This window comes from Canis lupus, chromosome 12, assembly GCF_003254725.2.
Source record: "Canis lupus dingo isolate Sandy chromosome 12, ASM325472v2, whole genome shotgun sequence".
In the NCBI taxonomy this organism is placed as follows: Eukaryota; Metazoa; Chordata; class Mammalia; order Carnivora; family Canidae; genus Canis; species Canis lupus.
The window spans coordinates 5,442,317-5,567,336 of NC_064254.1; the positions used below are offsets into that span (position 1 = coordinate 5,442,317).

The 125,020-nt window shown below is 46.1% G+C and overlaps 2 protein-coding genes across 8 annotated transcripts; one reads left to right on the forward strand and one right to left on the reverse strand.

Annotated features, from left to right (window-relative positions):
* Positions 1–28,295: 28,295 nt before the first annotated feature.
* Positions 28,296–73,413, forward strand: PNPLA1 (patatin like phospholipase domain containing 1). 4 transcript variants are annotated; one of them, XM_035698065.2, is made up of 10 exons: positions 28,296–29,134; positions 51,455–51,687; positions 53,048–53,113; positions 54,320–54,529; positions 56,031–56,091; positions 63,648–64,232; positions 66,814–66,892; positions 68,520–68,645; positions 72,326–72,431; positions 73,251–73,413. In XM_035698065.2, the coding sequence occupies exons 1-10, from the start codon at positions 28,930–28,932 to the stop codon at positions 73,275–73,277; spliced, it is 1,698 nt and encodes a 565-aa protein (XP_035553958.2). In that variant the 5' UTR covers positions 28,296–28,929; the 3' UTR covers positions 73,278–73,413. The 4 variants fall into 4 exon arrangements, with proteins under 4 accessions (XP_035553958.2, XP_035553959.2, XP_035553960.2 ...); XM_035698066.2 differs by having other exon boundaries at positions 73,255–73,392; XM_035698067.2 differs by lacking the exon at positions 63,648–64,232.
* Positions 73,414–76,905: 3,492 nt separating this feature from the next.
* BNIP5 (BCL2 interacting protein 5) lies at positions 76,906–98,211 on the reverse strand. 4 transcript variants are annotated; one of them, XM_035698071.2, is made up of 12 exons: positions 98,027–98,211; positions 90,767–91,389; positions 89,531–89,650; positions 87,781–87,845; positions 87,249–87,489; positions 86,081–86,212; positions 85,170–85,228; positions 84,623–84,860; positions 83,617–83,748; positions 82,679–82,743; positions 80,982–81,239; positions 76,906–78,913 (listed from the first exon to the last, which is right to left on the reverse strand). In XM_035698071.2, exons 2-12 carry the CDS (start codon positions 91,383–91,385, stop codon positions 78,878–78,880), a joined length of 1,965 nt encoding a protein of 654 aa, XP_035553964.2. In that variant the 5' UTR covers positions 91,386–91,389; positions 98,027–98,211; the 3' UTR covers positions 76,906–78,877. The 4 variants fall into 4 exon arrangements, with proteins under 4 accessions (XP_035553964.2, XP_035553963.2, XP_035553962.2 ...); XM_035698070.2 differs by having other exon boundaries at positions 84,623–84,863; XM_035698069.2 differs by having other exon boundaries at positions 85,170–85,231.
* Positions 98,212–125,020: the final 26,809 nt, after the last annotated feature.

Consider the following 125,020-nt stretch of genomic DNA (forward strand, 5'->3'; position numbering starts at 1 on the left):
AGGGATGAAAAGAAAAAATGGATATACATACGTATTTTCTACAAGGTTAATATCCTTTTTTAAAAAGATTATTTATTTATTTGACAGAGCACAAGCAGGGGGAGAGGTAGAGGGAGAAGGAGAAGCAGACACCCAGCTGAGCAGGGAGCCGGACGTGGGGCTCGATCCCAGGGCCCTGAGATCATAACCCGAGCCAAAGGCAGATGCTTACTGACTGAGCCACCACAAGGTAAATATTCTTGAGAGGGCCAGGACTCAGGCTATGTCCCCAAATTTCAGAAGGGTTGTTGCATTGTTAGGTCAAAGAATACTGTATCCTTTGCTTGGCACTTGGAGAGTGGATTGGAAATAGCTGGTTTCACTCTAATCGCCCTTGCTCCTAAGCAGTGTGAGCTCCTCCTCCTTCTTCCTCTCAGCCTTGTAGCGGCTTGAGAGACACAGAGGCAGCATTGGCAATTCAGCACTGATGGCTCCTGATGGGCAAGGGCACTAGAGGCACGGGTACCCCAGGTTTGGCCCCATCTCCCCTAGCTACACGGTCCAGGAGGGCACCCAAGGGATTTTATCTGAGCTAGTGATGGAAGGTTATAAAATTTGCTGTTCGCTAGCTCATTCAGAACTTTGTTTTTAAAAGGAGAAAATACGATGACTTGTACTACCCAGAAATAACCATTTCTACCATTTTCATGTAATTCCCTGTAGTCTCTTGTTTTTTGCCAGATAGAGCATGTACTTCCAGTTTCTTGTACTGGGCAGCTGGGTAATCGGCTGTCCCGAGAGGCTGTGTGTTCTGACATCAGTGCAGGAGTTCTTGGCATGACTGGAACATGAGGCCCAACCCCTCTCCTGCCTAACTTTGGCCTTGCTGTGTGTCATGAACTGGCCCAAGCCAACTGTTGCCTGTTTTTGTTTGTTTCCCCTTTGTTTTGCTAACATACTCGTGGGCTCCAGCAGTGGAAATGAAATGGGAGTTATGTATCTCTATCCCAGGAAATTTGCTACTTGGTGTGCTTTTGCTACTCTGTGTGCTCCATGGAAATAAATCCTAGACCAAATTCTGCCCTGTGTTCAAATATCCGTGAATAAGGACACCCCCAAGGGCCATGTCATTTCTTCTCTAGCTTGAGAAGTTCCCACTCTGCCCTCAGGTTCTGCCACCAGCACCTGGCAGGGAAGGTCACTCCAAGCTACACACAACTCTGTTCTGAGGGCAAAGCCAACAGCCAGGTAGTCAGGCCAGGTTGCAGAAGCAGTGGAGCTTTAGAACTTGAATTCTATTATTGTCGTTGTTGTTTTTAAAGATTGATTTATTTGTGAGAGAGAACATGTGGGAATTGGAGGAGGAGCAGAGGGAGAGGGAGAATGTGAAGCAGGCTCTCTGTGGAGTACAGAGCCTGATGCAGGGCTCGATCTCACTACCCTGAGATCACAACCTGAATGGAAACCAAGAGTCGGTCACTTAACTGACTGAGCCACCCAGGCGCCCCTTTACTGTTGTTTTACATACAACTTTACATATAATAATTAAGGTACACACCTTAGGTTTAATCTATGAATTTTTACATGTGTATCCACCCATGAAACCACCGCCCACATTAAAGTCCAGAACATTTCCAGTGCCCCAGAAAGTTCCTCATACTCCTTCCCAGGCAATATCCCCCTTCTCTAAGGGTAACTACTGTCAAGGCTTCTATGGCCATAGATTAGTGTTGCCTGTTCTTGCACGTCATATCGTGGACTCAGAATATGGGCTCTTTCGAGTCTGGCTTATTTCATTCAGTGTTATGTCTCTGAACTCCATCCCTGTTTTACATGTGGCCACAGTTTGCTTGAATAGTATTCTGTTGTGCAAATACACTGCAGCGTGTTTGTCCGTTCTCCTGCTGCTGGTGTTGGGTTGTTTCCGGTCTGGGGCCCTCATGCATGGGTAACACTGCTGTGAACATTCTTGTATGTGCCATTTTGTCAACACAGCACCCATTTCTCTTCAGAATATCCCCAGGAGTGCTAGGTCACGGAGTTTGGCTTTAAGCATTTAGTTTTAGCATAAAGCTTATGTGTTTAGCTTTAGGAGTCTCTACCAGTTTTCTGTTGGTTATATGGTTTGCCTTCCCACAGCGTTATATGGGTGTCCAGGTGCTCAGCGTCCTTGCCAACACTTAGCACTGTCAGCCCATGGCTTTGCTTCAGGCAGGCTTGTTGACCAGCTTCCATTAAGCTCTGTATACAGCGAGGTTTCTCCTCTTCCATGCAACACTACCTGGTCAAGGTGCTTTTCCGTTGGGGAACCCATTTCTCGGTGCCACCCAGATGCCTGTACTGGCTCTTTGTGAAATAAGCTACCTCTTAGTTCAGAGTAACACAACTCTCCTTATCCCTGGCTGTTGGACTAGGGGTGGGGGAGCACTGAGCCCAGCTTCAGGGCTCAAGCTTCAGACCCAAGCTGCCAGCACACCAGTCCTCAAGGAGGGCAGAAGGCATCTCCTGAACACTGTGTCCAAATCCTTCCTTGCCTGCTGGCTGATGCCATTGTTTTGTGCCTTTACCTCTCAGGCTGTGGTCATTGGGAACATGTCCGTGACCCTGATTTCCTTCAAGTTATTGGTATCCTAGTGTAAATTAAGGATGTGCAAAGCAGGTTTCCATGAGGCCCTTGAGGGGAGGATTAGAAAGGGGATGGAGAGAGCCTATTTGCTGTTGGCTGCCCTTGGTGACACGGAAGCACAGGCTGAAGGCACAGAAGTCCCTGAAGCGACTTCAAAGGAATTGCTCCAATCACTCGTGGAGTGAAGGCCTGAGATAAGAAGGCAGGGTCGGGGAAAGAGACCCAAAGGAAGCTTTGATTGGAAATGGAAGATTGCAAGGCCAGAATTGATGTGGGCAATTGTTTGAAGCCGGCCCTGTCCTTAGGGGCAAGGCAGTGATCTGGTCTAGGCCTGAGCTGTGGGATGACCCCACAGGCTTTCCTGGGCTGTCCAGCGGGGTTTCTGGCTCCCTGAGTGATCCTGGGCACACCCAGAAGGTTTAGGCACCTGAAGTCTGGCCAGTCCTCCTCCTCCCACCCCACCCCTCCTCCTCCTTCCTTACACCCCCCTTTCCTTCCTCCCCTGCCCACCCCTGTTTCTCTGTCTTCAAATGTTATTATTTTTAGTTGGTTTATGTGACTCAAAATTTTAAAAATTCAGGGAGATTTCCCTCCTTGTCCCCAGTCTCCCAGTTCCCCTACCAGAGGCAGCCAGTTTGGCCAATCACACATGTAACCTTCCAGAGATAATGTGAATACCAGCATGTGTGCACGTGCTTGTGCATGTCCCTTTTTTATACAAATGGTAGCATACTGTTCACACTGGTCTAGGCCTTATTTTAAAAATTGTTTTTATTAAATATTGAGCAGATACAAAAATAGCAGTTTTACAGTAACATATAAATTTAAAACAAAAACACCACAATACAATAAGCCATCTGGTCTCTGCTACCTGTCCCAGGCAACGAAGCAGAGCTTTTAAAATCTGTGTGGCCCTCCCTTGCCACCCCCACCTCTTTCCCCAAATACTATCCCGAATGTTATACTTATCATGCCCCCTTTTTTTTTATAGTCCTGCCATATGTTTAAATCAGCACACAATAAATGTGTGGTGTCTCATCTTTTTGGATTTTGAAGAGATGGAAGTGTATCCACGCAGTCTTACACAACTTGCTTTTATCCCACTCATGATTACAGTCCCAAGATTCAGTTTTGCTGAGATGTGTGGCTGTGCTTGGTTCATTTTCACTCTGTATGGAATTCCATTGTATTAAGATAACACCATTAATTTTTCATTGTACTATTTAAGGACATTTTGGGTTGCTTCCAATATTTGGCTTCTAGGAACAGTACTGCTGTGAATGTTCTTAATCGTTTCTTTCCTGGTATGGATGTCTTGGGTGCGTTGGTGGGGACTTGGATCAGATCTCCTTCGGGTGTTTGCAGGGTCTCAGGGAATACACATCGTCAACTCCAGTAGCTAAGGCCAAACGGTTTTCCAGAGTGCTTGTGTCAATTCACACATTTGCCAGTGTGCTTGAGTGTTCCCCTTGCCCCACTTCCTTGCCAATACTTGGAATTAACAGTTTTTAAAAATTTTCCAGACTGATATGTGTGAAATCACAACTCACCATGCTTTAAAATTTTATGTCCCTGTTTATGCACATTGCATTTACTTAAAATATATTTTGGTGACTGTTGCATATCAGAGCAATGAGGACTTCCTCCTCCTTTCTTGGGCTGAAGAGTGTTTTATCATATGAAAATCTGATCTATCGCACCAGTTGCTTATTGCTAGACATCGAGTTGGCCCCAGTGCTCCCCAGACAATTCTTCAATGAATAGCTTTGTGCATCGGTGGCAAAGTGCATCTGTATGTGGAGGAGCCTATATGCAGCTTTCTTACATAGGAACCTCCTAAACTGTTGAGATGGAAATAGAAGACCATTTTGCTCCCCTCTAGGACTGTGCCTGGCTATTTCCAGCAAATTCCCTTAATTCCCTGAGTTCCCCGAGGTAGGAACCACATCTGCCCTATCTTGTGTCATCACACTGTCTTTTCCCTCGGAGGATGAGGTTCATCACCTCCCTTCTCCCTCCGCCCCAACCCAGAACCATGCTGTTGGTCTCTACATTACCACCCCCACCTCCACACAGATTCCTCAGGGATGATCCCTGCCCCCAGCATCTCCTTCTTATGACCATCCCCATCTCAGAACTAGTATTCCCTGAGGAGCCGGACTTTGCCTGGTCCTGATGGAAAGGAAAAAAACTGCCGACCACCCTTAGAGTGTCCAAGAGGGTGGGGCAGTACATACATAGAAACAACCAGAAAGGCTAGGATGGATCGCAGCCCAGCACCTATCAGCTGTGACACTCATGTCCTTGAACCTCACTTCTTTTTTTTTTTAGATTTTATTTATTTATTCATGAAAGAGAGAGAGAGAGGCAGAGGGAGAAGCAGGCTCCATGCAGGTCTCCAGGATCACGCCCTGGGCTGAAGGTGGCGCTAAACGGCTGAGCCACCCAGGCTGCCCTCTCACTTCTTTATAAAATGGGGATGCTAATATATCTCTGGGGCTGGGGACAGTGTGGGGTCAAGTACCCAGAGCACCCCACACTCATGCACTTCCAAGTTGTAGCTTTCCTCATTATTGAGGACACATCCAGTTTAAGGATACCCTTGGTGGTATTACAATAGACACAAATTCTGAGTCTGAGAATGCCTGGAGGAAGGGCAAGGAAACCCAAATCAGAGGGCCTTCCTGTAGGAGGAGATATTTATACGGCATCCATCAAGGCAAGTGGGGAAATCTCTCTTGAGGAAGGAAGGGAGCCTAGAAATCAGAAGCGTGGAGGGTGAAAGAAAGGTTTAAATGTGCTTGAGGTCGGCTGAGTGATTTGGGGAGAGATGTGGAGTATAAAGGGTGTGGGACTGAGTGCCAGAGATGTGGCTGGAGCTCCGTCTTGGAGGCCTCAGTGGCCGAGGTCCTAAGGGGGCTCAGGAATCTGGCGTGCACCAGCTATTCAGGTGCAAGCTCGTGTCCACAAATTGCTGTTTTCAACAGTAAGGGCCTACAACCCAGCATGAAGGGATGTGGGGCTCAGTAGGGCTGAACCGGGTTACCAGAGGGCCGAGTAGCCAGTCTGCAGGGTTTTCCTCGGGGAGGAAGAACTGTATTGTATTGAACTCAGGACATTCCTTCAGCTCCCCGCTCCCACCCCACAACTACCCTGCGACCTGGTACCCTGGAGGCACAGGGACTCCCTTGGGCTGGGGACTCATCTTGAGCTCGGGTCATTTTCCAAGGGCATTGCATGGGACCGGGAAAGAACTGCACGTCCCCTCCAGGAACTTTGGAAGCTGAGCTGCAGAGTGGGAAGCCTGGGCTGCTTAAATAGCCACAGCAACCATTTCCCACCTGAGTGGTTTTGAACTCAGCCTCCGTCTCCCAAGAGTCCAGATGGGCTTTACCAGGAGCCATTACTGTATGATCATGTTCCTTTTGTGCAGAAAGCCTCAGAGAGATCAAGTGACTTGTGCAAGGTCGCACAGCTGGGAAGTGGCAGCGCTGGGGCTCGTGCTGGCTACCTGCTGGCTACCTGGTTCGAGAGCCCACGCAGTGCTCCTTGCCCCCTCACCCCTCCTCCCACCGGCCCCCGGAGATACTGCATTTACACGGCCTCAAAATCAACACGTTCAAACGGATATACGGTGAACTTCCTCTTCCCCCCTTCCTAGAGACAACTAATGGGAAGAGTTTCTTATACCCAGTTTTAGCACCTTCTGTGCCTGAATAAATACATATATTCCATAGAGACTCTCCCCTGCAGTTTTGGATAAGAAATGACAGCATCCTACATACTGTTTTGCACCTAGTTTTTTTTTTTTTCTTTACTTAGTATTTCTCAGCTGTCTTTCCGTGTCGGTTTACAAAGAGCTTCTCCTTACCGTGTTTTACAGCCCATGTATTCACCCTGTTTCATTTCGGTGGTTGTTCGGGGGGCTTCAGAACGGAGGCTGCTATAAATCATTCTGCAGCGGACCATCTTGAGCTCGGGTCATTTTCCAAGGGCAGACACATCTGTTGGACAACGCTCTGGAAGGAGAACTACGGGCCCCACTCAGCACCGTCACGATACTCTCCCCAAATCTGCTCATCGACTCAACAATGAAAACACTTCTTCCGGGCAGCCCCGGTGGCGCAGCAGTTTAGCGCCGCCTGCAGCTCAGGGCGTGATCCTGGAGTCCCGGGATCGAGTCCCACATCGGGCTCTCTGCATGGAGCCTGCTTCTCCCTCTGCCTGTGTCTCTGCCTCTCTCTCTCTCTCCCTCTGCATCTCTATGAATAAATAAATAAATCTAAAAAAAAAAAAAAAACACTTCCTCCTGGAACCCTAATCCACCTCGAACTTGCTCCCATAGACTATGGCCATCAGGATCAGGGTCCACATCCTGCCTTTTGAATATTCCCAATTCCACAGGCTGGATTCTGGACCTCGGAGCCCAGGACACAGGAGGCGGGCACTCAACCCAGTGAGCCACATACCCTCTTCCAGCGAGTCCTCATTTGGTCAAAGCAGCCTTTTGTGGGCCAGTGGGACAATCGCCTCCCCCCCGCCCCTTTGCAGGTGGGCAGGGTGAGCCTCAGAGACACCTTGCCCTTGCACTGGGCTTGGGCCTCAAGGCTAAGGAGGAACGAAACTTAAAACCCAGGGCTCCATGGGGATTCCTGGGTGGCGCAGCGGTATGGCGCCTGCCTTTGGCCCAGGGCGCGATCCTGGAGACCCAGGATCAAATCCCACATTGGGCTCCCAGTGCATGGAGCCTGCTTCTCCCTCTTCCTGTGTCTCTGCCTCTCTCTCTCTGTGTGTGACTATCATAAATTAAAAAAAAAAAAAAACAAAAAAAAAAAACCCAGGGCTCCTGACTCCCAGTGGACTCAGGGCCCCCAGGCCACACTGCCTCCCAGCGGCTTGGGAACTGCAATTAGCGGAGGACAGACCAACATCTCAGCTTTGCTCTGTTGGTTTTCCACACAGAGCAAGAGGAATGGCATGGGCCTTCCAAGTCTGTTTTTGTTTTTTAAAGATTTCATTCATTCATTCATTCATTCATTCATTCATTCGAGACACAGAGAGAGAGGCAGAGAGGCAGAGGGAGAAGCAGGCTCCCTGTGGGGATGCCCTGAGCTGAAGGCAAACGTTCAACCGTTGAGCCACCCAGGTGCCCCTCCAAGTCTGTTTTCATTTGCTTGTTTATTTGCCAGTGGAGATGAGAAAGATCAGAATATCTAGCCCACATTTTTTTAGTCCTCCCACACTCCAGGCGAGTCCCTCTGCACGTATGCTCAGAGGTGGAAGGGATAGGTGCTGTTATTACAGCCCTGTTGTCCAGGTGAGGTGACATGAGGAGTAGTAAGGAGTAGAGCTGAGGCTTAAACCCAGGCAGAGCCCATATTCTTTTTTTTTTTTTTTTCAGAGCCCATATTCTTAACTCCTCTACACCAAGGCCTGAAAACAATGGCTTTCAATAGATGACATACAAATAATCTTTATTATATTATTTCAAGCTTCTGTAGAAATAAATGGTGGCTATCTCCTTGGTATTTTGTTATTGTATTATTATTATTATTATTATTATTATTATTATTATTAAGAGAGCACATGAGAGTGGGGGTGGAGCAGAGGGAGAGGGAGAGAGAGAATCCCAAACAGACTCCCTGCTGAGCATGGAACCCCACCTGGGGCTTGATCTCATGACCTGAGCCGAAACCAAGTCAGATGCTTAAACCGGCTGAGCCACCCAGGTGCCCCTTCCTTGGTATTTCAGGGAAAGCGAGAAGACCCTTCACCCATCAAAAATGAAATACCATCCCACCAGCTTAGGGCTGCTTTTGACTGTACACATAGAGCTGTGTCTCTTAGGCTGACAGTTTGGATCCTTGATGAAATGAGATTCTCTTGGGCACCTCCCTACCCTTTAATGCTCCGGCCTGCCTTTCATGACAGAAACAGCTCTCTCCCTTCCTGCAGTTCTTGTAAAAACAAGAGAAGACTGCCCCAAATGTGACATTAAATTTTACTGTTAAATATGTCTTTACAGGGGCCTGGGTGGCTCAGTGGTTGAGCGTCTGCCTTAGGCCCAGGGTGTGATCCCGGGCTCCTGGGATCAAGTCCTACATCGGGCTCCCTGTGGGGAGCCTGCTTCTCCCTCTGCTTCTGCCTCTCTCTCTCTCTGTGTCTCTCATGAATAAATAAATAAAAATCTTAAAAAAAAAAAAAAGTCTTTACAAGCTCTTCCACTCACCACTGTCAGTTTTGCACACCCCTGAAGATCTGAGCTCCCGCTTCACAGCCCTCTCTCCACTCATCCTGACAGGATACTTGCTGCTTTCGCCATCCACTGAAGTCCTGATCTCCCCATTCCCTGATCTCCTCTCCCGCAGTGGCTCAGCTACTCAGTCCCAAGTTCAAGCCCTGGACCCTCTAAAGACCCCACGTTCAAATGTCTTCCTAGCTCATTCCTTCAAGCCTTCAGCCCCACAGGCCCCGTGAGCTCCACGGTCACTGACCTCCTCACCTTTTCGTGGTCCCCTTCAAGGCCTGCCTCCTCTCCTTTCCCGGCCTCAACTCCGCAGTTAGTTATTAGAACGCCTTTCTTGTCTACATCTCTTGCACCTCAAGCTTGTTAGATCCTCATCACTCTGCAAAACCCTGGCCCAGTTAAAGCCAACTCTCCACATGCTCTACTATGGCTCCTATTTGTTTATGTTGCTTGCTCCTGGCTGTCCTGCTAGAATGTCAGTCCCACAGGCAGGGGCTGTGTCATCTGGCTGCCCTATCCACCTCCCAAGCATAGTGCCCCCCTGTGCCCAGTGGGTACCCATTGGGTGAATGTGCACATTTGTTGAAGGAATTTCTTTCAGAATGTGAAGGATCTGAGAGCTTATTACAGTAGTATCTAGAGAAAAAAGGTCAAGGACAGAAGTCACATTGTGTCCAAGGGAGGCTAGAGGAGGGTGGGAGGCCAGAATAAGGAGGACAAGCCCAAGTTTGCCCAAGGAGGAGGCTGTTCTTCCTCGTTCCTAACTGGCACTTCTTGGTCTAGTGGTAGATCTCGAAAGTTTTTCAATCTCAAACCCAAATTACAGGATTCTGAACCTTTACTAAACTGTAGATTCCTGCCAGTCTTTGTTATTTAAGGCTTCCAAGACTCTCCTGAAATGGTGTGGTATGGGCAAGGCAGGCCCTGCTTGTTAGGTCAGCTGCCTGCTGACCCTCGGTCCAAAGGGGAAATAGCAGGGAAATAGCAGGAGAGGGGATTGACCCCTATCGCATGCCATTTTGTGCCAGAGGCTTTCTGCACATCAGCCCCGCTGGATTCTCACGATGCATTCCCACAGCTAGTTGGTGGTTGGGATTCAAACCAGGCACATTCTACTCCATCAAGAGGGTTCCCAAGGCGGTGTTATATGGGACCTAAACACTGCAAGTAAGGCATTTCTGGGCCATGAGCTTGGAGTCTGAAGCGATCTCAGTGAGCCCCAGCTGAAGTTCTGACCATTCATTCTCTCCTTTCTCTTACCACTTGAGAACCGGAAAATATTGTACAGACTGGAGTTTCCCCAGAGATCGGTAAAGGAGCATAAACTGACTCATCACCAAGTTTGGACTCGAAAAAAGAAACCGTTTGTTCTGATTTGCCAAACCTTAAGTCAACTTTGTTTTGAAAATTGAACCTTCTATGGGATCTCAAGTTTGGCATTTTGTCTTTTTAAAGGTCAGTGAATCTGTGAGATTCCTTTTTTAAAAAGATTTACTTATTTGAGAGAGAGAGAGCACAAGTGGTGGGGAGGGGCAGAGGGAGAGAGGGAATCTTAAGCAGACACCCCACTGAACACAGTTCATGGAGCTCGGTTTCATGACCCTGAGTTCATGACCTGAACCAAAATTAAGAGTCGGCTGCTTAACTGACTGCCACCCAGGCACCCCAGATCTGTGAGATTCCTAACTAGAGGTAGCCCAGTGGGATAGAAATAGCCTGGGAGTCAGGACTCGGGCTTGCTGTGTGACCTTGAGCAGGTTACGGCCCATCTCTGGGCCTTTGTATCATGAAAATAAAGGGCTTGGTTCTAGTCAGCTCTCCATTCCCCTCTAGACCTAAAGTTCTAGGATCAGAATATGGGCTCTGACTCAGACACCTGAGTTTAAGCCCTGTTTCATCATTTATTAGCTGGTAAGTGAGCAGGTTGGACAGGTTGCTTAACTACTGTGGGATTCAATTTCTTCACATGTAAAACAGAGATTGAGAGTAACTTTGTCATAAGGTGGCAAAGCCTGAATTAGAAGATTCATATAACTTGTTTGGCATAGGGAGCCAGCATGAACAGAAGATGCGCTCAAGTTGGCTTGGCACACCGAAGAGGAAGTTTCTTTCTACGTTATTGGAAATCTATAAAGAACCAGATCATAAAAATCTGAACTCCACCAATAATGTTTATTGAGCACATACTTACATTTGTGGAGAACACTTTTGGTTGGCCCCACCCAAACCATTCCCAATCCCATGTTTGCCATGTCCAACCAAAGAGACTGGAAATGCAGATACTCTCTTTCTCAGCCTCCCTTGCAGCTTGGGGTGGCCACATGATCCATGTTTTGCTGTGAGACATAAGCTACTGGTGGCTTCTAGGAAAGGTTTTGTTCCCTGTGATAAAGGACAGCCACCAGAGGAGATCCCCCTGCCACTGTCCTTTTGATTTTTGCTCACTGTAAATATGAATACATTATGTGGAGCAATGGCAGTAGTCTTGTGACCATGAAGCACAACTACAAGGAGAAAAGGCCAATAAGCCAAGCATATCATACTGTAAGGCTGGAAAGAACTTGGGTCCAGAGAGACCAACCACAGCATCTGCTGGTTGTTAGACTCGTCACAGGGTGACAATACAAGCCCTGTTTGTTTAGGCAGCTGTCAGCTGGACTTCCTGTTCCTTATAGCTGAGGCCATCCTATCTCATATATCATTCAACAAACATTTGTTAAATTTCTACTAGTGCTAGGCCTCATTCTAGGTATTAGGTTTACAGGGATAGAGAAGGTATCTTTAAAGTTTTACAGCCTATTCAAACAGAGTCTTTTTTTTTTTTTTTAAGATTTTGTTTGTTTATTCCAGAGAGAGAGAGTATGAGCAGGGAAGGAGCAGAAAAAGAGGGAGACAACCAGACTCCTCACTAAGCCTGGAGCCCGAGGCAGGCCTCGATTCCAGGACTTGAGCTGAAACCAAGAGTTGGCTGCTTAACCAACTTTTTGTTTGCTTTTAATACAATGAAAATGTAAGAGGTGGTACAGTTGATGTTAGCATGAGGGCATAAAGGAAGGACTTTCTTCCTTTCTAGACTGTAAATGCTATCAGAACAGATTCTTTGTTTTTCTTACCAATACACCTCCAGCTCCTTGCCTAGCATTTAGTCAATGCTCAATAAGTATTTGTTGAATGTGGTAACTGTGAGTGCAGCTTACCCTGTACAAGCGATGATCTCACTTTTATGCCCTTTTAAAGTTAGGTGTGGCTGTGTGACTTGCTTTAGCCAATAAAATATGAACGGAATTGATAATATGTTTGTAGTAGGCGGAAGCAGATGAAAGCTGGTATGGATCTCTCTATTCTTTATCTCCCTGCTGCAGCCATGGCCATTGAAAATTAACCTGATTCATCAATGGATGAATCACTAAATGAATGAATGAATGAATGAATTAATTAATTAATTAATAATGGCAGTGTTGGAAATGGATTAGAGGGGTGGGAAGACCCAGACAGGGACTTGGACGTGGACACTATTGTGTCCCTACTCTATGTTGAAGGTAGAAACCGCCCCTTTGGCCTTCCCTCCTTCCCTCTGGCAGAGCCTGCATCCCACTGTGGAGATTGAAAATGCCAAATGGTGGCCTTCTCAGCCTCCCCTGCAGCAAAGGCATGGGTGTGTGAGCGAGTGCTGGCCAGTGGACCCTGAGGGAGAGTCTTCTGGATGGATTTCTGGACATGGTTTCCCCCCCACAAGTTAAAGAATAGACTTTCCTCATTATTGAAGCCACTCTGCTTAAATAAACTTATTGAGTTTTCTGTTTCTTGCAGCCAAGAGCAACCTAACTAATATATGAGTCCATGGGAGAGATAAGGAGGCCCTCAATGCAGGCCTTAGATGAAGGACTTGAGAGAAAGGCACAGAGCTGAAGGAAGCTAAGAAGTAGAATCAATAGGACTTGGTGACTGAGTGCAGTGGTTGAGCTGTGGGCTGTGCAAAATAAAAGGAGTCTGAAACCCTGGTCTCAAATATTAAGGATCCCAGTGGAAGAGACACGCAGTGTGTCCTGAGGGGGTTGTGAGGAGCTGGGAGGACCAAGCAGTCAGGATGGCTGGCCTTTGGTTGCAATGGAGAGAGCCAGTGATAGTAATCTGGGAAGGGTCTTCCTAATATATTTTAGACCAAATTTTATAGCTACAACCTTACAAATAATCTTTGCCTTACAACTTACACAATTTTCATTTTGCTTCAACCATTTTGACCTGTTGAATGGAAAGGCAATAGTGGGACTATCCAATTTAATGATGAATATGCTTTAAATGTAAGCATTATTTAAAATAGGGCTACTTGACATGCCATTAGGGTGATATACAGTAGGTCATTTAACCTATGCTTGAACATTTAAAATAGTGCTGTGGTAAGCTCTTCTGGCCAGAAGTTTTCCTATGACTTAGATTATTAGGATAAGTTTCCAGAAATGGAATAACTCATTCAAAGCAATATTGGAAGCAATGAACCTCACCCAAGACACACTGCTATTATTTTTTTTTAAGATTTTATTTATTCATGAGAGATACAGAGAGAGGCGGAGACATAGGCAGAGGGAGAAGCAGGCTCCCAGTGGGGAGCCCGATGTGGGACTTGATCCCGGGAACCTGGGATCACGACTTGAGTCAAAGGCAGATGCTCAACCACTGAGCCACCCAGATGCCCCCAGATGCTATGATTTCTTTTAAAAAATATTATATTTTAAAATAATCTCTACACCCAATGTGGGACTCTAACCCACAACCCAGAGATAGTCACATGCTGCACTGACAGAGCTAGCCAAGCACCCCTATAATTTTGGATAAATAGCCAACTTGCTTTTGCAGACTGGTAGAACCAAAAACGGTTCTGTCATTGCACCAGAGAATTTTGTTTAACATCATACATACGAGACTGGATCTCCTGACACAGAAAGAACTTAGTATGGGCTGTGGCTATTCTCTTATGGAAGCTGAACTCTCAGGACTGTTTTTTCATCGTAAGTTCCTCATAGTCAGGTTATGCTGTTCTGGTTCTGAGCACATATGGCCTGAATACGGGGCTTAAGCTGTAGATATTAAGTGAGCTAGAAGACAAAATATTTCCTCTAAAATACAAAATCATGGGGTGCCTGGGTGGCTCAGTCAGTTAAGCATCTGTCTTTGACTCAGGTCATGACCCAGATTCTGGGACTGAGCCCCTTGTGCAGGGGGGCTGAACTCCCTGTGCGCAGGGAGTCTGCTTCTCCCTCTCCCTCTGCCACTCCCCCAGCTCATGCTCTCTCTTTCTCTCTCTTTCAAATAAATAAATAAAATCTTATAAAAAAAATTGCAACCCTTTATCAAACAGCTAAACAGAGTAACCATTTAACAGCCAAGCCAAGTAAATAATCCAACATCATGAATTGTTTTTTTTAAATCTCTTAGGTTTAAATAATAAGGTTTCTTGAGAAAGAAATGTAATGTTCTCTTCTTACTAATCCTGAATTATTTTCAATCACAGCCAAATATTAACCTCGCCTTGATCCTCTGATTGATTAGAATGGACCACTCCAACTGGAGTGGAGCTTAAAAGTCCTTGTTAGGGGATCCCTGGGTGGCTCAGCAGTTTGGCGCCTGCCTTTGGCCCAGGGCACGATCCTGGAGCCCCGGGATCGAGTCCCGCATCAGGCTCCCGGCATGGAGCCTGCTTTTCCCTCTGCCTGTGTCTCTGCCTCTCTCTCTCTCTCTCATATGTCATGTCTATCATAAATAAATAAAAATAAATCTTTAAAAAAAAAAAAGTCCTTGTTAGGCTGGCGTAAGGACCCGTCTGGCTTTCTAGACTTGGAATCTGTTAAACTGACTATTCATCCTTGGGCTCAGAACCCCTCAGGGGCTTGAGACCTCTCTGAGCCCTGACTAAGCAGACAGGAGGGGCTAGCTGTGTGAACTGGATTGTCATATTTTCCTCCTGAGGGACAGGACAGCCCTGGGCATTGAGAGAGGAGCACAGTCCCAGCAGAGACTAGAGAGGATGTTCAAAGGGGTGTCAGGGACTGACTTCCCAGTTTGGTTAGACATCAAATGTCTGCACCATCAAAGACCATGATAGCATCTGAACAATGAATTGGCCACCTTTTAACCTACTATAGGACTAGAGAAACTTAATATAATAAATGTCACTTTATTACTCTGAACCTCAATTTCTTTTCTGCAAACGGGGTTAATAAAACCTCTAACTCAGTATTGCTGTGAAAGCCAAATGAGATGATTATCTGAAGGTCTCTGAAAACAGATTAAGAAATTAACTAAGGGGCACCAGGTGGCTCAGTCGGTTAAGGGTCTGAGTCTTGATTTCACTTCAGGTCATGATCTCAGGGTTGGGATCAGGCCCCAAAATGGGCTCTGTGCTCAGCTGGGAGTCTGCTCCCTCTCCTTCTGCTCCTCCTCTGCTTGCATGCTCTCTGTCTCAAATGAATAAATAAATCTTTTTTAAAAAAAATGAATTGTTATGCTTTGTTTTCATTAATAATACAGCTAACATCTCTACTGCAGCATACAGTATAGTAGTTCTTCTTAGACTCCAATGTGTGTATGAATCATCTGGGAGTCTTGATTAAATGCATATTTAGATTCAGTGGGTCCAGGGTATAAGACACTGCTTCTGGTTCATGCACACACTTTGAGTAACAAGGATGTACAGCAATTTGCAAGCATGACATTTTCTAATAGTAGATTCCAGGCAGACTTCAAAATTATCAGTTTGGACAGTCGTTATGCATTCCATGTTGTCATATGATCAAAACAGTCTGTGGCCTTTAATATCCTACAGGTGAAATAATTGAATGGCACAGCTTTCGAAGGTAGAAACTAGAGTCTACACAGGACTTTCCTAAGTGTGCTTGACATTTCCTTAGATACTAGTTAAAAAAAAGATGTGGTCACATACATTGGGTAAACCTTGGGTCAAATGAAATTAAGCCAAGTTTTTTTTTTAAAGATTTATTTATTTATGATAGACACAGAGAGAGAGAGACAGAGGCGGAGGCAGAGACACAGGCAGAGAGAGAAGCAGGCTCCACGCAGGGAGCCCGATGCAGGACTCGATCCCGGGACTCCAGGATCGCGCCCTGGGCCAAAGGCAGGTGCCAAACCGCTGAGCCACCCAGGGATCCCCTAAGCCAAGTTTTTTATTGTAATGTTGTAACTTATGATGCCTTCTTTCTCAAGTGAGTAACATAAAACCCAAATAGAAATTGCTTAAGTAAGGCCTTTCTATTTTTCTTCCAATACAAGAAGACTGGCTGCAGGGAAGTTTCTAGGCTGGCTAATCCAGTAGCTGGCTGATATCATTAAGGACCCAGGTCCTGTCTATCTTCTTGCTTTGCCATGTATGGTGCATGGGCCCCATCCTTGGGCTAGCTATCCTCATGACCAGAAGATGGTGGAGGCTGTCTTTTTCTTCTGAGTATTTTTCAGTTCTAGGATTTCCACTATGGTCTTTCTGTAGTTTCTGATTCTTTTCTGAGATTCCCTATGTTTTCATTCCTTTTCTTTTCCATATTTTCCTTTATGTTCTTGAATGTAGTTATAATGGCTCCTTTAAAATCTGTGTCTGCTAATTCTTCCATCTTGGTCATCTTGAGTTTGGTCTCCACTGATTGAGCATCCTTTGTCAGCTGGGCCACATTTTACTGTTATTCTAAATGTTGAGTATCCTGAACATTGCAAGCCATATGCTGTAGAGACTCTGGATTCCTGTTGTTCTTCTCAAGAGTGTTGCTTTCTGTGTTTGTTTCAGCAGGCAGTTGGCTTGGCTGAACCCCCAAACTGCAGACACTGTCTCCTCACTGGTGGATGCAAGCAGCCTTATCTATCCTACATAAGTGGTCTTCAGAGATGCATGCAGTCTACACACAGAGCTCAGGGTGATTATTTTGTGGCTCCTTCCCCTTTCCAGGATTTTGCTCCTCACTTTCCAGCCATGTGTTTACCAGAACTCTGTCCTCTGGTGTTTCTTTTTTTTTTTTTTTCCTTTAAGATTTTATTTACTTATTTGAGAGAGAGAGATAGAGAGAGAGAGAGAGCACAAGCACAGGGAGGGGCAGAGGAAAAAGCGGACTCCCAGCTGAGCAGAGTCTGACCCAGCGTTCAATTCCAGAATGCTGGAATTATGACCTGAGCCAAAGGCAGACGCTTAACCAATTGAGCCACTCAGGCACCCTATCTTCTTCTTATTTTAAGATTTTATTTTTAAGTAATCTCTACATCTAGCATGGGCTTGAACTCACAATCCTGAGATCAAGAGTTTCATGCTCTACCAACTAAGCCAGCCAGGCACCCCTTAGGATCTTCTATTATAATACTGTGTCATCCTGTATGCAGAATTTTTTAGTCTCTCTTTAAAAAATGAAGAGAGCTTTCTCAGAATTCCTCAGCAAATTTCTTCTGTCTCCTTGGCTGGAATTATATTCATCTGTTCTTTCTTAATTGCCCTCGTTCTTAGATTTGCTTGCCCTGAAGGGACATGGTTGCCCTGAAGAGGGTAAATAGAATTAGGGTTTGATTAGCCAGGAAGAAGCTGAGAATCTCCCAGCTGAGTGTGGAGCCTGACCTGGGGCTCAATCTCATGACCCTGAGATCATAACCCAAACCAAGAGTCAGACATTTAAGCAACTGAGCCACCCTGGTGCCCCCAGGCACTGGGTTTCATCAGTGTTTTCCACTCAACAATTGTTGGTGAACTATGCAGTGGCTTGGACCAAAACTTGAGATCTGAAGCGATTGCTGAAATAAACAAGAAAGTGTTGTCTCAGTTTTTGATGAACTGTTCCTGGAAGGTGGGTATCTCAAGAAAAATCCAAGGAAAATGAATCTTTCCTTATACCTGCACCTAAATAGAGGGCTCAGGGCTTTGCTCTGATAATTATTCAAACTAAGCTGAGGAAGTGGTGACTTCCCTGGATTTTCTGCTTTGCAGGTAGGTTAGCTAGACCCTGGTGCTGGGGAATGCCTCCCTCTAAAAGCACCAATTATCCTAAAAACAGTTTAAAATATGTTTTTAAAAAACTATTGAAAAGGTGATGTATTTTTACATCATTTTTACATGTAAAAATACTAGTAAGGACCATTTAAAAGTAGAAAGATCCCCACAGGGCAGCCTGGGTGGCTCAGCGATTTAGCCCTGCCATCAGCCCAGGGCGTGATCCTGGAGACCCAGGATCGAGTCCCACGTCAGGCTCCCTGCATGGAGCCTGCTTCTCCCTCTGCCTGTGTCTCTGCCTCTCTCTCTCTGTGTGTGTCTCTCATGAATAAGTAAATAAAATCTTAAAAAAAAAAAAAAAAGATCCTCACAATCCCACCACACAATGGTTTTCATTGTTACAATCCCTTTCCATGTGCCACATTTTTGTGTACTGTTTTTCCTTGATTCTAAAACCATCAATTTTAAGACTCAGCATCAATTTACTAAAAGCTTTTTAGGGAGAAGAAGAAACTGCCACAAGAACCTATTAAGAATGCCCATTGATTGTAAGATACGTTCTGATACCAGAAACTTTAAAATGTAGGGGAAAAACCCATGCCTCAGAATTGAGGAAAAAAGTAGGAAAAAAAACCAAACCATTGATCTATTTTACTTTGCTATGTAGCAGCAAGTGTTTTATTTTACTTTTCTCTCTTTCTCTTTTTTTTTGGGGGGGGGGGGAAGTAATCCCTATGCCCAAAGTGGGGCTTGAACTCATGACCTCGAGATCAAGAGTCACATGCTCTGCTGACTGAGCCAGCCAAGCACCCCCTAAACTTTTTCTTTTTCTTTTCATAGCAAGTGTTTTAAATTATTTGAGTTTTGAATTGGAAACATTCTCACATGGTGCAACATTCAGAAGGTACAAAAGAACTGTCAGTGACCTATCCGCCACTGCTCACCTCTCTGTCTCCTTCCTACGGGCCCCCAGTGATTTCAGTCTCTTGTGTGTCATTCAGAGGTATTCTGTGCTTATAGCTGCTGCGAGTGAAACCTTATATTCCCTGCCCCCCTTTAACATAGATGGTAGGTTATTAGACTCCCTTTTCTGAACATTGCTTTTTCACTTAAAATATCATCAAGCTTGATCAACATCATGTCCAGACCATATTGATTTCTTTTGTTTTTCTAAGACTGTGTCACAAGCTTATCTCTGTCTTTTTATATAATTGCCATAATTATCCTTTTCGATGACTGGTTTTGTGGGGTGACTGGACCCCACTTAATAACAACTCCCCGTTGTTGAGCATTTATATAATTTCCAGTGTTGCTCTGACAGGAGCATGCTATGACCATTTACTCATTCAACAAGTATTTATTTGACAACCATAAATTGAGCTCCTCCTCTGTACCAAAGTGTTTTCCCCTAAGGGGCTGACAGGCAAGCCGCTGGAGCCGCCAGGGAAATAAATAAGCATAGAAGTGTTTGCACTCTTCCAAGGAGCCTCTGAGTACAGTCAGGGCTCCCACATGGGTAGTGGAAGGAAGGGCGATGAGGGACTCACCCACTGTGCTGGCCTGTGTAAAGGTACAAGCTGGGTGGCAGCTTATTCTGCAGGCTTGAGAGTGGGTTACTGTGCACACAGGGCAGACACGGATCTCGCCTCCCAGGGCCTGGGCTGCGGTGGGATTTACAAAGGAGGTAAATAAAGACCATATTAACCATGTAAGCACTTCCTATGCATTTACCATTTGCCAGGTGAACCCCCGGTGGGGTAAATATTACGTTCCCATTTTTTATTTTTTATTTTATTTTTTATTATTTATTTATTTATTTATGATAGTCACACACACACAGAAAGAGAGAGAGAGAGAGAGGCAGAGACACAGGCAGAGGGAGAAGCAGGCTCCATGCACCGGGAGCCCGACGTGGGATTCGATCCCGGGTCTCCAGGATCGCGCCCTGGGCCAAAGGCAGGCGCCAAACCGCTGCGCAACCCAGGGATCCCACGTTCCCATTTTATAGATAAGAAAACTAAGTCACCAAGGTGTTAAGTAACTTGCCAGTGGCGCAAATGAACGTGGCTGTGATTTTGGTCCCTGCAGCCCGGCCCGGCCAGCTGCCACGATACTGTCCTGAGAGCACCTGCCGGGTTTAACCCTGGCAGCACTTGGGGTCTTGGTTCTGTAACCACTGACCCAATTCCTTCCCTTCTGAAATCTCAACACAGGTGAACTCAAGTGCCTTTAATTCTCGCTTAAAGGATGAGTGTTTCCCTCCTGGGAGCCTGGCTTTTCCTCCTCCCCAGAGAACTGCCTCCCAGAAGCCTTGAGATGGGGGCTCTCCTCCCCCACTGGGGAAGAGGATGCAGAGCCTTTTCTTACCCTGCAGCCAGACAGCACAAGGAGACTCAGAGCCTGGGCGGGAGGTGGGGACCCAGACCAGGGGACTCAGACAGCTGGCCTTGGTACCACAGGGACCCTGGCAGGTCCACTTGGCTCAGACCTGCCCCCACCTTCAGCTGTCTTTCCTCTGCCCGCTTCCCCCCCACACACACACACACTCCCATTCCACAGGCAGTTTCCCATCCCCCACTTCTCTCAGTTCCCCTCTCCCTTGTTCTGCAGAACCCCCCCCCCCGCCTCCCCCCCACCCCCGTTCCCTGGACAATGGGAATCTCATCACCCGGCTGGAGCTGCTGGGAGCGCTGCCCTTCTGACCCAGCTCCGGAACATATGTAATGAAACTGTCCCGCTGACGCCCAGTCTCCTGTCCCACTTCTAATAATTCAATTGCTTCTCAGCTATTGGAACGAAGGCCCTCTTCACCTTGGAATATTTCAAATGCCAAAACAAATAGCAACTTATAGCAAAAATGGGACCATCCACAGCCATTATTCTTTGTTTACAGTCATGGAAATAAAAGGGAAACAGCACAAAAGATGGGCAGTGAACATGGGGTTTCCTTCCTACCCTCAAATCCTGGTCCTGTCCTTACAAGTTACCACCCTCAATAGTTTTATTTCTGGAGTTTTATAAGCACACACATAGAGGATCTTTTTTTTTTCTTCTCCTCCTCCTTTTCAACATAAATGAGAGCATATTGTTTGGATCTTGGGTTTTTTTTTAATTTTCATTTTTCCTACTTATCAATATATCTTAGAAAAATACATTTCATTTATTTATTCATGAGAGACACACAGAGAGAGGCAGAGACACAGGCAGAGAGAGAAGCAGGATCCCTGCACGGAGCCTGCTGTGGGACTTGATCCCAGGTCCTGAGCCGAAGGTGGTTGTCAACCACTGAGCCACCCAGGCGTCCCTTTACCAATATATCTTGGAGAACTTTCCCTATGAGCACATCCGGATCTCCCTTATTCTTTGCTATAGCTGAGGAGAGTTATATTATATGACCATGCCATAATTCATTTAATGAGTTTTCCACTGATAGATATTTAGGTCGCTTCTAGATTTTTGCTGTTACAATTGTTGCTTGTATGAACAACCCCATACATATATCTCTGGGGACTTCTGTGAGTATGTCTGTAGGATAAATTTCTACACGCATTTTATTTTAAAATGGATGGTACCAAACTGCCCCCCAGACTCTAGTTTTTCAATGGAGACGGAACCAATAGCTTAGGCTTGATGGTTAAATCATTTAAAGTAATCAAGACTCTATTTTACATGGGAGAGCTTTTTTTTTATGACTTCAAGCCACAAAAGCGCAAATTGTAAAGGAAAAAGAACGACACATTTTAAACTTCTATACCACGGAGACATCATTAAAAACGTAAAAGACAAGCCACAAATAGGGAAGTGATGTTTGCAACGCATTTAACACTAGCTCATGTTAGTACCAAATGTACATGTTCTCGACAAAAGACAAACACTGCCCCCACCCCAAAGGGAAGAGGCTAAGAACAAGGATTTCAGAGAAGAGGAAACTGGATTGGCCAACGGATGGATGAAATGATGCACAGCCTCACAAATAACCAGAAAAATATCAATTGAACAATGCGATAGCCTTTTACATCACTCAGATTGGCAACAATTTTTATTCTGGCAATACCAAGAGAAGCAAAGTAATTAGATTTCTTATAAATGCTCAGTGGATCGTAACTTGGCATGACCACTGTCAATGGCATGACCACTTGCCACTGACCACTGTTGACAGCAACAGTCAAATTGAAGAAGTGACCTCTGCATTAACTACATTTTCTTATTTTGTATATTCTTTTTCAAAAAGATTTTATTTATTTATTTGACACAGAGAGGGAGAAAGAGAGAGAGAGAGAATAAGCATGTAGAGGGAGAAACAGGTTACCACCAAGCAGGGAGCCCAATGTGATGCTCAATCCCAGGACCCTGGGATCATGACCTGAGTCAAAGGCAGAAGCTCAACCAGTGAGCCACTCAGGGGCCCCCTTATTTTGTATATTGATGCTCTGGCCTGTGTGACTTCCCTGACTAGGGAGAGACTGCCCTCCCATCTCACCCTTCACCCTAGGGCTGGCCAATTCTGAGAAAGTGCAAAGGGTTGGGAGCACACCTTTCTTATGCAAACACGCAATCTGAGCTGAACTACCAGACTCTGAACTACCTCCCCTAATTGGGCTCCTACACCCCAGGAGGCGCTATTCCCTGCCCTAATCACCCAGGATCCGGTACTAGATAGCTAGAGACCACCCCTCTAGTTCACAGCCCTGGCCGGCATGCCCCCTGGTCTCTGGAAATGTTAAGTGTGGTAGTCCCCCCCTTAACCAGTGGTTCACTTTCCGTGGTTTCAGTTACCAGTAGTCAACCATGGTTCTGATGCAGACGATCCTCCTTCTGACGTAGTGCCAGAAAGTCAGTGGTAGCCGATTCTGTGTCCCACGCCTGCGTCATTCACTTCGTGTCATCTTGTCACATGGGCATCTTCTCATCTTGCGTCGGCACAAGAAGGAGGGTGAACATAGTACAGTAAGATATTTTGAGAGAGAGAGAGAGAGATGGAGAGAGAGAGAGAGAAACCACATTCACACAATTTTTATTACAGAATTTTGTTATAATTGTGTTGTTATTCATTATTGTTGTTAACCTTTTATGTACGTACTGTACCAAATTTATAAATTAGACTTTATTATAGTTATGTATGTATAGGAAAAAATAGAGTATAATAGGGCTCAGTACTATCCATGTTTTCGGGGATCCACTGGGAGTCCTAGAGTCCTTTTCAGGAGATGGGACCACCGTAACAGAAATCTTCTTTCAATGGTATTAGCCTCTCCCATCATCTCTCAGTTCCCTTCCATATATTCAGATTTTGTGGGTGCAGTTGATAACACCCATATCGTGACCTGAAAATCCCCATACCCTGCAAAGGGAGATGTAAATCAGGGTTGCTCACTGCAGCATTATTGGTTATAGTGAAATGGTGGAAACAACCAGAATGTCTGTCAGTAGGAGAATGATAAATATGTTGTCCCATGGTCCCGTAACGGGTCACCCAAAAGGAGAGAAATGGAAAAGACGAGAGCCGTGTATATCACAACATTGAATGAAAATGCAAACTGCATAATAAATCAATGTGTGCCCTTATGTAAAATTTAGAAATATGTATAAAACAATACTATACATTGCGTAGAAATCATATTCATGTAATAAAAGTGTAAAAACATGAAAGAGACAGATTTTATCCAATCTGGGACCTGGTTTCCTGTGGGAAGGAGAGTGGGGGGTAAGACTAGAAAAGGGTTCCAGGGAAGTCTCATCTCCATCCGTGGTGTTCCGCTTCTTTAAAGCCAAACAAATATTTGACCAAGATGTGGTGAAATGTTAAGGTTGTTGAATATGTCTGGTAGGTACTTGGATGTTTGCTGTTTGCTGTTCTATTTTTGGTACTTTACTGTATGTGGGAGCTACTTCATGAGAAGATATGATTTAGGTTGCATTAGTTATCTCAAGGTCATATAAAGGACAACATGACAGGATGCCAGCAAGCTCTGTTGCCACCTCTGTTGTGTCACATTTTCTCCTCTCTCCCTAAGCCTTATTTTAAAAAATTGCTGACTTTTTTAGAAAAGGTGTAAACACTTGCACCACACAGAGAATATACCTATAGTCGATGGAGTATTCTTTTGCTCATTCAGTGTGGAGGTTAGCCGCCAAATCAGCCCTTAACAATTTCTACCTTTTGGTATTCACACCCTTCCTACATTTTACCAGGGCCAGCCTGTGTGGCCAATAGAATAGGGCAGAGGGGATGGTATCGCTTTCGGGATGAGGTTATAAAACGGTTACAATTTCCATCTTGGGTTCACAGTATTTCTGGTTTTATTTTTTTCTCTCTCTTTATCTCTCTTCTGCTCTCTCACTTTCTGGCATCCCTCACTCTGAGGAAAGCAAACTGTCATCCTGGGAGCAACCCCTTGGAGAGGTCCATGTGATGAGGCATCAGAGCTTTCTATTAATAGCCAGCTAAGAACTGATGCCCACCAACAACCATGAGAGTGTTGAGCCACTCAGATAAGCCATTTCTGGCTTCCTAATGCTCAGAAACTGTGTGAGATCATAAATATATATTTTTAAGATTTTATTTATTTATTTAGAGAGTGAAATGCATGAGTGAGGGGAAAGGGCATCGGGGTTGGATGGACGTGGGGCTCAATCCCAGGACCCCAGGACCACAACCTGAGCCAGATGCTTAACCAACTGAGCCACCCAAGCATCCCCATAAATGTTATTTTAAGCTATTAAGTTGTGAGGTAGTCTGTGACACAGCAGTAGATAACCAATACACTCCCTGGGTCCACCATGTTTCCCTCATTAGGTGTAAGATGACTGCCATAGCTCCAAACATCACATTCTCACAAGGCAGCATCTCAGGCAGGAAGAATAGGGGATGGAAAAAATGGGGCTCGCTCTCCCCATGTACCTTTCTCTTTCCATCAAGGAGGAAAGTCTTCCTTAGAAGCCGCCAGTGGATTTCCCTTTGCTTCTCATTGACCACAACTGGATCTTCTGATTGCTTCTAGATGCAAGGGGTTGGGGCGGAGGGCGTGGCTGGGAAATCAAGTATCAGGTTTTTCAGCTGCTTTATAGGGATGTGGGCAAAGAACAAGTGGATAGGAAATGGGTGCCATGACAGCAAAGCCAGTAACTACCTGCCCTTCCCACAATTTCAGTTTGTCAGGTTATTTCCGTCTGGCACTCTTAAGTTTTTCCTTCATACTCTGTATTCACTGTGAACTGGAAAGTAAGTCTTAATTAGATTCAGGTTAAACATTATTGGCAAGATTATTCATGGGCAATGCTGTGACCTTCATACTCGCTCACCCCAAGAAATTACCAGTTTCTTCACCAAATAAACATTTCACAACATTTAAGCAGAGGATGGCGCGCCATCAGTGAAGAGCTAACCCAGAATCTAGATGGTGTCTTTCTCCCTGAGACTTGTCCTGGGTAGCTTCACATATTTTATACTTATGGGAACTCCAGGTTCTCCTGTAAATTCATTTTTGGTTGTCTCGTTGTGATTGTGGGCGGTGAGCAGTCTCATTTTCCTGCCAGTGACTGCCTTTGTGTGTGTGGAGGGAGGGGCGGGGGGCTAATGAGTCACATGGGCAGTGCTACCTTAGTTCAAAACCCCTAACAGGGTTATGAGCTGACTTTAAAAATCAAACGCAGAAATACTGGAACATGATCCTTTCTTGATGTCATCCATTTGAGGTTCTCAGGGCTTTCAGTGTAACATCAGGAACGTGGGACAATGAGATGAATCTTCTCCATTGATCAACTCCGGGGCCCCTGACCATCGAGGCCTGCGGCCCACTTGACCTCATCAGATGCGCAGGCACTTTGCCAGGGTCAGCGCTTGGTGAACACCAAGGTTGGCGGCTCCTCTGGGGCCTTCTCGTGTGCTACTGTGAGATTCTGGTTTGCTTGATGGCAGCCGGGCTGTCCTGCACCTGCTGGGGCCTGCGCCATCCCTGTGGGATACGTGCCCTCAAGAGAGACTGCAGCCTAGTCCAACAGCCAGGCCTGGGCCATGTCAGGACAAGGCACCACCGTCCATGAAAGGGTGATGGGCCCCCGCCTTCTTGAGCCAGGGCAGCCTGTGTAGAGCAAGAGTCTTGCTTCCTATTTCAGGGATAGCGAGGTGAACCTGGAAGGAGAATATTTGTTCAAGATTGTCTTTCTTCAGCATAACCCTGTGCCAATCTCCTCCAGCTATTTACCCTTCTTGGCTGCCTCGATGGCAGGGATCTCTGACACCTCTCTGGGGCCTTCCCACACCCCTGCCTCCAGTTCCGACATCTTTTTTTTAAGATTTTATTTATTTTTTCATGAGAGACACAGAGAGAGAGACAGAGACACAGGCAGAGGGAGAAGCAGGCTCCATGCACCAGGAGCCCGAAGTGGGACTCAGTCCCAGGACCCCGGGATCATGCTCTGGGCCGGAGGCGGACATTCAACCACTGAGCCACCCAGGTGCTCCAAGCTCCAATGTCTTCTTATCTTCTCAGATATGTCCTCTATCCAGTTTCCTCAGCTCAGCCCCAGTTTCCTTAAGTCAGCCAAAGGCTTCCCTACCCATCCAGACCACCCTCCCCCTGCCCCAGGCTGAATATAAGGCATCAGCAGTGACTCATTCCCGTCCAACCAGTCCCCTGGCCGGGAGAGTCTCTCTGCGTCAGTGGCATCACTAACTTGTCTTCCTTCAGCTGCTGCTCCGGCCTGGCCTCCAATCTCTAGGAGGATCCGATGCTATTCTCCTTCTCATCTTCCAGTCCTGGTCTCCTTGCCCGGTGTGAGCCGCCTGCCAGCTCCTCCTGCACGTCACAAGCAGATCATGCCTTCCTCTTCCCACCCCACCTTTCTATTCCGCTGTATCTCCCAGGTCCGTCTTTTCCCGAAGCCTTGACCCTCACTACCCTTTAATCATAACAGATGTTCCACATGCCAGGCATTTTACAGCCACATCTGTATAGCTACAGCATAGGTGTTATTGTCCCTTTCACAGATGAGGAAAACCGAGTCCAGGAGAGGCTACACAGGTCCTGCTGCCTATAAACAGCTGGGATTCAACCTATTGTTGGTGTGATCCAAAACCCTTCATCCTGCGTAACCGCCCGCCATCACACCCGTCCCCTCCTCTGCAGGAGCTTGCGCTGTTCCCTACCACTCTACGCTCCCTCTTCCTTCTAGCTTCTTCATATCCCCCAACCCACGACTCCACTGCTTAGCTTCTCTCGTGGTTCCTGCCCACGCTACTCACCCTTGATTCTTCACTTCACTGGCAGGAATCTCAGCCTGCACAGTTTGGTCCTTAATTATAGACTGCCTTGTGTGGTTCTCTGGTTATTTCACATTTGCCTGTCTCATTCCCAAGAAGCCTGTGAGTGTCTGAGTTCGGGGATGGTGCGTCCACCACTCCTATCCCCTGGGCCCCCGTTACAGAGCCGGGTAATCAAATACTCAGTGGAACTGACCTAGTGTCCCAGGAAGGAGGCGGGTCTCGATGTTCCAAAAGCTGACTGAGCTCCATCCTGTCACATCCCACCTTCTAGTCCAGCGGTAAGCCTCATACCTCTCTCTGAATGCGTGCGTGTGTACACACAGATGCACACGTTTTCCCTGTCACTCACACATTTAATCCAAAGGGCTCTTCCCAGATGGAGGATCAAATTATGTATCTGGAACTATCCACCCAAGAGAGAAAACTCCTTCCTAACTGAACCCTGGGCATGGCCCTCATTGTGGATTCCAGGGGGGACCAGTGAGGCTAAGAGTTGATAGGAGTTCCCTGTGTCAGGTGAGGCATTGACATCATATCCTAACAGTGTGGAGCTGGACTGAGCACCAAGTGGGGGACTTGGTGGCTCGATTCCGATGCTGGAATGGTTTTGGGGAGAGGGGAGAGATGTGATCTTGCCAGCTTTGTAATGACATCCTAGGCAGAGGAATCTGTGGGCCGAGGAGGGGCCCTCCTCTCCAGAACCACATTGCACTGCTCCAGAGGGGGCATGACCAGTGCTTCCTGTAGCCAGCCTTGGTCCCCAAGCACCACCTCCTTGCCTTCTGGGCTCCAAATGCCTCACAGTCCTGACCCCAATGCCCCCATACCTGCCCTCCCAAGCTGCTCATTCTTGGGGTTAAATATTGCCATCTCCAATTTATCATTAGAAGAGCATGCAGTATGAAGGTCCAAACACTTAGAATGATCTAGATTTCAAACTGATTTTTTTTCCTGGATGCTGAGAAGACCACATGAGAGTCTGGGACTTGGTGAGAGGATGCTACAGCTGAGTGGGTCAGTGTTGGGCCAGGAGAAAAGCTGGAGAGCGATGGAGAGGCAGTGGAGGGTGGGGCTCTGAGGCCTGACTTCTCTTTAAAATTTTGCCGTGGCCAGTCCTGACATGTGAACAAACACACACATTCTTATGTAAGAACAAATAAAAACAATTGTGTAACACACCACACCCGCCCCCAGAGAGCCTGGGGAAGGAGTCCAGGGAGGAGTGATGTTGTCAGGGGGCATGGGTAGGAGGGAGTGTGTCCCCCCTCAGAAATCATAGCCCACATGCTGGCTTTGCCCCTGCCGGGGAAGGGACACCTTCCTCCTGGGAGAGAGGCCAGCATATAACTCCTTGGCTGCCACAGCATGTCAGAGACAGAGGCATCATCTGATAACCATCAGTGAAGGGTTTTGCAACTCTGTGTGTGAAGCCTCCTGGGCTGAGGGCTGAGCAGCGCTGCCTCTTTGGGGTGGCCCCAGTGGCGGCTGCCAACGCTGCTAGGTTTACGCAGCCTCCTGGGCCAAGGGCTGAGGAGCCTGTGCCAGAGATGAATCTAGCCACGCAATGACGCCAGGGGGGACTCGCAGACCCGAGACGCTGCTCATACATTCAGGGTGCCTTCTGCACCTTGACCTGGGCCTGAGGCCTTTGATCAGCATTTGGGACTGCCTCCTGGAGGAGCTGGATGGGCCCAGGCAGTGGCTGCTGAGCCGTCCGTGGGTGTCCCAGCCGACCCAGGAGAGACGGCCCCTTTCCAGGTGCCGGGCTAGCAGGAGAGTGCGGCCCTGACTTGCAGCAGGAGCGCAGCCCAGGAGGCAAGCCTTGCCCAGGGGCCAAGGAGATGGAAGAGCAGGTGTTCAAGGGGGACCCAGACACTCCCCATTCCATCTCCTTCTCCGGCAGTGGATTTCTCTCCTTCTACCAGGCCGGGGCTGTGGATGCCCTTCGAGACTTGGCCCCCCGGATGCTGGAAACGGCCCACCGCTTTGCTGGGACATCAGCAGGTGCAGTGGTGGCGGCTCTGGTCATCTGTGGGATTGAAATGGGTAAGGCGTTTGTTCTGGATTCCCTGGGGGAGCCTTGGGGGTGGGGGGACTCCCCAAAGTGGGGATGCTTTGGGAAACAGAGCCAGGCCTTCTGGCTGGTGGGAAGGGAAGGTTGAGAGGGATGGCAAGAAGCTGGGACATTTGAGGTTGGGGTCAGCCAGGTCCCAGTCTCTGAGCCACTGGGTGAGTGTGGACCCATCCCTCCTTCTCGGTCTCCCTCAACATTTCTGTGACACCCTGTCTGCCAGGGCCTGGGAGGGACAAAGGCAGTATCTCCCTCAAACATTCTGGTCTTGGAGTCACACCATGACACAGTCAGACACTGGGATGGAGTGTCATTCCGGTTTGGCCTCTTTTGTAGTGCACCCATCCTTGGGTGGGGCAGCACTTTATACCTTTATTACCTTGGCAGGGTAGCTTCCAGGTGGCTGGAGAAGTGGAAGCCTTGTGGCCACAGGGAACAGCCAGACTGGGAAAGAATCGGGAAGGTGTCCCTTCACCCTCTTTCCTGCTGTCCCGGGTCCCACTGCTGACCCGGAGGCCAGAAGCGCCATCCGGTGCAGGACCACCTGGCCGCCCCACATGGCAGGCCTAGCCCAGCGTCCTCACAGCTGCCTCAGATGGCAGTCATCCCTGCACTGTGCTACTGCTCAAAGGCCGTGCCCCGGGAAGCAGAAATTCTAGAGAGGGGAGACAGAAAAAAAACATTCAGACAGGCAACCTTGTGATGTCACATCAGGACACCATAAGATCTATGAATAAGATTATAGCAGGAAAGGGGCAGAGAAAAGAGAAGCTATTTTTTTTCTTTTTTTTTTTAATCAACCCAACCTTTTATCTATTTATTTATAATGTATGTATGCATGTATTTAGTCTATTACCCAGTTACCCCTTCCCTCATCCTCCTCCTCCCCCAGCAACCCTCAGTTTGTTTCCTATGATTAAGAGTCTCTTATGGTTTATCTCCCTCTCTGATTTCGTCTTGTTTTATTTTTTCCTCTCTTGCTCTATGATCCTCTGTTTTCTTTTTTCTTTTTTTTTAAAGATTTTATTTATTCATGAGAGAGAGAAAGAGAGAGAGAGAGAGGCATAGACACAGGCAGAGGGAGAAGCAGGCTCCATGCAGGGAGCCCAATGTGGGACTCGATCCCAGGACTCCAGGATCACGCCCTTGGCCAAAGGCGGGCATTTACCTGCTGAGCCACCCAGGCGTCCCTATCCTCTGTTTTCTTTCTTAAATTCCACACATGGTGGACCTCACATATGGTGAGATCATATGATAATTGTCTTTCTCTGACTGACTTATTTCCCTTAGCATAATATCCTCTCATTCCATCCATGTCATTGCAAATGGTGAGTTCCATTTTTTTGATGGCTGAGTAGTATTCCATTATATATATATACCACTTCTGTATCCATTCATCTGTCAGTGGACATCTGGGCTCTTTCCTCAGTTTTGCTATTGTGGACATTGCTGCTATAAACGTTGGGGTGCATCAGATCACCACATTTGTATCTTTGAAGTCAATACCCGGTTGTACGATTGCTGGATTGCAGGGGAACTCTATTTTCAACTTTTTGAGGAACCTCCATACTTTTTTCCAGAGTGGATGCACCAGGTTGCATTCCAGTGGGGGCTATTTTAGAAAGAGTGGTCAGGGAAGCCCTTTTGAAGGAGACAACATTCAAACAGAGACCCAAGTGCTGTGAGAGAACAAGCCATTTGAAGTGAGGGAAAGAATTTTCCAGCTGGAGGAGCATCCAGGGAGCCAGGGAGTGGGGGCAAGAAGAAAGGAGTGGGGGCAAAGGGTGGAGGGGCAGGCGGGGGTCAGATGACACCCACATGATGCCTTGTAGCCAGAGCAGCAAGCTCTGAGTCACCCTGATAGCTAAGGAGCGCAGGCAGGCTGTAAGGGGGCGAAGTGGGGAGGCAGTGAAGAGCACGTGATCCAGGTGGATTGGACCCCAGCTCTGCTGTTTCACCATGTGGACGTGAGGCAGACTATTGAATGCTCTGTGCCTCTGTTTCTGCATCTGTAAAGTGGGAATTCTACTCGTACCCAATTCCAAGAGTTGTTAAAGGGTTAACTGAGCTAGAGTGACCAGTTTATCACAGTGCCTGGCACAGGGCAACTGCGTGGGATGTGTCAACTCCCTGGTTAGGGTTTGTAAGGAACCCCAACAGCTGGGCAAAGTGCCTTAGGAGGAGAAGGGCAGCAACAAGGAGCTTAGCGGGAGACCACAGCGTGTCCAGGCAGGGGTGAGCGCAGCAGGTGTCTGGGTCTTGAGGGGCAGTAAGAAGCCAGTGGGTTTAGGATGTACTTTGAAGGTGGAGCCAGTGAGACCTGCCAAAGGGCCAGCTGCAGTGTGCGAGGAAGCGGTGCCAGCAGGCTGCCTTCCTGCCTGGGGGCCTCTGTGCTGGGTGAGAAGTCTTTCTTCATCATAAAGAATATTAGTGATGCCCATTCACTGAGTACCTCTTATGAACCAGGTAATTTTTTTACTTCTAATATTTCACAAGTAACAAATTCCTTCTCACTGTACAAAATTCAAACAATGCAAAAGTATATGTCCTTAATCCCACTCTTCCTCCTGTAGCTAGTCTAAGAGATCATTTTTTTCCAATTAAAAGCATTTTAAAATTCCAGTATAGTTAACAAAGCGTTGTATTATTTTCAGTTCAATACAGCGATTCCACAATTCTACACATTGCTCAGTGCTTATCATCTTAAGTGTACTCTTAATCCCCTTCACCTGTTCCACCCATTCCCCACCCACCTCCCCTCTGGTTGCTACCAGTTTGTTCTCCATCGTTAAGAGTCCGTTTTGGAGTTTGTCTCTTTTTCTCCTTGTTCATTTGTTTTGTTTCCTAAAGTGAAATCGCGGTATTTATCTTTTCCCTGCCTGACCTACTTCACTTAATATGCTATCCTCAAGGTCCATCCATGTCGTTGCAAATGGCAAGATTTCGTTTTTTTATGGCTGAGTAATTATCTATTCATCTCTCAATGGACTCCTGGGCTGCTATTATAAATAATCCTGCAATAAACATAGAGGTGCATATATCCTTTCAAATTAGTGTTTTTGTATTCTTTGGGTAAATACCCAGGAGTGGAATTGCTGGATCATATGGTAACTCACTTTTTAATTTTTTGAGGAACATCCATACTTTTTTCCACAGTGGCTGTACCAGTTTGCATTCCCACCAACAATGCACGAGGGTTCCCTTTTTCCCACATACTCACCGACACTTGTTTCTTGTGTTTTTGACTTTAGCCATTCTGGCAGGTGTGAAGTGATATCTCCTTGTGGTTTTGATTTGCATTTCCCTGATGATGAGTGATGTGGAGCATCTTTTCATGTGTGTTTTGGCCCTTCTACATCTTCTTTAATGCACAGAGTCCTCTTTGAATGTAGCAGTTCACTTCAGTCACACAGTAGACCCTAGAACAAGCCTTCAGAAAGGGGCTGGGTGAAAGCCCACACTCTCTTGTCTGGGAGTCACAGAATTCCTGTCCTTGGAGACATCCTGTCTCTGGGATTCTCTCCCTTTCTGGGTATGTGTGTCACTCACATGCTCCATCACTCCCACTCTCTTTGTGTCTTTATTGCGACTTCTTAAAAGACACTGTCTGAGAGAGTCTGTGGTGTTTCCACCCTCTGGCATTCAAGGATTTGCCATAATTCATTCATTTCAATCAGTTCCACCAGTACTACCAAAAACGGACTCGGCCAGGCTGCGAGAGGCATGGACAGCAAGTGAGAGGCACTAAAGCCTAGGAGGACACTTAACTGTAGGTGCGACCAAGGCCCTGACCATGCACACTGCCGGTGATCAGGACAGTAGTTCAAGGAGGAGTGAGATGCACGTGGGACTTGCCCTTGTCATTCAGCAGCATGTTTATGAGATTTATCCACGTCATTCCAGCCACCTTCATTCAGGTTAACTGCCACATAATTCACTGTTAACTAGCACTTCCTTATACCAGGCACTGTTCTAAGTCTTTGGTATATTAACTCATCCAGTCCTCACAGCAAGCCCCTGAGGTGAAAACTCTTATTGCCTCCATTTACAGAGGAGGCAACTGAGTCACAGAAGGCCTAACTAACTTGCCTACAGTAATAAAAAGAAGCATGCGGTAAAGCTGGGGTTAGAACCCAGTCTGGCCTCACCTTTTATTTACATATTTATATTTATTTTTATTAAAAAAATTTTTTTAAGATTTATTTATTTTAGAAAAAGAGAGTGTGCACAAGTGGGAGGAGGGACAGAGAGAGAGAGGCGGGGGGCGGGGAAGGAGACTCTGTGCTGAGCACAGCACCCAACGTGGGGCTCAATCTCATAATCCTGAGATCATGACCTGAGCCAAAACCGAGAACTGGACACTTAACCGACTGAGCCACCCAGGCGCCCCTGGCCTCACCTTTTAAACTACTCTGCTTCTTGACAGAGCAGGGTCAGGGAGTGCAGATGCTGGTTGTATGGCTCCTGGGGTCAGGAAGTCTCTCTGAACAGATGGAATTTGCACAGGGACCTGGAGGGGGTGAGGGAGTGAGCCACGAGAATATCTGGGGAGATCATTCTACAAAGAGGGACAAGTGACTTGTGTAACGTCCTGTTATCAGCCAGAAGCAGAGCAAGAAGCAGGACCAGATTTCCTGACTTTTATTAAGGATCTTTACCTCTTTCAGTATATATTCCATTAGGACTATATCATGGCTCATCCAGCCATTCTGTTGATGCTACAGCCTTGTTTTTGTTATAAACAACTCTGCCATGAACATCCTTGTTTGTATTTCATGCCCACATGAATGTTTCCCTAGGATATGCATTCACATTAGCATTACCAGACTAAAGTATTCTCTGAAGTGGTTGTACCAATTTAACCACTAGCAGCGTGTACAAGTTCTAATTTTCCCACAATGTCACCAGCTCTTGGTACTGTCAGACCTCAAAGTTCTAAGTCAATCTAATGAATGTGATACTATATCTCACTTTACTTTGCTTATTTAATCTTCCTACCCTGATTGGTAGTAAGCAATGTTAGGCATCTCCGTGTATTTATTGCCTGTTTGCGTGCCCTCTTCTGTGACTTACCTGTCTGCTTGTGAACTTCTCCTGCCTTTTTTCTCTACCATTATCTTGTTCTCTTTAACTTGTAGATGTTCTTGATATAGTCTGTGCATGAATTATGTCAGTTTTAAGCATTGCAGCTACACTATTCCACTCCGTGGCTTGTCTTCTTATTTAAGGATGTCTGTTTTTCACTCAGAAAATTTTAGTTTTAATATAGTCAAATGTATGAATCTTTTCCTTTTAACAACTTCTGTGTTTTAATATCTTCACTTTGTTACAATGAGTCCTATATTTTCTTTTAAAAGTTCTAAGGTGGGACACCTGGGTGGCTGAGTGGTTGAGCATCTGCCTTTGGCCCACAGCATGATCCTGGGGTCCCGGGATGGAGTCCCACATTGGGCTCCCCACAGGGAGCCTGCTTCTCCCTCTGCCTGTGTCTCTGCCTCTCTCTGTGTCTCTCATGAATAATTTTTTAAAAAAAGTTCTAAGATTTCTTGCTCTTCCATTAATCTAGCTGGAATTTATTTTGTGGCTAGTTTGAGGTCAAAATCAAAAATTTTCATTGTTTTGCCACATGATAACCAATTTCCCCACACCATTTATAGGCAACTGTTTTCACACTGGTCAGCTCCCTCTAGTTTCATTCAAGGTCCTGGATTCTCAAGGGTCCATCCCTGGAGTCTCTCTTCTCTCCCACTGGCAAATTTGTAGATTTCTGCACCACATCTCGCTGTTTTAATCACTGTAGCCTATTGTGTATGGCAATCCCTCTCTCCTCTGCTCCTTTTCTAATTTCATCTTCAACTATTGCCTCTGTTATTCATGCTCTTTCTTTCCCCCTTATGAAAGAACTTGGGATTTTAATTGAAATTATGTCTTCCCATTTATAAATATAGTCTATTTCTTCTGGCCTTTTATGTCATTTAATAAGGATTCTGTGTCTTTTATTGGATTTATTAGTTTTTGTTGCTATGAAGAATGGGTTCTTTTTTCCAATGGCATTTTCTAATCTAATCGATTATTGTTGATATAAAGGAGTGTTGATTGTTTTTGCACATCGATCTTGTTTTGAGCAAACCTGTGAATGTTCTTAATAGTTCCAAAAGTTTATTGATAGATTATTTCATATTTTATGTGTAAACAATCACCGTATCTCCATATAATCAGAGGTTCATTTCTTTTCTAGAAAATCTTTGAAGTGCCTGGGTGGCTCAGGTGGTTAAGCCTCTGATTGTTGATTTTGGCTCAGATCATGATCTTAGGGTTGCAAGATCAAGCCCCATGCTGGGCTCTGTGCTGGGCATGGGGCCTGCTTAAGATTCTCTTTCTGTCTCCCTCTGCCCCTCCCCACCATCATGTGCACATGTTCTCTCTTTCTCCCTCTCTCTTAAAAAAAAAAAAAGAATTCTCCAACACATGGCATGCAGGGCTTCTCTCCTCCCGGTCACAGCCCTCCTCTTGTTCCAGTCTGGGCTTTCTGCCCTGGGAGAGCATGTTTATTTCCCTCAAATGCTAAGGCAGCAGTGGGTCCACCTTCTGGAAAGTGTGCCAAGCTCTGTGATAGGACCAATTTGGGGTATATGAAAATGTTTGTAAAAACACTTAGCACAGTGCCTGGTTTTCATTAGTAATGCAGTAAAGGTTTCTGTTCATTCATTCATTTACTTAAAGATAGATGGTCTTAGTGACAACTGGTGGGGGATTCAGGATTTCCAAGCTGGACAAAACTGGGCCTGGGAACTTGTCCCCAGTTGCATAATTTTGAAAAATAAAATTTCTTCTTATTCAAGAATGGGGATTTGGTGGACTTAAAACCCCATCCCCGCTTTAGCTACTTAGCACCTTTTCCCCCATAAAAACTACATAAGCAAGCCCTTCCTTCCTTCCTTCCTTCCTTCCTTCCTTCCTTCCTTCCTTCCTTCCTTCCACAAGTGTTTTCTGAGCATATGCTTGGCTCTGCAGAGGACACAGAGAACACAAAATGAAACTCTGTCTTCGCCCTCACGGAACTTACAGTCTACTCAAACTCAAAGGCAGCTGCTGAGTAGGTACAACACAAGAGAGTTCCAACTGAATGTTGAACAATTCAAAGGGTTAGGAGAGCAGAGGAAGGGAACAACACCTCCAATGGTAGGAAGCCTCGCGGAAGTGGCATCTGAGCTGGCACTTCAAAGATGAGGAGAAGCTCCACAGGGAGGGATAGGTAGGGCAGGAGCCTAGCCTTCTAATGAGGACCAGGCATTACAGCACAACAGTAACACAACGGGGGAAACGTGATGCCTCCAGGAGGTGGTGAACTGAGCAGGTTGGCTGATGTCGGGGCCTTGTGCGAGAGTCACAGAAGCAGCTTTGTCTCAGCAAGAGTTGCCCAAGACGGGAAAGAACTGGTCCTGAAGAAAGGAGCACCTGCCCTCGGAGAGGCCCACACAGAACCTGGAAGCCACCTGTCTGGTTGCTGCTCCCATGGGTCCCCTTCATTTGGTGCAGTCACTGAGATGACCCATAAACCCGAGGACTCCAGATTCCAAGACCTAAAGGAACAGGGAAAAATATTATTTATCTTGTGACTCATCGTAAACATAATTCTAAAAACAAGAAAAGTTTCCATGATAGGATACTATCCATACATGCCATAATTTTATTTTATTTTATTTTATTTTATTTTATTTTATTTTATTTTAAAGACTTTATTTATTTGAGAGAGAGAGTGTGTGAGAGAGCACAAGCCAGGTGGGGAGGGGCAAAGGGAGGGGGAGAAGCAGACTCCTCATTGAGCAGGGAGCCCCAACACAGGGCTCGATCCCAGGACCCTGAGATCATGACCTGAGCTGAAGGCAGATGCTTAACCGACTGAGCCACGCAGGCTCGCCTCAAATGCCATAATTTTAATATTCTCTTCCTGTCATTAAAACGACTTCCATTAAATCAGTGGTCCTCTCAGCTGCATATTCGAATCACCGGGGTGCTTTCAAAATGTCCACTGCCCAGGCTTCTCACCAAGTGAATTAATCACATTCCCCCAGGATAGAACCCAGGCTCTAGTGTTTATTCAACCCCCAGCAGATTCCACTGTGCAGCCACGGTGGTGACCCAGTACGCGTTGAAAACCTACGTGTACCACTTCCCTAAGACTCTATGAATGTCTGACCAGGCAGTGGGAATGGGTTGGGCATTTCATATGCAAACCTGCAAAACGCCCATCACAGTCCTGGACTAATGGCATTTCTCTGTCTGATTATTAATGGGGAATGGCTTTTCCCAGGATAAAGAGAAACTGTTGCCTTAGGTTGGATTAGATTCTGTGAATTCCTCTGGCTGGGCCATAAATGAGGAAGACTGATTTTGTGAAGGGGTTGGTCCATCCCTTTCTCTTGGACCATCCCCAGGTTGAAACCACTTTTCAGAGAAGCCAGTGGACACCCCTGGCCCAGAGCCTCCCCTGGCTGTCTTTATTTTTCTCCTTTACAACCCCCTCCTGGCCTTTAACTTGCAAAAAACAGCTTTATTGAGATATAATTCACATACTGTACAATTCACCCATTTAAATCATGCAACAGAATGGCTTTTAGTATATTCACAAAGTGGTACATCCATTATTGCAATCAATTATAGAACATTTTAATTACCTCCAAAAGAAAGCCTAGATACCTTAGCTGTGTCACCTCTCAATTCCTATATTCCCCCCAAGCATCTGACAGTCGATAATCTACTTTCTGTCTCTGTAGATTTGTTTAATCTGGACATTTCATATCAATGGCATCACACAATATATGGTCTTTTGTGTTCAATTTCTTTTATTTATTTATGCATTCTAAAATATTTTTTCCTTAGATTTTATTTATTTATTTGAGAGAGCGAGTGAGAACAAGCCCGGGGGTGAGTAGGGGGGCAGAGGGTGAGGGAGAAGCAGACTCCTTGCTGAGCAGGGAGCTCTATCCCAGGATCCCGGGATCATGACCTAAGCTAAAGGCGGATGCTTAACTGACCCAACCACCCTAGGTGTCCCTCAGTTAATTTAGCAGAATGTTTTCAAATGCATCGTATTATAGCCTGTGCTAGTGTTTCATTCCTTTTTATTGTTGAATAATATTCTATTGTGTGGATATGACATTTTATTTATTTATTCATCGGGTGATTTACATTCGGGTTGTCTTTGCTTTGGGCTATTATGAATAATGCTGCTATAAACCTTCATGTACATTTTTAACACTTATTAATAACTTTTTTAATGAAAAAATTTCAAACATGTTGGAGAGGGCAATACCTCGACCCCCAAGGACCCACGTTATAACTTTAGTAGTTAATTACCAGCATTTACCAACTGGATTTCAACCACAGACTCCCCGCCCCACTTTGTTTTGTTTTGTTTTTTATATTTTTTGTTTTGTAATGATTTTAAGCTCAGATGGAAGTTGCATGGAGCCTCGCCAGGCTCTGTTTTCTGTGCCAGTGTTCCAGAGCATGTATCTCTGTGCAGATAAGGACTGTGAGCCTGAGGAAACCCAAGGGAATGGGACAGGTTGATCTGCTTGCAGCACAGAGAGTGTGTGTGTGTGGGGTGGGGGGTAGGCACCTGCTTGGTAGAGGGGACTGTTCTCCAGCTCTTCCCCCCTGGGTGAGGGGAGGGACCAGGAGACAGAGCTGCCTTTCAACTGAGATCATCAAATGACTTTGTTTTGTTCTCTAAAAGTAATTATCTTCCAATATTGTCACACTGCCTTCTCAAAAATGCCAACCCTGGCCTCTACTCTCACCACCTCCAAACACCCAAACCACTAAATAAAATATTAAAAGGGTGGGGCCCAGGATCCGGGCTGGGTTTGGGAGCTTTTCTTTTCACTTCCACAGTAGGCAGTCTCAGGAGATGTCAGTTCTCTACCTCTTTGGTGGAGCTGTTTCCTCTCTGAGGAATGCCATCTCTGCTTCTCTCCCTGTGGATCAGCTCTCCATCCTCCAAGTGAATCCTGATTCCCTTCAGGCACTGAATCCCTGGTGTTCCCACAGCCGGCTCTAGGATAGGCTTGTCTCAAAGGCCGGAATCGCCAGGGGAAAGGGCACCTGACTAGGAATAAGGCTCTCGGGACTCTGAGAACTGGAATGTCCCACAGTCAGATTATGAGCCTAGCTTGCCACATGCATTATTTTCACATGGTCTTTCACAGTAGAGTTTAGTAGGGAGGGAGGTGCTACAGGGCCTGGGCAGGGCACCACGGCACCGTTACATCCTCCATGTAAAATGACCTTCTGGTTTTCTCTCGAGAGATGTTACCCTCCCAAGACACCTTCCCATTTTACCCTACTGGATCTCTTTCCATGATCTCTAGTTTACCCACAGAATCTATCCACCTGTCCTAGCACTTGATATACAATCTTATTTCAGATGCTGCATCTTATTTCATCAGCTAGATTGGTTGAGCAATCTGAGATCTTATGGGTCCCAAGGCTTCACAGACTGCTTGTCAAACAAGAAATCTTGATAAACTCCTCACGATTGCTGGCCATGGGCAGGCATGACCTTGAATGGGTTTTCGCATTTCTATTTTGGGGTTCACCTGACTCTTAGATAACTTTGTACATTTATGGATATGACTTTACTTATAATACTAGAATTTCATAGAAGGAAGGTCAAGGAGTCCAACTTTTTCATTTTAAAGGTAATTGTATTTAGACTTTGTGAAAGGAAGTAACTGGCTGAAGGCAGACCTTGCTTAAGCCAGTGATTTCCAAGCTGTGTTCTGAAAAAAAACCAAAGTCCTATGGGAATGAGGGAGGTTGAGGGGTGGGGGAGGGAGCCAGGGAACAGGGAGAGAACACACACTGAAGCTCTGGGACCTTCCTCAGCTTCAAAAAGTATAGTCCTGCTATTGTCCATTCTTTTTAAAATTTCATTTAGAGGAAGTTTTCCAAGTGATTTTTTTTTTTTAAGTTTCAAAAAATACTGTTTGAGTATAATCCACTTAATGTGCAGACAAAGAAATTGAGGGCCAGATTCTGGCTGAATTACAGTGAGTTCCCGCAGTGAACAAAACGCTGTCTGCCCTCATAAAGCTGACATTGTCTTGGTGAAATCAAGCCATAAATAACCAAACACATAGAAAAACATCAGCATGCATGCTCCAAGGAGAAAATAAAGCAGAGGAAGGGTGTGGTGAATGATTAAAGGGTGAAGTTTCAGGTGTGCAGGTCAGGGGAGGCCTCTCTCAGGCAGAAGGAAGGGAGGAGGAGCCACATGAGCTCAGAGAGAAGAATGTGAGACCTATGGCACAGGCTGAGAGACCTATGGCCCAAATGCAGGCTGAGAGACCTATGGCACAAATGCAGTTGAACTCAGCTGTCCTTCTGGACAGAAAATGGTCTTTAAAAGGACCTCGCAAAGCATAGGAGAGGGCCGGCAGAGCAGTAGGGGCCCTGCCCCACATCCATGGGCACAGCAGGACCCAGCAAGACCCTCCCATGGAGAAGGAGTCCACCACAGCTGTTTGGTCTGCCTCCCACATGTGGGCCAGTGCTGCCTCAGGCAGCTCCTCCTACCCCAGAACCAAAGGCCTCCTGGGGCACTTGGAGCCAAGGGTGGCTGAAGTTATTGTCACTGGCAGGTGGCTCAGGTGTATTCTCCGCACTGGGCCCAGTGGGGTCTCAGGGGCATGTGCTGGGAGGACAAGACTACTTTGCAAGAACCTTGACTCTGGTAACTCCTTTCTTTTTTTTTATTTATTTAATATTTTGTTTATTTATTCATGAGACACACAGAGAGAGGCAGAGACACAGGCAGAGGGAGAAGCAGGCTCCACGCAGGGAGCCCGACGTGGGACTCGATCCCTGGACCCGGGATCACAACCTGAGCCAAAGGCAGACAGACGCTCAACCGCTGAGCCACCCGGACTGCCTTTTTTTTTTTTTAAGATTTTATTTTATTTTATTTTATTTTATTTATTTTATTTTATTTTATTTAAAGATTTTATTTTATTCATGAGAGACACAGAGAGAGAGAGAGAGAGGCAGAGACACAGGCAGAGGGAGAAGCATCTCCCCAATTCTTCAAGCCAGGAAGGAGAGCCTCCATTTCCCCTGTGCGTGCGCGCGTGCGTGCGTGCGTGCGTGCGTGGGTCCGTGTCCCTGTGTGCCTACGCGCCGGCACGCATGCGCATATGTGTGTGCGCGTCCCTGCGAAACCCTGGGTGGGCCCTGGCTGCCGCGTGCGCCTCCAGAGGCCGAGTGTCTTCATCGGCCGTCATCCCCAGTTACCTACCTGCCCGGAACGGCCACGTTTCCTGTACAGTCACTCCGCTCTGAGTCCTGCCTTGATGTCGTGCTATTAACAGCTATTTATCAAGCCCTGAGAGTGTGCCCGGCACTGTGCTCAGCGCCTCGCACGAATCACTTGCTCTAATTCTCTCGCAACCCCACGAGGCAGACACTGTGTTTAGACCCATTTTGGAAAGGAGGAGACAGGTGTTTAGAGCGGTTAGATAACCTGCCCGGGTCTATACGGCAGAGCCAAGAGTGAGCTCTCTCTTTTGCTTCTACCTTCTCCGCCCTCCAATCACGAGTTCACATGTTGCTTTGCGAGCAGCGGGACAGCTTTCCTGCCAAACTCTGCCCAAGCAATTATTTGCACGTTGCCTAAGAAAGTGAGATCACATGACATAATCAATGCAAAAAATGACTTTTTATAACATGCTATAGAAGTGACATCACTGCATGGTGATGGTTGTAACTCACTACGGTGTTGACATCAGTACCTTTTAAATCACTCAAAGCAATTTGTGTTTTGCATGTTTAACATTTCCAGCCAAGTGGATAAAGGTTAATTTCCCCCAAACAATCCTCTCGACTCTTAAGTTGAAGAGAATTGAATGGCAAATCTGGTCAAACTCTGTGCTGGTTACACAGTAGAAACATCTAACGATTTGGAAAACAACTCAGTGATGTCCTGCAACCCGTTTCCCCCAACGTCCGCAGGCGTGAGCTGAGCCCCTGCTGAGTGGCAGGCTCTGTGTGTCTGACAGCCCTGTCAACCGTGGTGGTTTGTTTGTTTGTTTGTTTTTAATTTCAATTATGATAAACTTTTAATTCTGGAATATTGCTAGAATTACAGAAAGGTTGCTGAGATCATACAGAGAGTTTGATATGTTCTTCACCCAATTACCCTCCCTAATGTGAGCATCTTCATAACTATGGTACACTTGTCAGCAGTAAGACATCAACGTTGGTACATTACTGTTAATAATAGATTTCACCAGTTTTTCTACTGATGTCCTTTTTTTTTCTGTCCTAGGATCTAATCTGGGATCCCTCACTGCATTTCATGGATCCATTTCTTTTTTTTTTTTTAAATCACTCTGATTTGGTGACTTTTTTTTTAAAGATTTTATTTATTTATTCATAGAGACACACACCGAGAGAGAGGCAGAGACACAGGCAGAGGGAGAAGCAGGCACCATACAGAGAGCCTGATGTGGGACTCGATCCCGGGCCTCCAGGATCACGCCCTGGGTGCAGGCGGCGCTAAACCGCTGCGCCACTGGGGCTGCCCCATTTCTATTTTTTAAAAAGATTTTTAATCTATTCATTCGTGAGAGACACAGAGAGAGAGGAGAGGCAGAGACACAGGCAGAGGGAGAAGCAGGCTCCATGCAGGGAGCCCGATGTGGGACCGGATCCCGGAAGACCAGGATCACACCCTGGGCCAGAAGGCAGGTGCTAAACAGCTGAGACACCCAGGGATCCCCTATAGATCCATTTCTAAACCAACTCAACTCAGTATTAAGATAGCATTGTCTTTCTTGCTTCACTTTGGGATTAACTTCAGCAAAGATAGCAAGCTCCATTTCCAATTCTATAGGGAAAACAGGCAAACAACGGATAAACAAACCTCCAGACCAGCTTGACTCCCATTTGAGTCAAGAGTTGACCCATTGCTCCAACTCTGACCTTGTGAAACCACCACATTAGGAAGAATCTCCTCCTCTGCTCCAGCTCAGGGCTTTGTGCACATTGATCGATGTGGGGGCAGCAGCCAAGACCAGGCTTGACAGAGAAAACTGCTCTGTGGTTTACTTTCTCACAACCCCCAGTCTGGCTGAGTCACTGAAGTTTCTACCTTCCTTATCAGCCGTTGGAAAGATCCTTAACAGCCCAGTAGAAAAGATATTCTCTCTCTCTCTCCTTTTTTTTTTTTTTTTCATTTTTATTTATTTCTTAGAGGCGGGGGAGAGCATGAGTGGGAGAAGGGCAGAGGCAGAGGGTGAAGCTGACTCTCCACTGAGCAGGGAGCCTGATGCGGCGCTCGGTCCCAGGACCCTGGGATCATGATCTGAGCCGAAGGCAGATGCTTAACTGACGGAGCCACCCAGGCACCCCTAGAAAAGACATTCTTTGATCTCCTTTTTCAGCTCATTCTTTCACTCATTTTGTTAAACATTTATTATTAATTTATTAAATTGGGCATCACGGGTGGCTGGGCGGTTTGGTGCTGCCTTTGGCCCCGGGTGTGATCCTGGAGACCCAGGATCAGATCCCACGTCGGGCTCCCTGCATGGAGCCTGCTTCTCCCTCTGCCTCTCCCTCTCTCTCCAATCTGTGTTTCTCATGAATAAATAAATAAAATCTTTAAAAAAATAAAAAAAATTATTAAATTAATAAACATATATTAAGTTCCTACAGTGTGCCAGGTACTGAATTAAGTGCTGGGGCGTAATGGGGAACAAAACAGAAATAGTCTCTGCTTGTGAAACATTAAATAGTTTATTTATTCTTGAATACTGACCAAGTGATCAACTCTGAGCTAGGCAATGATGGGAGAGAAGGGTATTCTTTTTTTTTTAATTTTTATTTATTTATTCATGAGAGAGAGACAGACAGACAGAGACACAGGCAGAGGGAGAAGCAGGTTCCATGCAGGGAACCCTATGCAGGACTCGATCCCAGGACCCTGGGATCACACCCTGAGCCAAAGAGACGCTCAACTGCTGAGCTACCCAGGCATCCCAAGAGAAGGGTATTCTTAATATAGGCCCTGCCCTGTCTTCAAAGGATGCAGCTAGCCAGAGAGACAGGACAGGCCACTCAAAACAGACTGAGCTAAATTGTGTGGATGGTAAGGGGAGACAGAGAGTGACTCCTATGGCATGAATGGAGAGAGATGGAGGTAACAGACCGGACCATCCGAAGTGTCGGACAGCGGGGGTAGTGAATGTCTCCAATCAACAGAAATAAACTTTTGTTATCATGGTGTTTGAAAGAGGGAGGCATGGGTGTTCCTCTGCGGTGGCACCCTAAATTGAGCATATCTGGAATGAAGAGATGTTCAGAGATGGCTTTCTGTCTGTAGAGCAGAGGCTCACATGAAGGTCTCTTGACTACCCACCCCCTCATACACAAAACAAAACAAAACCAGCTTTTAAGACTAAAGGGTGACTAGTTCACAGCTCTCACATTATCCCAGGAGCCCCCTCAGTAGTGCAGGGAGAATCTGGAGGGTAGGACAGGCCACAGCCTAGAAAGGAGACAATGTTGGTTTCTACCTTGGGGCAGGATCCCAAAGAGACTTCTAGATCCACCAAAGAAAACAGAGAGAAAAGAGCAGGGGCAATGGCCCTCAGAACATTCTGAGGTTCCAGAAAACCTTCTGGATACATTCCCTGACTGCTTGTTTTATCTCAAGGTGATGGGTAGATCCTTCAGTGGAAAGCTGGGGAGAGTGTGCCCAGGTTCTGGGGGAGAGGCACACAGGCAGAGTGAGGCCCCAAGTGCTTGGAAAGAGCCCCAGGGGCACCTTGATAGGAACCTAGGTGAGGAACCAGTGGGAGGCACTGCTGTTTCCATGGCAACCTGAAATTTAAAAAACAGATATGAACTTTTAAAGCCAATTCTCTAGCAAACTCTTAGGGTTAGAAAAAGGTCTGTGTGAAAGATTGTTATTATCCGTAGGACAGTATTGGTTTGGGGTTTTGTTTTTTATAAGTGCTTACTAGGTCAGACTTGTTTTGCCTTTGGCTGAAGCCTATAATGCATTCTGAACAGGGTAGAAAAATGTGAGTTTTGTCATACATTCTACTTCCAGCTTTTGTTAACATAGGCTGTGACCCAGGGTATATCCACCCTTTTCATTTCTCTGTGCATCCAGCCACCCAGCCATCCGGCTGTATTTATTGAGCTTAATCTTCATTTGGGCTCAATTTCTTACCTGCAAAATAAGAGAAATAGTCTGGTTTCGCATTTTGACCTAGGCTCCTAGCACCTTAGGAGTTTCAAGGTGGTGCTTTCAGCAGTCACCTTCCTAGGGTGGGATGGGGCGGCAGGCAGGGTCTGACACCCCACTTGGCTTCAACTGTTATGGCCCTGTTATAAGCCGTTATATGTATTGGATTTCCACTTGAGATTTCTTTGGAACAAAGGCTCCCTGACTGAAAAATCGCTGCCCCAGAAGATCTCCATGGATCTTCCCTGTGGCAATACTGTCGCTTCAAGCCAAACTGTTTTCCAGTCAATGCCCCTGCAGTGCAGGGTATGGAAATAGAATGGTGAAGGAACCAGGGTCACTACCCCTCGGGGGCTCGCGTCACTGTGAGGATAGACTGAGATTGTAAGCGTGAAAACCCGCTCGGGTGAAATGACTGTTGTTAAGATAATAATTTTTATTACTATAGTGCAGTCGCGCAGTGGAAATATACCCATGGGGAAAGGCAGCCGATAATTCAGCCTGCAGTTAGGGACCAGGTAGGAGCAGCAGACTCCCAGGGGCTCCACACAGGGCCTCGGAGAATTGCAGGGCTTTCCTGGGAACGCAGCTCTGCTCGCCGCCGCCTCCCCTGGGGCTCCCCGCGCCCGCTGCTGCAGGGGGCGGCCCGGGGCGATGGGGGGGGGGGGTGTTCGCTGTGATTGGCTGAGCCGGAGGTTGTTGCTAGGCTACCAGTCCGCGGGAGACTGGGCCACGCGGTCCCATCCTCCACCGCAGATCTGTCCCCCACTGCCGACCCCAATCGGCCACCCCGTGAAGGAGATTCCCCAGCAGTTTAAAGTGGCAGCTGCCAAGTGCCCATCTTTCTAGGATTTTTTCACTTAGCTTGAGGTCTGGTGGAGGAGGGGAAGAGAAGCTGTTTTATTCTCCGATCGCCTTGAATAAGCTGCTTGCCTTTCTGGCCCTCAGTGTCCTCCTTCGATTCCTGAGGTCCCTTCATTTATTCATTATGCATGCATGCATTCATGTTTATTAAGTGCCTCCCATGCTCCCGGCACCAGATCAGGCGCTAGAGACAAAAGGATAAATAAGATAGAGACCATCCTTGCTCTCAGGAAGCCGGGATGGGGATGGAGGTGGGTGAAGCGGTGGAAGACATTAGACATTTAAGCAAATAAATAAGATAATAAAATAAACATTTATTTAATCCCTTTCCTTCCTCTTCAGTGATATTTCTAAGCCCTGTCCCTTTTCCCTGCTAAATCTGTAGGGTTCCCCAAGTTGACAATGGAGGGAGTGCAGATGCCAACAGTGCCTTTACTGCATTACAGCTGACCTACCTATCACCTTACTGTGCTCTGAAACAGAGGGACACTCTCATCCCCACAGTGCTTGCTCTTTTGCATCCCAAAGGAAGCCTGAGCTTACCTCAGCAAAGATATGAGGCAGCAATCATCATGGTCCTCTGTTCAGATGAGAAAGCTGAAAGCCAGAAACATCAAGAAGACTTCTACATGGTCACAAGAATTACTAGCATAACCTAACTGATAGTGAGCACTTATTATGCACAGAGACTTAAATAAAACAATCTGCCTCATAACATAACAAGTCAGTTAAGTTATTATTATTCCTATTTTATAGGTGGCAAAATTGAGACTGGAAGAAGTTATTTGACTTGCCTGTGATAGTATGTGGTGAAGCCTGAGCCTTTCTGAGAAATGGAGCTGGTCCTAGAAAAGAGTAAAAGACTGTCTGAGTGGCTGAGACCTGGCTTCCAGATGCCCTTTAAAATCTCCTAGTCCCCAGATCTTGTTTATTTATTTTCCTATTGAAATTCTTGGCACAAGAGACTCATAAAATTTGATGAATTGGCCACAGTTACCAATACAGTTGACCTTGTTGTCGCTCCATCTATCTGGGATGATCCTGCCTTCAAGCTTTTACTGAGTAATGATGTTGAGTAGCTCTTCCCTGTGAGCATCTCCATCGCTTGCTTCTCCTCCCTACCAGGTTTTCATGTTTCTTTGTTCACATACTGAACAAACATTGGGCACCCACCAAACGTCAGGAGAGGCTTGATAGTGGATGGATACTCAGAAAGGTGAGTATCCATCCTTGAGGAGTTCCCAGCTTACAGCAAAGGTTTCTGAAGGGCCTTCCATAGGCAAAGCGCAGTGATAGGCCTTAGAGAGGAAAGGACCATAAGGATCTTCCCCCAAAGAATCTTCTTCTTGGCTTGGGAGACAGACCGAACTTAGATAATAAAAGGTGTGAAAAGAGGTGGGAGGAAGCAGAAGTGAATGTAGCAAGTGTGGGTTGGGGGTGGGAGAGCCAACCTTGAGTCTCCTGTGGTGCTGCTTTTAAATCCCATCTTGCCGTGGTCAGTGTGGGAAAGTGTGTCTTAGAGTCCAGCAGCATGCAGCTTGGAAGGAGGCCTTTAAATGGGAGAAGGTGCTGGAAAGTACAGAGATGCATAAAGAAGCAAGCTAAATTTATCCCTTCTCCCAGCACCCAGCAATCGCTATGCTTAACACTTGACTTTCTACCAACAGAGACTTGTTTAACCAGAAGATTAGTCGCTTCTCCCTCGGCTGGGAAAAGAGAGAAAAAAGAGAGAGACACATTTAAGCATCGGCCTTCGGCTTGGGTCATAATATCCGGGTCCTAAGTTTGAGCCCTGCGTTGGGCTCTCTGCTTGACAGGGAGTCTGCTTCTCCCTCTCCCTCTGTACTGTCTCTCTCTCAAATAAATAAATAAATAAATAAATAAATAAATAAATAAATCAATCTAAGAAAGAAAGGGAAAAAAAGGAGAGACAGTCAAAAAGAGACAGAAGAAGGGATGGTCAGAGACTCTAAAGACAGAGACACAGAGAGACCTGAAAAGAAGTAGGAGAGGCAGGGATAGAGGCGGCCTCTGCTACAGAGTACCAGGGAGCAGCAGGAAAGAATTTGACACTGGGCGCCTGAGTGGAAGAAATCAGACAATCTCCTGCCCCCTCCCTCCCTGACTACATGATCCTGGCTAGAGCACTGCTAATTTCTAGAAAGCACAATTTTCAGATGTGAGTATCCTGGAGATGTCTGTACTATTCCTATTGTCTTGGTCACTGATTTGTCTCTGTCACCCATCACCACTCCTGAATAGCTGAGAATGGACTGTAAATGGGTGATACACAAAAGCCATGATTAAAATAAGCAATACAAGATGAAATATGCATGCCTTTGACCTAGCATTTCCACCTCTAGGAATTTATCCTAAGGACAATAATTAAGGACATAGGTTAAATAAAGGGGGGGGGCATGAGATTATTCCCTGCAGCATTGTTCAGAAAAGCAAAGAGCAAACTACATAGCTAACCCCTACCAGGCACCTGCTCAGCAAATAATGGTGTAACCTGACAATAGCTTTCCATGCCGCTTGTAAATTGGGTTATAAATAGACACTTATTGATGTGGAAAGATGTTATTTATTAGGTTAAAAAACCCAACCAAGTTACAAAATAATGTATATAGTATGACTCCATGTAAGTATTATTATTAGTAAGAATACATATAAAACCTATAGTCTAGGAAGACATAAACTAGATGTAATCTCTGGTTGGAGAGATGCCCAGACACTTTATTTTTTTTTTCTTTTGGCATTTCTGTATTTTAAAAAATTATTTTTGCCACAAGGAACATGTGTTTCTTGTGCAATGGGAACAAATTTCCTTCCATCAATCCCAGTGAGCATCTCCTGCGGGGAGTCCAGGTGTGTAGGGGCAAGCTGAACCAGTTGTTCCTGGCTCAGAGGCATTGTGGGAAAGGCCAACCAACCCATGCAAGGCCATTTGAGCTGCTCATTAAGAATTCCACAAACAGCATGTCCCCAGCCTGGTTTGACTCCCGTCCTGACTGGTCTGGTGGGCAAGAACTCAGTGACGTAGCCACTCGGTATCCACATGCAGTTGCTTCGTAACTACCGGTGAGTTGGCCATAGCTCTCCCTTGAGGGAAAACGCTGTTGGTACAAGTTGGCACATGGTAAAGCTAATCTTGCTAAAACCCTAGGTCCTTCCCACCTCCCGGGGACACCTTCCCCTGTAACAGGATGACGGCCAGCATGTTCTGTTGCTCTGGTCAGTCTCTACTACACAGATGCAGTTTGATTCTGAACGTTGGGAGGCGGGAGGCCGTCACTATGGCAACCCAGGCTTGCTCGGCCTCTGGGATCAGTCCAACACCCGGGAAAGAAGGTGGGGTCTAGAGTCAGAACAAACATTGCGGGGCTATCTGACCTCACGCGAGGCACTTAGCTTTTCTCTGCCTCAGTTTCTACACCCATAAAATGATGCTGAAGCTCTTTATCCTACCCACCTCCAGGATAAACTGTAAAACATGGAAGGAGTAGCGCAGTCCTAGCTTTCATTTGTCTTCAAATTGCTGTGTGTGAGTTTGAGAGAATCACTTAACCTCTCCATGGCTCAGCCACTCTATTTGTAAATAGGAATATAACATCCACTGTGATGACTTCCCAGATATATTGTCAGGCATCTGTAAGAATCCAGAATCCACATGTTGGAAGGAATCTTAGCACTCACGCAGGAATCCCTTTGATAAACCCTCTGGCTGAGGTGCCTGTCCCTCCTTTGCTTGATTACCTCCAGTGGCAGAGAGCTCATGACTGCCCAACTTCCCAAATAACCATTGCTACCATGACACTAATTGTAAGAAAGTTCTTCTGTATAGGATTTCTTACAGTTAAATATTTATTTTAAAACATTGGCAATCCTTTTCCGAGCTATTGCTGCTTCTGATTTTGCCAGAGGGCTTGCACAGGGTAGAAATTAGCAGCAACTGGCAAGGAGCAGGTCCAGGCCCAGCTCTAGAAGCCTGTGGTTTAGTGTAAGGGAAGGAGTGTGGGTTCTGGTGTCACACACCCCAGGTTAAAATCCCACTTTGTTCAATTGCCAGGCAGCTGGTCTTGGGCCAGTTATAGTATCTCTCTGAGCTGCAGTCTCCTGATCAGTGAAATGAGGCTAGAAATGCCTACCTCATAGTGTTGCCAGGAGAATCTGGCATGATAACAGTTCTCATCGAAATTACACCCTTAACTTCCGCAGGAAATTCTAGGGATTGGGAGGACAGGTAACACCTTCTCTGTGATCCCCTGAACAACACATCTGCCCGCCAAGCCCCATCTGGCACATGTAGACTCTTATGTGACCTGACTGTGCTCCTCTCAGAAAGAGGGAGAAAGTTCCTCTCCAGGCCCTTGGGACACCTGCAGCCTGGCCTGGCGCAGTTTGTGCTCCATATTTTACGGCCTTCTCTCTCTCAGGCCTGTACCAGGGGTCCTAAAGGGAAGATGCATGCAATGGTTTCAAGACACAATTCACTTTCCCTATAATTCACCTGCCTCAGGGCCAGCACCCCCTCCCTGCCCACAGATATTGTGGGCACTAAGCTAAGTGTCACAGGGTGTCACTTGATGAAGGCTTTCAACTGTATCAGTGTGTTTATTTAATTTTTTTCAAAGATTTTATTTATTTGACAGAGCAAGAGAGAGAGCACAAGCAGGGGAGTGGCAGGCAGATGGAGAGGGTGAGGCAGGCTCCCACTGAGCAAGGAGCCCGATGCAGGACTCGATCCCAGAACCCTGGGATCATGACCTGAGCTGAAGACAGACGCTCAGCTGACTGAGCCACCCAGGTGCCCCTGTATCAGTGTTTTAATAGGAATCTCATATAGGGCAAAAAGTCTCTAAGACTCCAAAAGAATGTAGTCTGGTGGTAGATTTCCATGCAAGTTGGGGTAGGCATGGGGTCCTTTGCCCTCAATATGAAAGGGGTCAGGATGCCTGCATCAAGTTTGGCCATCGACTAGCTGCAGGCTCCCTGGAGCCAGTGACTTAATTCTTCTGTGCCTTGCTTTCCTCATGTGTAAAACGACAGGTTGATTCCAGAGACCAACACTGCCTCAGAATTCTAGGGTTTCCCGTGTTGGCTGCAGCCTGATTGCCACTGACCTCTCTTGTCCACAAGCAGCTGACCTGCCCCCTCCTTTCTGCTTCCTCCACAGATGAGTACCTGAGAGTCCTCAATGTAGGTGTGGCTGAGGTGAAGAAATCCTTCCTGGGGCCCTTGTCGCCATCGTGCAAGATGGTGCAGCTGATGCGGCAGTTTCTGTATAGGGTCCTGCCCGAGGACTCCTACAAGGTCGCCACAGGGAAGCTCCACGTGTCCCTCACTCGGCTCACGGACGGAGAGAGTGTCGTGGTTTCAGAGTATACATCCAAGGAAGAGCTCATCGAGGCAAGGGGCAGGGCCTGGACCAAGGGGTGGGGCCCAGTTTGGGGAAACAGTCCCCCATTCTTGGAAGGAGTGAAATATCACCAAATGGGTTATCACTTAGGAAAGGGCACTCTGGGAGCTTATTCTATACTCATTAATATAAATCTTAGTTATGAATTATTATTGTTGGAAAGTGCTGTGGATATGCCCAGTTTTCTTTTGGGACAAAAAGGTCAAGTGGCATGACCCTCTGTCCCTTATCTCCCCTCCCCTCTCCTCTCTGGAATACAAGGCCCTTGCCATGCAGACTCACAGCCCCATGCTGGCATGGCCATGATCTTGGGGGTGAAGAATGAATGGCAATAGGCATGGATACCTCCTTCACCTACCTCACGTCCTCCTGGATTTATTAGCACTCAGCTCTTCAAGACTTCTCTCTCCTGGCCACCTACCAGCTCCCACTCTTGCTCCTGCCAACGAGAGTGAACCATATACAAAGCAGACCTCTGTACCTTTGCACCTGCTGTGCCATCTGCCTAGGATGCCTTTCCCCCCTCCCAGCTTGCTTCACCTGCTTAACAAGACACTAGTCACTCTGCCTTGGAACTTACCTTCATCATCTGTCTGCCCCGCACTCCCCTGGGCTGGGCACTCCTCCTTAGGGGCCGCAATGCCCATGCTCACTTCCTTCACAGCCCCTGTCACCCTTGTACTGTCACCTACTTGCTTACTCTCCCTCATTGAGCATTCTCAAGGGTGAGCATCTTACCCTCCTTTGATTCCAGAGCCTGGCCCAGGACACACACACATTAATGGTTGCTGAATTCCATTGAATTCATGGAGATATGGGGCTAGAAGGAACCCTGGAGGTCACTGAGGCTGCCCTGTCTCTTTAAAACCGGAATCTTGGGGATCCCTGGGTGGCTCAGCAGTTTGGTGCCTGCCTTTGGCCCAGGGTGCGATCCTGGAGTCCCGGGATCGAGCCCCACGACAGGCTCCCGGCATGGAGCCTGCTTCTCCTTCTGCCTGTGTCTCTGCCTCTCTCAATCTCTCATGAATAAATAAATAAATACATCTTAAAAAGAAAGAAAGAAGAAAGAAAGAAAGAAAGAAAGAAAGAAAGAAAGAAAGAAAGAAAGAAAGAAAGAAAGAAAAAGATACCTTTAAAAAAAAAAAAGGGGAGGGGGGGAATCTTGGGACCAGACTACCAAGCACGTTCACAGGGACGCAGCTCTTTGGGGCCAGGCCAGGAATTGAACCTGGGGCTCTGGTCCCCATAACAGTGCCTCTGTCTTGGATTTAAGAAGGGCCAGGCTGCTGAGGAGGCCTCCCCATCCAGCCGCCAGAGCCTCAGGCATCTCTGCTGGTTCTCTCCCCACAGGCACTGTACTGCAGCTGCTTTGTCCCCGTGTACTGTGGACTCATCCCCCCAACTTACCGTGGTGTGGTGAGTGCTTCGGCGTGGGAGAGGATGAGCCAGGACCCAGGAGTGCTCTGGGGCCCATAACTGGGAGATTAGAGGGGTGGTCTCAGAATTCAGTGGGAAGACCAAGAGTTGGAAAGATTCTTGTGTTTTTCTACTTCTAATTCCCAGTGTGGATGGATTTCTGGGGCTTTGAGGTGAACTTTCCCTCCATACATTGGGCTTCACTCTGGACCCACCAACCCATTACTGAGCCTGGCTAGTCAAGACTCCATAGGCTTGCTGGATTTTCTCACACTTGACAGAGGGTGTAGAATAAGACCCTGTGACATTGGTACCCGGAACTGTGATTGACAAGGACCTTTAAAGTCATCTAGGCTAGAGTACATGAATCACCTGGGGTCAGAGGGAGTCATGTAAACTAATGCAAATTCTAATTCCCTAGGCCTGGGCCAGGGCCAGAGACTCTGCCCCTCAGACCAGCCACGGCTAACGCCAGTGCTGCTGGTCCACGGACCATGCTTTGAGTAGGAGGATCTAACCCATGTCTCTTCTTCATTTTATATGGAAAGAAAATGAGATCCAGAAATCAGGATTCAGCTAAGAGATGGAGCACATATTGCACATGTCAGCCGTGTACTTCTCAGGCACCCCAGAGAAGTATTTGTGGTCCTTTGTTCAAGATTGAGGCAACAGAAGCCCCATGAGGGAAGGGATATGTGGCGGCCAGTGGCCAGGCCAGGGTCATTCTGGAGAGTGCCAGGGATACCTGACCTCAACAGAGGGAGGCAGTGTAGACACACAGCAGTCTGGAGAGGGGATATTTCCCAGCCTGCTCAGACCCACTATGTGTTCACATTTTCAAAAGGCCATGGGAAGGCTCCATTCCCTGGCCCTGCCCTTAGCAGTTGACTGGCTCAGGAGGGGTAGCCTGGGAGAGGGAGCTGTGACTGGGAGCATTTGTTCATGCTTTATCCAGATTATAAATGTCCCTCTCCCTGCAGAGGCCTGGAAGCCCCAGTCTCAGGACCATAGAGATGGCTGAGGACAGACAGTGAGGGACAGAGCACTGGGCTGGGGGTTCAAGGATCACGTGGACACACCACTTACCCACCTGGACCTTGGTCTCAAGGCTTGTCCCAAGGGACTCATTTCCTGGGGGTACTCCTTGATCGGGGAAAAGGAACTCTGATCCCATGAGCATTTATTACTCTGCCTGCCCCCCCATAGCGCTACATTGACGGGGGCTTCACGGGCATGCAGCCCTGCTCCTTCTGGACCGACTCCATTACCATCTCCACCTTCAGCGGGCAGCAAGACATCTGTCCCCGGGACTGCCCCGCCATCTTCCACGACTTCCGCATGTTCAACTGCTCCTTCCAGTTCTCCCTGGAAAACATCGCCAGGATGACCCATGCCCTGTTCCCGCCAGACCTATTGGTGAGAGGAGGGGCCCAGAAGGGAGGGAGAAGGTGACAGGGCCTAGGGGTAGGGTTGGGGAGCCAATGGGGTCCATGCATTTCCATTTGTGTCTCCTTAAACTTCCTCCTAAACCTGTATCCTCGCTTTGCTGCTACCTAGCTATGTGACCTTGAATGAGGCCCCTATGTGCTCTCAGCCTCAATTTTCTCCCTTGTAAAATGAGATGATATCAGAACTGCTGATAGGAATCTTACCTGAACTTTTCCACTCTGACATACAATGTAGGCAACAGCAGCCATGGCCCATGAGCCAAATCCAGCCAGTGGCTTGTGTTTTGTTTTCAATTTTCAATTTCCAAAACTGCTCTTAAAAAAATAAAGTCTACATGTCTTTCCAAATGTATGTCTTTCTCCAACACAGAAGGGTGAACCTGGGAACAGGCACCACGTTTAACTCACTTTTTTTACTACACTCACCATGTCTGCAGAAGGCATTGCTTATAGAAGGTTCTCAGTAATTGTTGTTTGAATGATTAACTCCTCTGAGCCAGTTTTGTGACTTGCACTCTAATTATTGTTTACAAAACTCATAATCAAAACACTATTACACTTAGTCAGGCTATGGATACACAAGGTATTTTATTCATCTGATTGACTTTGTCCTCCAACAGTTGCGTTAGGAATTCCAGCATCTGCCTTAAACTAATTCTTTGGTAAAGATTATGTCTATTTACTTTCTTAAAAGCAATCCACAAATAGGCAGTTCAAGAAAGATAGAACACAAATAGGCAGTTCAAGAAAGATAGAACAAATGCATTGTATTCGTCAGAGCCTCTAGAACTTGAGTTTCTGCTCACAATCAGTGCCTGACTTCCATTCTCAAGGTGGCTTATTTTTATATAGCCTGTGAGCTGAGAATGGGCTTTCCATTTTCAGAGGGTTGTAGAAGTAGAAGAAAGAGAAGGAGAAGGGGAAGAAAGAAAAAGAGGAGAAGAAAGAGGAGGAAGAAGAGGACAAGAACAAGAAGAGATAATCTGTGGCTTTCAAAGCCCAAGTTATTGACCATCTGGCCCTTTATGGAAATGCTTTGTGAGCAATGATAACCCATGTAATCCTCCAGAATCCTTTGCAATAGATACTATCATATTCCCATTTTACAGGTGAAGAAATCGAGGTTGTGAGAGGCTACAGCCACACAGCACCAGGATTTGAACCCAGTCTCCAAATTCTGCTCTTCTTATGGCCCAAATGCACCTTCTCTGGCTCTGCTATAAATATCTCTCCTGCCCAGGGGAAGCTGATGATCAGCTAGAAATGGTTTAACACATTAATGCACTGTCACTATGGACCCATAATCTGCAACTGCTCCCCACTTCTCAGCAGATAGTGAGGGATGGAACACTGGATGGGTACATTCTGAAAAATCCATCAAATAAAGCTCAAGGGCCATGAGGTGAGGGGACCTCGGCTCTCTCCATTGCTGCAGCCTTAGTCACTTTCCTGCTGTCCCCTCCTTGCAGATCCTGCACAACTACTACTACCGAGGGTATGAAGATGCTGTTTCATACTTGAGGCGGCTGAGTAAGTACGGGGTAGGGCCCCCAAAGGGGTGGGTTGGGGGGTGGGGTAAGACAGGAAGTAGAAGGGCTGAGTCCAGGAGCATTGTCCTAAAAAGAGAACCCGAGATGCCCTTCCCCAGGAGGGCTGGGAATGGGTGCAAGGACCTGGCAGCTTGCGTTGTCCAGGACACACCACTGTGGCCAAACATTAGGATCTCCATGGAAAAGTGGTCTTTAGGGTCACTGCTGGGACAGTCGATATGTTTTCATACAAATATATTTCTGGATTTAAGGACTGTGTTTAGGAAACACCATAGCTTGTATCTTCCCGGAACATTCCATTTTCAGGTCATTTCACTTCATTCTCTTTCCAAGACAATTGCATTGTTAATGCAGAACTAGACATGATGAGTTTATATTTGGGTAAGACTCCAAGAGACATTGATCAACAAAGGAGAGGGTCTGTGTCCAACAAATGTTGGTTTAGCAAATATGGTCCCCTACACCTGCAAATGGCTCCGTGCATCCTTGCCTGGAAGATTCCAAAGGCATGTATTTTACACGCTAACTCCACGAAGACCATGGCAAACGTCCCTGACAAAAGGAAAGAAAAAAATCTTTTGCATATTTAGAATTGTTTCCATAGAACATATTTCCAGGGGGAAGAAAGGATTCCGGGATTGGATGGTGTTTACCTAATGCTGTTGAAGTGGGGGTTTTTGTTTCCCAGGTTGTCATGTGGTCTTTGTGACTGTCTTTTTTGGCAATCCTGTGATATTCCATGACAGTTGAACAGAAACTTTGATCATTCCTTTGAGTTTCCAAATGTTCACTATTATAAGCAATACTGTGGTGAACTTTTTGTGTACATAGTTTAAAAAAATATTTTAGGAGTGAGTTAAGGGATTGAATGTGGGTTTTTCCCTAGGATGTGTTGGCTATTTTTCCTTCAAAGCTGCTTCCTGCTTTCCCAAGCTCCCTTTGTCTTGACTCTTTCCTTTCTCCTAGGGCCATTCTCCGAACAAGGGGTGGGGAGAAAAGGATGGAGGGACTGTGAGTTCTGGAGGCAAGTAGGTCTGGGCCAGGATTCTCATCCCCCCTGGCTGTGTGAACTCAAGGAAATCACTTGCCCCCTCTGTCTTGATTCCTAACCTGTAAAAAGGATTAAATCGTTGTTCCTGACACCTACTAACTGTGTGATCTTGAACAGGTAATTCATCTTCTGGGACCTCAGTTTTCTCATCTGTATAAGGGGGCTGACCATGGAACTTACCTCAGAATTATATTCCTAGACACAGTCATTCCAGCCCACTGACCCTGTGACATAGGAGTCAGGGCCATCCTCTCACCTCCCTGGGGGAGAGACTCCTCCTCACCCCGACTCTGCTTGGACAACTCTCCTCTTCTCCACATTTACATGAGTGACATCTCTGAAAACTATGCCAAGCGTCCAAAAGCTGGACCACCTGAGGGGTGTTAGTGGAGGGTTAAGATGGAGTCTCACCTATGGAGCCTCCGGAATAGGAGGGGCTGGTGAGGGCCTGGGGTCCTTTCCACCACCAGCTGGGAAACCCCTTCACTCTTTCCTCAGTGATGGTGTGTACTGGGGATGTGGTGTTGGGGGATCCCCTGATTTGGGACCAATTCCCTATGTCAGGAGACCCCTCTACCTCTCAGGTTCCAGCCTGGCTGCCTGGCTACCACCATACCTGTCTTTCCCCTAAAACTTCTTTCTCTTCCTCTCAGGGCAAGCCTAAGGAGAGTTACAAAGTGCTTTGCTTTAGCATCTCTGGTGTCCCTCACTCCTCAATAGCCTCTGGAAGGAACCCAGTGCCATCTCATGCCCCCACACTCTTCTACCCTTAGGTGATATGAACACCATGGTCTAAATGGCAGTCTTAAACCGAAGGATGCTCTAATAGGAGCATTTTGGGTATCCATGAAAGAATCAGGGCAGAGTATGGAGGCTGGTGGGCTTTCCCAGGGGCCATGGAATCACTCCAAGTAGGAACTGACACACTGTGTAAGGAAAAAATGTCTCTTGCTGGCTACTGACTATTTTTTATTCCTCTTCCAATTTGCCAGTGTTTGCATGGCTTTCTCAGTGCAGGTTTCTTCAGCTCCACCCTAGATCCTCTTAGGTTTGGTAGGGCTGGATTTTCCTCCCAGCACCAGATGCGAGCAGGAGGTATGACGCATCTTGAGAAATTGTGGCCAGTGCCCAGAGCCACACTCTTAATTCCCACCTCCCATCTGGGAACAGAAAAAAACGAGAGTCCGCCCCAGCCTCCCACCCACCCTACTGCTTTCTGGATGGGGGTCAGCTCCAGCAGAAGGCTACACCTGCAAAGTGTCACCCTCAATTCCTCCACTCACATCCTGGCATCTCCCTCTGCTGCCCTCCTTAGGGCTCAAATCCACCTAATTATTCCTGCTGCCAGGCGAGCTTCCCTCTCCACCCTTGGCCTCCCCTGGCAGCAGCCTTCTGCCAAAGGGAAGGGCACTGCTTGCTGGCATGCTTGAAAATCCACATTCCCCACACAGACATGTGGACGTGGGTGCTGAGTGAGGTTGGAGCTCAGAGGATGCCATGTCTAAAATAATCCAGCTGGCATCCAGGCGTGCCTGGCCAGACCAACCCATCCATCCTTCTTTCCTCCTTCCCTCTCCCTCCCTCCCTTCTTGGCATTCTTCCTTCTCTCACAATTTGTTAAGTTCTCTCTCTCTCTCTCTCTCTCTCACACACACACACACACACACCTACCTATGAAACTAATACCACAATCAAGAGAGTGAACCATTATCCATCATGCCCCAAGTTTTCCTTACGTTCTTTTGTGACCCTTCCCACCTTCCCCCAGAGTCCCCAATCTACTTTCTATCATTATAGAAATTTCCTACTGGACTTACAGTATGGGCTCTATTTTGTCTGCATTCTTTCACTCAGTATAATTATTCTGAGATTCATCATGTTATTGCATGTATAAATAGTTCATTCCTTTTTAATTTCCAATCCATTTATGAAAATCCCACAGTTCATTTCTCCATTCACCAATTAATGGACATTTAGGCTGTATCCAGTTTGGGCTATTATGAATAAAACTGCTGTGAATACTCATGGAGTCTTTCTATGAACATATGCTTTCATTTCCTTAGGGTAAATACCTAGGAGTGGAATGTCTACATGGTATGGTAAATGTACATTTAATCTATAACCGTATTTACGTAACATACAATATTATATGTGTATAATTAAGGTAAATGCATAACACAAAATCTATCATCTTAACTATTTTTTAGATTTTTTTTATTTTTTAAAAATATCTCTACACTCAATGTAAGTTGAACTCACAACCCCGAGATCAAAAGTTGCACGCTTTTCCCACTGAGCCAGCCAGGTGCCCCACTATCTTAACCATTTTAAGTGTACGGTTTGGTAGTATTATGTATAGTCACATTGTACAACCAATGTCCAGAACTTTTTCTTACTGCAAAACTGAAACTCTATACCCATTGATCAGCAACTCCTCATTTCTCCCTCTCCTAGGCCATGGCTACCACCATTCTATTTTCTACTTCTAGGAGATTGACTACTTTAGATACCTCATATCAATGGAATCATACAGTACTTGTCTTTTTGTGACTGGTGTATTTCGCTATCATAATTTCCTCCAGGTTTATCCATTTTGTAGCATGTAACATACCACATTTTCTTTATCAATGAACAATTTGAATTGCTTCTTCCTCTTGGCTATTGTGAATAATGATGCAATGAACATGGGTATGCAAATATCCTTGTTTCAATTCTTTGGGATATAGAGTAAGGACATATATCCAGAATGTATGTTTAACTTTTTAAGAAACTGTCAAATTATTTATCGAAGTAGTCGTATCATTTTACATTCTCACCACCAGTGCAGAAGAGTACCAGTTTCTCTGTATTATCACCAACACTTGAAATGGTCAGTCTTGTTAATTTTAGCTATGTGAATAGTTGTGTGGTGGTATCTTACTGTGATTTTAATTTGTATTTCCTTAATGACTAATGATGCTGAGCATCTTTTCAGGTGCTAATTTGCCATCTATATTATATATCTTCTTTATTGAAGTGTTTAACTCTTTTGGTCATTTCCCACCTAGACTTACAATAAGCTTTATTTTTAAAAATACTTTTAGATTTCCAGGAAAAAATATGAAAATAGCATGGAGAGCTTCCATATACTTTACATTCCCTATTATTATGTCTTACATTTGTTATATGTTATAGTATGGTATATATAAAATTTGGTACATAGTATAGCATCGTGTTTACAATTAATATGCTAATAATGGTTATTATTAACTGAAGTCTGTATGTTCAGATTTCCTTACTTTTCAACCTAATGTCCTTTTTCTGATCCAGGATCCCATTCAGGATACCACATCACATTTTACCATGATGTCTCTTTAGGTTCCTCTTATCTGTGACAGTTTCCCAGACTCCTTGTTTTTAATGAACTTGGTAGAATGGAGTACTGGAATATTCCTTAGTTGGGGTTTGAGGTTGCCTGATGTTTTTCTCAGGATTAGGCTGGAGTTCTCAGTTCTGGGAAGGGAGATCACAAAGGCAAAGTACCATTCTCATCACATTATATCCAGGTGCATGCTATCTACATGGCTTATTATTCATGATGTTGGGCTTGGCCATTTGTCTGCAGTGGTATTTATTGGGTTTCTCCCTGTGAAGTTGCTCTTTCTCCCCCTTTCTCTTTGAAAAGAAGTAACTATGCACCACCTGCTTAAGGGATGGGGAGTTAAGCTTCACTTCCTTAAGGACAGGGTAATCTACAAAAATTATTCGGAATTCTTCTGGTTGGGAGATTTGTCTCTTCTCCCCTATTTGTATACTTCTTCAATTCCTTGTTTGTTTCAGTATGGACTCCTGGATACTCATTTTATACTTTGGGCTATTATTCAGGTTTCCTTTATTTATTTTGCTACTCAAATTGGTTCAGCTTTGGCCATTGGAAGCTCTTTCAGTGGGCTCTTTTGCCCATCTTAAAAATTGAATTGTTTGTTTTCTTATTTAAGAACTTTTATGTAGTTCAGATAAATGCTCTTTATCAGAAATATGATTTGTAAATATTTTCTCTCAGTCTGTAATTTCTCTTTTCAAGTTGTTAAGTCTTCTGAAAAGGTATTTTTAATTTTGATAGGGCCCATATTATTAATTTGCTTCTTTTATGGATTATGCTTTTGGTGTTTAATTTGCTTCTTTTATGGATTATGCTTTTGGTGTTTAATTTGCTTCTTTTATGGATTATGTTTTTGGCGTCTTATCTAAGAAATCTTTGCCTTCCTCAAGATCACAAAAAGGTTTTCTCCTATGTTTCTTTCTAGAAGCTTTATAGTTTTTTGGTTTTTCATTTGTGTCTATATTCCATTTTGAGTTCATTTCTGACTATGGTTCAAGATAAAAAACAAAGTTCTTTTTTTTTGCATATGGATATCCAGTTGCTCCAGCACTATTTGTTGAAAAGGCTATGCTTTTGGGTGGCTCAGGGTTTAGCGTCTGCTTTGGGCTCAGGGCATGATCCCGGGGTCCTGGGATCAAGTCCTACATCAGGCTCCCCAAAGGAAGCTTGCTTCTCCCTCTACCTATGTCTCTGTCTCTCTCTCTGTTTCTCATGAATAAATAAATAAATAAAATCTTAAAAAAAAAGACTATGCTTTCTCTGTTGAGTAGCCAGTTGTCTCTATATGTCATGGGTCTATTTCTAGGCTTTCTGTTCTGTGCCATTCATTTATTTCTCTGTCTTTATGTCAGTATCATACTGTTTTGATCACTGCAGCTTTATCATAAGTCTTGATACCAGGTAGTCTTGGTTTTCCATCTTTGTTTCTTTTTTTTTTTCTTTCAAAGTTGTTTAGGTTATTCCAGGTTCTTTCTAATTCCATATAAATTTTAGAATTAGCTTGTGGATTTCTACACAATGTAGTCGTGCTGTATTTGTCTTGGCAACCTATTCTCTCCTCCTCTGCTATCACCACCCTAACACTTCCCTACTCCCTGACCTTGCCTCCAAACAACTTTACAAAAGAAAGCAAAAGCCAACAGAGAGTTCTCTCAACTTTGTGCTACCAAATATACAAACTCACCTTGCTTTGTTTCCCTCCTTCCTAGAACATTAAAGGAAACAACCATCTTCTTGCCTAAAGCCCACTTCCTACCTGTGCTCAGACCCTTCCTCAACTCAACTCTTGAATTATCCATTATTCCATCTCTCTTTTACATATCCACCCTCCACCTCTCAACTGGATCCTTATCAGCAACTTGTAGGTCTACCCCAATCTTGCCTATTTTAGAAACTTGGCCTAGGTTCCTCTCTCCCCCTCTCTTTGCTCAGTCCTGGCTTCCTCCTCTTCTCACTCTGCTTTTCCTCCCTCAGCAATCTCCTCCATGGACACCATCACAGCTTCAGTGACCATCCATAGATGGGACTCCCAAATGTACATCTCTAACCCTCATGTCTTCTCTGAGATCCAAATTCATGTATCCAATTGTCCACTTGTCATCTCTCCTTGGACATTTCTAAGGCCCCCTAAAATCCACATATCCCCAAACTATAACCTTTGCCCTCCTCACTGCTTCCCTGACCCATCCCCTTCATGGTCACCCTGCCAGCACCAGCATGCATCTGGTTGTGCAAGCCAGCTACTTCCTCTCTTTCCCCCAATCAATCCATTGCCAGTTCTCATTTATTTTACCTCCTAAACAGAATCTTCTATTTCTGTCTCTCTCCTTCCAAGCACAAGTCCTAAACACCTCTCCACAGCAGCCTTACAGGTTTCCTGGGGCCTCTCTGCCCTTTTCAGTGAGTTTCCACACAGCAGCCACAGTGATCTTCTTAAAGCCAGTGGCAGTGCAGCATTCCCCCCTACCTATAAGTCTTTCAAGGTTTCCATGAAAACCAAAGACCCTCAATGATGTCTATAAGCATGGTCTGGCCCCTGTAGCCTCCTCAGCCCCATCTCCCACCAAAGTACCCCTCTCCAACCACACTGACCTTTAGCCCCTCCTCATGCTCCCTCAAACCTGTGGCATTTGTGTGTGCCGTTCCCACTGTCTGAAATGCTTCTCATCCCACCCTGACCACCCTCTGGAACCTCACTTGCCCTTCAGATCTCAGTTCAAATGTTGCTCCCTCAGGGAAGCCCCCCTCCCCCCCCCCCCCCCCCCCCGAGGAAATCCTCCCTGCTATCATGGTCCTTTCTTGCCTAGGACTTATCTTGGTTAAAATGAGATTATTTACATAGTCAATGCCTGCCCCCATGCCAGACTGTAAGCTCCAAGAGGCCAAGAACCATCACATCTGTTTTTGTCCACTTCACTCCTCAGCGCCTGCTATAATGCGTGGCACATACAGATGCACAATAACTATCCGTTGAATAAGTGAATCAATACACAATATAAATTTGAGCACATTCTGCTTCTGAAAATAATTTGGGAATTTTTGCAAATTTGGCATTTTTGCAAATGCCAGACTGATGTCAGGGGTTAGTAAAGCCACCAGTGACCCCAGGCTCTTGTTTTCCTAGATGCTGCTTACATCAATTCTCCCTCCAAGAGAGTGATGTTCCCCCGTGTAGAAGTGTACTGCAATATAGAACTTGCCCTTGGCAACGAGTGCCACGAATGCAGTCAGTCAAGCCTCCAAACACAGCAGCAAGAATCCATACAACTTCACACACAGAGGGCTCCTGAAGGAGAAGGAAAGGGCAGCCACGGTTCACTTCCGTCCTCACCTGTGCAGACACCCGGAGCCACATGTGAGTGGCCTGTAGAGTCACCTGTTTCACCACCTGTCCCTTCACTTGAGCAGTCACCTGCAACTCCACTGGCTTCATCACCATCACATTCTGCAGCTGACCTGCCCCCTGCTTCGCTCCCAGCTGTACCCTTACCACTCAGCTCAACACTTGAGCTGTCACGTGTATCACCACAGCAGCAGGTACAAACTACTGGATCGCCACCAAGATCCCCACCTTCCCAGTCATCTCTGTCACACAGGCCACCCTTGGGGCCTTCATCTGTAGGGGCATCTCAAACACTGCCCCAACGTTCTTCTTCAGCATCACCTGCACAGCCACCTGTGGAGGAACTAGGCCCAGAACAGTCCCAAGGTACAGACCCTTCTGGCTTCTCACAGCTTCCTTACGTCTGGAGCCTCTCAACAAGTGTGCAACAACATGGTAGCTGATAACCATTGCTTCGGAGGGGTGCACTGGTAAAGTTAGCAGTCAGCTTTAGCAGCTCTACCTATTTTGAGGATAGGCCACCACAAGGGAACAGTGTTCTTGACATTTGTTCATGTCTTTAGTCCAGTGATTTTCAAAGGTTGGTCTCTGACCAACAGCGAACTCATCACCTGGGAATTTGTTAGAAACGAAAATTCTCAAGCCCTACTGTAGACCTACTAACTCAGGGGGTGGGACCCAGCTACCTATCTTTTTTATATGCCCTCCAGGGGATTCTTTTGAGAACCATGTTTGGGAACCACTGTAATGGAAGGTTTTTATTTTGTGATAACCACCGTGCCAGGGCAGTGCTACTCAAAGAGTGCTCTGTGGACCAGTGCTGGTCCCTAAACTATTTGTTACTAATTTACAATGAAATGAGCACAGAAGTTAAAAGTAAGCATTTAGAAATGTTTATAGCCATGACATCCAAGAGTTTGGTCATTTTCTTACCAGTTCATTGTATTGTATTTCACAAAAGTACTAGTCCATTATGGATTACAAAAAAAAAAAAAAAAAAAAAAAGATTTTTAAAAAGCTGGTTCTTCATAACTGGTTTCTTCCACAGATAGTTTGAGAAGCATTATTCTAGAGGCTTCAAAGCCACACAATTCTCAGCTCCTCACTCTCAGAAAATCTCCCCTCCAGCAAAGGGGATGACAGAGATACCAACCTCAAAAATACAAGCAAGAGTCATTAAGTACAACATTACTAAAAAGAGTATTGGAAGTATGCATAGAGATTAAGATTACTTCTCTCTGGGGAATTAAGGAAGGCTTCTTGCAGCTGACAGGTGAGTTGAAATGAGCAAGATTTTGACCATCATGGTTTGTGAGACAGGATGAGGCAAAGTAGAATGAGAAGTTTAGGCTTTGTTTATCCTAGAGGCTCAGGTACGGAGAGGGAACGTGCAAGGTACATTCAGGATGAAGAGGATACCTGTTTAGCTACTGAGGATGGTCCGGGTGGGGGCAACAGGAGAGGAGCCCAAATGATGGACTGAAGCCAGGTCATAGGGTCTTCATGATCCATCCACCAAATTCCCATAGTTATTAGGGTAAACATTAGCACCAATTAGCACGATGGTTTCCTTCTTGGCAGATCTGCCCCAGGCAGGGGCACATTTTCTCTAGAATAGATTTGACTCTTTTAATCACGGTGGGACAAAAATATCAGGACATTAAAAGTAAGGAAATTGGCCCAAGTGTTTCACATGCTTTCTTATTTGCTGTTAAGCGAAATGCATTTCTCTTATGTTATTCACACCTGTGCCTAAAGTCCTCTTCAGGTAGCCTGAGCAATCCTGGGCCCTGAGCTGGCATTCCGTGCTCAGATTGGGGATAGAGGGAACAGATTGTCCAGTGGGTCTCAACTAGGAGTGATTTTGTCTCCCAGAAGACATTTGGCATCAAAGACATTTTTGGTTTTCACCTAGTGGGTAATATCTAGTTGATTGTAGATCAACGCTGCTGAACACTGTACAATGCACAGCCTCACAACAAAGAGCCATCTGGATCCTACATTCAGTAGCTCTGAGATGGAGGAACCTTGTTACAGTCTTCAACTGAGCCTTAGTAAGGACAGCCTAGGCCATCTGTGGGAGCTGAGCAGAAGGGAGCCTCTTCAGAGGCTAGTGTCATCTGTCATTTAGTGATGGCCATGTTGTTGTTGGGGGTGGAAGGGGTTGCAAAAAAGTTTCAGGAAAACCCATAAGCAAGGGAGCTTCAAATAGATTTGGGAGTGCCAGAGATATCCAATGTGACCCCCAAATGAAAGAACTTCAAATAGAACTAATATGTTTTATATTATTTTTATCTACACATATTACAAAATTACATACCAACCTTTATATATTATATACCCCCATATTTACATAAAATATGAAAAGCACTTACTTAAGAACAATAGTCATGGGTGCAGCACCTGGGTGGCTCCATTGGTTAAGCGTTCTACTCTGGATCTCAGCTCAGGTCTTGATCTCAGGGTCATGAGTTCAAGCTCCACATTGAGCTCTATGCTGGATGTGGAGCCTACTTGAAAAAAAAAAAGAACAATGGTCATGAAACTAGTAATGTTTTCTATTCTGTTAAAAAGGAAGAAAGCATTATATACAGATAAAGCAGGCGATGGAAAGTTCAGGCCCCTTAGGGGGACTTTTCCTGAAAACTCACACTAAAGGGCTGTTTTTTGTGAGGGAATTGTTGATAACATTGCATTAATTGATAAATTACATCGATTATTGATAACATTACATCAAAGATCAGCATCTGTCCTGCCACAGATGCCACTGCCCTGGGTCTCAGTCAAATCCAACAACGTGGTTCTGGTCCTAAACATGAGACTTTGAGATTAAGAGAGCTGTTTATTGTTTCTGGACACTCTCACTTACTTCCTATTTTTATTTCAAAAATGACTAAGTCCTCCTCCCTGACCTTACCTCACTCGTGTCTCTTATTTTTGACTGCAGCTCCCCTTGCCTCTTCAAAGCCAGAAGGTACCACACCTTTGGTTAATGTGAAGGAAGCCACCAGCAAGCCTCATGCAATGTAAATTTCTCCTTAATCGTGACACATTCTTTCCTTTGGCTGAGGGTGGGGGAAGTAGGGGGGAGGGTAGCTAAGTGAAAATTTCCTTTTCTTTAGTTGCGCTAGAAACACTGGGATCCTTTTCCAGTTTGTGTGATTACATTCCAAGCCTTTACATTCTCTCTTCTTCAGTGGGGGCAACGAATGGGAAATGAGTTATTCATGCTCACAGTGTCATTCTCTTCATCTCCTTGCTGTGCCCCCTGGGGAATGTGCCTTCTCTGAGTGTAGTAGGAGAACATGCACCCCCTCATGTCTTATTCTCTGGTAGTGTCTCAGTTCAAGGGAGCTAGCAGGCATGCTACATACTAGCCTGAGGTAGGCTATTTCCTGCATGGTACGAATTGTGAGACTCTATCAAAGGCCTCCTTTAATCCAAATGATTTTCTATCAACACAGTAAGAGGGCTGATATTGCTATGTTGTAGATTGTCCCCAGAAAATCTTTTTTATAACACACATCAATTGTCTGGATTGTGTAACATGTTCTCCATTACTTAGCTTCACAGTCATTCTGAGAGGCCTGAGGATTAGTATATTTTTTAAGATTTATTTTTATTTATACGAGAGAGAGCACACATACTGCATTTGCAAGCACAAGGATGGGGAAGGGAGAGGGGTGTGTAGGAGCAGAGGGAGAGGGAGAGGGAGACCTATGCAGACTCCGCAATGAGTACGGAGCCCCATGTAGGGCTCTATCTCATGACCCTGAGATCAAGACCTGAGCCGAAACCAAGAGTCAAAGGGCCAACCAACTATGCCACCCAGTGCCCCAGGATTGGTATTTTTAAGTTCCTTGGGGACCACATTACCCAGGCTCCCTTGCTGGCTTCTTGCTAGTTGGGTTAGCCAGTAGAAGGCACCAGCAGGAGATTAGAAGATGGGCTAAAGAGTATCTCTCCCCTTTCCCAACCTCATCCTTCCCGCCTTGGGCAGTTCTGGCAATGACTATTCCATGGCCATGGCTGCAGCTATTGGGAGAGCAGGTCCTTTTGATGTTCCAACTCCATATCATCAAATATATTAAAACATACCTGCTTCTCACATTAAGTATCACTTTAATTATAAAACTTTTTGAGGAGCAGCTGGGTGGCTCAGTTGGTTAAGCATCTGCCTTCAGCTCAGGTCATGATCCCAGGGCCCTGGGATTGAGCCCCACATCAGGCTCCCTGCTCAGCCAGGAACCTGCTGTGCTTGCTTGCTCTCTCTCTCTAATAAATAAATAAACTCTCTCTCTCTCTCTCTCTCTCAAAAAAAAAAAAAAGACTTTTCGTAAGAGTTTGCATAAATTTAAGAATTTTGTGCTCGGGCATATACTATGCGTTTTGTTCACATGGTTTAAACTTTATTGCATTGACATTGAACTTATAAAAGTTTAATTGAGTTTCAGTTGACTAGTTGGCATGATGTTACTTAGATAAATAGTCATTGGTTATAAAACGAATATTTGCTGTGGAACTCTGGTGTCAGCCAGGGTTAAAAGCCATAACATTGGCTTGTCTGTCTACCTTCTGAGCTGGAGCAGGGCCCTGATAGTGAAGGACACAGGACGGGTCATTAACAAACTATTTACTTCATCTATTGCCCAGGGGAAACCCTACTGAAGACTCCAGTTGGATGAGCAAGGTGTTCAAGAAGAACAAACAAAAGACAAGTAGCACCAGAAAAGGCTTCCCAAGACATCCACGATCCAAAAAAACAGGCGGCAAAGTGCAGTGAGCATGACTAATGTTTTTCGAAATCCACGGGGAGGAAAAGCTCCGGGAAGAGTCTGCAGGAAGATCACAAGGGGCAGAGGAAGAATCAGCAGGAGCAGGTGTTAGGAGCTGGACTTTGGAGTCAGACCCACCCAATATAAACTCCCTGCTCTGCCATAATCTTGCTCAGTGATCATGCTTAGGACATATGGTCTTTCTAAGCCTCTATTTCCTGATCTGTAAAATAGGGATAATATTGTGAGGGTTTAATGAGGCCAACATGTAAATTTCTTTGCAGAATGCAAGATGTGTAATCAGCACTCAATAACTTAGTAGGTATTAGGGTTATATGCAGAGGTTAACTACCTGCTTCTCAGTTTCTGAATAGAACTCTATTTACAAACCAAACTAAACAGATGTGTGACTGTGTGACCCTCAGCATATAGAGATCCTAACTGTTGCCAAGCTACAACTAAAAGCCCTAACCAATGTAAGCCTGCTTCTTACAGCTTTTTTATTATATTATATTGTCATTGATCCATCAATTAACTTTGATTGAGCACCTAATGAGTGCCAACCACTCTTCTGGGCTCTAGAGATAGTAAAGATTAATTGAATTCAATCTCTGACTTTTTAAAAAACATTTTATTTATTTATTTGAGAGAGAAGAGAGAGATTACAGAGGGAGAGGGAGAAACAAAGATTCCCTGCTGAGCAGAGCCTGACACAGGGCTCGATTCCAGCATCCTGGGATCATGCCCTGAAGCCAAAGGCAGACATTTAACCAACTGAGCTACCCAGGCACCCCTTGATCCTTAACTTTTAAAAGGTTACCCCAAAATTGAACTTAAGACCAAAGACAATAACCAAGTTTTAATTTTTTATTGAAATATAACATTGTTTTTTAAAGGGACATGCATATATACATACACACTTACAAATGAAAAATGCCAGCTTCAAACAAACCAAGCCAGGGATCATCTACAACTATTTTATTGGATTGTCAAAATATTCTCTGAATGGAACAGACCCACACTGCTATCTACTTTGCTTCAAGCTTCCATTGGTCAGAAAAATCCCTAGATTATTCTAAGCGACAACCTTCTGTATTGTTCCTTTCCCAGGTGGGGATCCCAGGTGAGCAGAGAGCTGTATCAGGGAGATGAGGGTCAGAAGCTTGCCCTAGCATCTCAAGTTCACTTTGAGGTCTGGGCAAGTAGGTACTTGGTGGGTGGTGGGAAGGAGATTCTCAGGAATCCACTGCAGGAAGTGGGGCAGATGCATGTGTTACTTTCTGGATTAAAGGACAGGCAGGGAAGGTGCAGGACCCAGTGGGCAGTTGGCAGTCTCCTTGGGGGTCATGAAATTAGTGAATCCTGGAATTAGTTTCACTCTGTTCCTTGGTATCCAGCCCCAAGTCTTCTTTGACTTTTGAGCGTCTGTATCTCTGTTGCTAGGAGCTCAAGGTCAATTTTGGCCAAGAGACCATGGGCAGGTCTGCTGTGGGGGTGGGGAAGCTTCCTTGGAGCTGGGAGTGCCATCTGGAAGCCAGGCTCAGAGTTAAGTCCCTTCATTCCAGAGCCAGGCTTCCTCCTATACATCGGAGCAGGGGGAACTATGTAATTCAGCCATAGCTACCCTGGTCGTTAAATTTCTAAGAATCAAGGTGCTTTATAAAGAAGAAGGCTATGATAAAAACAAACAAAACAACATTCACAGCTGTGGGAAACACTGTTGTCAGTAGGTCACACATTCTGTCTGCGGCATTCCTTTATAGAACAGATTACGAAACTGCCTGGAAGCAATTTACCAATTGATGGTCTCAAGCAATTCCATGCAAATTCACTGCTCTGAGCTTCAAAGACCAGGGTAGGGGTAGGGGGGTAGAAAAGACAAGTTGAAAAAGGTTAGGCATAGAAGAGGAGTGATCCAGAAAGAGAGAAATCTGCTCATTTCCTCCCAGAGTATAATCACAAGAGAGATGGTCACATCCATGGGCTAGTCCTGTGCAACTCCTGGCCCCCAGCTGATATTCCTCCCAATAAAGAGGAGAGAAGCTAGAATAAAAGCTACAGAGTAGATGTTCCATACATTAATCTCTCTCTCTCTCTCTGTTTCTTAAAGATTTTATTTATTTATTTATTTATTTATTTATTTATTTATTTGAGAGCAGAGAGAACCAGTGGGAAGGGGGAGTAGAGGGAGAAGGAGAGAATCTCAACTAGACTCCATCCTGAGCATGGAGCCTGACCCAGAGCTCAATGCAGAGCTCCATGATACGACCCTGAGATATGACCTGAGCCAAAATCAAGAGTCTGACACTTAGGGGATCCCTGGGTGGCGCAGCGGTTTGGCGCCTGCCTTTGGCCCAGGGCGCAATCCTGGAGACCCGGGATCAAATCCCATGTCGGGCTCCCTGCACGGAGCCTGCTTCTCTCTCTGCCTGTGTCCCTGCCTTTCTCTCTCTGTCTCTGTGACTATCATAAATAAGTAAAAATTTAAAAAAATATATCCATATTTAAGAGTCTGACACTTAATCAACCAAGCCTCCCAGGTGCCCCTCCTTCTGTGTTTTTTAAGTCAGATGTTCAAGTTCATACTCTGATGCTGGTTATTTTAGTGAGTAGTTGCTGTTTGATAATGCTACCTAACAAACACCCCTCTCCATCTCAATGGGTTACAAAGCAAATGTTTATTTTGCTCTTTCAGAGTTCTGTGACTTGTCTGGGATAGCTCTGCTTAGGCTACTGGTTGGGGTCGAGTTTGATCCCTGTCCCTTTCATTCCAGGACCAGCAGATGTGCCAGATATGCTCTGCCTCTGGATCATGGCTAGATACATGTCTCAGCCTGGCTTTCCTCTGCTAGTTTGTCTCTCCTCCAGTCAGATTTCAGCAGTCGTCTGATCCGGGTTGTGTAACTGGCCTCAAAGTGGCAAGACAGATTGAGAAATTCAGGGACTGCCTACGGCTACAAATGGAAAAGGAGGAGGTCCCACTTGCTAACTGCCACTCAAATCCTCTGGACTGCTACTGTCTGTCAGACTCCTCGAATTTCTAACATTTCTACAGCTAGAAAGCCCCTCCTTTTAGTTACTATGGAATTTCCCCCTATTCAAATGAGAATGTGATGATAATAGCTAAAACTTAGAGTAGTTATTATGTTCCAGGCATTGTGGTACAGAGAGGGTAAGCAACATGCCCAAAGTCACACAGTAGGTAATGACAGAGCCAGGATCCGAATCCAAGTTGTCTGTCACCAGCATCTTGGTGTCAAGCACTAAGTGATATAGCCTTCCAGGGTAGGAGCACCAGAGTGCATCGGAAGTCACAGGGTCTAGTCCTAGATTGTCTGTTTGGCAGGGAGGGTGCACTTGGAGGTGCACAGACACGGCAGGGATAGCTTGGGTGCCATGCTAACAAGGTTGGACCTCACCTGTGGTGCTGGGGAGACATCACAGGGTTTAAACAGAATGACATGGTCAGATTTGAAAACCATCCAAGAATGTACCGTGTACAGTGCACACGCCAACATTTCTCTGAGGTGGACTCTGCAGGAGGCTTCCTACAATATCCTTGAGAGGGCCAATGACTGGCCAGGGCCACACAGCAAGTGGAAGAGGCCTTGAAACTCAGGGCTTCCCATTGGCCCCCTTGTCTCATTTGTCCTCACACATGCTTTCTTGGCTTTTCACATCCAGGTCTGCTCCCTGTCCCCTCGACTTCACTCTGCTCTCCACTTCCGAGACAGTTTGGGTCACCTACAGGCCTCATCCCAGCCAGATCCAGGAACACAGCTGTCCTGAGGTATGGAACTGTCCAGCATCACCCTGGAGGCCACATACGACCTGCTCTGTCCCCAAATGCTGCGGTGACCTCTGAGCACTGTTGACCCAGTTTCCTTTCTGACCCCACCTGCCTCTTCCTGGTCACAGTCAAGGCCAACCCTAGCGCATATAGTTACTCATGTACTAAGAAAACAGTACCCTTTCCGAAAGAACTTGATTGCGAGCTGCTGGATGATCTTGATAATACACTGATTTTGTTAAAACAGTTGACTGCCACCTGCTAGAAATCTGTATGAACGACATATAAAGCTACAAAACGGTACACATAACATACAAAACTGTACAAATAACATGTGGCATAAATAGGTCCATGATATGTGGCCCCGTTGCATTGGCAGTTTCTCCTTGTACAGTGTACAGTCTGTACAACTGCACAACTCAGCACTCTGGAGGCCACTCCACTTCTTTTCCCTTCTCGAAAAGCCAAGTATTAACCAGACTTTTGTAAATCTAATAATGTTTCAAACACTCTTTTATCTACTCCTGCTCTGCAAATGGAATTCTCCATTTGCAAACAAAAACAAAAACACAACAAACAAACACACACACACACCCCACAAAAAAACCTCTTGTATAACAGTGGGATTTGCTAACTGACTTTTTGGTATAGATTGAGATTTCCAATTTACACACATCAAGTTGGCTATAATGGGGCCTGGCTACTTGCTTGGGGCTGCCCGAGGCATAGGAAGCTATGAGGGATGTTCTCAGCGGAAATAAGGGGAGGAAAGTCCTAGATGAGGGACTTAGAAATGATGCATCTCTGTCCTTTTTCTAGGAAGCTGTGAACCAAGAGAGAACTTGAGCTGGAATGAAAGAGAACCTGTTGACCGCAAGGTAGAGCCTTCTCCCCAAGGCTCTCAGACACATTCTCTTCACCTAGGCCTTTTGGGGATCAGATGTCACCCACGACCAAGCCTGTTCGTGCAGAGGGTCCTGCTTCTCCTGGTCAAGCACCTCCTTGTCTGAACAATCTCTCAGCTTCTCTGCGGTCCTCCAGCCCTTCCACTACTCTGCTCTGGACAGATAGATGGACACCAACATGGATAGGCTCTGAAGAGCCCACAGCACATCCTGCTCCCATCTGGCTGGGCTCTGGGCCTTCCTCCCAGCCCAGCCTGAGTTTGCTTCTTCGAGATGGACCACATCAATTCTGGCCCACCCGGGATCTAGTCTACAGGGCCAAGCTCTTGGGGGTTGAGCAAGACTGAGCATGGATGCACTTTCCTCTTTCCTGTGGTGTCAAGAGACTGAGCTCTTTGGTTTTGTCTTGTTTTTCATTCTCAAGTGTACCAAAGGCTTGATTTGGAACCACTGGACTCGGCCTCAGCTGCTCAGTGGAATCACTTGTGGAGCGGATCTGGCGTGAGGTCTTTAAGAGGGCTTGTGCAGCACGGCCATGTTGAGCAGGCCGCCCTGGGCTTCCCTGAGCCTGGTGTGGCTGTGGAGGAAATGGGAGGCCAAATGCCCCTTCCCTTCCCATCCCCAGAAGGGCGGCACGAGGACAGACTCTGCTGTTCACACCTCAGTGAAGACATCCCATGACAAAGATACTCTCAGCCTCAGTTTTTCCAGCCTGTCCCCCCCAAAATTAGCCCCACTTCTTGCTGGAGCATGGGTAGCTTCCAGCCCCCAGCCAGGCCCCATAAGGAAACCCAGGCTGCCCACAGGCCTCAGATGTATTTGCTTAGCAAATTCCAGACGACTGAGTGGAAAACAGCTTTGAACTTGGTTGGAACCCCTGGAGGAAGCATGCAAATGTTAGCCATGGAGGGTGGAGGGCTGTGGCAAGGGGGCCTGGTGGAGCCTAGTCTAATGGGGCCATGTCCCGGAGCAGGAGTCCACACAGGCAGCCTTAAGAAAGTTCTTCCAGGAAGAACCTAACTGATGTGGGAAACAAAGGAAAAAGAAAAAATTAAATGTCCTTGCTGCCTACAGCCCATTGACAAGGCCTTGAAACAGGCAGAGTGACTTTCCTCTGGGAGCTCAGCTGCCTCCGTGTTGACACTCTCCTAAGGGCAATGTTACTCCGACCCCCCAGGATTTCCTTTAAACCTACTTTTACATATAAAACTCCCTTTGGAAACTTCCTCTATTTCTAACCCCCCCTCATGATACATGTTAGCAACCATCCTCCAGGCACATGGTCCACTGATCTACATCTGAAGGGGCTCTTGATGGAGTTTTTACTAAACGATAATAAATGACCTTTTCCTAACAATAGCCAGTGCCCTCTTGCTCCCTCAGGATCCTGAAAAGCTTGTTTCTAAAATCGCTTGGAGGCTTGCACCGTCCCTAACCCCCTCCCCACTTGAAAGTATATAGACAGTCACAGCTCCCCAGGGCTGTTCTTTCTGCCCACAGGTCCTGTCCCCCTGCTTTTAATCAAACCACCCTTTTGCACCAAAAATGCCTTAAGAATTCTTTCGCGGCTGTCAGCTTCGAACCCCAACATTTCCTACATCACTAACTGTACCTTTGAGAGGCTCAAAAGGGTCAAATCTCAGGTGTTCTTGCACCTTCTGCCTACCTGATACTGATACCCTGATGCTGTGGCTCAGACGGGTCAAGGGGAGCACCCGGGGACTGTGTAGCGGGGAGGAGAGAGGCCCCTGCAGTGGCCCACCTGGCTGTGTCTCCTGCTCTTGTGGTTTGCAGGTGGCTGCGTGCAGGGGGGCCGGGAGACACGTGAACCGGGGGAGGGAGGGTTTCATTCCCACGCAACTCTATTCCCTGGCGTGCAAGGGGGACTTGAACATAACAATAAATTGTTCCAACCGAAAGCCTGTATTTAGAGCCCAAATGCCCTGATGTTAGCGTTATGTTACTGTCAGAGGTTATCGATAAAACCCCCTGGATACTTTCCTTCATTTTGCTTATTTCCCTTTTCCCCTTTACAAGGTAATTAGGAGAATTGTTCTTGCATTAGCCCCAGGCTTGCCAGATAAAATACAGGGCAACTTGTTCGATTTGAATTTCAGAGGAATCATTACTCAGTAAGAGTATGGCCCCAGCATGGCTATTATTTGTTGTCTATCTGACATTCACAGTTAACTAGGCCACCCATATTTTTATTTGCTAAATTTAGCAACTCTAATTATCTCCTTTCTCCTTATAATGCTTTTTTTTTTAAAGCCAATACTAGTAGATCGTTTTTTGATGTGCCAGTCACTGTACTCTGAAATTGGATGTCTCAGGCTGCGAAGGCCAAGGGCAGACCGCTCTGGTCTTCCAAACAAGCATATCTGAATGACCTCTCCAGCCCAACCCTCCCTGATAACTCAGCTAACACCCCGGAACTCAACCAGGTCTTGGCTGACCCCATTATCTCTGACTCCCTCACTTAGCCTCCTGACTTCTCAGGGTCAGAAATGAGGTTAATTTTGTCCTGAGGTTACTTACCCACCTTTTCAAAGCCTTTCAGAGCAGCAGGGTCTCCCATGCATCTCAGCGCTCTTGAAAGCCTCAGCGGGGTGAGTTAAGGGAACCCCGCCCTCACACAGTAGTGTCCCTGCCACCCTATATTCTTACTGGCACTAAAATCCCGTAATGAGTAAGGTCTGTGAACAACCTGAGGGCAGAGGTTGTGCCTTTTGCATTTGTGTATTCCACAGAGCTGGGTCAGATCTGGCACGTAGTAAATGCTCAATAAATATTGGTTGAGTAAATGAAGTACTGAATGAGACAGTACCCGGAGGCACTAAAACAGGGGTTCTGGGAGCTGGATCCTGTCCTGGTTCTGTCTGTAGGGGGCCGCGGGACCTTGAACAAGGCGTCTGCCCATTCTGAGCCCCTGCTTCCTCGTCTATGAAGTGATGTGCTGCCCTCTTCTGCCCTCCTCAGATCATTACAGGGAGCCTTCAAGGTTGGGGAGTGGAAAGGTGGTTGGGAAAGAATCTGTACACCAGAGGGCCGCCTTCCCCAGGAAGCCACTGGAAGAATTCATGCATTCCTTGAGCAAGGGGAGAGGAGGTCTTCGATGCCTTTCAGCAGAGACCATATTCTCTGGACCAAAACCCAGACACTGTATCCTGTCCATTTTTACCCTGGTTCTGAGTGAGAGTTTGGGCACCAAAATTAGGGACTTACTAAAACAGATGATGTAGAATCAAGACTGGCCCAGATATTCTTGGACTGTCATCTTGGCAGGCACAGAGTTGTAGAATGTCAGGTCCAGAGGCAAGTCTCATGTCCCTGAGGTCCTCAGCCTGCGGGGAGTTAGACTAAAACCCAGGTCTCTTGATGCTCAGGGCACTCCACGACTGTCTTACCAAGTTGGAGCCCAAGGATGGGACCCCTGGGTAGCAGCTGGAGAGGGACCCCCAGCTGGGGACAGGGAGGCTGACCCTCACAGCCTTGCAGGCACCAGACTGGCCTAGATGTGGCAGGTGCCCTCACACCCTGCCACCATTGTGAATAATCCAGATTAGACCTTTGTGCAAGGCAATGTCTTTATTTGCTTAAATAACACAGTACAAAAATGAGACTCAGATGCCAGCATCAGGAACTCATACCAAATACTCCTACAACTGAAAGAACATCATCCCAAATAAGAAATTATGTACAGAAGGTTCCTGACCTTCATTACAGAACTGATTCTGCCCCTTTACATTTAGGGGTTGTGTTGTTGACACTAAAATAAATCCATAAATAGCTCATCTCTCCCCAACTTCTTAGGATCGGCAATAAAACAAGATGACTTCAGAATATGCTTTGTTGAACTTCCTAAAACTTTGCCTCCGGTTTGAGGCCAGTCCTGTCTAAGTGCCCAAGGCCTCACAGCCCTTGGTTTTACTCCCTCTCCAGTCCTACCCTACAGTGATCACCATGGGTTCAACACGACAATGCAGTGTCCACTATAAGGGTAATAAGAATGAGTCTAGATTTTAACACTATCTCCCCCATGGTCATGTGTTCCGGGCAATGTCCAATGGCTATGTTTATAGCCCTGTTGGGCATGCAGGGACATGTGCAAATTGCCCATCTGAGCCAAGCTGTTCAAACTATTCAGCTTTGTAGAAGGCAGAGCCTCTAACAGCCTACACCTCACCTTTGTGCAAAAACAAAAGGGAGTCCCTTTCTCAAGACTTTTCTGCCATGAGGCAGAAAACTATTATCATAAATCTATAAATCTACAATGTCTAGGAAGTGAATAGCATTTCCTGGGGTATGGTACTCTTGAGCAGTGCACACCCATGCAACCATCCCTGGCAATCCATCTTAAAGCCCTTCCCTATTTCCTGAAAACTACCCAGTTGTATCTGTAATAAGAATAACAACATACATGAACATAGCACCATGTAATTTTCAGAACTCTCCATATTCATTTTCTCACTGACTCTTGACAAACCCTCATGAGATGGGAGAAGTGCAAGACATCAGCTTCACTTCTCTGGACATAGAATTATAGTATTACAGCACTGGAAGGATTCTGAGAGACCGAGGATCCCCAATTCACAGGTCTTCTCTATCTGAGGCCTGTAGACTTCCTGAGAGGTGTCTGCACATCCATGTGGATATTGGTAATCACTGTTGGTCAACTGAATAAATTGCTTGTTGCACATGGATGCACATCTAGCTAAATGCATGTGGGTATTCTGGTGGGAGATTAAACAAAAATTTAGATAGAAAACTAAGGCTCACTTGAAATTGACATCTAGAAAATGCCAGCCAGCTTTTCACATGATAGTAGGTATTGTTTTAGCCCCTAAGGGTCAAGAAAATACATGATAGTAAAAAATAAGGGTACCTAAGTCCATACTAGGGTTGGCCCCAGAATGTGAAGGCCTTGACCCCAGCCCCCAATTTGGAGATAGAACTACCGGTTGCACAATCCCAGTTGAGGACCACGGCCTTCCAAGGAATGCCTGGTAGAAGCATCTGGATCTCAGGAGCTCTCATACTCATTTGTCTGATCATTCATTCATTCAGTGAAGACTTAAGGACTGCCTCCAACTCAGTGGGGTGTATTTAGCCACTGAGTGAAAGCCTGACTCCCCCACCCCCACCCCATTTAGGGAGACTTCAGCATGATAGAGTCCAAAGAGGTCTGATGGGTCACATAGTTTTTGCCCAGAATCCAAGGTGTGGAGAAGGTGACAAGTCCAGGATCTTGCAGCAAGTTTGGGGCAGGTCAGGAGGTGGAGCTCTGGTCTCCTAACTCCCAGTACAATGCTTTTCTTTCCCCGACATGGCCTCTGCCTCCTGCTAAGTGGAAGAGGGCTTTGTGTATCTCAGTCTCAGTAAGCCCACAAGGGCACATGGACACAGATGGCCATCCATACTTGTCTTCGTTCATGCCTGTGAAGCACTGGATTGGGATATTATGAAGCATCTTCAGAGGGACCGGCTAAAGCTTACAGTTGCTCAGGTAGTTCAAGGAAACTTGAGTTAAAAGTATAGCTTTTAATCTGGACTTCCGGTTTCAGGACTTGTGATATTCTGAGAGGAGAAAAAAGAACATAGGTTTTAGCCATAGCTCAGTTACTCATGTGTCCCACTGTAATAGCAACAGACAATAGACTTCTAATTAACATATTAACACACCACACTAGCTGTCACCTCTGGGTCTTTACTCAGACAGCAGCTCTTGCCTTATAGTGCCCTCCTGGCCTTTTCTCCCCATCAACAGCCTCCCCACCCTCAAAGGCCAAAACCTATGCTTGCCACCTCCTGGAAGGCCTCCCAGATCAATGGTTTCACTGGCCTCAGTTACCACTAATTTGGCATTTTACTGAAACTTAATTTTGTCATCAGGAAACATTCTGTCTTTCCATATAACAGAACCATACAGAGGCCCTCCAGCATCTCACACAGCTGGGCCCAGTGGAGGCTCTCAATACTTATTGGTTGAATGAATGAAAGAGTGAGTGAATGAATGGTTAGTAAAACCAAAAGCTGGAGCTAGGGCTACTGAGGAAGTCAGAGCTGTTGTTTCTATAATATCTTTCACAAAGAACTCAGATGACTCCATAAGTTTTTATCTAACCCATCCTAGAGGGCAAATTATCCATAATATCCCCCATATCTGGGCAAAGATAATGAGGCTGAGGAAAGAGACATCGAAGGTCATAAGGAGTTCCCACCAGGAAAACAAGTCAACATAAAGCAGACCATTTGAATGACAAGCAACGAGTATTATGAGATCAGAGCTTTCTTGAGAAACTTATCATATGACTTTGAAAGGTAATTCCAGGAAAGACTGGGTGTTTCCATAATGGTGACATCATTGTACTAAAGATCTAAGGACCGTTTGGATGTAGAAGTCCTGTTTGGCCAATGCCAACAGACAGAATCCTTCCTCCCTTTATTTCTTTTTAAGATTTATTTATTTATTTGTTCATGAGAGACACACACACACACAGAGAGGCAGAGACAGAGGCAGAGGGAGAAGCAGGCTCCATGCAGGGAGCCCGGCGTCAGACTGGATCCCGGGTCTCCAGGATCAGGCCCTGGGCTGCAGGGGGCGCTAAACCGCTGCGCTACCAGGGCTGCCCTCTTTTTTTTTTTTTTTTTTTTTTAAGATTTTATTTATTTATTTATTTATTTATTTATTTATTTATTTATTTATTTATTTATGAGAGAGAGAGAGAGCATGAGCAGGAGGAGGGATAAGCAGACTCCCTGTTGAGCGGGGAGCCTGACAGGGGGCTCAATCCCAGGACCCTAGGATTTTGGCCTGAGCCAAAGGCAGACGCTTAACCAACTGAGCCACCGAGGCACCCTGGGGAACACTTCCTTCCTGTAATGTCACCCCTTCATTCAGTAGATTTTGCACTAAAGATCTAGGTCAAAAGGCCTATAGGCAGGTTATCTTAAGTGATTTTGAAAAAAGTGGGGAACACTGTTTATCAGAGTCCACCAGACAACATGAAAACTCAGACTTTAAAAAAATCAGTGAGGAGTATTATTTCTAAAGGAACCGCCTCAGAGCCTTAGGGGCAGGGGCGAGGTTATTAGGAAAAACACGAAACCAATCAGAAGAGTGAGCTCGATGATAGGGAGAAGCTACTTTTAATCAATCAACCAAGACAAGGTCAGTGAAGGATCACTGCCCCCTAGAAGCCTTCCAAATCCAACAGCCATGGATCCTCCTTATCTACCTCAACCACTTACTTCACTTGATATGGAATCTTACTCTGCTTTGTCATTCGAATTTTATGACAGTCTTGAATTTGGGAAGCCAAACAGCACAACCCATAAAATAATAAGAAGGGCAAGCTAAGGTAGCACCGGGTCCAATATTGCACATCCAAATCAAAAAGTATGGAAATGCACATACAATTAGGGGCTGGAGCCAAATAAAGAAGATTCTAATGATCAAATAAAGTAAAGCCAGTGAGGGTTTGGGGGAAAAAAATAGATCACGTGGGTTAGAATCATCTCACAAGGCCTTAGCAAGAAGGTGGCATTTGAGCTAGACCCCAAAAGTCAAGAACTCAGCAGAGGAGGGGAGAGGACAGTATACCAATCCTGTTGGGATCTTGAGCTGGGTGTCGCTTGTTCTTACCTGCTGGGCCTCCCGACAGGGGAAATGGGAGTAGCTGTGTTGGCTGTAGCGCAGGCCCATGAGGCTGAGGACGGCGTGGCTGTTGTTGCCAGCAAATTTGTTAGGCAAGCCAAAGGCAAAGTGGTAGGGTCCCTTAATTAGCTTCCTGTCCAACTCCGTAGAGTGGGCCTGCTGACTGTGTAGGGTGGCTGCCAGTTTCCTGAGGGAGGAGTCTGAGAGCCTGTATAAAAACCTCTTAAAGCTGGGGTGTCGCTTGATCTGGAAGCAGAGATGAAGACAGGCCATCAGTGCCGCTGGCGAGTAGCCCCCTCCCACCAGCTGCCCCTGGCCCCAACTGCGTGCACCCAGGCTGGACACCTTCCTGCCCCTTGGATGAGCTCCCGTGTTAAATGCTTCCACCACCCCCAGCCTCTCAGAATCTGTTCCGCAAGATTCAACTCCAAGCAGCGGAACAACATGGGGGGGGGGGGGAGGGGGGGAGAACGTGCAGGTCTTTGTATAACAGATGCTTAAGTAGCATTTACTAGCTGTGTGACTTCTCTGAGCCTCAGTTCAGTTGTGGGTAAAATGGCAGTAATAATACCCCCACCCACACTCAGTGTTGTTCGGGGAAGGGAATTAAGTGAGATGGTTTATGTAAAATGTTTCATGCAGAGTAGATGTTGGATGGATTTAAGTTCCCACTCTAAGTCGCTTCCTCTTAATACCTAAATGTCCTAGGTTGGGTTCCCCCAGAGACAAGGGCTTAAGTGCAGTTGGTTTATGTGGTCAGTGATGCTGCAAAACACCAACAGAGGATGAGGATCCAGGACAAAGATGGGAAGGAGGTCCACAGAGGTTAGCTACTGAGCCTGGTCCTCGCTGGCCACTCCAGGAGTCAACATAGAGCACATTCCTCAGAGTTATCCCCTCAAGGGGCAAGGGAGCTAAAGTATGTATACACCAGCTCCCAGAAGCCATGGGCTGCTCCTCAGAAGGTGGGGGGTGATCATTCTGGCTTACTGTGTGGATGGTAAAATGATTCTAGGGGCCAGTCCTCAGGCAAAAGGATGCAGGTGCTGGCAGTGGGGAGCTGGGCCAGTGAGCACTGTGATGGTAAGGTGAGGCACTCACAGTGTCCCTATGCTCATGACTCATCTGTGACCTGGGCTCATATCTATTGTTTCATATGTGATCTGTGTTTGTTTCTCCAAGTAGACTGTGAGATTTTCAACAAGAGAACTTTCTGTTATTGGCTCTTTGGCAGGAGAGGCAAAATCTAAAAGCTTGAGACAACTGCTGATCATAAAGATGCTGAAATGTGTGCCAACAGAGAGTGAAAAGAAAGCTAGTAGAGGACAAGATCAATGGGACTGGCAGGCCCAAGGAAAGAGGCTTCAAGGGAGGTGTGAACATGAGTTGAACTTCAAGGGGGATTTGGATCGGGGAGGTCCCGGAGGGCGGGGTGAGCTGCATAGACATTATATTAAGCTAACATTTATCTCATCTGCTATGTGACTGGCATTTTCTATATATGCACTAAACTTTGTCAAGTAGGTATATACCCCCCATTTTGCAAAAGAGAAAACCAAGACTCAGAGAGTTTAAGGGACATGCCCAAGGTCACCTGGATGTAGAGATGGGGATTGAATTCAGGCCTGAGTTGTGGGTTGATGAGGCCTCCGGGGCCAGCCTTGGGGGTACTGAGTAGTCCTTACCTGCTCCCCTAACTGGCCATCCACTTCCTGGAGAAGGTCCGCCAGCCTCTGAATGATCATCTCCTCTACAGAAAATAAAGAACGATTCAGAGGCCATTGACAAGTTCTGCAACAACACACCCTCCCACTACAGACGGTATTTTGTCTCTAAAACACAGTACACAGATGAGTTTTGAAGGGCAAAGAAAAATCTTCTCCAAAACTAGGGCTGGAGCATGAGAGCTTTATTTGAGTTTGTTTATAGGAATTGAAAAGACTTTGGCCAGTCGAGCCTCACCTCAGCTCCATTTTTACAAATGTGGAAACTGAGATCACCCAATGTCTCCTATCCAGGCTATAGAGTAGCATGGTCACGAATGGGAGTTGAGACCAGGAGCAGCTAATTAGAAAGCAGGGAGGGGGAGACGCCACAGCCATGGATGTAACAAGATCGCGTCCACCAGGCGGGGCTGTAAATGGCCACATGCGTTTGTCTGATCCTACCAAGACCCAATGGCAAATATTCTGAATATTTGCAGACCTTTCATCATCAACAGTTGGCAGCTTGAAATCAGCCATGGTGGAGACACTTACACCACGGAAATCTGCAAAAGCTACATATCGGGGCTCCCCCACCACACCCACCCTCATTCTGTTTGCCAGAACACCACTGGTTATGAGACCCAGAGCAAGCCGGGAATTTTATATGAAACATTCGAGCAAACCAGTGGAGCAGGGTGGGTGAATTTACATCCCACAGAAAGACAGGTGTTCTCACCTGCAACTCGGCCCCAGGAGCCCCAGTTGAAAGGCCAAGGCTGCCTCCTCCCCAGCCTGCTAGAGTCTCCTGGGGTGTTTGTCAGTAGCCCTCCCAGACCCTACTCGAAGTCACCCTCTGAGGCCCATGCAAACAGAAACCCCACAGCAGCCGCCCCGGGAGAGAGTAGGGTGGTACTAACTAGATTCGAACACTTCATCTGGCTGTGGTCCCTCCTCTGGCTTATGGCCTCTGGTCTGGGAGGGTGCATCTGAGGGCCTAACAGGTGCCCCTTCGGTGGGCAAGGACTCCCGGAACTCGACGCCGTCCAGATCTGAGGGCAGAAAGGAGATGGTGTGAGCATGTTTTGCACCTGTCTCAAATCCACAAGCATATCCAGGTCCAGGTTCTGACAAGAAGCTGTCCAAAGGCACTGGCCCCAGAGGGGTCCTGCTTCCCTGGGTTCCTCAGGGAGCCCCCAGACCTCCAGCGCCCACCTCAAAGGCATTCACAGAGCCTTCTCTACCCCCTCCAGAAATATTCTTATTTTCTGCCACCAGCCCCCTCTGCCTCCCTCCTCACAATGCAGGAGGAAACAGAGCAGGCCTGTCCACAGATCCCACCAGATGAGCCCACATCCCCTTTGCTCTGTGAGGCTTTGCCAAGTCACTTCCCCTGTGTGAACCTCACTTTCTCCATCTGTCAAATGGAAATACCAAGACTGACTTCACCGGTTGTAAGTGGCTTAAGTGAGATAACATGTGGGACAGTAGCATGTAGTGGGCCCTCCATACATGTCAAGGGAATCACTGTATACCTCATGCTTCGGAGGAGTAAAAAAGCAGAGGCCCTGGCCATATCCTACTTCATCACACCCAGGTCTCTGTGGTTTTCTATTAGCTTTCGGGTGAGTCAGATGCACCCAGCTGATGAACCCATGCACTGCTCTCCGACTGCATTTGATTTTAAGTATTTGTGTGTTTGTGGGTGGGGGAAGGGAAGGCTGGCATCGTGGGTGGTGGGTCCAGCTGGCAATCAGCACCCCCTCTCTCGACAGCCCTCCCACACCTCCCCACCTCATTGGAGCAGAGAGCCAGAGAGTGGAATCAAGCTTGAAGCAGAGGTCACACAGCTGGCCTAGCCTGCTCTGAAGGAAGCCCGGGGCCAGAGGCAGCCTCTGTTGCCATGGTGATGCTGGGGCTGCTCACCAAGGCTGCTGGAGGTGGAGGGCTGATGGCCTCCCACACACAGGGGCAGAAAGCTGGGCCTCCTGTGCGGCCGGGACTCTGGGCTGGTGGCACCTGCAGCCCCAGCTCTCTTCTGGTCCTTGGAGCCATGTTTCTTATGTGAAAAGGCTTTTCTGAAGCTGCTCTTTTTCTCATGGGATTTCCTTCTGTAGGGTAGGGACAGGTTTTCTACAGCCACCTCTGGTTCCTGGACTTGAAGCTGCTGTGGGGGAGATGAGGGAAACTGAGTCAGGGCCCCCGACCTTGAGGAGATTGCAAGCAAGCTGGGGAAAGAGACCAGCCCCCCCTGAAACACACGGAGACCCCGTGTAGACCAGAGGGTGCGGGTGCAGCCTGGCCAGCGCGAGTGTGGCCTGAAGCCATGGGGGTCGGGGAAGCTGGCTTCGGGAAGGCCGAAGGCTTGGAGGTGGGCTCTGGAAAGATGGAGAATTGGGGGAGGGGCAGCGAAGTTATTATGGCAGGCAGGGGTGGGGGTGTCCCCAGCAAGGGTTGGGAACGTCGGCCTCACCTTCACTCCCCACTGCTCCTCTGCATCCGGGAGTAGGGCAATGATCTCCTGGATGAATTCTTCTAAAAAAGAACAAAACGGTGGCTTGCACTCGAGGGTAGAGAAAAGCTTATCTATGGTCTGTCCTCACTTCCTAAGGCCCAAGTGGCTCCCTGGGTGAATCTGACCGGTCTCCAGGCTGCTCATGAGCTTGCCCTTGTCCGGTGTCCCAGGCTGGGCCCTGAGGACACCGGTAGATTCCTCAGAAGTGGCCTGAGCAGAGCTGGTGCCCTGGGAATATGTTCATTTCTTCGTTGGTCAGTGAGCGCCTATAGGTGCCACGTTACATGGTGAGCCCCTGCCTCCAGGAGAAGGTGCCTCGAGGCCATTTGGAAAGGCCTGGTCCCCTCGCCCAGCACCGCCCTCCTCTTCTACTTAGAACAGGGGCCTTCTCAATTCCCCTTCAAGGCACATTTTCTGTGAAGAGCAAACAAGCAGGAGGGGTGTGTGGGGGAAGGGGATCTTTAAACGGTCTCCAGACGCACAGAACTGACAGTGATCGTACGACCCCATCCTTGGCCCTGCCGATGGCAAGGAAACAGTAAGCATGCTGGCAGCCGGCCACCTGTTGAACTCTCCCCCAGAGCCCCTGCCTCTGTCCTACCCTCTGGACCTCTGCTGAGGCCCTGTCCTCAAGCTGGGCTCCATGGCCACACCAATAACAACAACAAAGGGCAGCTAACATTAATTAGCTCTCGGTAGCTTATTAACTATGCTGAGTGCCCCGGACGCCACACTGCCCCTGCCTGCTGTGCTCGGAGGAAGTCAAGGCCCCGTCACTGTCTCTCTCTGGGTCCGTTTCTCTTCTACATGTAGAAGGGTCGGATCAGATAATTTCCAACAGGCCTCTAAGAAGAGGAGAGGGTACTAACTGAATTCCAAGGCTGTGTTGGTCTGCACGTCCTCTTCTGGTTCCTGACCTCCTGCTTGGGAGGAAAGCTGGAAGGGACTTGGACCCCCACTGTCTGTGGATGCGGCCTCTTGTATGTTATGTTCCTCCAAGCCTGAGAAGCAAGAAGAAAGGGTGGGTGTGTTTCATCAATGTGAAGGTGTTGACTCACATGCAGAAGTTAGCAGAGGTTCCAAAGTTCACTCTGTGGCTAGAATGTGCAAAGGTCTTGATGCAGCAGAGGTGAGCGGTGGGTCAGGGTCAAGGCTCCCGTGCACGGGCCCAGACCTGCCTCCCTTATCCCGCTGTACTTCCTAACAACCAGTTTTCCTGGGCTCTGCCCTCCTCTCCTCCCTCCCCTGATAACCTCATCCCTCCTCCAGCATCTTGGCTTGGAGAAGAAAGGCCTGATTCCGTGGTGTGAATTATCCCAGCAGGGCCAGAAACCCCCTGCATGAGGCCACCTGCCCCTGTGACCTGAAATTCTGCCACTGGGGCTCATATTTGGTGTGAAGCATTGCCCCTCCTTTTTAAAATCTAAATTCCCCCAGCCAGGCCAAGCGGCTGGGCTAGGCTCTTCTTCCCCACCACCCAGGATGATCCTTTCTCTCTGGCTCAGTTTCCAACACTGGTGGGCCATGTGACCCTGAAACACATTGTTTTACCTCCTCAGGCCTCAGTTCCCTCATCTATAAAATGGGGATAACAATATGGCTATGAACACTGATCGAGTATAGACACGCAGTACGGAAGTGTCTTATTTTATAGGTGAGGAGCCTGAGGCAGGCACAGGGATGGCGAATGATGTAGAAAGCGTAGCTCAGAGTTCAGGTGCCCTGCTTCCCAGGCCGTGGTTCCTTCCTGCACATGCTACCCCCTGCCAGGGTAGAGAAGCTGGATGATGGAGAGATGTGAATGGCTAAGGGATCCCTCAACAGTGTCTGCTGTGGGCTTAGCTGGATTGCCTGGGCAGTGAGGTCTCGCGTGTGGAGGTGATCTTTCTCCTCCCACTGCCCTCCCCACACTGCTTGGAGCAGAACAAAAGTCAGAACTGGGATGGCAGCCCTTCAAACGGCCAATTCCAGCCCTGGAGAAGGTTCCAGAACTGGAAGCAGCTGCAGTGTTGCTATGGTGACTCTGAGTCTGCTCACCAGGGCTGCTAGAGGTGGAGGGCTGATGGCCCCCCACACACAGGGGCAGAAAGCTGGGCCTCTTGAGTGGCCGGGACTCTGGGCTGGAAACCTCTCCAGGCCCCGCTCTCTTAGGCTCCTCCGAGCTATGTTTCTTGTGAGAAAAGGCTCTCTTGAAGTTAGACTTTTTCTCTTGGGATTTCTTCCTGACAGCTGGCGCTGGGTTCTGCGACACCAACACCAGCTGAGGAGCTTGAAGCTGCTGTGGGAGAGATGAGGGAAACTGAGTCAGGCCCTGACCTTGAGGAGAGGGAAAGCTCCTCGAGAAGCAACCAAAGAGCAGCCAGGTGCTTCGGGGTGGCCCCAGGTAAGGGAGGTGAGAGAGCCCAGAGCCGGGGAGCACTGAAGCCTGGAAGGGCAGACAGGGTTTGAGCATGGAGGAGGAGGAGGAGAGGGGAGTAGGGACAGGAGGAGGGGGGAGGGGGAGTAGGGACAGGAGGAGGAGGGTTGAGGTCAAGCCGATGGGGGTTTACACAGGCCCTTTGCTCCTTACCTCTTCCTCCCACTGGTCTCCCACTCTTTGGAGAAATTCCACTATCATCTTGATGATTGTATCCTCTGGAAGAAAGTGAATGCACCCAGTTAGTCTTTCCATGTGCATAGAGACCCCTTTCTAATGACTGTCTTGGACTTCTGGGATCAACTTAGTCCTGTATTAAGAGACAGAGCTTTAAAAAAAACGAGAGAGAGAGACAGAGCTCTTAAAACAGGTCCATGGCCCACGGACATGGGGAAAAGCACCGTGTCCCAGGAGCTAATCCTTCTAGAGAGACTCTGGAGAGCCACAGGAAAGGGCAGTAGGCCAAAGCATGCAATTTTAGGCAGGCAATCTCAGGTCAAGCTTCAACCTGTACCCCCTATTTCCTTTGGCCTTTACAGATTTGTAAGTACCTGCTTTGGGTTTGGCAAGCTGTATGACCTTGAGTAAATCTCTTAACCTCTCTGGGCCTTCATCTCTCTGTGAAGTGTGAATCGTAATCCCGGTCCCAATTCCCTCAGTTGGCTATCAGGCCATTAAGGAACTGTGCTTGGAAATAATTTAGGAGCCTAATACCAATCTTCCCACCTGCAAAGTTCCAGTGGGGAAAATTGTGGAGGCTCAGCCTAATTAAAGTAGAGAACGGAGAGACTCCAGCAGATGTAACACAGACAGCCTGACAGGTGGACACCTCTAGCACACCAAGTCTTTACGGAGAAACCACAAACAACATAAATGGTTTTCATTGATACCCTCATCAACCGACCCAAAGACGGTATGCTCAGAGTAGCTTCTGCTAGCTGTCACCTGACCGGTTTACATGAAAGAAGGTGTAAACAAGACTCCCCCAGCCCCGGGCTGTCTGCACATTTTGACTCAGTCAACCAGCCAATTTCCTCTCATGTGAAAAAGCCAATTCGAGGGGCACCTGGGTAGCTCAGTGGTTGAGCGTCTGCCTTTGGCTCAGGTCCTGGGATCGAGTGCCACATCAGGCTCCCCATGGGGAGCCTGCTTCTCCCTCTGCCTATGTCTCTGCCTCTCTCTGTGTCTCTCATGAATAGATAAATAAAATCTTAAAAAAACAAAAACAAAACAATTTACGTGTAAAATAAACAGCCTGCAGAATAGCCAACTAGATGCCTTTTAGTTATTGTTTGACAGATGCAGAGATGTTTTATATCTTTTAAAATGTGCCCATTCATTATAGGGAATTAGATTCATAGAGCATTCACTATTGATTTTATTAAGGGCAATAACAGTATTGTGGTTGTGCATGAGACTGTACTCATTTCTTGGAGAGACGTGCTTAAGTATTTAAGGATGAAGGATCATTTTACTGAAAATGGCTCAGCAACAAACACACACACACATTTATGAAGCAAATGGTGGCCTACATCAACAATTGTGAATATATGAGTATCTGTAGAACTCTTCCACTCTTCCATATATTTAACAATGTATATACAATCTATACTCTTCTATTCCACACTCCTTCTCTAAATTGAAAAAGACTTAAAAAAGTCTCATGCTCATTAACACATAAGGCAGGAACATTTGCCAGTGGCCGTTCTAATTCCTGAGACTCCCTTCTGTGAAACTCTAAAATAAGTAAATGTGACCAGAAGCCCCAGAAGGAACAAGATCTGTACATGATCTTGAGAGGACCATCCAAGGTCCAAGCAGTCATCCAGAACAATGCATTATAATCATTTGGTATCGGCCACCCCCACTGCAGAGAAAGAGGACACTGTAGATTCTGACTCACTGTCAGTGTTTTTGAGGTCTTCTCCCCACCGGTGACCTGTGGCTTGAGGAGAAATTTCTGCTGCTCCAGGAACCCCATCCTCAATGCACAAGGACTGGGGAAGATCAGAACCTTCCCCACCTGGAAGAAAGATGGAAATAAGTGTATGGGTTGAGGGGAGATCAGGGGGTGTCAGGGACGTTCTTCTGACTTTGCTCACGAACACAATAAAATGACAGAATTTGCAGAGAGACAGACACTGATGTAGCCAGCTCCAGGCTTAACCAAAAACAAAAAATGAGAAACCTGCCAAGGTTTCCATTTCAACCCAGGCATTCCTTCTCCTTATGAAAAACATGGTGAGTTTGGGGTCATCTGGGTAGCTCAGTCAGTTGAGTGTCTGACTCTTGGTTTGGGCTCACGTCATGATTGGAATCAGGTCATGATCTCAGGGTCCTGGGATCATGGGATCGAGCCCTGTGTCAGGCTGCACGCTCAGTGCGAAGTCTGCTTGAGATTCTCTCTCTCTCTCTCTCTTCTTCTGCCCCTCCCTTCACTCATGTATGCTCTCTAAATAAACAAATAAATAAATAAAATCTCAAAAAAAACCCAAAAACCCCATGGTGAGTTTTGAGTGCTCTACCTCCAGGTGCCTATAGTGTATTCAACTCCAGACATAAGAGTCAGAAAAGAAAGGCACCTTGGGGACCAGCTTCCTTGTTTTAGAAATGAGGAATCAAAGGTCCCAGAGAAGGGCCGTAACTTGCCCAAGGTCACAGAGCAAGTTTATTCCTGACACAGCCAAGTGTGGGACTGGCACTGGGCAGCTGGCTCTTTCCACGTCTCTGGCCGCACCCATGGTCCACACAGATGGATCGATGTCTGGGGCAGGGCTCCCCTCCTCACCGCTCTCCCTGCCTTCCCGTTTCTCCCTGGTCTTTGCTCCTTCAACTAGAGTACTTAACAACAACAGCCACCATGTGCGGACCATGGGCCAGCTCCGGGCCACAGCTATCCCAGCGGAGAGCAACTATTACCCCCATTTTATGGATGAAAAGAAAACAGTGGTGGAAATGGGCCTTGACCGCAGGCTTTCTGCCATGGTGCTGTTCTGCCTAGAAGACATTTCACAGTGGAGCTGTGCCTGATGGTCGCCCCACCTTCCACGTCCCTTCTGTTGAGAGGTTTGAAGAGCCCGCTTAGAGGACCATAGCCCTTGAGGGTGGGGCAGGGGGTTACCAGGCACGGTCTGCTCACCCTTGGGTGCTGGGCCCCGGTCAGCCTCCTTGGAGCATGGGGTAGCAGCCAGGTTGGGCAGCCCTGTCTCTTGGCCTTCGGCCTCATGATCTTGGGCCCCCTTGGTTTCTTCAGCAGCATGTTTCTTGTGACTGTGTTTCTTGCGGCTGGCCTTCTTGTCGTGGGCTTTCTTCCTGGGAGCTGTGTCCCCTGGTGCTTCCGGGGTTTCTGCAGACTTGGGGAGGCCTTCTTTCCCCTTTGCCTTCCGGCTGGCCTTGTCTTTGGGCTCCTCAGGGCCTGTCCTCAGAAAGAAGTTTATGATGGTCTTCAGCCACCCCTGCTGGCCCCGCTTCTGGGTCTTGTCCTTCTTGGTGTCCTGCGGAGGCCTCTGGTCACTGGAGAGAAACTTCTTGGTCTCCTCCAGGCTCAGGACACCATGGCCATGAGCTGGGCTCTGGGGACATCTGGTCCCATCACTGGCCGTCTGGTGAAGCACCCTCTTGGAGGGGGGAGTGGACATGGGCAGGGAATGGCCCTTGCAGTTCCATGACTCTGAGTCCTTCTTGGGGCTGTGTGACCTCTCCAGAGACCTGGCTCTCCTCCCCGACGGAGGCTTCTTGGGTCCCCGTGGATGATCCATTGCACTACAAACAAAACAAACAGCTCCCTTACAGGATACCTCCCAGAGATGTACAGGTGGGCTAACATGCCGACCCATGCTCCGACCCACCCTGCCCATTCGTGTGAGTGACCATCAACCCCCAATGCTATTGTCTCATTTAAATTCCTCAACCATCTGGGAGGAAGGGCTATCTTTGTCCTCATGTTCCAGAGGAGGGAACTAAACCATAGGAGGTCATGCCCCAGATGTCACAGCCGGTCTGCAACTACCCCAGGGCCTCCAGAAGGACACGGCCTTGCCAGCAACTTGCTTTTAGCCCTTGAGACTGCTTGTGGACTTCTCACTGCCAGAACTGGAGGATGATTAATTCACATTTCCCCCAAACCTCCGAGTTTGTGGTATTTTGTTATAGCAGCAATAGGAATCTAATATAACGAGCCAGGGGCCACGTCCTGCCCCTTGGGACTTTGGGCAGCTCATGTACCACAGTCCTCATCTGAAATATGCCTGAGACCTGCCTGTCTGTCTCACAAGACAGCTCGGTAAATGGCAACTCTGCTCCTCCAATTGCTTGGGCCAAAAGTTTGAAGTCATCCTGACTCCTGGCTTCCTCTTGCTCCCCACATCTAATCTGATGTGGTTTAATCCCACATCAGCAAAGACTGTTGGTTCCATAAAGCACATCTGGACCCCCACCCGTCTCCTCTCCTCCTCCACCACCCCATGGGTAAGCTAGGCCCAGCTCTGCTCACTGGGGCTATTGCAATCGCCTCCCAACTGGTCTCCCTGCTTCTTCCCTCAGCAGCCACGTGTTTCATTGTTATTGTCTGAATCTCTCTTCCTTCCCTCTGTTTTGCCAGGTCCTGTATCCTGACTGCCTAGCATTCGGTAAGCACTCATTCAACAAATGAATAAATGTACAACACAAACATTTAGGAGACTGTGCAATACATAGGTATCTTTGGCTGCGTAGTTAACATACAGGACACATATTTGGACCAGTCCCATCTTAGAGCAGCTGGAGCCCTTCCTTTCTCCATCCAGAAGGAAGTAGCTGCCCACAGAAAAGATGATAGAAAGAATCATCTCCTCCTGGGCACCATTTTAATCAGGCCAGACTATGAGCAGTGCACCTAATTTGTGTGTCTTTAATCCGAAAATCCTGTAGCTTCCCAATTCTTCCAAAGCTGTTCAGAAACCCTTTGCCCTTTGGGGGAAGCTAAAATAAAATATGGTCTTGAATCCCAAATCTGAGCCCCTGGAGATTCCTATGTAGTTTAGATACACAGACTGCCTATGCTACTTTGTAATTACAGCTTTATCATGCATTTACTAAGTATTATTTAGCATATTCCTTATTCAAGAATTACCTGTTTACATCATGTCTCCTGCATTTACCAACTAATTCATTAAAGTGTGCCCCATCACATGTCCAGCTTAGAGGCACAAAAAACAACCTATAATTGCAATTTCAGATGTGTGGGGATCCATGTGAATATGAGGAAAATACATAAAGAGAGAGAAGACAGGCATGGGGAAATACAGAGAGATTTGGAGGTGACCGTAGCATTCAGGATATCTTCCCTGCTTCATGCACAGGTCTGGGGAGGAGGGACTTCTAAGGGTGGCCAGAGGCCAGCAGGAACCAGCAGCATTGCTGGGGATCCACATGGACAACCTTGCAGGAAATGATAAAACGGGCTGGGGAGGAAGCTGGCAATTTGGAAGTCTTTATTTGGTGTTTAATGTTCCTTAAACGGAACTTCTGAGTTATATGAAAACTTTAGCTCTCCGTGCCTGTACCTTATGTGGAAATTAAGTAATGTTCTCAAAAGCCTCAGAGGTCGCCTTCTGGTCATGCTTTTGAAATGTGGTATGGGGTGGGATGAGCAGAGGAAATCATAGAAGAAAATATTTTCTTTCTTTTCATTTATGCCTTTCAATTAAGCATCCACTAAATACCAGGAATTATGCTTGGTGCTAGGGATATATTGTACAAGATGCAGGTGGTACCCTCGGAGGGAATGCTCTGGTCTTCTTCAAATGGGCACCACATAAGTGGTGGTGACAGTAATGCTCTATTCCCCTGAGAGCCGCTCTCTCTTTAGTAGCACATGGTCTTAAGAGAAGATAAATTTAGGTTGAAGGTTTATTTAACTTAAGATCCAAGCAAGCTGAGCCAGAGATATTTACTGAATGGTGTCAGGGTTCTCTCTGCTTCTTCCATATATTCCTGTGGTCAGGGCACATTGGATGGGGCTGGCCGAGAAGCAGTTCGCTAATAAAACCACCGAACCACCGAACCAGCGAACCACCGTAACACAACAGAACACCCTTGTTCAGGAGCGGGGAGGGGGCTTAACACAGAGAGAGGGTGGGAGCATCCTTCCCAGCTAATGGGGAAAGAGGCGCAGTAATCCGTTTAAAAGCTGTCATTGCCATGGGAACGGTTTCCACCATCGGGGATGGTCGGATGGTCGCAGTGTCCTCCTCCTGCATTCAGGGGACACGCCGAGATTCCTAATCACAGCATCGGTACAATTCCACTGGGCGATGGTTTCCTTCTTGATGTTTTCTCAAGAAAACTGCCTCGATTTGGCCACCCTCTCTCCAAAGCAGCAATGCCCTGGGCCCAGAGGGAGGCGATGGAGCAGCTTAGAGCAGCACCTGAGGCTGGGAGAGGCCTTTCTGAGTGTTTACCCAGAGAAGAGTGACTCCAGTATCTCCTGAGGCCTCCCAATTCCAAATCCAGGGACCTCATCCTTCCCTAAGGTGCTACAGCATTTGATACGCTCTTCCCTCTCTAGGCGGCCGTGACCCAGCTCAGTCCACCCTCCTCCTACCTCTCAGACCTCTCCTCCTCTTTCACACTCTAAAGATCGGCCAATGCCAGCCCCAGGAGTTGAGACGGTGTGGCTGGCCAAGGAGGCCAAGTCCACCCATCCCCCAGGGAGACACCCCAGAAGAGCCCCCCTTTGGCCAAAGTGTCCTCAGACTTTTAAAATCTCTCAGCCCTAAGAGGACTGTGTTTTCACACACACTCCACATTCTACATGTGCTGGAATTAAATCTTTCCAGACATTCTGATTGTAAAATTCTGCCTATCTAGAATTCATCAAAGCAAGATGTTCTCTTTCCTTCCTCTTTTTTCCACGTTTCATGCCCCTGCTCTGCCTGGGGGTCCACCCACGTTCAGCCTCCGGGGGAATTCCACTCTGTCCCGGAGGTGTGTCCAGACCAGTAACCCCAACACTGCAGCCAACCCCTACTGTACAGAAACCCAGCTATTCTTGTAAACCGGTTTATGACCTTGGCAGAAAAGGGACTTCGGAACAAAGTCCGAGCCTACTCAGAAACTCCCAAGCGATGTGCAAATCACAGGACTTCTGATAAGACGTGATACAGGCCAGTGACGTGTTACAAACAACCGCCACCCACCAGAGAAAGCCCACAGAGCTGACCTTGACTTACCAGGGAGCAGGAAGTTTGCCAAGTTCTGAGCGTGCTGCTCTTCTTGTTGCGCTGTCTAAATGCTGCGCTGACCTCATCTCTATACCATTCTCTAATGTAGTCCTCTGGCTCCATTTCTCTGTAACCGCTCTGGCCCAGTTCACAGAGATACTCTGGGGCTGCCTTTATCCACCCCTGTGCTTTGCACAATAGATATTCTTTTTTTTAAGATTTTATTTCTTTATTCATGAGAGACAACAGAGAGAGAGAAAGAGAGAGGCAGAGACACAGGCAGAGGGAGAAGCAGGCTCCATGCAGAGAGCCCGATGTGGGACTCGATCCCGGGACTCCAGGATCACGCCCTGGGCCGCAGGGGCGCCAAACCGCCGAGCCACCCGGGCTGCCCTGCACAATAGATATTCAACAAACAGCTGGCTACTCCGAGGGAGTGTGTACGGCACCCACATCGGGGCCCCGCGTCAACACCCACAGACGCTCATTGTCATGGTCTGAATGTTAGTGTCCCTCTGCTGCAAGTTCATATATTAAATCCTCACACCCAATGAGATGGCATTAGGAGGTGATTAGGTCATGAGAGCAAAGCCCTCCTGAAAGAAACAGGCTCCCTGGCCCCTCCTACCATGTAAGGGAACCACGAAGCCCCCACAAGACACCAAATCTGGGGCACCTTGTTCTTGGACCTCCAGCATATCAGAACCGTAAGAAGTAAAGGTTTGTGGTTGAAGCCACCAAGTCCATGGGCCAGAATGGGCTAACACGTTCATGTGTCACAGAAACACACTCTAATGCACATAAATCTATGTGGATTTATGACACCGTGTTATTTTTCTTAAACCAAAGGCAAGGGAATAATGAATTAAGTGTATTCGCCGCCACACTACCACCACCACCACCCCCAAGTTAGGAGAGAGGACCTGAACCTGCCTGGTTCCCAACTGTATCCACACTGCCTGGGCGGGGCTCTCAGGTTTGCAGAACAAATAAGCAATACACAGATATGCACAAATTCAACCAGTCACCTGTACGCAGCCACAGAGTGTCCAGAATGCCCTTTGAAACTGGCCCAGCTTCAAAGCCACAGCCTTATGAATCCTACAGGCTGGTGGTGGGAAATTGAGTCTCTGAACAGTTGAGACTCACCTGGGCTCCCACAGCCAGGAAGCATAGAGTTGGGGCTTGAGTCCACCTCCTCGAATTCTAAATCCTTTGTTCTCTCTCTGACACCAGGTGGCCTTCCATAAACATAAACACACACCAGGACTTAGTGGTGAGCAAAGCTGCTATTCCACACTCATGCACATAACCACATCTATACACATGCACACTGTGACCTGTACACATGGAGTCACAGATGCACAGGTGCTTGGTATAGATGCCCATGCCCCAGAGGCAAGACTGTCAACACCAGGCAGGGCTCACAGACCCACAGACTAGAAACCACTCAATAGGCTGGAGGGTCAAGGGCCTCACTTTGAGGTCACACTTGCTTCTCACTGGCAGAGGCAGCCCCTTGGACACTCCAAACTCCTGGAGTGAGAGCCATGCCTGTCCCCAGGTTCAAAGCCTTCTATCTGGGCTCCCACAATGATGTGGGTCCCATTTGAAGCTCACATGCCACCCCCCACAACTTGCAGTATAGTGAGGAGTTTCTTTGGGGAAGGCCCTCCACCTCCACTGACCAGACTCAAGGGGATGGCGAAGCTGTCATTTTCTCTTTCAACACTAGACCCGTCCTCTTCCCACGCACACCTCTCAGGTGTTAGATGGTAAAAATCCAAGGTATTACTTCTCCTTTCTGGAATTCCTAATAGGTTCTAGGAGCCAGAAGTCACCTGAAAAGGATCTAGCCCTACCTCTTGGATAGGACTCCTTTATGCCACATTCCTGGCAGGTAGGCTTGCTAACCATGTTGAAACACGTCCTGCAGTGGGAACTCACCACCCTTCCACTGTCAGCCAGTCCGTAGTTTAAGAAAGTCCTCCTTAGACTGAGCTGAAGTCACCAGCAACAGCCCAGCCCAGTCCATCACTCTCTGTCCAGTCCATCACTCCAATCATTCCAGCCTCAAATCGCATGGTTTCTAGACCTGTCACCCTCCTGGGCATCCTTCCCTCGGTATTCACCTACTGGTCCTTGTCCACTTCAAAATGGACAGAAGCTCCAGCCAGGGCCCAAGCCCAACCACAGCAGAGCCTGATCAGATCTTTGCGTGAAGCCTCAGGTCACAGGGGCATTTGAGCAGCCACATGGCACCATTCGGGGTGCCAGCTCAGTGTAAAGGGGTGGAGGAGTGGACTTTGACCATCTGCCTATTCTTTATTGCCACCACCAAACACACTTATACCTGGTGCCTATTTTCCAAAAGGCTGTGTGCTTGCATCTCTTGAGGATCCTTTAAAACTCAAAGGAAAGAGCTACCTAATGGCGGAACTTCAGGCACTAGGATAGAGCAGTGGGGCAGACTTGGGGCAGGGGAAGTGCAATCATCATTCCCAAAGCTGAAAAACTCCTAAGATAACCACCACTCCCCTCCATCCAACACTAGACTGTGCTCTGCTGATGCCCCATTCCATCCTCACCCCATCATGTCCTCTATCAAAGACCACAGGCAATGCAATGTTATAATCTGCCATCAAATCCCTGTCAGAGCAGCAGGCCACCAGAACTCTACATCTCTTCCTAGCCTTGGACTAACTTCCAAGAACTTTAAAAGGATAGACATTGAATCAAGCCATATCATAATAACAATACCTCCTGTATGTGAGGTCTCTTTACTATATACCTTCACATAAAGTCCATGACTTGACCTCTACTATGTTCAATGGGGAAATGAGCAGGAGAGGTAGGTAATGCTGCTCCCATTCTATAGATGAGGAAACAGAGGCCCAAAATAAGGAACTTGCTCCCCCAGGCTTGCTGGGCTATAAGAGGCAAGACTAGGACTTGAATTCAGAGCTTGTAAGCCCGAGTTAATTCAGAGCTCTTTGAGCGGCACTGCCCAAGATTACTTCACTGACATCTGCCCTTTCTAGAGGTGAGGAAACTGAGGCCTAGGGAGAGCCCAACAATCCAGAAGCAGAATTGGGGTTCAACTCAGAGTCTGAGTCCTGGGTCTGCACCTACTTTCAGGACCCCAAGATACCCAACTGCTACTCCAGCCCCCAAGAAGAGAGTATCGTTCAACTAACCTCAGACCACAGAAGTTACTGCTGCCACAGGACACCCTTGGCCAGGACCTCCAGACCACAGACCAGGAGCTCTGTGTCGGGTACCCCTGCAGTATCTGGGTACAACTCGCTGTCGGCTGGAAGTTGCACCGAGGGGTAGTCCCCCTAGCTCGCCCAGGGAGAAGATACTACTATTGTTGCTGCCAATTTCCAGTGTCTCAGAAGATGCTTTGGTCATGGTCATTTATATCCTAACTCCCGGGAGCTGAGCTCATGGGCAGCCAATCCAGAGAGCCAAGTGTCAACCTTTGCGGGTTATGGCCTCACCCTGTCCTATCACAGCACTGCTTCCTGCTCCTCCAGCGATAGGAGGCTTACCTCAGCTACCTGGGGGAAAAAAACAAACCAGTTTCATTCAACAACTTCCCTATTACATCCAAACATCAGCAAGAAACCAACGCCAGAAAACAACCTGAGACCTGGCTGGAGGAAAGCTGGTCCGTGAAAGAGAAAACCAGCCAAGAGGGAAAGATCTAAAAAGAAAGGTCACTGAATGCAACATATATACTGGTTGAGTTGGGGGGCAAACTCAGAAGGAGGAGTGATAAGGCGCCTGTTTTCCAAATCCCGCTACCCCTGGATTAGGGTCTCCGTGAATTTCAACAACATTCTAAAAGGTCTTAAAAATTCACATTTTCACTTTCTGTAATGCCTGGATGTTTTTAGAGAGTTTATACATGTTTATAATCCAAAAGAGAAGAACTATTTTTATTTAAACACAAGCAAAAATTGTCAGAAATCCAGTCTTGGTTAACTTGACATGGGAGGTATTGCAAAGTAAATATTGAAAGCATCACGCTTTGGAGGCACCCAGACCTGGAACCATATGCCAGCAGGGGACACAATGTGTCTGAGTTTGTTTTTCATTCAAAAACTAAGTAGTCTCCAAAGAGGGTGAGCATAAGGCCAGGTGTGATAATGTTCCTAACGAAAAGAGGAAAATCTACTGAGTGCCAAGCCCTTTTCTCAGTACTTTGTTTTCTTTTTTATTTTATTTTAATTTAATTTAATTTAATTTTATTTTATTTTAATTAATTAATTTATTTGAATGAGTGGAGGGAGAAGGCTACAGACAGTGCACATGAGCTGGGTGCGAGGGGGTGAGAGAGGGGCAGAAAGAGAGGGAGAAGCAGACTCCCCGCTGAGCAGGGAGCCCACAACGCAGGATTCGATCCCAGGACCCCAGGATCATGAGCTGAGCTGAAGGCAGTTGCTTACGTGACTGAGCCACCTAGATGCCCCTCCATCCTTCCTGTGTATTGAGAGTGCTTCGCACCTAGTAAGTGTTCAATAAAGGGCCAGTGTTTTGCTGTGTTTTCTTAGCCATGTAATCTGGGCCCCCTGTGCATCTATGTGCTCTTTCTTATTCGGAGGTGAATAAGCCCCACCCAGCCCTCACGGCTTCACAGTGTAGCTGGAAGAGAGAAGAATCATACAAACAGGTGGTAGGGTATGGGGAGTATTGTTTTACGGGTACAGGGTATCAGCTTGGAGACATGAAAGAGATCTAGAGATGGATGGTAGGCTGGTTGTCCAGCAAAGTGGATGTACTTAGTGCCACTGGACTGTAGATTTTTAAAATGGTTAAAACGGTAAATTTTGTGTTACATACATTTTACCACAATTGAAAAAGAAAAAGCAGATGGAAGAGCAGGGGCAGAGCCAAGGAGGAGTGGTGTCCAAGCCCACCCTGTGACACAGTAAGTCCACTCGCAAGTACATCCAATCCCAGGTTCTCATAGGAGGGAAAGCCATCCTGGGGCCATTATGGCATTTGACACCTTCTGTAGTCAGCCAGAGGGGACCCTCGCCCTGGCTCTGGTGCCCGGGGCCAGCTGCAGGATGTGTGAGGCTTAAGCCAAATGAGAACCAAGGGCCCCTTGTTCAAAAAGTGCTAAGTAGGGGCACCTGGGTGGCTCAGTCGATTAAAGGCTGACTCTTGGTTTTGGCTCAGGTCATGATCTCAGTCAGGGTCATGGGATCGAACTCCACCCACATCAAGCCCCGCATTCCACTTGCTGGTTGGTGGGGAGTCTGCTTGTCCTTCTCCCTCTTCCCCTCCCCTCTACTTGTGCTCACCCTGTCTCTCTCCAAAGTAAATAAATAGAATCTTAAAAAAAAAAAAAAAAGGTTGGTAATTATTTCAAGACAGAGACAGCAGAGCATGAAACCGTCTCAGGCCTTTCTGAGTGTAAGCCCTGTGCAACTGTACAGGTCACAGGGCCATAGGGGACTCTGATGTCAGGATGGTTCCCAATCAGTGCTGTGATGAAAGTTGACAGAGGAAGGGAGAGGGGGAAAGTAAGAGAGACTGCTTTTTGAAACTTTCGTTTAAGTATCACGTATAGAAAGGAGCACCAATCATAACCATACAGAATTTTTGCAAAGAGAATAAACTTCTAGAACCAGCACCCAGATCAAGAAACAGAATCCCAGCATCCCGGAAGCCTTTCTCATGCCTCTCTCACAGGTACCCCAATCGAGACTTCTAACAGCTTAGATTATTTTTGCCTGTTTGGGGGGGCTTTATGTAAATGGGAACCAGAGTGCATGTTTTCTTTCGCAGCTGGTTTTTTTCTATTCCATGTCTCAGCCATACAGCAGCCTGTAGTGGGGTTGTAAATTCTCTGACTGATGTATCAAGTGTCTGAGAGGATGTGGGGGGGACCAGAACTCTCCTAAGCTGCCAGGTGCAGCCACTTAGGAAAACTGAGTGTCGATGTCTACTAAAGTTGAACAGACACCAACCCTCTGACCCAGGACTGCATTCCCAGATAGAAACACAACAGAAATGCATGCACATCCCCCCAAAAGCAACATTTATAAGAGGGCTTCTATTCTGGCAGCCACTGGAGGGACAGGAAAAGTCACCGAGGCAAGGGAGCATAGAGGGGGATTGAGATTCGCTGAGCACTGAAGGCATGAAATGTAACTCCAGTCATTTTTTTGGGCAAAAACCAAAAGAAATTCTGAGACTGCCTTCTGGCCAGGAGTAATAGCCCCAAACTCAAAAACTTATAATAGCCCCTTGCACAGGGGCACCTAGGTGGCTCAGTCAGTTATGCATCTGCCTTCAACTCAGGTCATGATCCTGGGGTCCTGGGATCGAGGCCCCAAGTTGGGAGCCTACTTCTTCTTCCTCTCCCTCTCCCCCTACCTCTTACACCAGCTTGTGCTCTCTCTCTTTCAAATAAATAGATAAAATATTTTTTAAAAAGTGGTAATTCAAAATGGAGATTTTTATTCCCCTGAGAGTCTGTGTATTTGTTTGTTTAGAAAGACCATTTACCCTCTTCTGTGGCCTATGTAGGCAATAATATGGACACTCCAGACCAGAAGATAAACTTGGTCTCGAGGGAAAATGAAGGTATCGAATGAGGAGGGGTGGGTAGGAGAGAATGCTCCAGTTTCAGGAGCCAGAGGAGGGGCAGTTCTACGTGATATGTTTAACAGAAGAATTTTCCCAACAGAGATTCAAATCTGTCTGAGTTTGAAACCCCAATTCCCAGAAATCTACCTGCCATCCCAGCGAGAGAATTGACGTTATGGAAACGATGGGTCCCAAGAGCAAAGAGCAAGCGCCTGGACATGCCCTCCTTTCCAGGGCCACACCCTCTGCCTGGAATCCACCAATCCAAAGTCCAGCCCCAACCTTTTTTGGGCTTTCCACTTACCCAGCTTCCTGGAGACATGTCATCTTCACTCTCCTCAGTGAGAGGTGCCCGAACCCTGTGACCTCACACTTTGCCAAGTCAGGTTAGAACCAAGGACCAAAATCCCCTAGCCAGAAGGCAGTCTCAGAATTTCTTTTGGTTTCTGCCCACAAAAATGACTGGATTTAGATCTCATGCCTTCAGTGCTCAGTGAATCTCAATCCCCGTCCATGCTCCCCTGCCTCGGTGACTTTTCCTGTCCCTCCAGCAGCTGCCAGAATGTCCCCTCCCTCAGTCATTTCTGGGTCCCTGCTGCAAGTGGATGACTCAGGTGACCATCATGATGGCATGGCTTTGGCTTTGGACAGAGCTGCACTGTAATCCAGGTCCTCGCTTGCAGTGGGCACACTGGAATAGTAATGCCAGCAACAGCCAAGAGCTTTTATGTGTGGTATTTATTTTCATCCCCATAATAATGGCTATAAAGTCAATATTGTTCTTTTACAAATCTGGAAACTGACACTCGAAAAAATAAAATGCTGGGTGCCTGGGTGGCTCCGTCAGTTAAGTGTCTGCCTTCCACTCAGGTCATGATCCCGGGGTCCTGGGATGGAGCCTGCGTCAGGCTCCCTGCTCAGCGGGGAGTCTGCTTCCCCCTCTCTCTCTGCCTGCCACTCCCTGATTGTGCTCTCTCTCTCTGTCAAAAAAATAAAAATCTTTATTTAAAAAAAAAGATTAGGGCAGCCCCGGTGGCACAGCGGTTTAGTGCCACCTTCAGCCCAGGGCGTGACCCTGGAGACCCTGGATGGAGTCCCATGTCGGGTTCCCTGCATGGAGCCTGCTTCTCCTCTCTCTCTCTCTCTCTCTCTCTCTCTCTCTCTCTGCCACGAATAAATAAATAAAATCTTTTTTAAAAAAAGATTAAATGCTTAAGTGACACTGCTAAATGACAGAAGAAAACCTGTCAGTAAGTCTCCAAACATGTCATTAACGATGGCCCGCCACTGCTCTTCTGAACCTCAGTTTGCAAGGCTGTGCAATGGGAATAGATGATGCTAACCTGGCTTAATTGTCAGGAAAGTTCAAGGAAGCGATTCCCATGAGCATTACCTGGGGCACATAGTAAGGGGCTTGGGCAGTGGCAGTGCTGGATGTAGAGGATATCTCAGCCAAGGGCCTGGGAACCACAGCTCTCTCACGGAACTTGCGACAAGCCTAACAGAGCTGTGGGAGTGAAGCCAGCTGGAATAATTACCTACATGTCTCTTTCCCATGTCCCATGTCCTAGACATTGGTCCGTTCACCCTCCTGTGGCTCTGGCCAGCCTTTCATATTCTCTGTCTCAGTAATGAACATACTTGGTCAATAATGGCTTATACCAGTCTCTCACCCTGGCTCTATTGACATTTTGGACCAGATAATTATTATGTGGCCTCTCCTGTGTATTGTAGAATATTTAGCAACAATCTTGGCCTCTACCCACTAGATGCCAGGAGTACCCCCTTCCAGTAGCAAAAACCAAAAATTCCAAATATCTCCCAGAGGGCAAAACCACCCCAGGTAAGAACCGCTGGCTTAAGCAACAATGACATGTAATGAACTCATCCGACAGGGAGTCCCTGAAAGTTGGCAGTTCCAGGTTTGGTGCAGCAACTTGATGATGCTAACAAGGACCATCACCTCATGATCACAAGATGGCTGCCACAAATCCCATTGTACCACCATCACATTCAAATTCAAAAGTAGGCAAGAGGCACAAAGGGATAGTGTCATGTGTGGCTTCACCCTCAATCTTAAGTTTTCCCAGACACTCCTCAATAGATCTTTTCTATGTCTCATTGACCAAAACTGGTTGTATGTCCATCTCTAGCTGCAAGGGAGGCTGGGGAAGAGACTAGGTGGCCAGGGAGGATGAGGTAGGAAATGGTGTGGATCTCCCCTGACATGGCAGTATGGGCACTCCCCTTACCTGTGGAAATTATTTTTCTATCTGCTTTCCTTACCAGACGAGAGCACCTTGACAACAGGGGACCTCCTGGGGTTTTCCTCTGTGTCCTCAGAATTTAGCCAGGTGCTCAGCACTGAGAAGGTACTCAACAATGCTCATGAATGAATAAGTGAGTGAACCAATCAATCGATGATTTCTCTTCCTTCTTCTTTGCTCTTATCACTACAAGCCCTACATAGGCAGTTGTATATTCATATGCAAACTAAACATGGTTTAAATACAAATAAGCCCATAATGCAAATGATGATGCAAACATCTCCCAGTTCCTTATACAAAGTATGATCCCTCTGGTCATCAGACATGCTGTTCTCTTTGCCCAGAACATTCTTCCTGCCACCTCCAACCGCCTCTCACCCATCTTCACACGGCCAGCTCCTTCTCACTCTCTAGGCCTCTGCTTACATGTGACCCCCTCAGAGAAGCTTTCCCTCATCTCCCCAGGGTGGCTTAGCACCTCTGCTCTATTCCCCTCAAGCCCTCCATGTTGTCTCATTCTAGCTGTTGTCACCCTGTGACTTCCATCAACTGTTCTGGAGACTAGAATAGCACCTTCTTCACTAGTGGGTTCTCCATAAACTTTTGTTGATTAAATAACTTATATTAGTGTTTGGCAAAGTTTTTATGTAAAGAGACAGATGGTGAATATTTTCAGCTTTGTGGGCCACATGACCTCTGTTGCAACTATTCAACTCTGAACAGAATGAGTGAGAAAGCAGCCATAGATAACATGTAAACAAATGAGCGGGGCTCTGTTCCAATAAAACTTTATTTATGGCCGCTGAATTTGAATTTCATATAAGTTTTACATGCCATGAAATATTATTCTTCTAAAAAATCTCTTTTCAACCATCCTAGACTGTAAAAATCATTCTCAAAGGCTCTTTGGCCATACAAAAACAGGTGACAAGCCCTAGTTTATTAACTCTGATTGATACTAAGAGTCACATGCTTTGGGATTTCCAGGTCACTCTCAGGAATACACCAGAACCACTTAAAGCAGTAATATAGCAATATTTCTTTTTTCCCTCTTTTTTAAAAATTTATTTATTTTTTTTTTAAATTTAAATTCAATTTGCCAACATATAGTATAATACCCAGTGCTCATCCCATCAAGTGCCCTCCTTAGTGCCCATCACTCAGTCACCTCTTCCCCCTACCCTCCTCCCTTCCCTCAACTCTTTGTTTGTATAACGGTATTTCTTAATTCCAAGCAACAAATTAAACTTGAAAGTACATTAAATGACTTTCCCATAACATTCAGTAGGCTGTATTTTAAGAAATCAAAGATGATTTGAGATTAAGAAACAGTTACTGTCAGGAAGCCATGTCAACAGGTTTTAATAAAATTGTTTGACAATTTCTTCTTTTTTTTTTTTAATATTTTACTTATTTGAGAGAGAGCACAGAGGGAGAGTAAGAGGGAAAAGCAGACTACCCACTGAGCAAAGAACCCAATATGGGGGCTCAATCCCAGGACCCCGAGATCATGACCTGAGCCAAAGGCAGACACTTAACCGACTGAGCCACCCAGCACCCCTGTTCGACAATTTCTACACGCAGAACTTGAATTTTTTTGAACTAGACCTAGGAAGGTATTTCTTTCTCTTGATAAAAATTATTTATCTTAAATAATATCCAAAATATGACTTATCAATGGAAGTAACCAGTGAAAAAAAACAGGGGCTTTTTAAAACTGAGTTTCATGTATTAGAGGACTATGAAGTGCTGAATGGTAGTGAAGCTGTGGGGGACACAGGAGCTTCCACACTCTGCTGGGGGGAGGGGGGCATATGCGCTGGTGTCTGTATTTCCAGTATGTAACAATTCCACCCCTAGGAATTTTCCCTCGACTTCTTAAGGGGACGTGAACAAGGCATTCACCACAGCACTATTCATGATAATGGAGATCCTGGGAGATGGACAAATAAAATATAGAGGAGGTACAGCCTGAAGAGTTATTTACACATTAGAGGCATCTGGTTGGATGAACACGTGGCAATGTGGAAGTATCCTAAAAATACAGTGTTTGGTGAAAAAAAAGTGGGAAACAGAATGAGATATACCAAATAGCATTATGAAAATTAACAAGATAAACAGGCAGGGGCGCCTGAGTTGCTTAGTCAGTTAAGCATCAGACTCTTGATACCAGCTCAGGTCATGATCTCAGGGTCATGAGATCAAGCCCCTGTTGGGCTCTGTGCTGGGCATGGAGGCTGGTTAAGATTCTCTTTCTTACTCTCCCTCTGCTCACCTCCCCCACTCCTGCACATGTATGCATTCACTCTCTCTCTCAAAAAAAAAAAAAAAAAAGATAAACAGGCAAAGTGACAAATCTGGATTTATAAGAATATATAGAAAAAGATACACATCCAACATATTGGCAGGGTCAGTTTGGGAGACAAAGGCACACCTGGGATAAATACATACATAACACGTGCTAGAGGAGACCTTCTACCAGCAAATGATGTACCATGAGCTGTACCTGAGGTCTAGTAAAAAACAAAATAAACGAAGAAAACAAAAATAAACAAGAAGAATATAAATCTCTTTTTTTTTTTAAGAAGAATATAAATCTCTTAAATCTGCACACATCATTACACAATAGTGAAATATCAGGTCTTCCAGTTTATCCTCTACAGGAATAAAAGGTAAAGTAGTTAATTATCTCATAATTGGTGAACATTGTTCCAGGTATTTCAGACCAACCCATTAAAACTCAAGTTCGAAATAAAGGTTGTACATTAAAGGTGAATAGGTAGGGAGATGGATAGACAGATATACAGATACAGATATACACATACACACAGATATAGATTTTTTTTTTTTTTTTTAGGAGAGAGCAGCAGAGACATGGGCAGAGGGAGAAGCAGGCTCCCTGTGGGAAGCCCGATGCAGGACTCGATCCCAGGACTACAGGATCATGACCTGAGCCGAAGGCAGACACTCAACCACTGAGCCTCCCAGTTGCCCCCATAGATGCACAGCTTCCACTTTAGCCAACTTCTGACCACAGAGCTTCCTAAAAAAAAAAAAATCCTTTCAAGTATCTTGTCAGGTTTCAGCTGGGACAAACAGTAAATATCCCTAGCAGTATTAAACAATGCCATGGAGGGATCCCTGGGTGGCTCAGTGGTTTGGCACCTGCCTTTGGCCCAGGGCACAATCCTGGAGTCCCGGGATCAAGTCCCACGTCGAGCTCCTGGCATGGAGCCTGCTTCTCCCTCCTCCTGTGTCTCTGCCTCTCTCTCTCTCTATGTCTATCACAAATAAATAAATCTTTTTTTTAAAAATAAATAAACAATGCCATGGATCTGAGAGGCATCCCCCTAAAGACTGCAAAAGATGATACCTGCCAAAGATCCAAAGCCACTCCCAAAGATACCTAAATGAGAGAAAGACTTAGACAAGTTCCCCAGGAGCTCTGCCTGCAAATGGGCTGCAACCCACATTTGTGTTCAGCCTGAGGCCTGAGGCCTCTAACCTAATGGTTGCCACACCAAGTTCTTAGGGCACAACACAAGACAAACAAGATAGTAACAGCTACCCAGGGGTAGGAAAGGATCCATAACCAATGGATTTGGATTTGGATTTGAAAAGGAAGAGACAATGTGAGATTTTACCTTCCTCTCTCACTTGAGCCCTACAGACAGAGATTCAGGGGAGCTGGCCCTGGTGAGAATTCTTGTCCTTTGCTGGCGGCTGCTAGCTTTCCTAGGATCCCATCTGCAGGATCCAAAGCAAGTAGAGTTTAAAGTACTGAGTGTAGCTCTGGTATCTACAAGAAATTGGCAAGATTTTCCATGCATTTTCAATTTCCCTTGACTGTTTAAGGTCACAGTTTATCAGAAAACCCCTCAGATCCAGTCAACCCTGGAAGGGACCCATGGGGGTGGGGATGGTCTCCTTCAAGGATAGACATGGGGCCACCTGTAAGACCACCAATAGCTGACTTTTGTTTACAGTCAGGTAGTCTCTTTAGAGTAGAAAGATCCATCAGATAAAGGACTAGCAGAATGAGTACCTAAGCAAAGGAGGGTAGGTAGACGGGGCCATAGGAGTGACATCAGTCTCATGGTCTTTTGTTTTACGTACATTTATGCCTTTAAATTATCATTAGCCTTTGCAGTGAATATTTAAATGAAACTATTTTGGAAATTTGAAGCCTTTGGGAGGCTTCTGCATTGCCAATTGAAAGGTGCCCCGCCCCCCCCAAAAAAGATGTCCCATTTTGTTTGATTTGAGAACCCTTGCTTTCAAGTGCATCTTTTTTTTTTTAATATTTTATTTATTTATTCATGAAAGACATGAGAGAGAGAGGCAGAGACACAGGCCAAGGGAGAAGCAGGCTCCATGCAGGGTGCCCAACATGGGACTGGATCCCAGGTCTCCAGGATCACGCCCTGGGCTGAAGGTGGCACTAAACCGCTGAGCCACCTGAGCTGCCCAAGTGCATCTTTTAAATGAATGAGCTTGTCTGATTGGAACGTTCCTCATAACGGTCATTGTTTTAGGCTGTCTTCAGTAAGATTTGTCCATGCACATGAAGAAAGATCATAATTTTTTTAAAGATTTTATTTATTTATTTGAGAGAGAGAGAGCACAAGCTGAGGAGAGGATCAGAGGGAGAGAGAGAAGCAAATACCCTGCTGAACAGGGAGCCCCATGTGGGGTTCGATCCCAAGACCCCAGGTTCATGACCCAAGCTGAAGGTAGACCAACTGGGCCACCCAAGCATCCTGAGACCATAACTTTTTTTTAAACATAAAACCAGTCATTATTGCTAAGGAGGGGGCCATTCTTAAAGCATTTAGATGACTAGGATCCCATTTTTGGAGTTTTCCTGAGAACAAAGAAAAAAAAAATCTTAGGTAGCCTAGAGGCATGCTTGGGGTTGAGATGTCAGTTTTGTTTGACAGTATACCTCTCACAGGATACTTCTTTCTCCTGGCAGACAACTTCTGCCCTATTTATCTGACCTGTGACCAGGTGTCCCTCATTACACCAAATTTTCTTGCTGGTAGCAAGTACCCTAACATGAAACTTCCTCATCTGTGATCACCTTATCCTTACACAGTAGTCTTGCGCTTCAGAGATGGTTGTCTCTCATAGAAAGGTGGCAAGTGCCGTGTCCATTGGTTTTGGTTTTAGTCTTGCTCTCAGGAAAATTCACAAGTTTAAATCTAAACCAAACACATTCTAATTCATAAACCAAGTACATTCTAAATTCAGAAACCAAGTGCATTCTAAATTCAGAAACCAAGAGAGTACTAACCAGAAGGACAATCTGTCCTTATCCAAATCCCAAAAAAAGTCAGAGCTCAACCAAAAGGAGGAAGCTTGAAATCCGAGAGGAGACTCCCAAAACCAGAAGCAGAAGGCCACTTGTGAAAGCAGTCAAGGAGCGCATAGAGGGGAAGTCCAGCCAGAGTCCTGTGTGCAATATAAATACCACAAAAAGATCAAGTTTTTCTATTTACTGTTATTTTCAATATTTTCTATTTACTATTTTTTTTATATAGCCAGGAAGGTGTGATGGCAGGAATTATGGCAGACACAATAGCAATTTGAGAATACTCTGTTCCAAAGAAGAAATGTAAGATCTATAAGCCGTATAAAAGATTTGAGAAAATACAGAAACATCCACATTCTTGAAAGGAAAGCATATGCAAAAAAATTACAGTTCTCTGCTGGTAATTCATAGTTCATTATAGTTAAGATTAAAATTCAAAAGAATTTGACAGAATCTGAATTTACAAACTGGCAAATTTTCCCTGGCTATATGTCTCTGGAAAATTAACAGGTAAGGCCACTATAAAATTTTTGGAAGATAAAAATAATTGAGATAAAAAAGGGATGTTGTCTCTGCCGGATAATATAATATAATATAATATAATATAATATAATATAATATAATATAATATAACAAATGTACTATAAAGCTAAAGAGGTAAAGCAAGGCTGTATCAGCAAGAATCAATGAACAAATCTCCCAGAAAAAGATAGCTCTGAAACCATTGCCAATAATATATGAATTTTCTGTATGAAAAAGAAAGCTCACAAACCAACAAGAAGAGGTGGGTTGTACAGCAAATGATATTGGAGAAGGAGGTGGGGAGTACCTGTTTAGATCCACATTTTATACTGTAATATAAAATAATTTGCAGATGCATCAAAATATTACATGTAAAAATAACACCGCTTTAAAAACTTAAAAAAAATAGCTACATAACTAAGTTTGGGTGAAGGACTTTGTAATAATAGAAACCATAATGAGGGGCACCTAGCTGGCTCAGACAGTAGAGTACCCAACCCTTGATCTCAAGGGTCATGAGTTCAAAATCCACGTTGGCCCTAGGGCTTACTTTAAAAAAAAAGGAAAAAAGAAAAACAAAACACAACATAATGAGAATGTCACATAAGAAAAAAATTACAGATCTGACAGTCAAAATCATAAACTTCTACAAATCAAAAACACTACCAAAGGTTAAAAGGCAAACAACCAAAGTAGAAAGAATTATTTGCAACAAATAATACAGGCAAAGGGTTACTCTCTTTATTTTATAAAGGATGCAAAAATAAATACAAATTTAAAAGTAATTGATAGGGGCACCTGGGGGGCTCAGTCGGTTAAGTGTCTGCCTTTGGCTCAGGTTATGATCCCAGGATCCTTGGATCAAGCCCTACATCGGGCTCCCTGCTCAGCAGGAAGTCTGCCTCTCTTTCTGCCTCTGTGCACTCTCTCAATCTCTCTCTCTCTCTCTCTAATAAATAAATAAATAAATAAATAAATAAATAAATAAAATCTTAAAAAAAAAAAAAAGACATGGCTACTCCCTTTGGTAAAGAAGGTGTGTGTGGGGGATTCCTGGAGTATCTTGCTCAGTGACAGCATCCAAGTTGCTGTGCCCCACGGAAGCTCCTTCTTGTCCACATGGAGTCTCAGATACGTCACCCTGGGTCTCTCCGTTTCACCAAAAGACTCAAGCTACAGGCCAAACTTTCTCTATCATGATCCTGCTCCCAAGGAAGATGCCATGCAGTGGCTCCAGCTCTCCATACACTGAACAAATTCAAATCAAGCCTTCCTATCTGGGAGGGTTGTTGCGGGGAGGTCCCCACCAACACAAGGCCAGGGAGTGACAACAAGCAGAGGGGAAGAGGAGTTTCCAGAAGGCCCTGGCTCCTCAGGAGCTGATCACCTGCCCTAAAGTGCTCATGTATTTCCTCTTCTATTGAGCACCCAGGGTCTTCTGCAAAAGGGCCCCATTATGCCCATCTTCCAGCCAGGTCTGAACTGGCTGAAAGGCTGTGATTTAGGCTCCAGGAGCTGGAAGCTGCTTTGCAAATATGAGATCATGCAAATTATTAGGCAGAGAGAGATTTGCATCTGCCATGACCAACTGCAGTATCCCAAAGGGCAGTGAAAGCAGCAGTGTCTTCACTCTCATTGGGCCCTTCTCTGTAGTGGGTTGAATAATGACCCCCAAGAGGCTATGACCAAGTCCTAACCCTTTGAAACAGGGGAATGTGACCTTATTTGGAAAGACTTTTTTTGCAGTTGTAATTAAGTTAAAGACCTCAAGATGAAGGGTGCTTGGGTGGTTCAGTGGGTTAAGTGTCTGCCTTTGGCTCAGGGTCCTGGGATGGAGCCCCACATCCAGCTCCCTGCTCAGCAGAGAGTCTACTCCTCCCTCTCCCTCTGCCTCTCCCCAAGCTTATGCGCGCGCGCTCTCTCTCTCTCCCATTCTCTCTCTGTCAAATAAATAAATAAAATCTTAAAAAAAAAAAAGAAAAGACCTCAAAATGAGATCCTCCTGGATTTAGAGCAGGCCCTAAATCCAATGGCAGATGTCCTTAGAAAGACGGAGATTTGAGACTCACAGAGGCACACACAGGAAGAGATGGGAGTGACGCATCTCTTGACTGATGAATGCCAACGGTTGCTAGTGACCACCAGAATCTAGGAGAAAAGCATGGAACTGATTGTCCCTCAGAGCCCTCAGAGGGAACCAAACCTGCTGAAACCTTGATTCTCAATCTCTGGCCTTTTAGAAAAGAATAAATTTCTGCTGAGTCAAGCCCCCAAGTTTGTAGTCATTTGTTACAGCAGCTACAGGAGACTAATACACTCTCTTTCACACCCAGCTGTTCAGCAGTCTGGGTCTCCAGGTTCTGGCACCCCCACCCAGCTAACTCTCACCCAGACTCATGGTTCAGCTGCCCACCAATCTCCTCCAAGTCAGGAACCTGCTGCAATACTCCCTTTCCTGCTAGAACAAGAAGCATTCAGAAGCACCCCAAGTCATCCAGCAGAAGGGTGCATACCAGGCAGATGACAGTGTCATCCTGCCACTTCCAAAGTGTCCCTTCACAGCCCTAAAAATAAAGCAAAGAAAATGAATTATAAGAGAAAATAATGAATGTTGAAATCTTAAAAACTGTGAAACCGGTATCATAGATACTGAATCCAAGGCAAAGCATTGCTCACAGGTCTTTCTGTCCTGAGGGACAGAAGGTTCTTAGTCATCTCTGACTTTCCCATTAAATTCAAGGTAACACTAGGTTTTCACTTGCAGATATCATCCAAAGGTGACACCTGAGGGTCAGGCCTTTCTGATCACTCTGGAATTCCCTGGGGAATGTGATCAGCTATCAGAATCCTGGGTACTAGGCTCCAGCTGGAAAGAGCCATGTTTCAGGGAAGAGGCAGGCCTTTGAACTAGCAGGTGACTGACTGTCTTGTAGTTGATAAGTAAGATCTCTCCACTCCCACCAGGGCACCAGAAAACAAGCAGTCCAGGATAGACTTTGAAGGTCTTATCTTATCAAAACAAGAGCCTACTGACAGGCAGGCAAGCCTGTGGGCCAACTTGGCTGGGAACAGAGCAGCTTCCTTCAAGAATAATACATGTCTGTGGGATCCCTGGGTGGCGCAGCGGTTTGGCGCCTGCCTTTGGCCCAGGGTGCGATCCTGGAGACCCGGGATCGAGTCCCACATCGGGCTCCCAGCATGGAGCCTGCTTCTCCCTCTGCCTGTCTCTCTTTCTCTCCCTCTCTCTGTGACTATCATAAATAAATAAAAAATTAAAAAAAAAAGAATAATACATGTCTGTGTGTGACTTAAAACACCAGAGGCCACCCAACGCCCCCACACTTGGAGATAGCCATTGCTTTGAATAAGCCTTTCTGGGATTTTTTTTCTTTTAATAGAAAATAGCATAGCATTACATATTATTATTATGTTCCCATTTGGGGAACTTTTAGTATATACTGTTGCATAACACACCCTTTCTTGTTTAGGGTCCTCTGGTCGTGGGATTCCACAATTAACAGTGTGTTTTAAGGAAGTTTGGCACCAAAGAGTGGAGGAAATTCCCTTCTTCCTTCCAAGCCCCAAATAATTTTTTTTCTCTTTTTTTTAACTGAGTGAGTGAAAGGGTTTGCAACTCCAAGAGACAGTCAATATTCAGGAAGTGAATTCAACAACATCCCCCATACTTCCCATGGATTTTAGACTATTTAGAAGAATCTTGCATTTTTCCCACACTGGCTTCTCAGCCTTCTGCTGATGACTTTTTCTCCTTGGAACATACAAAAGCTTCGGGTGCCTGGGTGGCTCACTCATTGGTTAAGCATCTGCCTTTGGCTCAGGTCTTGATCTCAGGGTCCTGGGATTGAGTCCCATGTGGGGCTCCCTGCTCAGTGGGGGAGTTTGCTTCTCCCTCTCTCTCTGCCTCTGCCTTCGGCTCAGATCATGATTGATCAGGTCAGGTTCTGGAATCGAGTCCCACATCAGGCTCCCCGCAGGGAGCCTGCTTCTCCCTCTGCCTGTGTCTCTTATGAATAAATAAATAAAATCTTTTTAAAAATTAAATTAAATTAAATTTATAAAAAGACAGGAAAAAATTTTGGAAAGCTGGAGTAGAAGTCACTTGCCCCCTTCCCACCCAACCCAGATAGGCAGGGATGTGGAAAGGTGACAAGGAAACGGACCAAAATCAGCCTTGGGCAGCTAGGTCACTGGGCTTTTGGGCTTTTCCCAAATTCCTGTAACTACAGCCCCATGTTTCAACGACTGTTTCTATAAATATATTTTTGTTTGTTATGTGAGGACATTTCTGAAAGCCATTTTCTCAGAAACAGAATGGCTGGATCATAAGGGAGATACTCAATTTTTTGGTAGGCCCTGTTGAATTTCATTTCCAATCTTTGCATCTCTTTACCCCACCAGCTAGGGTCACTGAGAGTGGCTGCATCTCCGCACCCACACTCATAGTGGACATGGGTCTAGGGAGCTTCAACCATCAACATCTTTGCCATAGACCTCTCTACTGCAAGTGTTTTCACTGATTAACTAATTGACTGAAGGCAATTTTGCCATAAGAGCTGAAATAATGCAATATAAGAGAGACATTAAAAAAAAAAAAAAACACGGGGCACCTGGGTGGCTCAGTCAGTTGAGCATCTGCCTTTGGCTCGGGTCATACTCCTGGGGTACTGGGGTCAAGCCGTGCATCAGGCTCTCTGCTCTCCTTCTCCCTCTCCTTCTGCCTGCCAATCTGCCTAGTTGTGCTCTCTCTCTCTGTCAAATCAATCAATCAATCAAGCCTTTAAAAAAAATAATGAAGGGCAGCCCCGCTGGCCCAGCGATTTAGCACCACTTTCGGCCTGGGGTGTGATCCTGGAAACCCCGGATCAAGTCCCACATCGGGCTCCCTGCATGGAGCCTGCTTCTCCCTCTGCCTGTGTCTCTGCCTCTCTCTCTCTCTCTCTGTGTCTTTCATGAATAAATAAATAAAATCTTTAAAAATAAATAAATAAATAAAAATGTAGAAATAATGAAATATGGAAAAATTATTAGAATCACCATAAGGCAATTTGTCATAAAAAATAAAATCACAAAAAAATAAAAGAGGAACATTCATTAAAAAGCACATAATGAAATATGAAAATTGAACAACGGAATTAAAAATATTGGGAAATGCAAAATATTTGAACACATTCAAGATGCATAGTGTAGATTCATTGGAAAATATTTGAATACATTCAAGATGTGTAGTGTAGATTCATACAATGTGTAGTATAACAACACTGCACAAATAATTGATTTTATTTTGTGGATTGTCCCTAAGCATGTGTCTTCAAAGTCTTTCATTCATAGCAATACAGTGATCTCCCCTTACCCATAAGGGGTATGTTCTAAGACCCCCAGCGGATGCCTGAAACCACACCGACCCCTATATATGCTGTGTTTTTTCCCATATGCACATGACTGTGACAAAATTTGATTTATAAATTAGATGCAGAAAGAGATTCAGAGCGACAGCTAATAATAAAACATAATATATTGTAATAAAAGTTATGTAAACACAATTCCTTTCTTTCAAAATATCTTATTGTGCTATTATCACCTTTCCTTTTGTCATGACCATGATGATGTAAGAGGAGGATCATCTGCTTTTGCCAGTGTTGATGGACTAGGGTAAATGAAACTGGTGGGGGCAGCACCAAAACTCCAGATAAGGGGGAACTACTGTATGCTTTTTAAAAAATTTTTTGCTTGTTGAATCATCTCCTCCTTCTGTATTACACTTTTTTTTTTTTGCATGAAAATTTATTTTCAGGGACACCTGGGTGGCTCAGTAAGTTAAGCATCTGACTCTTTGTTGGCTTCAGTCATGATCTCAGGGTGGGGCTGCAATGCTCAGTGCAGAGTCCGCCTGTCCTTCTCCCTTCCCTTCTGCTCCTCCCCTTGCTGGCTCTCCTTCTCTCAAATAAATAAATAAATAAAATTAAAATTAATTCAAAAATAACAAAATAAAATTTCTTCTCACTAAAAGAGGTATCAGTTTCCAAAGAGTGGGATGTATATTTGTAACTGAGATTTGTGTTGCCTTGTGCCTTCCATTCCACATTGTTGTTTGTTCTTGGCATATTGGCACCTGTGGAAGAAATGCCAGTGTGATTACTGTACCTGATAAGATATCATCTTCTGGCACAGTGTGGCATGCAGTCTGCGCTACACACTATGTCACGCTGCTGATAAACTTGGCCACCGAACTTTCTATCAAGTAAGATAAACTTAGCTGTTATCATCCACTGTTTTAAGACCACCACCCCTACTCAACATTGTCTAGACCATTATGAGGGCTAGCGAAGATTTATATAACATAGAAACAGGAACTTTGTCAGAGGAGAAATGAAACCCAACATCAACCAGTTATTTTAGCTTGTATGGCAAAATCGCCTTATGGCCAATTAGTCATGTGACAAAAACATTTGCAGCAAAGGTGTGTACAGCAAAGATGCTTAGAGCAAAAATATCAGAGGCGAATAGACACTCCTGAGCCTGTTCATTGCTGTTGATGTGACAAGCCACTCTCATTTTTTTATTTGCTTTTAATTATTCATGAAGCGAAGCATCTTCTCAAATGCTTCTTACCTCTGAGTTTGTTCTTAAGTAGTTGGTTCTTTATTGGAAAAAAATTCAATTTATTACATTATATTGTTTCCTCCAGGAAGGGCTCATTATTCTCAAGAGAATACGTGGAAGCTCTTACTTCCTATAACACACAGGAGTTTCGCACTTCCTGTAGGAAAAGTGGCTATTCATTTCAGCAGCAGCCAAATACAGAGCACTTGAAGTCAGATACAAGGAGTCATCGCAGGAAACCACTTCTCCTGGTTTCAAGGGCTTCGGAGGTAAATTTATAGACTCCTCACACAGGAAGAAGTCATTTCACACTGCAAATATAAATTTTCCACAGCCAAAAGGATACAGAGAGGGAGAGAGAGAGAGAGAGAGAGAGAGAAATCATTAGTTGTTTAACCAAGTAAGTTTGAGTCAAAAGAAATGTCAAAATCTTGATATAAGGAGGCTGGTCTTGATGGATGGACGCCATTCATGTCCATCCCAGCCTCCTGCCAGAGTCCTTTCCTTTACTGCATAGGCTGAAAAACAGAAAAGTATACTTCCCACCCTCCTTTGCCACTAGAGTTTTAGAAGTGAATTGGGATCTGACAATTAGATGCTGTGGCCCAAGATTGGAGAGGAGCAGGTGAGACAGGGTGTCTTCCTGTGAGGACAAGTAAGGCCAAAAGAAACTGTACTTTCCAGGAGCATTCCAGCCTCGTGGGCACCTCTTCATGTAAAAAGAGTCCTCGATGTCCGGATCAGAGGTAACATGGTGGTTTCCTAACATTTTAGTCAGAAAACTTCATCCCTGTAGAAAATTTGAGAAGTACGGAAAAGGCCAAAGAACAAAATAAAAATTATCTGTTATTGCACAAGAATCAACTATTGATGAGAAGAAAAGATTTAACTCCACGAAGATATAGTCCTAATGGGCCAGCTGTTGCTGTTCATTTGTACACAGAATCACTGGCTCAGCCTGGGCTGATTTTGGTGCTCACGCTTAATACCTACAGTGAGACTGCAGAGCAGCTCCCAGCCCCTTCCCAAGAGTAAGGGAGAAAAGTTGAAGCACTAGAATGTGCCAAAATACCCAATCTGCCTCCTAGTTCTAACCTACTTGGCCATAGTACTGGGAGGCTGAGTATCTGTACTCTTTCCCTCTCCAATCACCCCCCTGGAGAGGGTTCTCCATATCCCTCTAGCCCTGGCTGCAACCTAAAATCTATTTGTCTAATTATTTCATCTGGGCCTCTTCTTCCCACCTTTTATCCAAGACCAGTTTCCTTCCAGAGACCCCTTCCCTCTCTGTCCAAGAAAATAATAATAGTAATAATAATAATAATGATAATAATAAGCAGCTATCATTTATTGACCACTCTAAGCTACCAAGCAGGTAATCCTCCTAAGAACCCTACAAAGTAAGAATTATTTTCATGTTACAGATGAGAGGCTCAGAAAAACCATTTCCCAACACTCTACAACTCATGAGAGGTGGAAGCAGTGTTCAAGTACACAACCATCAGGACTCAAAACCTGAGTTTTGATCCTTACTCTCTCTCCCGCTCTTAGAGCCCTGGGAAAGTGCCTCTGACCTGCTGTTGTCTTTAGGGAAGCTGCCACTCCACATGGAGGCCTGTTTGCACATAAACACTTTTTTTCTTCAATCACGTCTTTATTGCGATCTAATTCACATGCCATAAAATTCACATGCCATAGTTTGTAGAAAACCGGAGTTATGCATCAGTCACCACTATCAGATTCCAGAACATTTTCAACATTGTGAGAAGAAATCCCATTCCCATTAGCAGTCATTCCCACTCCCCCATCCTTCTAGTCCCCAGAAATCACTCATCTGTTTATCTCTATTGTTTTGCCTATCCAGACATTGCATGTAAATGGGATCATACAATCTGAACTTTATTCCTTTTTATGAATAATATTACACTGTATATCTACACAGATATACTACTATTATTTATACATTCATGTCAGTTGATGGACATTTGGGTTGTTTCTACTTTTTGGCTATTATGAATCATGCTACAATGAACATTTATGTATGAATTTTTGTGTGGATCTATATTTTCAATTCTCTTGGGTATGTACCTAGGAATTGAATCGCTGGATCACACAGTAAATCTATTTTATCTTTTTGAGAAACTGCTAAACTGTTTTCCATACCAATCACACCATTTCACATTCCCACCAGAAGTGTATGAGGGTTCCAATTTTTCCCCATGCTTGTTACTGTCCATCTTTTCCAAGATGGCCATTCTAATAGGCATGAGATAGTATTTCACTGTGGTTTGGTCTGTATTCCCCTAATGATTGATGATGTTGAGCATCTTCTCATGTGCTTATTGGTTGTTCACATACCTTTTTTGTTCATTGTCTCTTCAAGTCTTTTCCCTATTTTCAGTTTGGTTACTTGTCTTTTTATTATTGGTTTTAAGAGTTCATCATATTTCCTGGGTATAAGCCCCTTGTCAGATACATGATTTGAAAATATCTTCTCCCACTTTATTTTTTTAATCTTTTTAAAAAAGATTTTATTTATTTATTCATGAGAGACAGAGAGAGAGAGGCAGAGACAAAGGCCAAGGGAGAAGCAGGCTCCATGCAGGGAGCCCAACGTGGGACTCGATCCCAGATCTCCAGGATCACGCCCTGGGCTGAAGGTGGCGCTAAACCACTGAGCCACCCGGGCTGCCCTCTTCTCCCATTTTCTGTGCTGTCTTTTCAACTTCTTATTTTGATGAACTCTAGTTTATTTATCTTTTTCTTTTGTTGCTGTGTTTTTGGGGTCTCATTTAAGAAACTGTTGCCTAATCCAAGTCATGAAGATTTAATTCTGTTTTCTTCTAAAGGTTTTTTAGTTTTAGCTCTTATATGTATGTTTTTGATTCATTTTGAGTTAATTTTTGTATTAAGCTGAATTTTCTATTGAGCTAAATTTTGTATATTGGTGTGAGGTTAGGGTACAGTCTCACTTTTTTGAATGTGGATACCCAGTTGTCTCAACACCATTTGTTGAGGATATTATTATTTACCCATTGAATAGTCTTGGTACCTTTATCAAAAATCAATTGCCATTGATGTGTGGATTTATTTTGGGATTCTCAATCTTATTTCACTGATCTACATGTCTATCCTATGCACGTACCACACTATTCTGGTTACTGTAGCTTTGCAGTGTGTTTTGAAATTGGGAAACATGGGTCTTCCAACATTGTTTTCCTTTTCACGATTACTTTGGCTATTGTTTTTGGCTATTCATGGTCACTTACAGTTCCATATAAGTATTAGTATTAGCTTACCTATTTCTGTAAAAAAAAAAAAAAAAAAGTTGGAATTTTGATAGGGATTGCACGGGATCTGTAGGTCAATTTGTGGAGTACCACCATCTTAACAATAGTAAGTCTTCCGACCCATGAACATGGGATGTCTGCTTATGTATTTAGGTCCTCTTTAATTTCTTTCAATAATGATTTGTAGTTTTGAGAATATATTTCTTATTCTTTATTTTTTATTCCTAAGTATTTTATTCTTTCTGATACTATTGTAAATGGGATTGTTTTTACATTTCATTTTCAGACTGTTCATTGTTAGTGTATAGAAATACAACTGACTTTTATAGATTGATCTTGTATCCTGCAACTTTGTTCTAATAGATTTTTTCCTTTGGCATTTTTATATACAATATCATATTATATATGAACAGACATAGTTTTACTTCTCCGTTTCCAATATGAATCCCTTTTTTTTTTCTTGCTTAATTTCTTTGGCTAGAATCTCCTGACATTAGGGGGAAAGCATCTCATCTTTTACCACTAAGTGTGATGTAGCTGTAAGGTTTTCATAGACGACCTTTACCAGGTTGGGAGAGGTTCAATTCTGTTCCCAGATATGAGTATGTTTATCATGAATGAATGTTGGATTTTGTCAAATGATTCTTCTGTGTCTGTTGGGATGATGACATAGGTTTCATCTTTCATTTTATTAATAAAGTGTATTATATTGATGTTCATAAACTCTCCAAGTATGGGTTCAAGAGAAAAGTAGAGCTGTGTTCAAATAGTAGGCCTACCTAATCTCTGGCAGGAAGAGTCTGTACACAATGGGATCGGTGACAATTACTGAGAATATTTGATGCCACACAGTTAAATATCCTGAGCTCCAAAGCAGCAATTCTCTCTGATTCATCCCAAAGGACACCCCCTCTCTGCTCAAAAACCTCTGGTGATAAGGAACTCACCTTCTAGGATGGAGAGAAGTGGCAGGCCTGGAAACAAACTTGAAGAGTGCCAAACAATTTATGGCAAGAACTGTATCTCCTCTAAATAGAGTCCAAGCATTCTTAATTATATAAGACAGAAACCCCAGCTCAAACCAACTTAAGTGAAAGGAGATTTATTAGAAAGCTAGCAGGGTTGTCAAAGAATTGAAGGAAGATCTTCAGGGATCAGAACAGCTCAGAGCTCCCAAGGATTGGCACTGGACAGCCGACCCTGTCAGGACTTCCCTCACCTTCCTGCTTCTCTGTCACACTGTCATGGCTGAGGGTGTCACCACCACCAGCTTGGGGGTAACCTCCCTGCCAGCTCCAGTTAGAAAAATGCCTGGGAAGGATTTTCATTGGCCTGCCTGGGTCACATGCCTTCTCTGGGACAATCACTGTGGTCAGGGGAATGAGCGTCTCTCAATGGCCCCGCTTGAGTTGTACGGACTTTTCCCAATTGCCAAAGGGCAGGAGACTGTGATGGAGCAGGAGAGAAGCTGCTCCCAGAGGCAAAATCAATTATTACCGGGAGGATGACAAGAGGGGTGCTGGGATGACACCAGCATTATCTCATTGCCAATCTCTTTGGGGCATAGTCTTAAGAAGATTCATGCTTCAAGTAGAGACATGTTATTGAGGGGAATTTGAAGGACTCTCTTACCTCCACTGAAACATCGTCACAGGTTATCAGAGTACTGAGCAGTAACCCAGAGAAGCCTTCAAAGGCTAAACCCAAGATGGGACATGTATCAGTTTTCTAGAGCTGCCATCACCAAGTACCACAGAGTGGATGGCTTAAACAACACAGATTTACTTTCTTAAACTTCCAGAGGCTGGAAGTCTAAGATGAAAGTGGCAGCGGGGCTTGGTTTCTTCTGGGCCTCTTTCCATGGCTTGCAGATGGCTGCCTTCTCACTGTGTCCTCAGAGGGTCTCCTCCCTTGTGCACACATATTCTGGGTGTCTCTGTATGTGTCCTAATCTCCTCTTCTTGTAAAGACACCAGTCAGATTGAATTAGAGCCCACCATAATAGCCTCGTTTTATTTTAATTACCTCTTTAAAAGCTCTATCTCCCCAATGTAGTCACATTCTGAGGTACTGGGGTTAGGCCTTCAAGAGATGAATTTGGCACAATTTAATCTATAAGAGGAAGTTAAGAGAAGATATGTACCAGGTGATATATTATGAGAGTACTTTTATTTTGGAACCAGAGAGAAAACCTGCATTGAGTTCACAGGTAAGGCACCACGTAGCTCGGGACAACCAAGATACAATTTGCATTTGGAGGGACTAACCAAATGTCAGTTGAATAGATCCCCTGCTCAGTCCATTCATTTTACAGGTGAAGAAGCTGGGGTGCAGGAAAGAGGCATTACCCTCTACTAGCCTACACAGAAAAGCCAAAAAGCATAGAGGTCAGAGCGGATGGGGCAAAGACAGCTGTCCATCAAAGAGTCCCTTCCAGATGGTGAAATGAGGCACTCAGGTTGGGCCACCATTCCCCAGACCCTCTGCATCTATGCGTGTCCACATGAAGCAGTTGGGATCACAGCAGGAAAGGCACACTCTACCAGACAATTGTGGAAAGTTTAATAACAAGACCATGTACAAGGTTGAGCGCAGGGTGTAGGGAAAGCAGCAAATGATGGTGCGGTTTCCTGGGGCTGCCAACAGTGGGCAGTGGTTACCACCCTTCAGTCTAAAACGGCAAGTGAAAAGAACAGGAACAGAACTTGGAAGGAGTGACTGTATGGAGAGGGCAGAGACAGAAACATGGCCTTTAGTAGAAGAACACAGCCAAACTATGCACCTGGCTGGCACCGGATGGAAAGTCTCCCAGTCAAGGAGGGAACTAGGAGAAATGCATACCTTGGCCACATTCTCCAGTTTTCCTGCCAGTGGCTTCCTTGACCAAACTCCAAGCAGAGGACAAAGGAGCCCCTTGGCGCAAGCCATACAGGTCAGCCTCCTGGCCATGAAGCAGGAGAAAGAAGGCTGGAGAGTGGAAGAAAGAAGGGTGGAAAGTCATTCAGAAGGAGCAAGAAACATATATATCTGTATGCCATCGGCCTGAGTTCTGGCAATGGAATGTGGGCAGAAATGATGGGTGCCTCCCTCACCCCAATCGAACCCATAAAAACCACCCTCACAGTCCTCTGGGCCTCTCCCTTCCCCACCAGCTGCCTGGAGGTCAAGCCCCCACGGAAACCATATGAAGAAGATAACAGTAGCGCCTCCAGCAGCCTGAGTCCCCAAATGACTTCGTGGAGAGAGCCCCACAATCAAACTTTACATGACTGAGAAACAAATGTCTACCATACTAAGCCACTGAGACTCTAGTTCATATGATACAGCTAACATGACCTTAACTAATACAGTAGGAGCAGATTAAACAGGACTGGCTTCCTTAGAACAAGAACTGGATTTTGATCTGGGCACCTCCAACTCACCATAGTCAAATGAGTGAACTTGCATTATCAGAAAGGCACTTCATCTGGCTGAAAATACAGATGAGGTTGACCCACTAAGTTTGTTTCTGCTATTTCTCTGGGGACCCTCTGCTGTTGGCTCCAGTTCAGATCTTCTGCTTGTCAAAGGTCTTTTTTTCTTTTTGTGGCTGATTGAGACCCAAGTTGTTAAATTATTCACCCTTCAGCCAGGAAAACATAACATTCTTTATTGCAAATCACATTAGAGTTTGTAAGAGGCTGGAGTTGGGATGATCTGTTCCAAAGCTTGGGAAGGAGCCTGGATGAAAGCCAGGATCCCAGACCCTTGGGCTCCCCTTGACATCTCTGATCTTCCATTGTCCCATCCCTAAAACGGGACCAGATCGTGATCCTCATACAAGATGGTAAGAAGAAAAGTGCTTTGTCAGATGCTTCAGAATCTCTCTGGGGGGCACCCTGGGTGGCTCAGCGGTTTGGTGCTGCCATCAGCCTGGGGCGTGATTCTGGAGACCCGGGATTGAGTCCCACATCAGGCTCCCTGCATGGAGCCTGCTTCTCCCTCTGCCTGTGTCTCTGCCTTTCTCTCTGTGTTTCTCTGTGTCTCTCATGAATAAATAAATAAAATCTTAAAAAAAAAATCTCTCTGGAGATTTACTCACCAGGTCTAGCCACCCCCAGGCATCTGCTCCCTGATAATCTGATATGCACCCTCCATCCCAGATCACAGGTTGAAAACCTGAGCATGTCACTAGCTGGAGTGCATGACTGAAGGGAAATCCCTTCCTGATAAGAATTTCTGGGATTTCAAGGGTCATATTTAGAAGTCTGGGCTTTCTAGTCAGAGTGCTTCCAACAATGCACAGCGCTTTCTTGAGTTGTGGAAATGGGCCTGGCCTGGAGAGTTCAAGCCTGTTCAGAAGAATTTATTATCTCATTGGCCTTAGTTTGTGGTTCCCCCACGGGGAAAAGAGGGGACTGGAGAGGATTAGCTCTGTGTCAGTTTGGTCTTCTCCTCCCAGCCTTTCCATCTGCATTGTTCATATCCATGAGGATTGCGTCTGATTGCACATAACAGGAACTAACGACAGTGTCTATCTCAAAAACGCTCAGAAACAGTACCCGTCTCACTTTCACGGCGTGAATCACAGGCCAAAGAGAAGGGGGATGATCACACTATGGGGAATCATTCCTGCTTTCACATGCTTGTCACCTCTCTGATAGCTCAATTTAGATCTCCCTCCTCACTTGACCCCATTGCATCTTCCTTCCTGGCACTTACCACACCACTCAATATCAGATGCACTCTTTCTTGTTTACTTATGTCTTCTCTAGTTTCTAGAATTGTGCCTACCTTATAGTAGGTGCTCAAGAAATACTCGTTAAGGGACACCTGGGTGGCTCAGTGGTTGAGCGTCTGCCTTCTGCTCAGGTTGTGATCCTGGGGTCCTGGGATCATGTCCTGCATTGGGCTCCCTGCAGGGAGCCTGCTTCTCTCTGCCTGTGTCTCTGCCTCTCTCTCTCTCTCTCTCTCTGTCTCTCATGAATAAATAAATAAAATTTAAAAAAAGAAATACTCATTAAATAATTAAATGCATCATTGCATTGGCAATTTCTTAACAACTGAATGCGGCAAGCAGGGTAAAGGATGCTGTTAATCCCTTTACAGATAGGGAAACTGAGGCCCAGAAGGTTGACTTCAGTAAAGCCACCAGGGAACTCAGGTAGCCTCAGTCCTTTGATTCCTAATCAAGGCCCAGGGGGTAGGAGGTTAGGAGATAGAGAGGCTTTCCGACATGCCCCTGGCCTGTGTCCCAGATCTGTGAAAGATCTCTTTGGGGCTGCTGTTCAGAAACTTGACAAATTACTCAGGGATAAGGTAATTTAAAAGAAAAGGAGATAATAAATTATTTCCAACAAAGAACCTGGTACTAGGGATTTTAGAAACCAGTTGCCTGGGACGCCTGGGTACCTTAGCGGTTGAGCGTCTGCCTTTGGCTCAGGTGGTGATCCTGGGATGGAGTCCCACATTGGGCTCCCTGCATGGAGCCTGCTTCTCCCTCTGCCTGTGTCTCTGCCTCTCTCTGTGTGTCTCTCATGAATAAATAAATAAAATCTTAAAAAAGGAAAGAAGAAGAAAGAAAGAAAGAAA

Coding starts and splice junctions, on each gene's coding strand:
- BNIP5 (XM_025418577.3), bottom strand. CDS start 91,385: ATGGATCATCCACGGGGACCCAAGAAGCCTCCGTCGGGGAGGAGAGCC. Junction 86,213..87,248: donor CTCCACCTCTAGCAGCCCTG/GTGAGCAGACTC, acceptor CTTGCTTCTCAG/GCTTGGAGGAACATAACATA. Junction 81,240..82,678: donor ATGGCCAGTTAGGGGAGCAG/GTAAGGACTACT, acceptor CTCTGCTTCCAG/ATCAAGCGACACCCCAGCTT.
- PNPLA1 (XM_035698065.2), top strand. CDS start 28,930: ATGGAAGAGCAGGTGTTCAAGGGGGACCCAGACACTCCCCATTCCATC. Junction 51,688..53,047: donor CCAAGGAAGAGCTCATCGAG/GCAAGGGGCAGG, acceptor CTCTCCCCACAG/GCACTGTACTGCAGCTGCTT. Junction 68,646..72,325: donor AAAACAGGCGGCAAAGTGCA/GTGAGCATGACT, acceptor TTTCACATCCAG/GTCTGCTCCCTGTCCCCTCG.